At 45.0% G+C, this 135,796-nt stretch overlaps 1 protein-coding gene and 1 long non-coding RNA gene across 4 annotated transcripts; one reads left to right on the top strand and one right to left on the bottom strand.

The window, feature by feature from the left end:
* Positions 1-21,373: 21,373 nt before the first annotated feature.
* Positions 21,374-23,311, top strand: LOC117072633. Its single transcript, XR_004432888.1, has 2 exons — positions 21,374-21,989; positions 22,764-23,311. It is a non-coding gene; the product is annotated as an uncharacterized LOC117072633 (long non-coding RNA).
* Positions 23,312-39,898: 16,587 nt separating this feature from the next.
* NCAPG2 (non-SMC condensin II complex subunit G2) lies at positions 39,899-124,446 on the bottom strand. 3 transcript variants are annotated; one of them, XM_033192921.1, is made up of 29 exons: positions 124,339-124,426; positions 121,648-121,747; positions 120,911-121,027; positions 112,063-112,251; positions 111,596-111,710; positions 109,294-109,448; positions 108,547-108,681; positions 105,737-105,831; positions 104,251-104,320; positions 101,360-101,446; positions 97,480-97,575; positions 96,732-96,857; positions 91,970-92,149; positions 88,110-88,262; positions 81,241-81,463; positions 80,904-81,016; positions 78,326-78,499; positions 74,768-74,838; positions 73,322-73,475; positions 73,030-73,203; positions 72,111-72,227; positions 71,890-72,030; positions 71,362-71,461; positions 69,067-69,254; positions 67,564-67,704; positions 62,343-62,446; positions 61,088-61,188; positions 59,860-59,959; positions 39,899-40,305 (listed from the first exon to the last, which is right to left on the bottom strand). In XM_033192921.1, exons 3-29 carry the CDS (start codon positions 120,986-120,988, stop codon positions 40,254-40,256), a joined length of 3,432 nt encoding a protein of 1,143 aa, XP_033048812.1. In that variant the 5' UTR covers positions 120,989-121,027; positions 121,648-121,747; positions 124,339-124,426; the 3' UTR covers positions 39,899-40,253. The 3 variants fall into 3 exon arrangements, with proteins under 3 accessions (XP_033048812.1, XP_033048811.1, XP_033048813.1); XM_033192920.1 differs by lacking the exon at positions 121,648-121,747 and having other exon boundaries at positions 39,900-40,305; positions 124,339-124,446; XM_033192922.1 differs by lacking the exons at positions 120,911-121,027; positions 121,648-121,747; positions 124,339-124,426 and adding an exon at positions 114,866-115,174 and having other exon boundaries at positions 39,902-40,305.
* Between the last annotated feature and the right edge of the window lie 11,350 nt (positions 124,447-135,796).

The raw sequence follows: 135,796 nt of genomic DNA, 5'->3' as shown, positions 1-135,796 counted from the left end.
GGGGGTGTTGGGAGGCTGGGAAGAGTGGTACCACCAGATGGCTCGGGGTCCGGTGCGTCCTGGGAGGTCCTGAGCCATCTATGGAGTCAGTGACGGAAGCCACGGGGGAAAGGAAAGGTCAGAGTGAGCCCGCAGAGGGAGAGCCTCTTCATGACGGGTCCATGAGGTGATTCGGACGCACAGGGGTGGGACATGGGATTCTCTTCAGTGAAAACTACTTTGTGAGGCCTTAACACCATTTCTCTGGTCCAGATGGGGGTCTGAGGAACCAAGTGCTCTGCCTAAACGAGGACGACCTGGAGAGGTCTGTCGCCTGAATGAGTCACTGAGTTTACACTGCAGGAGAGCTGCTCCCAAGACCAAGGCCCTGCGATTCCCAGAGGCTGTCGGACCGTGGCATCCCTTGGTGTGCACAGTGGGCGTGGAGAAGGACCCAGAGTCTACAGCCTACATCCTGGAGGACTGTGTATCTTGGGAGGGGCCAGGGCTTATCTGTACTTTCATTGTTTGACTTGCTGCTTGCTTAATGGTAGTTTCCCGAACAAGGTCCTGTTTCACCCCAAGGCCCCTGAACTTCAGGACGCTGACTGTGTCAAAGCAAGGGTAAACACAAACAAGCCGCAAGAAAAGGAAAATGAAAACCAGAGGCACTGGAGGGATCACAACAAAAAGCACCTTGAGAAGCACAGCGCCTACAAGACAGCAGCGCAGCGTGGCCGGCTAGTGGCCGGCTCCCCGCCTCAAGCACCAGACACCCCAACCCAGGTTCCGAGAGGGGGCAGGTCAACCTTGGATAAAATAAACTCCAGGAGGCCGGGCACAATGGCTCATGCCTGTAATCCCAGCACTTTGGGAGGCCGAGGCAGGCAGATCACTTGAGGTCAGGAGTTCAAGACCAGCCTGGCCAACACGGTGAAACCCCGTCTCTATTAAAATATGAAAATTAACCAGGTGTGGTGGCAGCACCTGTAATCCCAGGTACTTGGGAGGCTACGGCAGGAGAATCGCTTGAACCCAGGAGGCAGAGGTTGCAGTGAGCTGAGATCGTGCCACTGCACTCCAGCCTAGGTGACAGAGCGAGACTCCATCTCAAAAAAAAAAAAGGAAACTCAAGGAAAGGAAATACAAAGGGTGGAGAGAGGAATAAAAATGTTGTTTAGCAAACCAAGGCTGGTTCCAGAACTCCATCTGATATGGCCCAGACTTCCAATCTAAAAGGAAGACCGTGCTGGCCAGACAGGTGGTCACCATTAGATTCTTAGTGCTTGACCCAACAGGTGCAGAGGCGTGTCTGTGTCTGTCTGTGTAAGAACACATTTGAATGCTGTACAAGGCACATACGTGAACCTTGTACCACATGCACAGCTTTCAAACATGCTCTTATATTCTCCGAGCCCTTTAGTGGGAATGTCTCCTACATACATTTATGCTTTGTACCTTCCTACTTATGAAATTAACCCCTCATTGTCACACTTGCTGATACGCATGCTGTATGCCCATAGCATGCCACGGTCTGTACACAGTGCAACCTTGTAGTTTCCATGCAGTAGTAACATATCCCTCACATTTGTAATCATAGGTCAAGGAATAACTCTTCCAAGATTTTCAAGGTCGAAAGGCCTGTCTCAAACAGTTCCTGACTCACACATATTCCTTCAAGGGCATCCCATCTGCCGGAGGAGTCCAGTTGAGTGGGACAACAGTGGTGTGTACCAGGGGAGTACACAGAAGGTCAGGGCTCAAATTCCAGTCCTGCGGCGCACCAGCTCCATGATCGTGAACGCGGCACCAGCTCCGTGATCCTGAACCCCGCACCAGCTCCGTGATCATGAAGGAGACACCAGCTCCGTGATTGTGCTAAATGGCATAGCAATTCTGGCCAACCATGATGAAATTTGAATGATTTATTAGATTAGTCAAAACTGCCAGATTGGCCACTTTTAATTGGCCATTTTTCACCATTTAAACACACCCAGGTCTAGTTGAATGGCAAATGTGGTGAGTCACCTAAACCCAGTCTGTGTGATGGAAAGTGGATGTCAGCCCGTGGAGACAGTAGCTCAGTTTTCTGCTTATGATGTTAACTGTGCCCAGTCTACAGGGGAAGAGCAAGTCACGCCCACCCCTGCCGCTTCTGAGAAGAGGGCCCCACAAGCTTCCCTCTGCTGAGGGAGGGGAGTCAGGAAATGGCCCATCACTCTTCGGTGGCTTGTCCTGTTGTGGACACCTCCTCCCTGCAGGAAACGTCCTGCCCCAAAAGGGTGACACTTCTGTTCAGTACCAAGTGCCACTGACTCCAGCGTGCAGTTGCAGGGTGGGAAACAGGAAGCTGCACCCCCCAAAACAGAACAGCCCAACGGGTTCACCTTGCCCACTGCCAAATTATCAAGACAGGGTAATTGCAGTAGAGAAAGAGTAATTTATGCAGAGCTGGCTGTGCGAAGACTGGAGTTTTATTACTCAAATCAGTCTCCCTGAAAACTCGAGGATCAGAGATTGTAAGGATAATTTGGTGAGTAGGGGCTCGGGAAGTGGGGAGTGTTGATTGGTCGGGTTGGAGATGGAATCAGAGGGGGTCGAAGTGGGTTTTTCTTGCTGTCTTCTGTTCCTGGTGGGGATCACAGAACTGGCTGAGCCAAATACCAGTCTGGGTGGTGTCAGCTGGTACATCAGAATGCAGGGTCTGCAATATCTCAAGCACTGATCCTAGGTTTTACAGCAGTGATGTTATTCCCAGGAGCAATGTGGGGAGGTGTAGAATCTTGCAGCCTCCAGCTGCATGATTCCTAAATCATAATTCTAATCTTGTGGCTAATGTGTTAGTCCCCAGGCAGGAAGGGGGTTTGTTTTGGGAAAGGACTGTTATCATCTCTGTTTCAAAGCTAAACCATAAACTAAGTTCCTCCCAGAGTTAATCTGGCCTACGGCCAGGAATGAACAAGGACAGCTTGGAGGTTAGAAGCAAGATGCAGTCAGTTAGGTCAAATCTCTTTCACTGTAATAATTGTCTGTTACAATCTTTGCAAAGGTGGTTTTAAAAATATTGCTCCTGGACCCCAAATGTCTGAAGAATTGGCCTTAGCACGTTACTGTATTATCAATATTTTGCCAGTCAGCAGACAACAAAAAGGGGAGAGGAAGTCTGGATTGTCCATCTTGGGTGGTGTTAGTGTTGGTGTTGGTAGTGATGGTGGTGGAAGTGGAGGTGATGGTAGGAGTGATTGTTACAGTGGTGTTGATGTTGAGGGTGTCAGTGTTGGTGGTGGGATGGTGGTGATCATGGTGGCAGTGATGGGGGTGGCAATAGTGGTGGTTAGGGGTGATGGTGGTAATCATGGTGACTATATATGGCCTTGGTGGTGGTAGAAAAGGTGATGCTGGAGGTCGTGGTGGTGGTATTGAAATTGGCAGTGTTAGTTGTGGTTATTGTGGTGCTGCTGAAGGTGGTCAGAGATGGTGACAGTGATAGTGGCGATGGTGATTGTGATGGTGGTGGTATTGACATTGGCAGTATTGCTGATGGTGATGCTGGTGGTGACGATGGTAGAGACGATGGTGATTTCGATGGTGGATGTGTTGATGAAGGTGGTGATTGTTGTGGTGGTACTGATATTGATATTGACAGTAATCCTGATGGTGGTACTGATGGTGATGGGAAAAGTGGTGGTGATTTTGACAGTGGATGTGTTGTTGAGGAACGTGGTGATTGATATGGTGACGGTAGTGGTTATTGTGGTGGTGCTGGAGGGCAATGGTAGACATGATGTTAAAGGTGGTGATGGTAATGGTGGTGAAGCTGGTGGTGACAGAGATGGTCATGGTGGCAGTGGTGGAGCTGATGGTGATGGAAGGGGTCGTGGTGGTTGATATGGTTTGGATGTGTGTCCCCACCCAAATCTCATGTGGAATTGAAATCCCGTGTTGGAGGTGGGGCCTGGTGGGAGGTAATTGAATCATGGGGGTAGATTTCCCCCTTTGGTGCTGTTCTCATGGTAGAATTCTCACGAGATCTGGTTAAAAGTGTGTAGCACCTCCTGCTTCTCTCTCTCTGCCTCCTGCTCTGGCCATGCGAGATGTGCCTGCTTTCCCTTCACCTTCCACCACAATTGTAAATTTCCTGAGGCCTCTCCAGCCATATTTCCTGTACAGCCTACAGAACCATCAGCCAATTAAACCTCTTTATAAATTACTCAGTCTCCGGGAAGTGGGGAGTATTGTTATGGTGGTGGTGGTGGGGTTATTAGTGGTGATGAAGCTGGTGGAGGTGGAGCTGTTAGTGATGGTAAAGCTGGTGGTGGTAGAGGTGGCTGTGGTGGTGGTGGTGGAGGTGGTGATGGTGGAGGTGGAGCTGTTAGTGATGGCAAAGCTGGTGGTGGTAGAGGTGGCTGTGGTGGTGGTGGAGGTGGCTATGGTGGTGGTAGAGGTGGTGATGGTGGTGGTGGAGGTGGAGCTGGTGATGATGGAGGTGGTGATGGTGGTGGTGGTGCTAAAGCTGGTGGTGGTGGAGGTGGCTATGGTGGTGGTGGTGGAGGTGGTGATGGTGGTGGTGGAGGTGTTAGTGGTGATGAAGCTGGTGGTGGTGGTGGAGATAGAGCTGTTAGTGATGGTAAAGCTGGTGGTGGTAGAGGTGGCTGTGGTGGTGGTGGTGGAGGTGGTGATGGTGGAGGTGGAGCTGTTAGTGATGGCAAAGCTGGTGGTGGTGGTTTATGGCAGTGCAAGAATGGACTAATACAGTGGTGGGGGTGGAGGTGGAGGTGTTAATGGTGGTGAAGCTAGTGGTGGTAGAGATGGTGACAGTGGTGGTCATGGTGGTGGAGGTGGAGCTGGTGATGATGGAGGTGGAGCTGTTAGTGATGGTAAAGCTGGTGGTGGTAGAGGTGGCTGTGGTGGTTGTGGTGGAGGTGGTTATGGTGGTGGTGGAGGTGGTGATGGTGGTGGTGGAGGTGTTAGTGGTGATGAAGCTGGTGGTGGTGGAGGTGGTGATGGTGGTGGTGGAGGTGGAGCTGTTAGTGTGAAAGAAACCAAATGAAATCTACAGGCAGGCAGCCCGGGCGGCGCCTTGAGCCTAGTTAGAAGTTGACCCTACAGGCAGACAGCCCGGGTGGCGCCTTGAGCCTAGTTAAAAGTTGACGCCGGACCTAACCGATAATGTTATCTATAGATTTCAGATGTTGTATAGACAAGCAATGTGAAAGTCCCTGTCTTGTTCTTTTTCTGTTCTAATTACTAGTGCTTGCCATATATCTCTCAACTTCCTGAGCCCAGTATAAACATATCCCACCATATGTCTCCCCTCCATATATCCCTCAACTTCCTGGGCTCATCCCACCATATGTCTCCCTACCATATATCTTTCAATTCAAAGACTACCATATATCTCAACTTTAGAAGGACACCACCTGGAAAATCCCCGATAAGAACACAGCCGTTTGTGAGAGCGCGGGAACCAATAAAAAACTGCTAAATGTATAAACTTAAAATGTTAACCAATTGTAATGCTGTAACCTAGAGAATTCCCTCGTTCCTCTGCAACTTTACAAGTCCTGTTTACATTAGGCTATAAAAGGCAAGCGCACGCATTGTTCAGGGCCCTCCTGTATGTTGTGGAACGGAGGGACCAAGTTCGAACTTGCATTAAAGATCCTTGCCGCTTGGCTTTGACTCTGGACTCTGGTGGTCTTTTTCGGGGAACAAACGGTCTGGGCATAACAAGTGATGGTAAAGCTGGTGGTGGTAGAGGTGGCTGTGGTGGTGGTGGAGGTGGTAGTAGAGGTGGTGATGGTGGTTATGGTGATAGTGGTGAAGTTGTGGTAACAGAGGTAGAGCTGGTGGTGATGGAAGTGTCAGTGGTGGTGATGCCTCTGTCTGCACACCCCCTTTCCCACTGAGGGCAAACAGCACTTCCATTTTTATCTGTGGGACTTCTGCCCTTGAACCCTTGTCCCTCAGGACAGGCCACCTGGTAAAGGCTCATGGCATCCACAGGCCAGCAGGTGCTCTCTCCCTAGGATGTGAGTCATGCGTGGAGTGACACAGGAGGAGATGACCAGAGCTGCCTCAGGCCTGCAGCAGCACCCAAGCCTGCCTGTATTAGTTCATTCTCACACTACTATAAAGAAATACCTGAGACTGGGTAATTTACAAAGAAAAGAGGTTTAATTGACCAACAGTTCCCTCAGGCTATACAGGAAGCAAAGTGGCCTCTGCTTCTGGGGAGGCCTCGGGAAACTTATAATCATGGCGGGAGATGAAGGGGGAGCAGGCATGTCTTACGTGGCTGGAGCAGGAGGAAAAGAGAGACGGGGGAGGTGCCACACACTTTAAAACAACCAGATCTCACAAGAACTCACTGCCACCACGCCCACACCAAGGGGATGGTGTTAAACCATCAGAAACCACCCCCGTGATCCAGTCCCTTCCCACCAGGCCCCACCCCCAACAGTGAGGATTGTTAATTCAACATGATTTGGGTGGGGACACAGATCCAAACCGCGTCACTGCCAATGAGTGCCGAGGCCTGGGTCCCATGCTCAGGTCTGTATCTGCATCTTTTCCTGACTCTGGGGGCTCCCTACCTTCCAGTAAAGTCTTTTGTGGGCCCAGTTGCCAGCCCCTTTCAGTCACCTGCATTGACAGACTTGGTGACCTGTGTAAGTCGGCAGGTCTCAGTCTTACTGTTATTAATAAACAGTTCAGCCATTGATCATAACAAAAATATCTAACTCCATAAAGCACTGATTAGGTGCCAGTGATTACGACAATAGTTAGGTGCCATTCTCATTCGCATTCCACACATGAGGAGACCAAGGCTGAGACGGTCTAAATCATCTTCCCAAGACCCCCACAGCCAGCTAAGTGGTGGGTTCAGGGTTCAAATCCACTCAGTCTCACTCCAGAGTTCAGGGTCCCATTCTTGCCATCCCAATTCACCGAATTCTCCATTTGTGGATTCTATTGCCTGAAGCCAGCACGTCTGAGGCCTCCTAACCCTGGCTGGGAGGGCAGCCAGCCCACTCACCAGGGAGGTGACTGGCTATTATTCACAGTGTGGGCGCAGAGGTGTCTGGCATCCGAGGCATTTTGTTGCTTCTTTTACTGAGGCAGAGGGACGGAGAAGCAACATGTGATCATCTCACCTCACCAGCACTGCAACTCAGCAAAAGTCAAACTCTCCCGACAAACTGGTTAATGAATCTGCTGGAAGACATTCTTATTCTATGGGACTTTCTCTGAATGTTCGAGATGGTACTTACAGGTCTCCCGGCAAAGCAACAGAAAAACCAAGCCAGAGTCTTGGGAGCTGACCCCACTCCTGGCTATTCACGCCAACATCTGTGCTTCCCCAGGGGGCCAGCCACTGCCCAGTTCACTCCATGCCTCCTATACCCACAAGCCACTAAGCCTGAGGAGGCGAACGTCCAGCCTGCCTGGAAGCAGGCTCTTCCCTAGACCAGGGGCAAACACCATGGAGCTTCCCGTCAGCTCTCCAGACAGCTCTGCTCTCAGTGGGTTGGAGGCAACAACCTGTGGCTGGAACATGGCCTGATGGGAGAGCCTCCCGAGTAGCTGGGACTACAGGCATGTGCTACCACATCCAGCTAATTTTTGTATTTTTTTGTAGAGATGGGGTTTCCCCATGTTGCCCAGGCTGGTAACTCCCGAGCTCTAGCAATCTGCCCATCCTGGCCTCCCACAGTGCTGGGATTACAGGCAAGCACCACTGCACCAGCCTATTATTTATATTTGATATAGCATTTTTTTTTTTTTTTTTTTTTTTTTTTTTTTTTTTTTTTTTTTTTTTTTTTTTTTTTTTGAGACGGAGTCTTGCTCTGCCGCCCAGGCTGGAGTGCAGTGGCCGGGTCTCAGCTCACTGCAAGCTCCGCCTCCTGGGTTTACGCCATTCTCCTGCCTCAGCCTCCCAAGCAGCTGGGGACTACAGGCGCCCGCCATGTCGCCCGGCTAGTTTTTTTTTGTATTTTTAGTAGAGACGGGGTTCCACCGTGTTAGCCAGGATGGTCTCGATCTCCTGACCTCGTGATCCGCCCGTCTCGGCCTCCCAAGTGCTGGGATTACAGGCTTGAGCCACCGCGCCCGGCCTTGATATAGCATTTAACAGAAATTTGTTGTGATAATTTTTCACCTTTTGCTAAGTTGAAATGTTTTATTTTATTTTATTTTATTTTACTTTTTCAAGATGGAGTCCCACTCTGTCGCCCAGGCTGGAGTGCAGTCGCGCGATCTTGGCTCACTGCAAGCTCTGCCTCCCGGGTTCACGCCATTCTCCTGCCTCAGCCTCCCGAGTAGCTGGGACTACAGGCGCCTGCAACCTCACCCACCTAATTTTTTGTATTTTTAGTAGAGACGGGGTTCCACCGTGTTAGCCAGGATGGTCTCTATCTCCTGACCTCGTGATCTACCCGCCTCGGCCTCCCAAAGTGCTGGGATTACAGGTGTGAGCCACCGCGCCCGGCCAAAGCACATCTTTTTAAAAAAACTAATTAAAGAGATGCCATGCTTATGGCTGGGAAGTTAATGTAAAAACCATCCTCTTCTCCCTCATTAGTTATAAATTTAATATAATCTCAATCAAAATTGCATGGGATTTCTAGAACTTGGTAAACTAAAATTCATATGGGGGAGAAGCCAATCATCCTAAAAGTTTTAAAAGCTTACAAGATACTTAAAGATCACTCTAAGACTCAGGAGAAGATGAAATATCCAGGGAGGGAAGTCGATGTTGGGGCCACTTTTGTTCAAGGTGGTATTTCCTGGCCTTGACGGTGACCCTGAGAGGCTGCATGTGGGGAACGAAGGAGTTGGAGTCTGGAGCTCTCAAGGGCAGGGGTGGAACAGTCCCTGCAAAGCTGCCCCATGTGAACTTCAGCCTGGCTTCAAGCCATCCCAATGCTCCCAGAACCCCAAACCCTGAAATTACACTCAGGTGATCGCAACATTAAAACATGTTTATCTTCTTTAGACAAAATACTCTAAACTGAGATTCTTCAATTAATAGGAATGAACATTTTTATGACAACGGATATGTATCAATACGTATTTCAGTGTCATGATGTACTAATGTAAACCAGTTTGCTGCCCCAAAACAATGTATACCAATTACACCATCATTTTCCAGAAGTGGGGATTATACTTTTAAAACACTGCTTTAGTAATTGAAAATAGTAACTGCAGCCTCAGACTCCTGGGCTCAAGAGATCCTTCTGCCCTTGCCTCCCAAGCAGCTGGGGACTACAGGTGCACACCATGCCTGGCTTCTCATTTCTGTGCTAATTACATGTCAGTTGGCCTGTGAGTGTCCTGACAGTACTGGCTCCAGCAGCAGCTTCTGGTCCTGGCTTCTCAAGTAAGTTCTGATTCTGTGCATTCACCTGTCTCTCCAGTTTTCAGGGTAGCAGTTTGCCCCATGGCCTCATTTCTCTGATGGATCTGAGAAGAGCTGCTGATTTTCCATTTGCTCAGTTTTTTTCTTGTTGTGGGGACAGCAGTTATAACTTCCAAGCTCTTTACTTCTCAAATCATTATCTTTTGATATTAAAATGGTTTTAGTTTTACATGTAGATTTGTATTCCATCTGGAATATTTCTTTTATGCATTACATAAGGTAGAGAACTAACTTTTCTTAGTGAAAATCTGTCATTCCCCATTTATTTGGGATGGCTCTTCATTATACAAAATGTCCCACTAAGTGTGTGTACTCTGTGCTTCTCGTTCTCTTCCGTCGGCCTATTTGCCTATTCCTAACCACTTCCATACTGTAGCTTTTTAATACACTCTTCAACACTGGCTAGCGCAAACTCCCTCTGATTCTTCCTGGCGATTCTCTCGTGTTGCCTCTCCTCTGTATTGGAGCACATTCCCTCCCTCCTGTCAGATGTTAATTACCTGTGTTATTTTTCTTTTCTCTGCCAGACTTTCTAGAAGTTTTCTAGTTGTTTTATTCATTTATTTTATCATATCTTTGGGAGTTTTTTTTAAATTCATAAATGTATCCTCACATATTTACTCATTTGTTCCCTTTTTAGTTTTCTATTTTTTGCTTCTTGAATTAAATGCTCAATTCTTCTTTATTATACAAATACTACTACTGCATTCCCATTTGGAAAATATTCAGTCTGTACAGAAATACACAGAGGAAAATGTAAGAGTTCCTTTACTTGCATCCCCACTTCCCAGTCTTCTCCCAGAAGTAAGAACCATCAGCAGTTGTACCCAAACACATATGTTACTTATGCTCAAATGTCATTTTTTAAATAAGTGACATCATACTCTTTGTACTGTTTTGACTTGCTTTTTCAAAAATTTTACTTTGCATATGACTTAGAGATAGGTATGCTTGCCTCATTTCAGGTAAAGGCTACATAATATTCCCTAGTTCAGACATGCTGTGTTTAAATTCTGTACTCCATTATTGAAGAATATTTAGCTAGCTTTCCAACAGAAACTCTTCAGATACCTGCAAAACAGTATCTACAAGAAACAACCTCAGCCAGCATGCGGACACTTGGACACTTCAGTTGCTAACACAACGAAATGCTTCCCAATCCATCGGTAGGTAGCAGGGTCCCCAGTGTTCATACTGGATGACAATATGGTTCTCAGCTTGGTACACACATCCCGTAAAGGTTCAATTACAAAACACGCATGCAAAAAGTGGTGGCTTTCGTGCACCCCAGGAATTACTAATGAAAATGCAGTACGAACAACCACAAAGTGAGAATCGGAGCTGGTATCTCTACCCCACCCCTCTGTGCAGACACTGTTCTGAAAGGTTTACTCAGGCATTAATTCACTTACTATTTGCAGCAATCCAAGGAGGATGTGCCATTATCTCCACTTCACAAACCTGCCCATAGTCACATCACTACTGAGTGGGAGAGCCAACACAGGGGCCCAGACAGCCTGGGTCCTGCAGACCCGTTCTTCACTGAAAACGTCATATTGACAGCAGCTACCATATTCCAAGGCATGTTCCTAATGCCAAATGTGTAAGATGGAGGAAATCACATTCACTTAAGGGCATTATTTACTGGTGTTCAACTAACCTCTCCCAAATCCACCCTTGGATAACACCCACAAAGTCCTAGGCCAGGAGTCTGCCGGGACTTAGGCAGCAGGTCTCTCTTAGCCCACAAGGTCTGGGCCTCGCTGGGATGGCAGTGGGAAAGCGGGCATTCGGGGTGATGTGTCATGGGTGCCCAGAAGATGCTCCCGCTGTCTAAAACTTGGGGAAATAAAGCAGTGAGGAGATAGCCATCCCAGCAGGTGCCCCAGTGCTCACTCCCCATGGGCAGCAGGTGCCCCAGTGCTCACTCCCCATGGGCAGCAGGTGCCCCAGTGCTCACTCCCCATGGGCAGCAGGTGCCCCAGTGCTCACTCCCCATGGGCAGCAGGTGCCCCAGTGCTCACTCCCCATGGGCAGCAGGTGCTGCCAACACTGAAGAAACAGTACCTGCTTCAACAAGGGCAGAAAGACCCCGGAGCGCAGGGATCAGGCATCACCAGTAACCACTGACACAACGAGAGCACTGCCAGCTGACAACCAAGAGGACCCACAGGAGCCTCCACTGGTGACTCACCAGCCCCAGGGCCGAGGACCTAAAGAGCCAGGCAGTCTACACATTCTTACCTGGTCAGTATAACCAGAACAACGCCAGCCCAGCACGTGAGGTCTCACTTAGGCCTAACAATGAAGTTACAGCTTCTTACCCGTTTCCTTTTTTTTTTTTTTTTTTTTTTGAGACGGAGTCTTGCTCTGTCGCCCAGGCTGGAGTGCAGTGGCCGGATCTCAGCTCACTGCAAGCTCCGCGTCCCGGGTTTACGCCATTCTCCTGCCTCAGCCTCCCGAGTAGCTGGGACTACAGGCGCCCGCCACCTCGCCTGGCTAGTTTTTTGTATTTTTTAGTAGAGACGGGGTTTCACCGTGTTAGCCAGGATGGTCTCGATCTCCTGACCTCGTGATCCGCCCGTCTCGGCCTCCCAAAGTGCTGGGATTACAGGCTTGAGCCACCGCGCCTGGCCTTCTTACCCGTTTCCTAAGGAATCACCCAACACACAGAGCCTGGGGCTTCAGGAAGGATACAGATCATTTCAGCAGCACATGCTCTTTTAACTCCCTTCCCATTCCCAAAGGGTCTGTGGCCATTTGCCAGACAGCCTGGGCCTGGGAAGGCTGAAGTGAAGGGTGTCAGGGAATCCGGGACAATGACCACAGACTAATTCTAGCCCCTGCGAGCCAGCACACCGTGATGTCCTCCAGTCACAGTGGGCCTCCAAGACTACGCCCCATTATTTCTCCGGCACCCAGGTGTGTTGTTGGAATATTAACCCTCAGTACTGTGCAGAACTACCTCTCAGTTCCCCAGGAGGAAGACACCTATTCAGGCATGAAGAGCAAAGTGAAGTCTTAGAGCTCTCCCTTGCTTAAATATTAAATCAAAAGCAAGACCAGGGATAAGCCATCTGTGGTGTATGAAAAAAACGGAATATTGCTCTATAATGAAAAGAAACGAATTACTAATGCGTGCAACAAATGGGTGAATCTTAACAGCAGTGTGCTGGGTGAGGGAAGCAGACACCAGAGCGCCTACTGTGGGCTTCCCTCACGAAGCCCGAGGACAGACAGAGCCACCTCATGGCGACAGAAACCTGAATACTGTGCTTCGCGTGGGAAGGGCAGGCAGGTGCTTCCTGGCGTGGCAGAAATTTCCCTAGCTCGACTGGAGCACAGGTCATGTGGTTGAATACGTTGTTCAAACTCATCAAACTGCACTTAATATCAGTGTGTTTTGTAGTGTAAATTTCTATTCAAGTGATGTCAATTTTTCTGGTATTTCAGAAATTTGCACACCCCAGGGACTGAACGCTGCCAGTGGGGATTCCTGTCACTGGCCTGGCCCCAGTGTATCTTCAAGAATGACTCGTCTGGCACAGTGGGAGCAGGTGGTGGATACGGGGGCCACCGTTCCTCCAGTCTGGGATTCTTACCAGACAAATTAACACAGTACAGTCCTTGGTATGAGGCTTGTACCTAAGAATCTAACTAGTTATTTTTTCTATCCCAATTAAGAGAAAGCACCAGAAACTACTCACTTTCTCAGCAGAGTCGTGGTGCAGACTGCAGCTCTGTCTCGGGCTATGACGCTCTGGCTTACTGTCAGGACTCAAACCAAACAGGATGCCTGGGCAGGCTGCCCTCTCCTCATCTTCTTCTCTCAGCATCGAAATCGCAGCACGTCTCTCCCACCCTCAGGGGCCCGCTGCCCAATGACACCCGCCCAGCCTCCTCCTGGTGGCTGAGGGGCCCCGCCTTAGCACCCCAGGCCTGCCCCTTTGGGCAGGTCTCTGCCTCCTCCTCTGCCCCACACCCACCTGCTCCGTCCCCGCCCCACCCCAGTTCCCGCGTGACGGATGCTGTCCTGCAGCTCAGAGCCCAGCTCACCCTGAAAATCTCCAAGGCCCAGCCGGGGGTCTGGCCCAAGCTTGCAGCCCACCCAGAGGAGCCCAGGGGACCTCTCGCCTCTGCCTGAGCCATGCAGGCTTCACTGTCCGTGGATGAAGAGCTCAGCCTGACCAGAGCCTCCCCATGCTCCCCACTAGAATGGGCTTCTGAGACACCATCCGGCAGGACAGGCTTTCCGCTGCCAAGGGCCCCACAGGCTGCCCCTGCTTCTGGAACTCTCTTCCCCTGGCTGGCCCCTCGTCCTTCAGCAGGAGGAAAACAATTTTTCACACGAGCCCTCCTTATCCCCCAGCCTGGGCTGCACCTGCGAAGGTTCCGTGTTCTAGCGTGTGGCGGCGTGTGTGGTGGCATGTGGCGGCGTGTGGTGGCGTGTGACGGTGTGTGGCGGCATGTCATAGTGCTACAAGCTGTGAGTCAGGCGCCTTTCCTGGTGCTGCTTTCTCAGAAAGAACCTCCTGCATTTCCTGCAGTCCAGGAAGTTCTTATCGGGGCTGGCAGGGAGTTTGGAATTTAAGAATCAGTTACCAATATATAAAATTCAGAGGATTTCAAACAAAACTTAAGGCTTCTGTCTTCTCTTGGAACATAAGCCCATCATCTGGAGCCCACACTGTCTGCCCCTCAGAGGGTAGGGGACTCCTACTCACCCTACTTGGCTGGTTGTACCCCAAGTGCCAGCTGGGACCCAGGCTCCTCCGAGTGCAGAAGTAATGGGGAGCTGATTAAACTGTTCAGCAGAAGCTGCAGCCACTGTGTTTTCTCAGAATCACTGCACGGGTAAAAGGAGACCTAGGAGAGACAGCCATGCTGAGATTGGAGCAATACGTTGCTAACAAAGAATTTCAGGCATTGGCAAGGGAGCAATTGGGGGACAGGGAGTCTTTCTGAGTTTTTAAAAATGCTGTCGCCTCCTCCTTTAAGGCCAGAATGTGCTGTAAACCCAGACAATTAGTGAGGCAACATTGCATAGCGCTCTGTCCAGCCTGAAGCCTCCTAGCACTCTGAGCCTTTTCCTGGCTGGAGTTTCCACAGACACAGAATAAAGGCCATCACTGTGTTGCCATCCTTCACCCATGACGTTTGTGTGGACATCTTGATGATCCCAGGAGGTGTCTCTTAATGGCCTCTGCAGCCTGAAAACACAAGGCTTCCTCTAGGCTTTCCTGCAGAAAATATCACATTTAATTTTAAAATCATGATTTTCAAAACAATGACCTTCCTCCAAAGACAGGACCCACACACCTGGCTGGTTTGGGTCAGGTGGTGGCTCTGAGCTCAGCCAGGTGGCCAGTGGGCCGGCACTGATTCTGTGGGCTGTTGGGGGTCCCCCTGGTGGGAAAGGTGCTGGGCACATAAGTGAGGGCCACGGAAGGGCCTCTCATTAGTCCTGAGCAGCGAATGCAAGCCAACCCCAGGCAGTGAGACCAAAGGCTCTGTCTCTGCTGCAGAACATCCCTTTTGTGAGGCAGGGCTGGCCTCAGAGGCCGCATCACGTAGTCAGAGGCTCCTTCTCTCCTATGAACCCCCCCTGAAGATCCCCCTTGGGCTCCCAGGCCCCAGGTGGGTTGGCATCCATGAAGTTCTGAGAGTCAGCAATCAAGGTTCTGGTCTACAGAGCAGGTCAGGAATGTAAGGCAATGGAGACTGCAGCAGGAAAGGGGAGAGGCAGCAGGGACGTAGAATGAGACTGAGTGAGGACACATGGGCCCAAGACACCCAGTGCTGGCTTCCCACTCAGAAGCCAGGTGGGAGGAAAGTGGACCAGGCCAGCCTGCTAGCACCAGTGGCCTCCAGCTCCACCCGGAGATAAATGCCAAGCGGAAGTACTGCTGATCAGCCCAGGCCGGTGGGAGGAAAGTATCAGTGGCTTCATCCCTCTGGACGGTGCAGCAGGCATGAGATGCACAGCCTTGATACGCCTGCCCCAGACACTCAAAACTTTCGGCAAACCTCCCACTGCTCATGGGGAAAGTGCTGACTTGCAGAGTTGTAGGATCTTCCAGATGCCGACCCTCACACTCCATCCTTCCACCCTCAGATGAGTTCCTGGGATAGGAAGAATCACCCATGGTCTTCCAAAAGTGGCTCACAGACCCCTGGGGGTCTCCACAACAGCTTCAGGGGTTCCCAAAGTCAAAACTGCCTTCACAATTATTGTAATGCATTGTCTGCTCTTTACTGGGTTGCATTTGTGCCAATGGAGGGAGCCAGCAGGAGCCCGAGTGGGAGCTGGGAGCAGCAGCAACTGCACCTACAGGCATCCTGCTCCCCATGGCCCTTGCCACAGAAAACACAAGTCAGTTTGGCTTAAGTCAGTTTGGCTTAAGCATATCTTTGATGAAGAAATAAAATTATCACTTTATTAAAGCTTGACCCTGAGTGCATGTCTTTTTGGTTATCAAGGAAGGATGTACGAAATTCCTCTGCTGTAATTGAAAGAAGAAATTTGTCCCACGGAGAAGATTCCTACCATAATCTGGATGATCTGCGTTGTGGCTGAACCTGCCACTTGTCATGGGCTGCCATGTTCCCTGCAAGGGTGGCTGGAAGGTGATCTGCAGCTATTCATAGGGGGCATTTGGCGCTTAAAAAAAATCAGGTCTGGGCACAGTGGCTCACACCTGTAATCCCACTACTTTGGGAACCCAAGGTCGGCAGATCACTTGAGCCCAGGAGTTCAAGACCAGCCTGGGCAACATGGCAAAAACCCATGTCTACAAAAAATACAAACTTTAGCCAGGTGTTGCGGCATGTACCTGTAGTCCCAGCTACTCTGGAGGCTGAGGCGGGAGGATCGCTTGAGCCCAGGAGGTCCAGGCCGCAGTAAGCAACCTTGATCGCACCACTGCACTCCAGCCTGTGCAACAGAGCGAGACTCTGTCTCAAAACACACACACACAAAACAAGTCCTTCAGTTCAAGAACAAGTGACAGTATCTGTTGCTAATGATAACACTGAGCTTTCCAGCAAACATTGGAATTTTGGAAAACATGTATTGATGATGTGAGCTTGATAGATTTCCAAAACTTAAAGACTTTTCTGAGATCAGTGGTGATATTAACAAATGTAATTTTAAAATATTTTATAACAAAATGTGTCAACATTTGGAAGAGAAGCATAACTCAGGCAACCAATACTTTCCCAATGAACAGTTACAGAACCACGAACAGTAAAATGTCTATTCGAAGCGCAGGTCCCCTGACAGATCTCAGGGGCACAGACAGTGACAACTTTATTGATGGGTTCGCATTCCACACTGAAGTAACTTCGAGGAATCCCCAATGCCAACACATAATGTAGCATCAAAGAAGAATATCTGGCCAGGCACAGTGGCTCAAGCCTGTAATCCCAGCACTTTGGGAGGCCGAGATGGGCGGATCACGAGGTCAGGAGATCGAGACCATCCTGGCTAATACAATGAAACCCCGTCTCTACTACAAAATACAAAAAACTAGCCGGGCGACGAGGCGGGCGCCTGTAGTCCCAGCTACTCGGGAGGCTGAGACAGGAGAATGGCGTGAACCCAGGAGGTGGAGCTTGCAGTGAGCTGAGAGCCGGCCACTGCACTCCAGCCCGGGCGGCAGAGCGAGACTCCGTCTCAAAAAAAAAAAAAAAAGAAGAATATCCACAATTATCTAAAAGGCTAATAAATACTTCTGCATTCTCCAAATATCCATCTGTCTGAGGCGGGATTTTCTTCATAAACTTCAACCAAAACAATTAAATCACAGTAGAGTGAATATAGAAATAGATGTGAGAATTAAGCTGAAATTTGAAAATATGTAAGACAATACCAGCCTGCTCACTAACCACTTTTGTTGGGGAAGTACAATTTTGAAGAATAACATATATTCATAAAGAATGTTAGCAAGGGCTGGGCGCGGTGGCTCACATCTATAGTTCCGGATACTTAGGAGGGTGAGGCACCAGGCACTCCACACTGAGCCACACAACAAGACCCTGTCCATAAACAAAAAAGATATTAGCAAGTAACAGATGTATTGTTTTTTAATAAATATGTTTTTAATTTCTCAGCTTTAATTTCTAATAAATTAAATATTGATTGATGCAAACCACAGAAACAGACTTTCTTTGGGGTTTTCAATGCTTCTAGACTACAAAGGGGTGTGCAATGGTTACTTTTTTGTGAACATGACTGGTCCACAGGGTACTCAGATCAAACATGATTCTGGGAGTCTTTGTGACACGCATGTGTCTGAGCGTTGGGGAAATGTCCCTGTGAGAGGCATGTGTCTGTGAGTGGGAAGTGCGTGTGTGAGAGGGGGGAGTGTCCGTGAGTGGGGAGTGCATGTGGGGAGTGTCTGTGAGGAGGGAGTGTGTGTGAGGGGGAGTGTGAGGCGGGAGTGTGAGGATGTGTTGAGGCGGAAGTGTGTGTGAGTAGTGTGTGTGAGGGGGAGTGGATGAGGGGGAGCGTGTGTGAGGTAGAGTGTGGGGGGGAGCGTGTGTGAGGTAGAGTGTGAGGAGGGAGTGTGGGTGTGAAGAGGGAGTGTGTGTGAAGGAGTGTTTGTGAAAGGGAGTGTGTGTGAGGGAATGTTTGAGGAGGGAGTTTGTGTGAGGGGAAGTGTGTGTGAGGGGGAGGGTGTGTGAGGGGAGTGTGTGTGAGGAGGGGGAGTGTGTGTGAGGAGGGAGTATGTGAGGAGGGGGGTGTGTGTGAGGGGGAGTGTGTGTGAGGGGGAGTGTGTGTGAGGGGAGTGTGTGAGGGGGAGTGTGTGAGGGGGAGTATGTGTGAGGAGGGGAGTGTGTGTGAGGGGGAGGGTGTGTGAGGGGGAGTGTGTGTGAGGGGGAGGTGTGTGGAGGGGGAGTGTGTGTGAGGAGGGGGAGTGTGTGTGAGGGGGGTGTGTGTGAGGGGAGTGTGTGTGAGGGGGAGTGTGTGTGAGGAGGGGGAGTGTGTGTGAGGGGGAGTGTGTGTGAGGGGAGTGTGTGTGAAGGGGAGTGTGGGGGGAGGGTGTGTGAGGGGGAGGGTGTGTGAGGGGGATGTGTGTGAGGGGGAGTGTGTGTGAGGGGGAGGGTGTGTGAGGGGAGTGTGTGTGAGGGGGAGTGTGAGGGGAGTGTGTGTGAGGGGGAGTGTGTGGGAGGGGAGTGTGTGTGAGGGGGAGTGTGTGTGAGGGGGAGTGGTGTGAGGGGGAGTGTGTGAGGGGAGTGTGTGGAGGGGGAGGTGTGTGAGGGGAGTGTGTGGAGGGGGAGTGTGTGTGAGGGGAGTGTGTGAGGGGGAGTATGTGTGAGGAGGGGAGTGTGTGTGAGGGGGAGTGTGTGTGAGGGGGAGGGTGTGTGAGGGGGAGTGTGTGTGAGGGGGAGTGTGTGTGAGGGGAGTGTGTGTGGGGGAGGGTGTGTGAGGGGGAGTGTGTGTGAGGGGGAGGGTGTGTGAGGGGGAGTGTGTGAGGGGGAGGGTGTGAGGGGGAGGTGGGTGAGGGGGAGGGTGTGGGGGAGGTGTGAGGAGGGGGAGTGGGGGGAGTGGTGTGAGGGGGAGGTGTGAGGAGGGGGAGTGGGTGAGGGGAGGGGGGTGAGGGGGAGTGTGTGTGAGGGGGAGTGTGTGTGAGGGGGAGGGTGTGTGGAGGGGGAGTGTGTGGGGGGAGGGTGTGAGGGGAGTGTGAGGGGGAGGGTGTGAGGAGGGGTGTGAGGGGAGTGTGTGTGAGGGGGAGGGTGTGAGGAGGGGGAGGTGTGTGAGGGGGAGTGTGTGTGGGGGAGTGTGTGAGGGGGAGTGTGTGTGAGGGGGAGTGTGTGTGAGGGGAGTGTGGGAGGAGGGGGAGTGGGGGGAGGGGAGTGTGTGAGGAGGGGGAGTGGTGTGAGGGGGAGTGTGTGAGGAGGGGTGTGTGTGAGGGGGGGGTGTGTGAGGGGGAGGGTGTGAGGAGGGGGAGGGTGTGTGAGGGGGAGTGTGTGTGAGGGGGAGGGTGTGTGAGGGGGAGTGTGTGAGGGGGAGTGTGTGTGAGGGGGAGTGTGTGTGAGGGGGAGGTGTGTGAGGGGAGTGTGTGAGAGGGGAGGGTGTGAGGAGGGAGTGTGTGAGGAGGGAGTGTGTGTGAGGGGGAGGGTGTGTGAGGGGGAGGGTGTGTGAGGGGGAGTGTGTGAGGAGGGGGAGTGGTGTGAGGGGGAGGGTGTTGAGGGGGAGGTGTGTGTGTGAGGGGAGTGTGTGTGAGGGGGAGGGTGTGTGAGGGGGAGGGTGGTGAGGGGGAGTGTGTGTGAGGGGGAGTGTGTGTGAGGAGGAGTGTGTGTGAGGGGGAGTGTGTGTGAGGGGGAGGGTGTGTGAGGGGGAGTGTGTGGAGGGGGAGGTGTGTGTGAGGGGGAGGGTGTGTGAGGGGGAGGGTGTGTGAGGGGGAGTGTGTGGAGGGGGAGTGTGTGTGAGGGGGAGTGTGTGTGAGGGGGAGGTGTGTGGAGGGGGAGTGTGTGTGAGGGGGAGTGTGTGGAGGGGGAGTGTGTGTGAGGGGGAGGGTGTGTGAGGGGGAGTGTGTGTGAGGGGGAGGGTGTGTGAGGGGGAGTGTGTGTGAGGGGGAGTGTGTGTGAGGAGGGGGAGTGTGTGTGAGGGGGAGTGTGTGTGAGGGGAGGGTGTGTGAGGGGAGTGTGTGTGAGGGGGAGTGTGTGAGGAGGGAGTGTGTTGGGGAGTGTGTGTAAGGAAGGAGTGTTTGTGGGGAATGTGTGAGGGGTGCTGTCGGTGAGTGGCGGGGTGTGAGAGGGCAATGTGTGATGGGAGAGTGTCTGCGAGGGGACAGTGCATGTGAAGGGGGAGTGTTTTTAGTGGGGAGTGTGTCTTAGGGGCAAGTATCAGGGAATGGTTTGTCTTTGAGGTAATTTCCATAAGGGATCAGCATTTGAACTGGGAGACTCAGAAAAGCAGATGCCTTGCCCAATATTCGTGCCTCTCATCCAATACTTGAAGGCCCGAATCAAAACATGGCAGCAGAAGGTTCAGTTCTACCTCTGCCTAACTGCTGACCTGGGACATCTGCTGTCTTCTGCTATTGGTTTCATCTGGATTCAAGCCTTCAGGCTCAGAGTGAAATCTACACCAGCAACTTTCCCTGGGTCTGTAATTTGTAGAAAGAAGACCATGCAATTCAGCCTCCATAACTGCAGGGACCAATTCTTCTTTTTGTTTTGTTTTGTTTGAGACAGATTTTCGCTCTTGTTGCCCAAGCTGGAGTGCAGTGGTGCGACTCCGCTCACTGCAACCTCCGCCTCTCGAATTCAAGCAGTTCTCCTGCCTCAGTCTCCAGAGTAGCTGGGATTCAGGTGCGCACCACCATGCCTGGCTAATTTTTTGTATTTTTAGTAGAGACGGGGTTTCACTATGTTGGCCAGGCTGGTTTCGAACTCTTGACCTCAGGTGATTCATCTGCCTCGGCCTCCCAAAGTGCTGGGATTACAGGCGTGAGCCACCACACCCAGCCCAGTTCATTTTACACACAGATACACACACACATACTCACACGTACAACCTTTCCTTCTGGTTTCTCTGCAGAACCCTAATACAGGTATCCCTCTCTTTCTCTCTCTCTCTCTCTCTCACACACACACACACACACACACCACACACACACACACTTCCTTCTGGTTTCTCTGCAGAACCCTAATACAGGGTATGAGACCAAAACTTTTGGGAATCACTGCTTCATGAATACTGAATTCTGATTTTTCTTAGATTCATACCTTTTCAATCTATTCCCTTTACAGAGTAAGAAACTCACCCACAGAGCAGTTAGGAAGCATGCCCAGCATTAGCCTGACATCTGTAACAGAAACAGCAAGTGTACCCCCTTTGCTGAGACCCACAGATGAGCACATGTCCCCCGTTTGCACAGATACTTCCAACGGCTGGTTTTCAAAAAGATGGGGACGGGGTGGAAAAAGTAATCTTATTCCAGGGCCTGGAAGGCAGGAGTAAAAGCTGAGTTGCTGTTTTCCCTCCCATGCACCAACGGTAAATGTGTTACCACTGTAGCTCAATCGGATGTCAGTGTTCTTCAGTCTCAAGCTGAGGAAACAGGAAGGCTGGGGTTATGGCCTTAGGGAGCTACACTGAGATTTTCCACTTTCCTGATTCAATAGGAAGCAACCCTCTGCACCAACGCGGACATCCTTGCTGACTGCATCACATGGAAACACAGCGCTGCATCAGCAGTCACTTAAAGCAGACCCACGGAGGCTTTTAATAAGTTAAAGGGCTCCTGACATGCAAGAAGCCGTTAAATGGAAGTCAGAGGTACCTCTTTTCTCTTTCTCTGTCTATAAAAAATATGTACTAAAAAATGTGTATAAAAAATATTTCCAGGGAAAACCAATTCCAATTCTATCCAAAAAGGTTATTTCACTCACAGCTTCTTTGTATGGCCCTGGTAAGGGACCTGGTTGGTCTCTTACCAGCATTGCTGCCAAGACTCAGCCCCTTCCCAGGATGCACCTGCTGACGCTCACCACAGACACTGTTTCCTCCCAAACGTGGTGACAGTGCTACCACCTAAGCATCTGCATCGCTGTCTTCAAGACTCTGGAGTTCTCAAAGGTACTTGTGGGAGGAGGGGTATACCAGCCACTTCCATGTTCAACTTCCGAAAGCTAGAGAAGTCAGTTAAATAGGAACCCCACCCGTGTTGACAAGGTTCTGTCCAGGACTCCAGGCTTTCTGTCATAGTAGGCCAATCTCATGTCCAAAGCGGCAGCAAAACCACACCTCCTCCTAACAACAGCGGAGCACAAAACCGAATTAGGATGCTGATTGTCAGCTAAAAGGTTCCAAGAGAACGACTGAACCTGGGGCTTTCCTGACAACCCGCTCATTTACTAAGCATCTCCTACAGCATACACGGACATAGCCCCTTAAAATGAGAGTACATGAGAATACTTTTCGTTAGAAAATAAATCCCATGATGCACCAGTATAGAGTACATCGACTATACTTAAACACTTTAAGCTTCATCCTCATGTGGGACACTATGGAATTAGCTAAATCCATTCTTGAAGGTTAGTTTCCCTATGGAAAAATGGTCTCTTCAGGGAAAAAAACTTGGGCGGAATACATTACTGAGATGTTACTGATTCAAAAAAAGTGAAGGGTACATGTGACAATATCAGATAAGGTAGCATAAAAATATCACTATGCCATGTTACATAATCTCAAAAGGATATACACACATAAGATCAATGAGGCTAAGTTAAAATATTGCCATTATGATTAAGGTAACTTATCTCTACAAAACACACATCTCAAGTAGGAAAATAAAGAAAAATGGATATGGTGAGATTTTAAAACTTCTTCATGTTACTTTTCTGACTCAAGGAAAGGACAACGCTGCAGTGATTCCCAAAGGATGAGGCTCACCTGGGACGTGACAGCACACTAGGCTATGGGGGCCCGCATGGGAGGCTGCTGCCTGGGAACGTCCAGAGCAACACGAAGTTGATGTCTCCCAGCACAAAAAACACCCTGAAGCACCCCCAAAATGTACTCATCCCAGTCCCAAGTGGAAGAATCCACACAAACCAGGAACTTTGCTCATGCTGAAGCCATGTGCTCTGGAATGGATTTGTGTTGACTGCCACAATTGATTCAAGTAAAACTGATTCACAAGTTGAAGCAGAGGAAAAAAATAAAAGCAGTGCCCCTTTCAAACAGCAGTGCCCACCACAAATGTTATTCCAAGTTCTAAAGTGTGCTGTGGAGGACTTGGAAGTGGGTTTTTTCCCCTGAATCATGAAAATAGATGACATTTGTGGTGGCTTTCAGCACAGAAGTTCCTTTTGGATTCTTATTAAAGATGGGTAGATTGAACATAAGCATTTACCTCTGCTACCTGCAAAACCCAGTAAGACATGAAATGCTTTCTTTTTTTTTTTTTTTTGAGACGGAGTCTCGCTCTGTCGCCCAGGCTGGAGTGCAGTGGCCGGATCTCAGCTCACTGCAAGCTCCGCCTCCCGGGTTTACGCCATTCTCCTGCCTCAGCCTCCAAGTAGCTGGGACTACAGGCGCCGCCACCTCGCCCGGCTAGTTTTTTGTATTTTTTAGTAGAGACGGGGTTTCGCCGTGTTAGCCAGGATGGTCTCGCTCTCCTGACCTCACGATCCACCCGTCTCGGCCTCCCAAAGTGCTGGGATTACAGGCTTGAGCCACCGCGCCCGGCCACGAAATGCTTTCTTAAAAAGGCATAGACCCACAAGAACAAAGTGGGAGAAAAGATACCAGTACCCATATTATAAAAGGGGAAATCAGAAAGAGCAGCCTCTGTCTCTGCATACTCAAGGAAAGCCAGACCCTGAGGAGGGGAGCAATCCCACAGGAAAACACATCCAACTGTCCCCAGGCCCCGGGGACAGAAGTGAGCAGCACCAGCTATGCTGAGAACGGTGGTAAATAAGGGACAATCACTGAGAGTCTGTTGAAGAAGCAGTTTGACTCACTCATAATGAAATGCAAATTAAAACTACACTGAGATACCATTTCTCACCTATCAGATTGGCAAAAATCCAAAATCTCAATGACATACTCTGTTGGCCAAGCTGAGGGAAACAGGCTTCTCATGCATGGCTGATGAGAGGCAAAATGGTGCAACCTCTAGAGACAGGAACTAGGCAATTAGGCAAAAAAATCACAAATCCACTCCCTTTCCTCTAACAATCTCTTTCATGGCTCTATCCCAACTACATACCAGTGAAGGCCTGAGAAGAAACACGCACAAGGCTGTTCACTGTGGTACGAGGCTGTTCATCATGGTGCTCTGGCAAAAGCAAAGGCAAAAACACCCAAAGTCTCTGCAAGACACTGGTTACATAAACTGCTTCATGCACCAAAGGGAGCACCAGGCTGCTGTGAAGAAATGAGAGCTCCATGTTATATTACAGGTTGAAGAGGTTTCCAGAATATATTAAGCTAAAAACTAAAAAGGTAAAATAAAATGTATCTGTTATGTTTCCATTTGTCTAAGAAAGGATGTTAGTATAATACGCCTCACTCTGTCGCCCAGGCTGGAGTACAGTGGTACCATCATGGCTCGTTGTAGCCTCGACCTCCCGGGATCAACTGATCCTCCCACCTCAGCCTCCGAAGTAGCTGCGATTATAGGTGCCTACCACCACACCTGGCTAATTTTTGCATTTTTGTATTTTTTTGTAGAGATGGGTTTTGCCACGCTGCCCAGGCTGGTCTTGAATTCCTGGCTTAAGTGAACCACTCGCCTCGTCCTCCCAAAGTGCAGGATTATAGCTGTGAGCCACTGTGCCTGGCTGGAGTACAGTGGCGCAATCTCAGCTCACTGCAACCTCTGCCTCCCAGGTTCTAAGTGATTCTCCTGCCTCAGCCTCCAGAGTAGCTGGGATTACAGGCATATACCACCACGCCTGGCTAATTTTGTATTTTTAGTAGAGATGGGTTTTCACCATGTTGGCCAGGTTGGTCTTGAACTCTGACCTCAGGTGATCCGCCCGCCTTGGCCTCCCATAGTGCTGGGATTACAGGCATGAGCCATTGCACCTGGCCAGCCTGCTTATTTTTTAATAGAAGAATAGACCATACATTTTTTAAAAAAAATTACCTATTTTGGAAATTCAGAAATATGTATTATTTGAATATACCTCTATTAAAACTTGATGTTTGGTACTATGTAAATATAAAAATATAGCCATTTTTAAAACAATGCCTACAAATTGGTGGTAAAACTAAACAAATATATCTGATTATGTATCCAGCTGGGGGCAGAACAGCCATACAGAAGAGCTGTGTTTGAGCTCCCTAAGGGGATACACCCCTAAGGCCAAAAGAACCGCAACAAAATCTTGAACTGTTTCAAGAATCACACTGATGGTGGCAGTGTCTGCAGTGTCACTCTTAGACTACAGTGAGTGTAGTGCGGAACCGAATGAGTAACCACTCTGGTGTCTGCAGTGTCACTCTTAGACTACAGTGAGTGTAGTGCGGAACCGAATGAGTAACCACTCTGGTGTCTGCAGTGTCACTCTTAGACTACAGTGAGTGTAGTGCGGAACCGATGAGTAACCACTCTGGTGTCTGCAGTGTCACTCTTAGACTACAGTGAGTGTAGTGCGGAACCGAATGAGTAACCACTCTGGTGTCTGCAGTGTCACTCTTAGACTACAGTGAGTGTAGTGCGGAACAGAATGAGTAACCACTCTGGTGTCTGCAGTGTCACTCTTAGACTACAGTGAGTGTAGTGCGGAACCGAATGAGTAATCACTCTGGTGTCCCTGAGAACTCAGACTTTTGGCTCAGTTAAAAGGATATAAACAGCTAAGACCAATGAAGTTAAGTTAAAATTCTCAAGTCCTAAATTTGAACTGGAATGATCAGTATGAACTCACATGTTTATCCTAAAAAATTTTCATATAACTATAATTATCATAAAATAATTCTATACATACAATTATATGTATAATTGTATATATGTATACTTTTTAAAAGTACACTTATATAATCTTCTAGCTCTGATTACTGAAAAGGCCTAGAAACAATGGTCAACAACCAACCCATTAGCAATAACACTCCTAGAGGTCAGATCATGGTCTCCAACTGCCATTTTCCACTCAAACAAACCGTAAGTCCTCGGAGAAACAGTTGATTCCAGGCCTAGTGCACGAAATGTACAAGAGGAGCCTGGGGCTACTCAATACACCAGGAAGCAGGGAGGCTCCCAAAAACTGCTTGGGTCGTATTATCAGGCCTACAGCCCAAACTGAATGAGCTCTCACTGGCCAGAAAATATGGGCTCCAATAAGGACAATAACTACGATGGACTGAAACTCATCAAATGACACTAATTTTAACAATTCTCATTCGTAGCTTTTTGAAGATGCTCACTATTTTTGAATACTGGTAAATAATTCCCCTTGTTTCCTATACAATATATACAAAGGAGCAATCAAACCAAATATTCCAGCTGATAACAGAGAGATATAATACTCAGAGTATGACTTTTTGCAAACCTTTATGAATTAATAGATCTAGGTAATTATCATCGATAGCTAATAACATCACAAAAAGAGAGGCTATTGGATGGTAGGCACATCCTAAGGGAGGAGCCAATATTCCTGATGAGAAACCCTGTCAAACAAAACCAACCTGAATTTAATCAAATTGAGAACTACAAACTACGATAAAGATTTAACAACAACCCTCAGGAAAAACAGAGACAGAGTAACGTGTTAAATGATGCTGCAAGGATGCCACCAGCATCGCTGCAAGCCCACAGGACAAACACAAAAGTGTACAAAACAAGTACCAGCAATGTTTCAGAACGACAGAGTGGAATCCACAAGAAACATAAGACGGTATATAAGCCTTATTTGGATCTCATTCAAGCTAGCAAACTGTAAGAACAGATATCTATCGACGAATTTGAGATGTGGGATGATAATACACAATTATTATCATAATTACTTATTAACACAGTTAACCTCTTATTTACATAACTGTTTTTAGATGTAATAACAGTACTGTGGCTGTGTTTTTATTTGATATCTGAGACTTGCTTCAAAATCGGCCAGGGATTGGACAGTGGATGAGGGTAAAAATAAATCTGTCATGCAGCTGATAAATGTTCCACCATAATAAAATTAAGAGAAAGTCAAGATTAAACAGAGCCACAGATCCCCATGCCCTCTCTGGTAGGCAACTAGAGATTTATTTTCCAGGGCATATGAGATAGAGGCTCTCTGAACTGAGGGTGCAGCACCATACTGAAAACAGGGGGTTAGTAAACATTGACAATGTTGAATAAGAACAGCCCGTACCTCTTTCCCCTCACTCTGGCACCCAGAATACCGGCTGCTAGGCTGACACTTCACCAGGGAGGAGATTGGAACAAAAACAATCTGGCTAGCCCAAGAGAAAAGACCTAAAACTACCAACATGAAGCATTTTCTGATTAAAAGATCTAACCAGGCTACCCTATTATGACCATATAGTTGACATGGTCAAGAGTTTCATTCTGCTTTTTAGTGCCCTGATCTAAAAAATGAGCAAAGATGACCAGATATTCAAGGAACGCCTCTAATATGAAACAGAGAGATCAGATAATACAGGCTGGGAAAAGAACACGGAAGCAACAAGACTACAACAGAAGTTCCAGATGGAGAGAAAAAACGGAGAGCAAGACAGTGGTAAGGAAATCAGAGAAGGAATTTTTTAAAATTTCCTAGAATGCAAAGATGTGACAAAGGGCAATGAGTAACACAAAGTGCACAATGTTGAAAAACAGAATCACCTCAGGGCACATCCCAGGGAAATCCACATCAGTGGGTACAAGAAAAAGATTCTGAAAGTTCCAGATAAAGAGGTGGGGAAAAGATTAAGGATCAAAATGGCATTAAACTTCTCAGCTGTTGAAAGATAAAAGATAATAAAACAATGTCATCATAAGTAAGAGGAAAAATAATTTCCAACCTAGAATTCTATACCCAGATAAACTAGCAAGCAAGTATAATAATAGCATTTTTTCATATTAAAGATTTCCCAAAATTAACTTTCCATACAACCCATTTCTCAGGAAGCAACTGGACCATGTGCACCACCAAAACAAAGGAGTAAATCAAGAAGGAAAAAGAGATGCATCCAAGAAAGATAAACTAAGAGAAAAGCAACTTCCACTTCTGTTCAAGATGGAGTAACAAGGATTGCATTTAACTTCCCACTGTAACCAATTAGAAAAATGGACAAAACAGGGCCCGGCGCAGTGGCTCATGCCTGTAATCCCAGCACTCTGGGAGGCCGAGGTGGGCGGATCACGAGATCAGGAGTTTGAGACCAGCCTGGCCAAGAGACCAGCCTGGCCAATATGGTGAAACCCCGTCTCTATTAAAAATACAAAAATTAGACAGGCGTGGTGGCGGGCGCCTATAATCCCAGCTGCTCACGAGGCTAGAGCAGGAGAATTGCTTGAACCCAGGAGGTGGAGGTGGCAGTGAGATGAGATCATGCCACTGCCCTCCAGCCTGGGCGACAGAGCAAGACTCCAACTCAAAAAAGAAAGAAAAAAGAAAAATGCACAAAACAATTAAATAGCTGCTTTCAGACACTGGGTGCAAGCATGCAGGACTGTGAGCCCTGTGGTCACCCTGGCTTTCAATCAGAGGCATTTGTGGGCCATGAACACAGCGAGAGGGACCACAAACAAAGCCTAGAGGTCTCATTAACTTGAGGAGATGGCGACCTAAGTTTGTGGGATGCTGAGGTGGCTGGAGCTACAGGGCAGAGTCCCAGAAAGGAGAAAGCTGGGGAGAAAAAGGGCAAAAGAATCTTAAAAGGGGTAAGAGGCCATTATTGTGTAAAAGCTAGATTTTAGAAAAACTATCAGGAAGTTGTGAGACAAACAGTTCTGAGAACTCACAGAAATATGCAGTGGCTCACAGCTGTAATCCCAGCACTTTGGGAGGCCAAGGCAGGTGGATCATCTGAGGTCAGGAGTTCAAGACCAGCCTGGCCAACATGGTGAAACCCTGTCTCTACCAAAAACACAAAAAATTAGCAGGGTGTAGTGGCACACGCCTGTAATCCCAGCTACTCGGGAGGCTGAGGCAGGAAAATTGCTTGAATTCAGTGAGTGGGGGTGTGGTGAGCCGACATCGCATCACTGCACTCCAGCCTGGGTGACAGAGCGAGAGTCCATCTCAAAAAATAAAAATAAAGAATTCATAGAAATGTGAGAGACTCTAATCAGCCAGAGTAATGTCCTTAGTCATTCCGCAGGTCATTCAGCCAGGATCACAGAGGGGTCTCACCTCAGTAGTAGAGCTGAACTTCTGGTGGAATAACAGCTGCTCTAGACCTGACAATTATGTTTAAAAACAGGCCTCAATACCACTTCACAAACATTGGGATAACTGTTATCAAAAACATAAAACAAAATTCCCAAAATAACAAGTGTTAGCAAGAATATGGAGAAATTTAAACCCTTGTGCACTGCTAGTGGGAATGTAAAATGGTACAGCCACTGTGGAAGAGTATGGCAGATCCTCGAAAAATTAAAAATAGAAATACCATGTGATCCAGTAATTCCACCTCTGGATACATGCCCCCCCAAATTTAAAGCACACCTCAGAGACATCTGTCCATGAACAGACAATCTGGCATGTTCACTGCCACATTATTCACAATAGCCAGGGGGTGGAAACAAATCAAGTGTCCATGGATGGATGACTGGATTAACAAAATGTGGATTAGCCACACAACGAAATACTATTCAGCCCTAGAAAGGAAATGCTGACACATGCTACAGTAGATGAACCTTGAGGATGTTACACTGAGAGAAATAAGCCAGCCACAAAAGAACTGATATTTTATGATTCCCCTTATACAAGGTGCCTGGGGTAGTCAAATTCATGAAGACAGAAAGTAGAATGGTGGCTGCCAGGGGCTGGGGGAGGGAGGATGGGAGCTAGTGCTTAGGGCGACAGTTTCCGTTTCAGAAGACGAAAAAGTTCTGGAGATGGATGGTGGTGATGGTGGTACAATAATGTGAATGTACTTAATGCCACTGAGCTGCAAGTGTAAAAGAGTAAATTGTTATATATATTCTACCACATTTTAAAAACAAATACTTTTTATTAATATGAAAAAGGGGCCTCAAATGAACCAAATTGATTCATATGTAACTACCTGCCAAAACAAAGCCCAGAGCTGTTCAACAATGTAACATTCATAATGTGCTAATAAAAATTACTAGAATTATCTACTTTCAAGATTTTCCTTCTTCACATCATGGTGAAGTAGTAAGGGACCGAACTGACCCCCCAGCTTTACCAAACAATAAACCACACAAATGAGTTTTCTGACACTGGATAACAGGCAGCAGGACTCAGGTTCCTGAGGGGACGAAACGAATGAGGTGGATCCTACAGTCGCATCAGGCACTCCCTGGAAGCAGTTTCTAGGCAGGGAGGAGAAACGCAGGGTCCGGTGGCCTCATTATGTTAAGAGAGAGACAGAATGGAGTTTGGGAAGGTCAAGAAAGCTAAAATCTACAGGGTAGGATACCCAAGAAAGGGAGCTAAGAAGAGAACCATGTAAAGATCTGCAGAGGGTTCACTCGAGTCTTCGCTGAGTTATGAACTATGCAAACAGGAGGGAAAGAACTCAAGACCAGGGAAAGAATCGCCAGGCTGCTGTAGACAGAACAGTTCCTGGAGACCATACAGGGCTAAGAACAGTTTACATACTCACTAGCAAGACTAGAAGGACCTTGCAATGTATGGGAGAGTTGGCCAGTCTTTAGTACCAAGAAGGGTACTTCTTTAGTACCCAGAGGGTATTGCTTTAGTAGTAGGAATAAGCTAGTCTTAGAGTAAAGGTTGCTCTACACCGACACTAACAAAGCTTAAAAGTAATCCTCAGAAGGATCCAACTGATTCCAGGTAACTTAACCATATGCCAGAACAAATTCTAACACTGTTTAAAGGTATACAACAAAAGCCAGCAAACGATATAAAATGTATGCCGTCCATCAACTATTCAAAAATCTATTCAAAAATGTCTACTAATTCAAAAATTACTAGAAACACACACACACACACACACACACACACACACACACACACACACACACAGAGTAACCAACAGCTAGGAGAAACCAGAAAAGATACAGACCAGAAATGACTGAATGAATAGACAAGGACATTAAAACAGCTATTATAAATATGTAATATATGGTTTTAAAAGGTAGAGGAAAAAAATGAACTTAATGAGGTGCTATTAAAATGACTCAAAAGTAGCTCCTGGGAATGAAAAATACACAAAGAGGAAAAAAACTGGAAAGAAAAAAAAGAGCACGAAGAAGCCACAGCAAATACCAAGCAGGATAACACACGTGTAATTGGAGCTAGGAAAGGGGGAAGGTAAGGGAAAGGTTGTTGAAGAAAGAATGGTTGAAGATTTTTCAAATGTAAAACCCAACACATTCAAGAATTCCAATGAAACCTAAGCAGAAGAAACATGAGGAGAACCACACCCAAATACATCATAATCAAATTGCTAAAAACCAGTGATAGGCCGGGAGCGTTAGCTCACACCTATAATGTCAACACTTTGGGAGACCGAGGCAGGTGGATCACTTGAGGTCAGGAGTTCAAGACCAGCCTGGACACCAGATGGAGATGGTGAAACTCCGTCTCTACTAAAAATACAAAAATTAGCTGGACTTGGTGGTACACGCCTGTAATCCCAACTACTCAGGAGGCTGAGGCAGAAGAATCGCTTGAACCTGGAAGGCAGAGGTTGCAGTGAGCCAAGATCACACCACTGCACTCCAGCCTGCGATGACAGAGCAAAACTCCATCTCAAAACAAAACAAAACGAAACGAACAAACAAAAAGTGATAAAGAGATCATGAAGGCAGCCAGAGACACGAAGGTGGGACTGGCAGTAGGATGCTCATCAGTAACCAAACAAGCCACAGTAAAACATGCTTAAACTCCTGGGAGACAAATATCAACCCAGGATTCTCTTTCTAGCAAAAATACCTCAGACACCAACCTAGGCAAGATGGCAAACCCGTCTTTTTTTTTGAGACAAAGTTTCGCTCTTGTTACTCAGGCTGGAGCGCAATAGGGCAATCTCGGCTCACTGCAACCTCCGCCTCCTGGGTTCAAGTGATTCTCCTGCCTCAGCCTCCTGAGTAGCTGGGATTACAGGTGCCCGCCACCACGCCCAGCTAATTTTTGTATTTTAGCAGAGACGGGGTTTCACCATGTTGACCAGGCTGGTCTTGAACTCCTGACCTCAGGTAATCCACCTGCCTCGGCCTCCTGAAGTGCTGAGATTACAGGCATGAGCCACCATGCCCGGCCCAAATGCCTGGCTTTACAAAAAAAAAAAAGGAAAAAAAAGCCAGATGTGGTGGTACATGCCAGTAGTTCCAGCTGCTTGGGAGGCTGAGGCAGGAGGACTACTTGAGCCCAGGAGGTCAAGGCTGCAGTGAGTCATGATTGCACCCGGTGACAGAGCAAGACACTGTCTCTAAAAAAATTTTTTAAACCTTCAAAAATGAAGGCAAAATACTCTTCCAGATAAAAGCTGAGAAAACTCATAACTAGCAGATATATGCGACAAGAGATTATTAAAGAAAGCTCTTTAGAAGAAAGGAAATGATACCATATGGAAATCTGAAACTGCACAAAGGAAAGAACATTGCCAGAAGTAGTGAATATGTGGACAAACTTAAAAGACAATTTTCTCTTATGTTTAAATCTTTAAAAAAGTTAAATAACAGTTTAAAACAAAAATAGTGACAATGAATTTTGGGAATAACATATGTAGATGTAAAATTTATGACAATGATAGCACAGTGAACAGAAGGAGAAATAGAGGTAAGCTGCTAAGTTTGTGTGCAACTTATAAAGGGATACAATATATTTTGAAGGTAGATGAATTAATTAATAGATGCAGGCCAGGCATGGTGGCTCATTCCTATAATCCCAGCACCTTGGGAGGCCGAGGTGGGCGAATCGTGAGGTCAGGAGTTCGAGACCAGCCTGGCCAAAATAGTGAACCCCCATCTCTACTAAAAATACAAAAAAATTAGCCGGGCCTGGTGGCGGGTACCTATAATCCCAGCTACTCAGAAGGCTGAGGCAGGAGAATTGCTTGAACCCAGGAAGTGGAGGTTGCAGTGAGCCGAGATCACACCATTGTACTCCAGCCCGGGCAACAGTGCGGGACTCCATCTCAAAAAAAAAAAAAACAAAAGAAAAAACCATAAAAACAATTTGACAAAATTTTTTTTTTTTTTTTTTTTTTTGAGACGGAGTCTTGCTCTGCCACCCAGGCTGGAGTGCAGTGGCCGGCTCTCAGCTCACTGCAAGCTCCGCCTCCCGGGTTCACACCATTCTCCTGTCTCAGCCTCCCGAGTAGCTGGGACTACAGGCGCCCGCCTCGTCGCCCGGCTAGTTTTTTGTATTTTTTAGTAGAGACGGGGTTTCACCGTATTAGCCAGGATGGTCTCGATCTCCTGACCTCGTGATCCGCCCGTCTCGGCCTCCCAAAGTGCTGGGATTACAGGCTTGAGCCACCGCGCCCGGCCTTGACAAAATTTTAACACCAACTCACGGAAAATAAAATTCTCAGAAAACTAGGAATGGAAAGGCACTTCGTCATCCTGATAAAATGTATCTATAAACAACCTACAGCTCATTGAGTTGTGGAAGACTGAATGCTTTGCTATGGAGACCAGAACAAGGCAAGAGTGCCTGCTCACACCACTTTCAGTCTACGTTTTACTGGAGGTTCTCGCCGGCACAAAAAAGAAAAGCAATAAACGCATCCAGACTGGAAAGGAAGATGTAAATGGCATTTATTTTTAGATAACCTGATCATCTGAGTAGAAATATGACAGAGTCTATAAATAAACTACCACAAGTCACAAATGAGCTTAGAAAAGCAGAATACAAAGTCAACATACAAAAAGAAACTGCCTTCTATTCTAGTATCAACAATTAGAAGTTGAAAATTTTAAAATACTACCATTTACAACAGCTCCATAAAACACAAAATACGTAGGGATAAATTTAATAAAACATATGGAAGACCTATATCATGAGAATGACAAAATATTGGGAGAAATTAAACGTCTGAAAAACTAGACCATGGTCATGGATCAGACCACTCAACGCTGTTGAATGTCAATTCTCCCTCTGTCCGAGCAGCTTAGCAGCCTAGCCTCAAACTGTTTTAAACTTCTTTTTCGTTTCCCTTTTCTCTCCCCCTTCCCAGTCTCAAGATATAACTGAGACAAACTGCATATGTGTTACCTTTCATCTTGAAATACAGTCTTGGAATGTGCTGTGAACCTGCACTCCCTTTCATTTTTATTTTTTGAAACAGTCTCGCTCTGTCGCCCAGGCTGGAGTACATACAGTGGTGCGATCTCCGCTCACTGCAACCCCCATCCCCTGGGTTCCAGTGATTCTCCTGCCTCAGACTCCCAAGCAGCTAGGATTATGGCGTGAGCCACCGAACCTGGGCCCTCCACTCTTTCTTTTCTCATTCTATGCTCCCATGCTGTATGCACATTTATTTACCCAGATACTAGTTAAGCACACACCATGCTCTCTTAGGCCATTTATTTGCTTAGAAGCTTCAGAGGTCGGGTCCTACCAGGGACTAGGCACCTCCAACAAAAGATTACTTCAAGGCCGGAACCCTCTCCTGGCTGAAGAGTGACTACAAGATTGACTGTGATTAATTTATAACCTAGTAGGATCCACAACGGCGCCAGCCCCTTCACCAAATGGGACAATAATTCAAGAAGGTCCACTGAAGCAAGCCACGCCACCGGGCACCTCTCAGTCCCCCCGCCTCTTCTGCATTCCAAACCCTTTCTGTAAAAACCCCTGCGTTCCCTCCACAAACTGAAGAGTGGAACTGCTCTTCCCCTTGCCTGCACAAATAATAAAAGAATATCACTGTCATCATAACTTATTATTTTGCCTTCTTTCCATAAGTGGCCGGACTCTTTTTGCGAGTTAATCCCCAACTTGATCTGTAAATTTAGTGTAATCACAATCAAAATTGTACTGCACGTCTTCTTCTGTAGAAATTGACAAATTGATTCTACAATGCATACGAAAAGGCAAAGAAGCTAGAAAAGCCAAAACCACACCAAAAAACAGCCAGCCAATTGGGGACTTGCAACTCACAATTTTAAGACACACGTACAGCTCAAATAAAAAGGACCCTGGGAATTGGCGTAAGGATGGCCATAGCTCAGTGCACAGAACAGACTCCAGAAAGAGCCCACACATGCACAGCCAACTGCATCTTGATGAAGATGCAAGGTGATTTCATGGAGAAAGAAAGGGCACAGGAACAACTGCATAATCATGTGGGGAAAAAACAAAAACGACAAACTGAGCTTGGACTCCACATCCAAGATTCACTGAAAATGGATTACAGATCTAATCATGACAGCTAAAACATAAACTTACACAGCAGAGCTTCTCAACATCACACCACTGACCACTGGGCTAGAATGACTCTTTGTTGCAAGGGCTGTCCTGTGCCTCCTACCTGAGGCATTTTGTGGAAACCCAGCCCACCAAGACACCTGTGCCACTGACAGAAAGGGGGGCAAATTCATGCCCAGCTGAGCCCTGCTGGTCTAGATGAAGGGCAGGTCCAGAGATGTGTTATGGAGTTCCTTGATAAAAATATTACTCTCTAATGGTGCAGGGACTACTAGTAAAGAAATAAATATTTACCTCATACCATACATAAACATTAATTCAAAATGGATCACAGACCTAAACATAAGAGCAGAGCCTTTAGGTTTCAATAAGGAGATAATAAAAGCAGTGACAGACACCAAGGTAGAAACAACAGTAAGATTCTCATCAGTTAACTATGCAAGCCAAAATAAAACATGTTATTTCACACAGGACAACAAATAAACATGGTTTTTTACATGTCTTTCTATATAGAACACAAAAAGCACAAACTACAAGAGTATAATTGATCAACAGGACTTCTTCAAAATTAAAATTTCCTATTTGAAAGACACCATTTATTTATTTATTTATTTTATTTATTTTTTTTTTTTTGAGACGGAGTCTCGCAGTCGCCCAGGCTGGAGTGCAGTGGCCGGATCTCAGCTCACTGCAAGTTCCGCCTCCCGGGTTTACGCCATTCTCCTGCCTCAGCCTCCCGAGTAGCTGGGACTACAGGCGCCCGCCAACTCGCCCGGCTAGTTTTTTCTATTTTTTAGTAGAGACGGGGTTTCGCCGTGTTAGCCAGGATGGTCTCGATCTCCTGACCTCGCGATCCACCCGTCTCGGCCTCCCGAAAGACACCATTTAAAAAAATCAAAATAGGGCTGGGTGCGATGGCTCACACCTGTAATCCCAGCACTGAGGTCAGCAGTTTGAGACCAGCCTGCTCAACGTGGTGAAACCCCATCTCTACTAAAAACACACAAACAAAAAATTAGCCAGGCGTCGTAACATGCACCTGTAATCCCAGCGACTCAGGAGGCGGAGGCAGGAGAACTGAATGAAATTAGCCAGGCATGGTGACACGCACCTGTAATCCCAGTGACTCGGGAGGCTGAGGCAGGAGAACTGAATGAACTCAGGAGGCAGAAGTTGCACTGAGCTAAGATCGCACCATTGCACTCCAGCCTGGGTGACAGAGCGAGATGCAGTCTCAAAAATAAAATATAAAATAAAATAAAATAAAAATAGGAACCACATATTATAATACCTAACCCTAATAAAAGACTTGTATCCAGAACATCTAAAGAAGGCTTAAAACGCAACAAGACAAACAATGCAATAATACAACAAAAACAGATGAGAGACTTGAGTTGGTATTTTGCCAACACAGATACGTAAGTCAAGTGTGCAGCATCAGTCCTCAGGCAACGCGAAGTAAAGACACCATGAGTTACCACTACACACCCAACAGAATGAAGATAGAAACACTGAAATAACCATTGTAATGGAGGATGTGGAGGAACTGATGGGAATATAAAATGTTACAACTATGGAAAATAGTTTGTGACATTTGTTAAAAAGTTAAATGTAGATTTAACATATTAACCAGAACTTCCACTCCAAGAAACTGACCCACTGAAACAAGCCCACACAGACTTGTATACACAAAGGTTCCCAGAAACTTCATCTGCAATAGCCAAACGACCATCAATAGGGATAAACAGCCAAAGGGGAATCAATAGGTGAATATGGGTAAACAGCCAAACAACCATCAACAGGGGAATATGGGTAAACAGCCAAACAACCATCAACAGGGGAATATGGGTAAACAGCCAAATGACCATCAACAGGGGAATATGGGTAAACAGCCAAATGACCATCAACAGGGGAATGGGTAAATAGCCAAACAACCATCAACAGGGGAATATGGGTAAACAGCCAAACAACCATCAACAGGGGAATATGGGTAAACAGCCAAATGACCATCAACAGGGGAATATGGGTAAACAGCCAAATGACCATCAACAGGGGAATATGGGTAAACAGCCAAATGACCATCAACAGGGGAATATGGGTAAACAGCCAAATGACCATCAACAGGGGAATGGGTAAACAGCCAAACGACCATCAACAGGGGAATATGGGTAAACAGCCAAACGACCATCAACAGGGGAATATGGGTAAACAGCCAAACGACCATCAACAGGGGAATATGGGTAAACAGCCAAACAACCATCAACAGGGGAATATGGGTAAACAGCCAAACAACCATCAACAGGGGATATGGGTAAACAGCCAAACGACCATCAACAGGGGAATATGGGTAAACAGCCAAACAACCATCAACAGGGGAATATGGGTAAACAGCCAAACGACCATCAACAGGGGAATATGGGTAAACAGCCAAACAACCATCAACAGGGGAATATGGGTAAACAGCCAAACAACCATCAACAGGGGAATATGGGTAAACAGCCAAACAACCATCAACAGGGGAATGGATAAACAGCCAAATGACCCTCAGTAGGTAAATGGCTAAGTCACCACAGTGCGGATGAATCTCAAGACTGTGACAGTGCGGGGCCAGGTCCCAGCAGCGGTAACAAACTTCAGAAGTTTGTGATGCATATTAAAGCTGAAAACCACTGATCTAGACAATCAGAATAATTTAAATGACAATTATTGCTGTCTTTGGACACCCAACATCTACTTATTTTTTTGTTCTGGGATCTCTCCCCTGGAGTCTTGGTGAGTGGTGAAGAATGTCTCCTGATGCAGGGAATATTTAAATGTTTAGTGGTATTTGCCTTCCCGGCCATGCGGCCAGGATTCTGCCAGTCTTTGGCTGAGGAGTGAGTGCCACAGCAGGGGTGGGGCCACCCGGCCCTATTTTAATTTTTTAAAATGGTGTCTCCCTACCTCTCTAGCTGGGTGCAGAAGTGACATTGGTGTTGGAACACTGCAGGCGAATTCTGAGCAGAAGTGCTAATTAAAATGTCAAGCGCCTGGCGGCAATCACAGGGATTCATCCTCAAGACTAGCTGAGAGTTATGGCTTTCAACTGTCAAGACTGGCTCTCTAGTTCTCCCAAATACACTGGGGGCTTAAACAATGTAGGCTCAGGAATGTAGCTCAAAACCCTAGATCCTCACAGTCCAACAAGGCAGTGAGAGCTCCACCCATCACAACCCATTCCAGGCAGAACGTAGGAAAGGTAAAGATACACAGGTAACTTTTATGGTGCCCATGACAACTTCAGTATTTATTGGAAGCACCTGGACTCATGCCCACATGTAGGTGCAAGCAATGCTGGTGAACGCGGTCTTTATTCTGGAGAGGCATGTACCCAGTGACAAAATCAGAGTAGGATTTCTGTGGAAAAAGAGGAGAATGAATAACAAGGGAGAGACCAGCAATCTCTCCCTCACATACTCAATCGCCCGTCTTAAATTTGCACAAATTCTTCCAAATAAACGACTTTATCAACACTGATAGAACTGTATTTCCGTTATCAATGTCATTCACTAATTCAGAATATGGTTTAGTCAGCCAAGATGTCTAGAAAGTCATTTTCAAAATTATCCGAATTAAGCTGTAGTATTATTCCACTCCCCACCTTCCATTTCTCAGATCCCTTGGCAAAACCTTACCCTGAATGCTCATAACTACAGTAAGTCATCCACTTCTTGTACCGTCTTAGAGAAATACAGGCACAGAAACACTGGCATTTCTTTACTTTTTTGCTCAGGGGCTGAGGACAGAACAAGCATGAAATTTAAGCTGCACTAATTTCCAACCAACTATGAGGTGGTCCACGAGGGCCCACAGGATCAACCGTGACACAGAATCTTTGACTGAGAGGGCCACGAGCATGGGGCCATGAAACAATTGGCATCCACAAGGTGGGCGAGAGGTCAGGGCAGCATAGGAGGCTGTCAGCACCACTGCTACCAGAACAGCTCTCAGAAAGAAAAGACCCGAGTAACCGTGGTTTGCCTTTAGGCGAAGCTACTTGGTGTCTGTGCTACTCACGTTCACAGCCACAGGACCCATCTCAATACCCCACACAGGCAACATGAAGGTTGGACACAGAGACTGCTGTGGGCCCTGCCCCGTGCTCTCCACTCAGGGAGCATGTTGGGAGTCCCTCCCTGGGACACCGCACCTCACTCCTGGCCATAAAGGTGGGCTTTAATATTTTTTCTTTTTTTTTTTGAGACAGAGTCTTGCTTTGTCGCCCAGGCTGGAGTGCAGTGACGCGATGTCAGCTCACTGCAACCTCTGCTTCCTGAGTAGCTGGGATTACAGGCATTCACCACCACATCTAGCTAATTTTGTATTTTTAGTAGAGACGGCGTTTCACCGTGTTGTCTAGGCTGGTCTTGAACTCCTGACCTCAAGTGATCAGCCTGCCTCAGCCTCCCAAAGTGCTGGGATTAGAGGTGTGTGCCACCGCGCCCAGCCCCTAATACTTTCAAATAAACAAATGGATGTTGTCATTGCTTTATTACTCATAGTTTCCAAGCAATATTACATATATAAAAGTCATTTTAAAAACAACCAGGTTTGCTAGAAAAGTGTTTTTTCTTCGAATCATGGATTTCCACACTATTCATACCTGGAGTCCTTTATATTAAATATATTATTTACGCAGGCACTAGCAAAAATTGAAGAAGTTTTGAGTTCTCTACTCCATAACCTCCACCTTCCCACACTCCCACAAAAAAATCCCACCCTTTTGCTATTATATGGGTTATTAACATTAAAAACAATAGGAAAATACACAGGAATTTCATTTGGAATCCCTTTTCCCTATTTTACATGTCTGGAGATGTTGGCTTGGTTATGAATTCAAAAGTTCTCCCAGAGTTCTTGATGATGATTCATAGAGAAATCTGAAACACAAATAAAGAAATATTAAGCTACAGAAAAAGTGATTAAATTATCCAAATGTACATTTTCAAAACTATAATCTAAATATGGTTTGCAGCCAGATGCATTTAAAAACAAAGTTGAAATAACCTATAAATGTTTCACTAATTGTTTCTCTGATGTCAAATGGAGTCAGAATCCCCACAGGAGTCAGGACACACAGCACTGGACCACAGGCTCGGGCTGACGGTGGACACCAAGCACTGCCAGGCAAGGAAACGTGCGCACTGGGCAGTGTGCCATGCTGGTGAGCAAAGAGGACATAGGCTCTTCCTTTCCAGCACCCACAGTTCTGAGCCTATTTCTCTATTACACAAGAAAACCAGATAAAAACTATGTGACCTACCAAGACACTCTACTACCATGACATGTACCTACTGCCTCTAATAACCTGAGGCCTTTAGAAAAACCTCACTTTCCCACTCCCCTGCATCCCTGTCCCTCAAGGCGAGACTCTTTCTCCTCATGTCCTCCCCAGCCCCACCTAGGCCGTGGCTTTGGCTGAGATCACTGAGTACTTTCCCTGCCAGACGTTGTCCTCACTTCCCTGGCAGTGTGCCTATTGTAAGAATCACTATTAGACGGGTAGCATATCACTGTTCCTTTAAATACACGTCTTTACAAAGTGTGTGGCTCACCATGACTTCCCTTTTTTATTGTCCCACAACTCCTGCTTGGTTCCAATGCATGCTTGTTTGATGACAGTGCACTCCAAAGTAGTCTCCTCAGAGAAGGAATACAGAAAAGCTCATCTCTGAATTCCTCCTAGACACGAATATATCTACCCTCCACTCCAAATGGTATCTCAGCGAGATTTAAAACTCTTACAATCCTATTGTCTTCCTGTGTCCAGCACTGCAAGTGAGACTCACGTCTACCTGGTCTTCCCCTTGGGAGACAGACTGCTGTCTACCACAGCGCCCTGTAATGTCAATGCGAGTCACATGCGTCATTTTACATTTTCCAGTAATCACATTGAAAGAGATCAAAGAGTACAATGGATCAAGACCTTGTTTTTACTTTTTTTTTAAAGCAAAATTCATCTTAATATATTTTATTTAACCCAATATATCCAAAATGCTTCAACTTGTAATCCATATAAAATTACTTGTGACATAGTTCATATTCTCTTTTCCATTCTGTCTTCAAAACCTGCATGCACTTTCTGTGAGGGCCACACTCAGCTTAGACTCACCAGGTTTCAGGTGTTCAGCAGCCACTGTATTGGTCTGCATGAATCTAGAAAAATTTTAAGATTTTCTCTTTATTCCTGGAATTTAGGAATTTTATCCATAATTATTTTTTTTTTTTTTTTTTTTTTTTTTGTTGTTGAGACGGAGTCTCGCTCTGTCGCCCAGGCTGGAGTGCAGTGGCCGGATCTCAGCTCACTGCAAGCTCCGCCTCCCGGGTTTACGCCATTCTCCTGCCTCAGCCTCCCGAGAAGCTGGGACTACAGGCGCCCGCCACCTCGCCCGGCTAGTTTTTTGTATTTTTAGTAGAGACAGGGTTTCACTGTGTTCGCCAGGATGGTCTCGATCTCCTGACCTCGTGATCCGCCCGTCTCGGCCTCCCAAAGTGCTGGGATTACAGGCTTGAGCCACCGCGCCCGGCCTTATCCATAATTATTTAACTGTGATTTTTTTCCATCAATCCAGAATTTAGTGAAAGAAAAAAGGGAATCTGTGTATCTTTCTTTAGCTCTGGGGAATTTTTTCCTATTACCGTTGAATCACTGTTTCTCCTTGATACTAGGTCTCTCAGGCCTTTTCCCCCTCTCATGAGGAGAGGTCACCATCCTCGTGACCTCTCCTCATGAGTGTACTTATGTTCTATGTTCTGAGACATCTCTCCAAATTGATCTTTCTGGAATTTGACTATCAACAGCCGTGTGTCTGTGACACATTAGCTCTAGACTGTCCTTTTGGGGTTACAGTCGACTCTTCTTCAAAGATTCTTATTACTGTCCCACCACTATCACTCTGGAAGTGCCTGGGTCACCCTCTGTGTGGTTATTTCTGCCTGTGTTGAACTAGGGGCGAAGGCACAGCTATGTGGAGGCCACCACACAGTGACACAGGAGACTCTGGGTGCCCCATAGCTCCTTCACTCTCCCAGCCTTGCTGGGCCTCTTCTAGACCTGCTGCCTCAGGGTCTCCTGCCCATCCCCTGAGTCCCCCAGGAGAAGAGAGTGCTCTCTGTCCACAGCCCAGGTTCTGCCCACCTGTCAGCTCAGCAACTGCTTGGCTCAGCAGCAGTGCAGCCCAGAGTCCAGACAGAGAGGAACAGGGCCCAGGAAGTCATGAACCCTCCAAAATCTAAAATTAATTTTTTTTTTTTTTTTGAGAGAGGGTCGTGCTCTGTCACCCAGGCTGAAGTGCAGCAGTGAGATCACGGCTCACTGCAGCCTTGACCTCTTGGGCTCAAGCAATCCTCCCAGCTCACCCTCCCAAGTAGCTGGGACTATGGTGCACACCACCACACCCAGCTGATTTTTTTGTAGAGATGGGGTTTCACCATGTTACCCAGTCTGGTCTTGAACTCAGCTCAAGCAATCTGCCTGCCTCAGCCTCCCAAAGTGTTGGGATTACAGACACCATACCTGGCCTAAAATTAATTTTTAATTACTCAAAAATAATATTGTCTCCTTAAGTGAGCATGAATTTAAAAATACTTTAGAGAAAAATGTTAAGTTAAAAGTACAGTTAACCCTCACTATCTGTGGGAGATGTGTTCCGGGACCCACCAGATACTAAAATCCACAGACGCTCAAGTCCCTGGTGTACTGTTTGCATATAGTCTACCCACATCCTCCTGTAAGCTTTAAATAATCTCTAGACTACTTACAATACCTAGTACAAGGTAAATGCTATGGTAATAATTGTTATACTATATTGTCTATATGCTATATTGTCTATATTGTTATACTATACTAATAGTTGTTATACTATATACTAGATTGTTTATACTATATTGTTATGCTATATTAGGGAATAATGACAAGGAAAAGTCTGTTCATATTCAGTACAGGCACAACCATCCATTTTTGTCCCAAATATTGTCAAACTATGGTTGGCTGAATTTCTGAACGTGGAACTCATGGATACGGAAGGCCAAGTGTTCTCATTTACCAGGTAGTAAATAGCTATTCACACTGACCTAAGTCTAGACTGGCAACAAGAATGACTCTTTATCATTCTCCTTTAATAGACAAGCTAACTGAGGCAGAAGTGGTAAAGCAAACTGCCCATGACTACTCAGCTGGGAAGGGCAGTTTGGGTTTAAACCCGGGTCATTTTTCTCCTGCTACTGGTACACTACTGCAACACTAAAAAGATATTCCACTATACTTCAAATGTTCTCATTCTTCTGTTACCTGAAGAACTGAACACACTATGTTGACCAGAGAAATAAGACCTACTAAAGAACAAAATGAAGGAATTTTAAAGTTGGAAGGGACAGTGACAAAAGCTTAGACAAAAAGCTCCCTGGGCCAGGTTTCTCCTGCTGTGTGTAACAAGACACGCAGACGATGTGCAAGTCCCCTCAGCACTAATGTCTGTCAAATGTGTCAAATACGAGGACTCAAAACTTTGCCACCTTTCCTTCCGTCTATGTCAGGTCAGGGTCACATGTTGGTGATCACAGCCACAAGAAACACAGGCAGAATCAATTTTCTGAGAAAAACAGTAAGATAAAAAGACAATGTATGTATTTATTAAAGGGTGGTTTTATATATAAATAGTTTTAACAGTAAGATAAAAAGACAATGTATGTATTTATTAAAGGGTGGTTTTATATATAAATAGTTTTAAATTACCCATACCAAGTTCACTGGGTATGGATGATAGAAGCATACCATTAAATAAGCTATAAAAAGCATCCAGCCCCAAATTCGTTTAAAAAAAGGACTGTTAAAATTAAAGCAGAATAAAATGAACTGGTATTCATTTATCAATACCTGATAACAAAAGTGAGGCCACTTTTTCAGGGAGTGCTCTTTTCCTTCAAGGTTTAATGTTGGCACTTACATTACTGTACTATTAAAGTTGCCTGCAAGTACAGGCACAATTAATATTGGCAAGTAATTTGCTTGTAATATGATTAGTGGGGAAAATCATGAGGTAACACAAACCTTAAGAAATATATTATTTATATTTGTAATTTATTTCAAATTACAAATTTATTACTATCTTGATACTATTTATGAAAGCAATAAACTTAACATACTTGACATTTAAATGCACCAGTGCACTGGCAAATGCACATTGTTTCTCCTCGGAAAATGTCCAGTTTACAGGATGCTATACAGGACGAGGCAATGAAAATGCAATGAAATGCCGATTTTTATTTAGCACCCAACAGACCAGTCAACAGAATACTAACCCTGAAAACTAGATTAGTTGTTAAGAAAATGTGCACTTTTAAATCAAGCTCCACTGCCTAAAATATTAATTGGAGCAAGGGGTTCCCAGACTCTTAAAGCTGTTTACTTGTTTTAATGTCTCTAGCGCAACATTAAATCAATAATATTTTAAAATACAGTCGTAAATCTTAATTGTTTATCTTCCATTAGATTGATTTTTCTTGTTTCATCAATTTGTCAGATTGATTTTTTTAGACACTGGTTTCTCTATAGTTTGCTTCTTGCATATTTAGGTAAGAGGCCAATATTTCACAGTCCCAACCTATTTACTTTCTAAGATGTTTCCTTCTTAAAGGGAGGAGCTCTTTTTTCCATCTGTGTATCAGCTTAGTAGAGAGGATGGCATGCAGGTGAAAAAATAACGGAGAAACAAAACACTCCATCCCCAGTGTTCTGTTCATGTCCTTTTCCACATTGTAAGTTCTGAATTTCTCAGGTCTTCTCTTCTCTCAATGTAACTAACACAATTCAAGTAGTTAGCCTGAAACTAAGTATAAGTGGAAATGGAAGGCATTTCTAATAAGAAACCAATGTTCCTCTTCCATCTTCAGAATAGTGTACACTATTCTATATCCAAATAAGCCTTGCTTGGCAACATCATTTCTTTTTTTTTTTTTTTTTTTTTGAGACGGAATTTCACTCTTATTGCCCAGGCTGGAGTGCAATTACTCTATCTCGGCTCACTGGCAACCTCTGCCTCCTGGGTTCAAGTGATTCTCCTGCCTCAGCCTCCCAAGTAGCTGAGATTACAGGCATGTGCTACCATACCCAGCTAATTTTTGTATTTTTAGTAGAGACGGGGTTTCTCCAGGTTGGTCAGGCTGGTCTTGAACTCCCGACCTCAGGTGATCCACCCACCTCAGCCTCCCAAAGTGCTGGGATTACAGGCATAAGCCACTGTGCCTGGCCAACATTATTTCTAATAAAGAAAAATGCTTGGACTTTTGAGGTTGTTACTACATCCTGTGAAAACAATTTAACATTCTTACAGTTGGTAATTCTGGTCATCTTGTTTAATCTTTGTGTCTAATGAACCATTTACATTGCCACTTATTTTCTGAAATGCACAAGTGCTCCTCTGTCATCCCCAAATCAGACCACTGCCCTAAAAACAAGCTCCTAAGACCAATAGTTTGTTGGGTTTCTCCTCTTTCTCCTCTTCTCCTCCCCCTCCTTTTTAGACAGCGTCTCATTCAAGATTGTAGTAGCACAATCTTGGCTCACTGCAAGCTGCACCTCCAGGGTTCACTCCAGGGTTCACGCCATTCTCCTGCCATTCTCCTGCCTCAGCCTCCCGAGTAGCTGGGACTACAGGCGCCCGCCACCACGCCCGGCTACTTTTTTGTATTTTTATTAGAGACGGGGTTTCACTGTGTTAGCCAGGATGGTCTCGATCTCCTGACCTCGTGATCCACCCGCCTCAGCCTCCCAAAGTGCTGGGAGGGTTTCTTCTTAAAATATATAGTTGCAAAGTCTAACCTGATTAAAACTAGCATAGTGGACACTCAATCATTTTTAGAATAAAGTACATAATTGAATGCATTTCATTCACTCAGTCACTAGAAGCCCAAACCTACCCACCTGTTTTAGTGCCCAGTTCAACATCCCATCACCATGGGGTACTGGAAAACCACTGGGGAAGGAGGGGACTTCCTCCAGGTTTCTGTAAGGCCCCCCTTTCTCCAGAGGACTCACAGCACAAGTAGCACGCCAGACAACTATGCCCACAAGCCCCCACCTGATCCAAGCCACACACAGGAGCCCGCAGTCCTCGAGAGTAGGCTTTCCAGCTCTGGCTCCAGTAGCTCCCCCAGCACCTCCCCTGGGACGGCTCCACACCCCCCAGCCCGCCATCCACCCACATGAGTGGATGTCCTCAGGTCCCACATAAGGCTGCTAGCCATTTCTTCCATGTAGGAAGCCAGGTCTCCCTCGGGGGGCGGGGGCTCCTTCCTTGAGGGCACTCACCTGGGGTTGGAGGTGTTCTCTTCATCTGCTACTCCAGTATTCTCTAGACTTCTCTTTAACTCTCACTAGCCAATAACCCATCGTGCCAACTCCCTATAAAAATCCCTGACACTCAGCCGGGCACGGTGGCTCACCCTATAATCCCAGCACTTTGGGAGGCCGAGGCGGGTGGATCACTTGAGGTCAGGAGTTCAAGACCAGCCTGGCCAACATGGTGAAACTCCGTCTCTACTAAAAATACAAAAATTAGCCGGGTATGGTGGCGCATGCCTATAATCCCAGCTACTCAGGAGGCTGACGCACAAGAATTACTTGAAGCTGGGAGGCAAAGGTTGCAGTGAGCCAAGATCGCTCCACTGCACTACAGCCTGGATAACGGAGGGAGACTCTGTCTCAAAAACAAACAACAAGATCCCTGCCACTGAGCTTTCCCTATCCGAATCACTGCATGGTTTTGGTCTCCTCCTGGAACCTGACAAACACACAGAAAAACATTGTTTTTTGTTTGTTTTTGAGACAAGTCTTGTTCTGTTGCCAAGACTGGAGTACAGTGGCACAATCTCAACTCACTGCAACCTCCGCCTCAAACGATCCTCCCACCTCAGCTGCCCATGTAGCTGGGACTATAGGCACATGCCACCACACCTGTCAAATATTTGTAATTTTTGTATAGATGAGGTCTTGCTGTGTTGCTCAAACTGGTCTTGAACCCCTGAGCTCAAGCCATCTGCCCACCTTAGCCTCCCAGTGTTGGGATTACAGACGCGAGCCACCATGCCCAGCCAACATTGTTATCTCAGTACCTGACAAAGTGGATTAAAGACAGACCCTTTATTAAAATAAAAAGGTCAATTAATCAAGAACATATAGCAGTTCTAAACTTATATGCACCTAATAACAGGACCATAAAATATATAATGCAAAAGCAGTCCTAAATAGGATACTTGGACAAATCCACAAGCATAATGAGAAATTTAACCCAAGTCTCTGTAGAATAAGTAACAAAAAATCAGTAAATAAAGAAATGGTGTTAAAAGCCACAGTAAACATAAACATCATATCAAGCATAAAACCACACACACTTTGGTCTTCATCTGGACAATACCCAAAATTAGACTGAGGTGTTGGGGTAGGTTGATACCTTCAAACAGGGAGAGAGGGGCCATGTTCAGGAGGTGTATTCTTTGATTTAGGTAGTGACTGAATTTTTTTTTTTTTTTAGGTTGATGACTTTTTTTATTTTTTATTTTTTATTTTTATTTTTTTAATTTTTTATTTATTTTTTTTATTTTTTATTTTTTTTATTATACTTTAAGTTCTAGGGTACATGTGCATAACGTTTATATCATGTATAACTCCCAATGCAATCCCTCCCTCTCCCCCCTCCCCATGATAGGCCCCAGTGTGTGATGTTCCCCTTCCGAGTCCAAGTGATCTCATTGTTCAGTTCCCACCTATGAGTGAGAACATGCGGTGTTTGGTTTTCTCTTCTTGTGATAGTTTGCTAAGAATGATGGTTTCCAGCTGCATCCATGTCCCTACAAAGGACGCAAACTCATCCTTTTTGATGGCTGCATAGTATTCCATGGTGTATATGTGCCACATTTTCTTAATCCAGTCTGTCACAGATGGACATTTGGGTTGATTCCAAGTCTTTGCTATTGTGAATAGTGCCGCAATAAACATACGTATGCATGTGTCTTTGTAGTAGAGTAATTTATAATCCTTTGGGTATATACCCAGTAGTGGGATGGCTGGGTCATATGGTACATCTAGTTCTAGATCCTTGAGGAATTGCCATACTGATTTCCATAATGGTTGAACTAGTTTACAATCCCACCAACAGTGTAAAAGTGTTCCTATTTCTCCACATCCTCTCCAACACCTGTTGTTTCCTGACTTCTTAATGATTGCCATTCTAACTGGTGTGAGATGGTATCTCATTGTGGTTTTGATTTGCATTTCTCTGATGGCGAGTGATGATGAGCATTTTTTCATGTGTCTGTTGGCTGTATGGATGTCTTCTTTTGAGAAATGTCTGTTCATATCCTTTCCCCACTTTTTGATGGGGTTGTTGTTTTTTCTTGTAAATTTGTTTGAGTTCTTTGTAGATTCTGGATATTAGCCCTTTGTCAGATGAGTAGGTTGCAAAAATTTTCTCCCATTCTGTAGGTTGCCTGTTCACCCTGATGGTAGTTTCTTTTGCTGTGCAAAAGCTCTTTAGTTTAATGACATCCCATTTGTCAATTTTGGCTTTTGCTGCCATTGCTTTTGGTGTTTTAGACATGAAGTCCTTGCCCATGCCTATGTCCTGAATGGTACTACCTAGATTTTCTTCTAGGGTTTTTATGGTATTAGGTCTAACATTTAAGTCTCTCCATCTTGGATTAATTTTCGTATAAGGGGTAAGGAAAGGATCCAGTTTCAGCTTTCTACTTATGGCTAGCCAATTTTCCCAGCACCATTTATAAATAGGGAATCCTTTCCCCATTTCTTGTTTCTCTCAGGTTTGTCAAAGATCAGATGGCTGTAGATGTGTGGTATTATTTCTGAGGACTCTGTTCTGTTCCATTGGTCTATATCTCTGTTTTGGTACCAGTACCATGCTGTTTTGGTTACTGTAGCCTTGTAGTATAGTTTGAAGTCAGGTAGCGTGACGCCTCCAGCTTTGTCCTTTTGACTTAGGATTGTCTTGGCAATGCGGGCTCTTTTTTGGTTCCATATGAACTTTAAAGCAGTTTTTTCCAATTCTGTGAAGAAAGTCATTGGTAGCTTGATGGGGATGGCATTGAATCTATAAATAACCTGGGCAGTATGGCCATTTTCACGATATTGATTCTTCCTATCCATGAGCATGGTATGTTCTTCCATTTGTTGTGTCCTCTTTGATTTCACTGAGCAGTGGTTTGTAGTTCTCCTTGAAGAGGTCCTTTACATCCCTTGTAAGTTGGATTCCTAGGTATTTTATTCTCTTTGAAGCAATTGTGAATGGAAGTTCATTCCTGATTTGGCTCTCTGCTTGTCTGTTACTGGTGTATAAGAATGCTTGTGATTTTTGCACATTAATTTTGTATCCTGAGACTTTGCTGAAGTTGCTTATCAGCTTAAGGAGATTTTGGGCTGAGACAATGGGGTTTCTAAATATACCATCATGTCATCTGCAAACAGGGACAATTTGACTTCTTCTTTTCCTAACTGGATACCCTTGATTTCTTTCTCTTGCCTGATTGCCCTAGCCAGAACTTCCAACACGATGTTGAATAGGAGTGGTGAGAGAGGGCATCCCTGTCTTGTGCCAGTTTTCAAAGGAATTTTCCAGTTTTTGCCCATTCAGTATGATATTAGCTGTGGGTTTGTCATAAATAGCTCTTATTATTTTGAGGTAGGTTCCATCAATACCGAATTTATTGAGAGTTTTTAGCATGAAGGGCTGTTGAATTTTGTCAAAAGCCTTTTCTGCATCTATTGAGATAATCATGTGGTTTTGTCTTTGGTTCTGTTTATATGCTGGATTACGTTTATTGATTTGCGAATGTTGAACCAGCCTTGCATCCCAGGGATGAAGCCCACTTGATCATGGTGGATAAGCTTTTTGATGTGCTGCTGAATCTGGTTTGCCAGTATTTTATTGAGAATTTTTGCATCGATGTTCATCAGGGATATTGGTCTAAAATTCTCTTTTTTGTTGTGTCTCTGCCAGGCTTTGGTATCAGGATGATGTTGGCCTCATAAAATGAGTTAGGGAGGATTCCCTCTTTTTCTATTGATTGGAATAGTTTCAGAAGGAATGGTACCAGCTCCTCCTTGTACCTCTGGTAGAATTCAGCTGTGAATCCATCTGGTCCTGGACTTTTTTGTGGGTAGGCTATTAATTGTTGCCTCAATTTCAGAGCCTGCTATTGGTCTATTCAGGGATTCAACTTCTTCCTGGTTTAGTCTTGGAAGAGTGTAAGTGTCCAGGAAATTATCCATTTCTCTAGATTTTCTAGTTGACTTGCGTAGAGGCATTTATAGTATTCTCTGATGGTTGTTTGTATTTCTGTGGGGTCGGTGGTGATATCCCCTTTATCATTTTTTATTGCGTCTATTTGACTCTCTCTCTTTTCTTCTTATTAGTCTAGCTAGCGGTCTGTCAATTTTGTTGATCTTTTCAAAAAAGCAACTCCTGGATTCATTGATTTTTTGGAGGGTTTTTTGTGTCTCTATCTCCTTCAGTTCTGCTCTGATCTTAGTTATTTCTTGCCTTCTGCTAGCTTTTGAATGTGTTTGCTCTTGCCTCTCTAGTTCTTTTAATTGTGATGTTAGAGTGTCAATTTAGATTTCCTGCTTTCTCTTGTGGGCATTTAGTGCTATAAATTTCCCTCTACACACTGCTTTAAATGTGTCCCAGAGATTCTGGTATGTTGTATCTTTGTTCTCATTGGTTTCAAAGAACATCTTTATTTCTGCTTTCATTTCATTATGTACCCAGTAGTCATTCAGGAGCAGGTTGTTCAGTTTCCATGTAGTTGAGCGGTTTTGATTGAGTTTCTTAGTCCTGAGTTCTAGTTTGATTGCACTGTGGTCTGAGAGACAGTTTGTTATAATTTCTGTTCTTTTACATTTGCTGAGGAGTGCTTTACCTCCAATTATGTGGTCAATTTTGGAATAAGTGCGATGTGGTGCTGAGAAGAATGTATATTCTGTTGATTTGGGGTGGAGAGTTCTATAGATGTCTATTAGGTCCACTTGGTGCAGAGCTGAGTTCAATTCCTGGATATCCTTGTTAACTTTCTGTCTCGTTGATCTGTCTAATGTTGACAGTGGAGTGTTGAAGTCTCCCATTATTATTGTATGGGAGTCTAAGTCTCTTTGTAGGTCTCTAAGGACTTGCTTTATGAATCTGGGTGCTCCTGCATTGGGTGCATATATATTTAGGATAGTCAGCTCTTCCTGTTGAATTGATCCCTTTACCATTATGTAATGGCCTTCTTTGTCTCTTTTGATCTTTGATGGTTTAAAGTCTGTTTTATCAGAGACTAGGATTGCAACCCCTGCTTTTTTTGTTCTCCATTTGCTTGGTAGATCTTCCTCCATCCCTTTATTTTGAGCCTATGTATGTCTCTGCATGTGAGATGGGTCTCCTGAATACAGCAGACTGATGGGTCTTGACTCTTTATCCAGTTTGCCAGTCTGTGTCTTTTATTGGAGCATTTAGTCCATTTACATTTAAGGTTAATATTGTTATGTGTGAACTTGATCCTGTCATTATGATATTAACTGGTTCTTTTGCTCGTTAGTTGATGCAGTTTCTTCCTAGCCTCGATGGTCTTTACATTTTGGCATGTTTTTGCAATGGCTGGTACCGGTTGTTCCTTTCCATTTTAGGGCTTCCTTCAGGGTCTCTTGTAAGGCAGGCCTGGTGGTGACAAAATCTCTAAGCATTTGCTTATCTGTAAAGGATTTTATTTCTCCTTCACTGATGAAACTTAGTTTGGCTGGATATGAAATTCTGGGTTGAAAATTCTTTTCTTTAAGAACGTTGAATATTGGCCCCCACTCTCTTCTGGCTTGTAGAGTTTCTGCCGAGAGATCTGCTGTTAGTCTGATGGGCTTCCCTTTGTGGGTAACCCGACCTTTCTCTCTGGCTGCCCTTAAGATTTTTCCTTCATTTCAACTTTGGTGAATCTGGCAATTATGTGTCTTGGAGTTGCTCTTCTGGAGGAGTATCTTTGTGGCGTTCTCTGTATTTCCTGAATTTGAATGTTGGCCTGCCCTACTAGGTTGGGGAAGTTCTCCTGGATGATATCCTGAAGAGTGTTTTCCAACTTGGTTCCATTTTCCCCCTCACTTTCAGGCACCCCAATCAGACGTAGATTGGTCTTTTTACATAATCCCATACTTCTTGCAGGCTTTGTTCATTTCTTTTTCTTCTTTTTTCTTTTGGTTTCTCTTCTCGCTTCATTTCATTCATTTGATCCTCAATCGCTGATACTCTTTCTTCCAGTTGATCGAGTCGGTTACTGAAGCTTGTGCATTTGTCACGTATTTCTCGTGTCATGGTTTTCATCTCTGTCATTTCGTTAATGATCTTCTCTGCATTAATTAGTCTAGCTGTCAATTCTTCCACTCTTTTTTCAAGATTTTTAGTTTCTTTGCGCTGGATACATAATTCCTCCTTTAGCTCTGAGAGGTTTGATGGACTGAAGCTTTCTTCTCTCATCTCGTCAAAGTCATTCTCTGACCAGCTTTGATCCGTTGCTGGCGATGGGCTGCGCTCCTTTGCAGGGGGAGATGTGCTCTTATTTTTTGAATTTCCAGCTTTTCTGCCCTGCTTCTTCCCCATCTTTGTGGTTTTATCTGTCTCTGGTCTTTGATGATGGTGACGTACTGATGGGGTTTTGGTATAGGTGTCCTTCCTGTTTGATAGTTTTCCGTCTGACAGTCAGAAGGACTGTCTGTTGGTCTGTTGGAGATTGCTTGAGGTCCACTCCAGACCCTGTTTGCCTGGGTATCAGCAGCAGAGGTTGCCGAAGATAGAATATTGCTGAACAGCGAGTGTACCTGTCTGATTCTTCCTTTGGAAGTTTCCTCTCAGGGGTGACTCCACCCTGTGAGGTGTGGGGTGTCAGACTGCCCCTAGTGGGGGATATCTCCCAGCTAGGCTACTCAGGGGTCAGGGACCCACCTGAGCAGGCAGTCTGTCCGTTCTCGGATCTCAACCTCCGCGTTAGGAGATCCACGGCTCTCCCCAAAGCTGTCAGACAGAGTCGTTCGCGTCTGCACCGGCCCCGCTGCTTCCCCTATTGGACTGCAGCTGTGCGCTGTCTGCAGAGGTAGAGTCTACAGAGACAGGCAGGCTTCCTTGAGCTGCTGTGAGCTCCACCCAGTTCCAGCTTCCCAGCGGCTTTGTTTACCTACTTAAGCCTCAGCAATGGCGGGCGCCCCTCCCCCAGCCTCGCTGCTGCCTTGCGGATCGATCGGGGCAGACTGCTGTGTTACCAGTGAGGGAGGCTCCGTGGGCGTGGGACCCTCGCGGCCAGGTGTGGGATATATTCTCCTGGTGTGCCTGTTTCCTTAAAGCGCAGTATTGGGGTGGGAGTTACCCGATTTTCCAGGTGGTGTGTGTCTCAGTTCCCCTGGCTAGGAAAACGGATTTCCTTCCCCCTTGCGCTTCCAGGTGAGGCGATGCCTCGCCCTGCTTCAGCTCACGCTGGTCAGGCTGCAGCAGCTGACCAGCACTGATTGTCCGGCACTCCCTAGAGAGAGTACCTCAGTTGAAAATGCAGAAATCACCGGTCTTCTGTGTCGCTCGCGCTGGGAGTTGGAGACTGGAGCTGTTCCTATTCGGCCATCTTGCTGCGCCCCTCAATTTTTTTTTTTTTTTTTTTTTTTTTTTTTTTGAGACGGAGTCTTGCTCTGTCACCCAGGCTGGAGTGCAGTGGCCGGATCTCAGCTCACTGCAAGCTCCGCCTCCCGGGTTCACGCCATTCTCCCGCCTCAGCCTCTGGAGTAGCTGGGACTACAGGCGCCCGCCACCTCGCCCGGCTAGTTTTTTGTATTTTTAGTAGAGACGGGGTTTCACCGTGTTAGCCAGGATGGTCTTGATCTCCTGACCTCGTGATCCACCCGTCTCGGCCTCCCAAAGTGCTGGGATTACAGGCTTGAGCCACCGCGCCCGGCCTTTTTTTTTTTTAAGACAGGATCTCACTCTGTCACCCAGGCTGGAATGCAGTGACGTAATCTCAGTTCACTGCAGCCTCAACCTCCTGGGCTCAAGTGATCCTCCCACCTCAGTCTCTTGAGTAGCTGGGACCACAAGCGCATGCCACCATGCCCAGCTAATTTCTGTATTTTTTGTAGAGACAAGGTTTCGCCACATTGCCCAGGCTGGTTGCGAACTCCTAGACTCAAGTAATTCACCCGCCTTGGCCTCTCAAAGTGCTGGGATTATAGACGTGAGCCACCGCACCTGGCCTGTGACTGCATTTTATGACAATTAATTCAGTGGTACATGTATTATTTACATTCTTTTCCATATGTATATCTCAATGAGTAAATTCTATTCCATTAAAATTAATAAACAATGAATGAAAAATCACAAACCATTTTGTTAATAAATTTAAAAATCTAGATCAATGCAAGAAATTGTAAATTACCAAAATTTATTCAGGCAATAATAGAAAATCAGGCCTGACTAATAACATAAAAGAAATAGGGAAAAGTCATCCCAGAATTCTGGGGACATGTTGTTCCACAGCATCGGATGTGATTTAAATTGCTCCACAACACTGAAAAGGGAAAAGTTACCTTCTAATGCTGAGAGCAACTAACACTGAAAGCGAAACTGGTAGAGGTCCTCCTAAAAACCAAAACCAAAACTACAGAACAACCAACACCCATAGAATCTTATCTGAAACCTAATGCAAATATTCTCAAATAAAACATTAGCAAACAAAATTCAAAAATGAGGCTGTTTTGATAGAACGAAATATCCAAGAACTGTGAGACAACTGTAGAAGGTGTTAACATGTATAATAAGAATTTCAGAAGGAAGAAAGGAAGAGAAGAAATATTTGAGACAATAATAACTGAGAATTTATCCAGGAAGCTCAGAGAATACTGAATAGAATAAATGCTAAAAAAAAAAAAAAAGAAAGAAAGAAAGAAAATCACCCCTAGGCAGATCATATTAAACCTACAGAAAATCAAAGAAAAAGTACTGAAAGAAACCAGACAGGGAAAAATACACCTTATCTACAGAGGAACAAAAAAGAATTATATCCTCTTTCTCAGATACCACACGAGCCAAGAAGAGAGTATAGTGAAATGTTTAAAGTACAGAGAGTGGCGGGGGGCGGGGCTCACCCCTGTAATCCCAGCAATTTGGGAGGCTGAGGCGAGTAGATCACTTGAGATCAAGAATTCGAGACCAGTCTGGGCAAACTGTCTCCACTAAAAAGTACAAAAATTAGCTGGGTGTGGTGGCGACATGCCTGTAATACCAGCTACTCGGCAGGCTGAGGCACAAGAATCGTTTGAACCTAGGAGGTGGAGGTTGCAGTGAGCTGGGATCACACCACTGCGTTCCACCCTAGGCAAGACTCTGTCTCAAAAAAAAATAATAATAAATTAAATAAAGTACAGAGAGAAAAAAATTCACCAACTAGAATTATAAACTACACAACATTATCCCTGCAAAGAAATAAAGAAGAAATAAAAGACTCCCTGACAAACCAAAATTAAGGGAATTCGTTGCCAGTAGACATGCCTTGAAAGAAGCATTAAAAGAAGTTCTTGGGCCGGGCGCGGTGGCTCAAGCCTGTAATCCCAGCACTTTGGGAGGCCGAGACGGGCGGATCACGAGGTCAGGAGATCGAGACCATCCTGGCTAACACGGTGAAACCCCATCTCTACTAAAAACACAAAAACTAGCCGGGCGAAGTGGCGGGCGCCTGTAGTCCCAGGTACTCGGGAGGCTGAGGCAGGAGAATGGCGTGAACCCGGGAGGCGGAGCTTGCAGTGAGCTGAGATCCGGCCACTGCACTCCAGTCCGGGCGACAGAGCGAGACTCCGCCTCAAAAAAAAAAAAAAAAAAAGAAGTTCTCTGGAGGGAAGGAAAAGAATATAGGTGTCAGGATATTTGGATCAACACAAAGAAAGGAAAAGCATCAAAGAAGGAGTAAGTGAAGGTAAATACTTTTATTTTTCTTATTCTTAAATGACCTAAGATGTAGTTAGTTCGAAATAATAATAGCAACAATATATTCAATTATATATGCTTGTCTGCTTATACCTAAGCAAAATGAATGACAGCAACAATACAAGGAACGAGAGGCAAGGATTAGGATTATTTTGTTATTATAGGGTACTCACCCTACCTGCAAAGTGGTATAGTGTCATCTGAAAGCAAACATGGATTAGTTATAAATGAAAACTCCAACTCTAAAGCAACCACTAAGAAAGATAAAAACAAGAATTCCAACTCTAAAGCAACCACTAAGAAAGGTTAAAAAAAAAAAAAGTATGCTAGTAAAGACAATGGTATCATAAAATGTTCAGTTAAAACCACAAAAGACAAAAAAGGAGTGGAAGACAGAAACAGGAACAAACAACAAGGGGAACAAATAGAAGACAATAACAAATCTAGTGGATATTAATCCAACTATATCATTAATCACTTTGAATATGGTACATATGCACCAATTTTAAGACAGATTGTCAGAGAAGATCAAAACACATGACCCATTTATATACTGTCTATTAAAAAAACACTTTAAAAATAAAGACACATATAGATTAAAATTAAATTAGCTGGGTCTGGTGGTGTGTGCCTGCAGTCCTAGCCTGTTGGGAGACTGAGGCAGAAGGACAGATTGAGCCCAGGAGTCCAGGAGTTAGAGCGCAGCCTGGGCAACATAGCGAGTCTTCATATCTTGAAAAAAAAGGAAATGAATGGAAAAAGATATGCCACGCTTACTCTAATGAAAACAAAGCAGGAGTAGTAGTATTAATTTCAGGCAAAGCAGAATTCACAGTAAGAAGAATTATCAGAGATAAAGAAAAGCATTACATAATGAAAAGATAGTAACAACCATCAATGTGTGGATCCAACAACAGAGCATCAAACTATGTGAGGCAAAAACTGACAGAACTGCAAAGAGCAACAGAGAAGTCAATTATAGCTGCAGACTATAACACCCTCTGTCAGATCCAACAGGTAGAAAATTAGGAAGGACACAGTTCAACCCAACAGCATTGTCAATTGGATATAATGGACATCTACAGACTACTTCATCCAACAACAGTAGAATACACATTCTCCTCATGCCCACATGGAACACTCACCAAGACAGAACACACTCTAAGCCGCAAGACACACCTCCACGCATTTAAAAGAATGGAAAGAATACAATGTCTGCTCTCAGGCTACAATGCAATTAAAACAGAAATCAGTAACAGAAAGCTGGAAAAATCCCCAAACACTTGGAGATTAAAACAACGCAACTAAATAGATCAAAAAGGAAATCACAAGAGAAATTTTAAAATATTTTGAACTAAATAAAAATGACAGCACAGTTTATCAAAAATTTGTGGGAGGAATAAAATGAAAGCAAGAATGATAGAAAGGCCAAACATGGTGGCTCACACTGGTAATCTCAGAACTTTAGGCCACAGGAGGATTGTTTGAGCCCAGGAGTTCAAGAACAGCTTGGGCAAACATAGTGAGACCCCACCTCTGCAAAAAATTTTTTTTCATTAGCCATGCATGGTGGCACGCTTCTGTAGTTCTAGCTACTTGGGAGGCTGAGATGGGAGGATCGCTTGAGTCTGGGAGGTTAAAGCTGTGATTGTGCCACTACACTCCAGCCTGGGTGACAGAGCAAGACTCCACCTCAAAACAAAAAAACAAAACAAAACAAAAACTGATGGAAGAAAAAGGACAAAAAGAGAAATAGAAAAAAAAATTTAAATGTGGGATGAAGCAGTGCTTAGAGGAAAATTTATAGCATTGAAAGTACATATTAGAAAAGAAGAAAAATCTAAAGTCAATCATCTAAACTTCCACCTTAGAAAAATAGAAAAAGAAGAACACATTAAATCCTAAGTAAGAAAAACAGAAACAGTAAAACCTACAGCACAAATCAATATACTTGAAAATAAGAAATCAACAGAAAAAAATAAACAAAACAAAAAGCTAGTTCTCTGAAAATATCAATAAAAATCGATAAACCTCTAGTCAGGCTAACTAAGCTCTTCAGCTTCCAGAGTAGCTGGCATTACAGAAGCGTGCCACCACATCCAGCTAATTATTTTATTTTTATTTTTTACTTTTATTTATTTATTTCAAGACGAACGCTTACTCTGTTGCCCAGGCTAGAGTGCAGTGGTGCAATCTCAGCTCACTGCAACCTCCACCTCCCAGGTTCAAGCAATTCTTCTGCTTCAGCTTCTGAAGTAGATGGAATTACAGGCACCTGCCACCACACCCAGCTAATTTTTGTATTTTTAGTAGAGACAGGTTTCACCATGTTGGCCAGGCTGGTCTTGAACTCCCGACCTCAGGTGATCCACCCACCTCGGCCTCCCAAAGTGCTGGGATTATAGGCCTAATGTTTTTGTTTTCAGTAGATGTTTTACCATGTTGACCAGGTTGGTCTCAAACTCCTAGCCTCGTGAGATCCACCCGCCTTGGCCTCCTAAAGTGCTGGGATTATAGGAATGAGTCCCTGTGTCCAGCCTAATTTTTGTATTTTCAGTAGAGATGGGGTTTTACCATGTTGGCCAGGCTGGTCTTGAACTCCTGGATTACAGGCGTGAGTTACCGCACCCAGCCTACAAACCAAATTTTCTAGTAAAGTGAGCATTCAGTGTATTGTGTCTACAGTACCAGCCGCCAGTCTATAAAAAGCCACACTTTGGAAGTTTATTCACAAATGAGCAGTTTCTGATGGGAAAACCTTTCTCCAGAGGAAGCAACTATGGAGAGTGGCTTGTTTCCCAGGCAAAGGTGAATTTCCTAGTGCAGAGCTTTACAACGCTCCACCCATTTAGCTCATAAAATAGCGAGAAAAAATTATTTGTGGTTGATCTAAAAGTCAAACACAATCCAAAACAGAGTCTACAGTAAAATGCAGAGCATACCAAACAGCACACAATAGCAGAAACACCCAGCTGGAAAGCAGCCCTAGGAATACACTGGTAGCCTGCAGGCTCTGCACAGCAATGGGCTGTCCAGCAAGGGGGAAATTACACACATTCAGAGGCTCTGGAGGGACCGCCCATCACCATGTAGGTATTTGTCCGCGAGGTATCTATCCTTGGGAAATGCCCATGGTTTCAATAATGCAGCAACCACCAAAAATAATGTCTGATTTTAAAACCATATAAAATACATTTGTATGCCCTCACTTTTCTACAGCAGAATTTTGCAAATGACAATTTCGTTTTGTTTTTGAAGACAGAATTAGCAAGTAAATTAAACATAAGCTAAAGGTCTTTGCCAACAGAAACGTTTTTCTCTTTACAGTCCCTAGTCTCCTAACCACCTGGTGTAAGCAGCAGAAATGAAAACACAACCTCATGCAGACCGAAAGAATAATGAGCAGTTTTAGATGATCACATCTGGTGAATATCTCTGCTTTACCTTTCAATGCTATCCTCTTCCAAAGTAATTTCCATGAATGTCTTTAGTTTTCTGTGAACAGTGGCTGCAACCTCCCTCACTTTTGAACTTTTATGTTTACCTGGGAAAATTATATTAAAAGACAGAAAAGATTTTAACATCACTACACAAAGACAAACATTCCGCTATACACGTGGTACAACTTCCCTAAGCTGGGCCTCCCTATCTTCCCTTTGAAGTAACCTACATACTGACCTGCGGAATAGTAATTCTCCCTTCTATATGGATGTTGTAAAGATCAAACAAACATTTACTGGGAAGAAGAGTTCAAATGGACCTCACCCCATGAAGCCATTAGAGGAAAGGTTATGTCCATGCCAGCAAACCAATCCTGTTTCAGAGCCCTTCCCATTTAACTATCGCAGGTAGTTAAGGATGTATTAAGGGCAAGGCACCTGGGAGCATCCAACATCAGTCCTCAATGTCCCCCTGGTGGTGATCTCAATGCAGGGGGAGTCCCTGAGGGAAGTCTTTTCTTATGCTCAACCTGGGTCAAACCAGCTAAGGAGTATTCCTATCAATCTGCAGATATCCTATCCATTTAGGCTTACAGGGGGGGTCTGTTTCAACAGGAGCACTCCCTATCTACAATGTATCATCTTTGAAAATGATTTCAACATTAGTAAAACTGAGCAAATAACACAGAAAGGTAAAGGCAGTCAGCCTGCAGGAATGTTACTACATTTTATACTGAGCTAAGCATCTTATACATATCTCCAATTATTTTTCCAGTACTCTTTGAACTGCTAGGGATATTCAGAATAGGCAAGACTAAGGCGAACGAGAAATAGTAGATAGATCAAATATTAACACCAAAATATCCATCATCAACCAAAATAAATTCAGATTTTAAGATACAGGTAACACATCAAATCAATAGAAATTCAATGCTGAGGCACAGAGAGGAATACTTAAATGGGTCCAGTGGCAAAAGGTGAAAACGAATAGGACCTCTACCACTGAAGAGTGAGCAAGCTGACACAAAAACAGATGCAGGGTGGGCTAAGGAGAGGAAGCCCAAATGGACAGCACTGTGTCCAGCACATGAGAAGGCAGGGAGTAGAAAGGCTGGGGGACACCTGAGCTGGCCAGGAGTAGCCGAGTGCAGGGGCTGATCCCCAGCATCCCATGACAGCACCTGTGAGGTACACCAGTCACCTTCCAGATGACGGGGGGGAAGGTAACCAACCTGCATTAATAACCAGGATAATATGCACAGCAGCCGTGAGGCACACAATGCCTTCAATATCGTCAGAAGCCACACACGCCTTTAATTCATCCAAAAATGACCTGCAAAACAATCAACAAACATCAAAATTACTGGATCGTATAGAACTTATTATAGCAAAATAAGTACCACCAAGGTTCAACCACAGCCACAAACCCCAGTTTGCAGGAGACATGGGAAGCTGACTGAACTTGCCCCATGCTTTTCATGGACAGCGTGCCAGATTGTACAGTGAGACATTAAAACTAGAAGATGCTGCTGGGCACAGGGATGCTGTGCTGAGTGAAAAAGGTTACTCTGTATACCCTCAATGCACACAGAAGATTTAGTATGTTGTTGAAAGATGACTCATAGCTGCTAAAGATGGTGCTTTTAAAAGTTTTCGGCCGGGCGCGGTGGCTCAAGCTTGTAATCCCAGCACTTTGGGAGGCCGAGACGGGCGGATCACCAGGTCAGGAGATCGAGACCATCCTGGCTAACACGGTGAAACCCCGTCTCTACTAAAAATACAAAAAACTAGCCGGGCGACGTGGCGGGCGCCTGTAGTCCCAGCTACTCGGGAGGCTGAGGCAGGAGAATGGCGTGAACCCGGGAGGCGGAGCTTGCAGTGAGCTGAGATCCGGCCACTGCACTCCAGCCCCGGCGGCAGAGCGAGACTCCGCCTCAAAAAATAAAAAAAATAAAAAAAAATAAAAGTTTTCACTGAATGTATCTGTTATTAAAATTCGACAGGTACCAGACATCTGTAAAGCAATTCCCTCTGTAACCTGTCAGCCCTGCATGCACCACAGCAAACTCTGCAATTCTGATCAAGTGACATATGGACTAGAAAATGAGTAGCAGCTGCATGTTCAACGAAAATGGCACCGGTATTTAACCTTGTCAAGTGTTTTGAAAGCACACTTGGTAAGAAGTATTTTACTAAACATTAACATTCTATGTTCTCCCTTAACTGAATTTCAGTTATGAGAAGCATAACTAACCAGAGACTATTTAGACGGATATTCTTTACAGAAAGTTAGAATTTTTCTCTGTGTAAGTTTAATGTAAATATTTCTAATTACTGATAAAATGGAGAGAAAATTATATGAAACATTTTTCTCATAGAAAAAGAGTGTAGCTTTGAAAAACTTGAGAGTAAAAGGAACAGAACAAAAGCTGCTGAGAGCTTACAGCCACGATGAGAGTTTCAGGACAGTAAAGAGAAAGTGATTACCTGACCACATTCGAAGACTTTATTATTATTCCTATTAAACACCTTGAAAATGGTGGAAGATCAGAAAGATGCTCTGGAGGGGTTAGCTCTTCTATGTCAGAAACCTAAAAAAGTTCCAGATCACAACAGAGTTGTCAAACAGAGACTAGGCTCCTCACTTGTAAATTACCCTGCTTTGGGTGTTCTTCAACACCTAAGAAAAACTTTCCAGAAATTCAAAAGAATTATTTTTATTAACTGTTGAAATGTCTACAATAATTATGAATAATCTATTATTATAAACATAAGTGTGCTGGGCGTAGTGGTTCACACCTGTAATCCCAGTGCTCTGGAAGGCTGAGGCAAGAGGATTGCTTGAGACCAGGAGTTCAAGATCAGGCTAGTCAACATGACAAGACCCTGCCTCTATAATAAAATTTTAACATTAGTCAGGCATGGTGGTGCATACCTGTAATCCCAGCTACTTGGGAGACTGAGGTGGGAGGATCACTTCAGCCCAGGAATTTGAGGCTGTAGTGAGCCATGTATCATGGCAGTCCAGCCTGTATGACAGAGATCCTGTCTCAATATGACAAAAAAAAGAAAAGATAAGCGAAGGTGCTTATTCAGTGAGACAAAAATAAAGAAAAACAGACAAGCTACTCAATGGGCCTTTTGTCAAAAAGTCTTTATCTCGTTATCGTCTACTGTAAATAATGTGCTTTTATGCTAAATAAATTTCACATTTTACTCCTGTCTAAACTGGTGTTTCTCAGTCTCAGCACTACCGACCTGACCAGCTCGTTCTTTGGGGGATCGGGGGGCTGTGCTAGGTGCTGTTGGAGGCTGAGCAGTATCCCTGGCCTCCACCCACTCAATGCCAGGGGCACGTTGCCCACCCCCTCACCCAGCTGTGCCAAACAAAAATGTTCCTATACATGGTAGTGTCCCCTGCAGGGGAGAACCCCACAGTGAAGTACTGTAAGTTTAGAGCCACAAGGCCACCTGCCTGGACCTGTGCTCTTAATTATCAGCCTTTTGAGCTTCGATGAGCCTTTCACCATGGAGGAATGAATTCCACAAGCTCCTCAGAAAGTCCAGAATTCCTGCTCCAGGTGGAAACTTAATGCCTTTGTTTTCCACCTGTAATAGCTGAGGCATGAATATGCCTATCCCACCCCTGTCTCTCTCCACCACTGTGTTTGGCTCAATTCTTGGCTATCTTAGGAGATTTCATTTAGGGATGACTAGACAACACTGCTTTTTTTTTTTAAGAGACATAGTCTCACTCTGTTGCCCAGGCTGCAGTGCAGTGGCGCAATCACGAATCATAGCTCGCTGCAGCCCTGAACTCCTGCTTCAGTCTCCTGAGCAGCTGAAACTACAGGCATGTACCACCATGCCCAGCTAATTTTTAAACATTTTTTAATAGAGGCAGGGTCTCACCATGTTGCCTAAGGTGGCCTCGAACTCCTGGCCTCAAGCGATCTTGCTGCCTAGGCCTCCCAAAGTGTTGGGATTATGGTGTGAGCTACCATGCCTGGCCTAGACAGTACTTCCAATAAGTCTTCCCACACTTCCTCTGCTAGTATTATAATACAAATTTGAAAATTTAAGTCAATCATCACTATATATCAAATAGCACTGTTTCTCATGAAAATATTTTACATCTTAAAGTGATTGCTGTAAATGCATTTCTTTTTTTTTTTTTTTTTTTTTTTTGAGACGGAGTCTCGCTCTGTCGCCGGGGCTGGAGTGCAGTGGCCGGATCTCAGCTCACTGCAAGCTCCGCCTCCCGGGTTCACGCCATTCTCCTGCCTCAGCCTCCTGAGTAGCTGGGACTACAGGCGCCCGCCACCTCGCCCGGCTAGTTTTTTGTATTTTTTAGTAGAGACGGGGTTTCACCGTGTTAGCCAGGATGGTCTTGATCTCCTGACCTCGTGATCCACCCGTCTCGGCCTCCCAAAGTGCTGGGATTACAGGCTTGAGCCACCACGCCCGCCCGTGTAAATGCATTTCTTAAACAGTGAGATAAAAGACTATTGACAGATTAAAATAAAAATAACAACAGCATAAGGGATGGGAGAACACAACTGGAGACTCCTACCATGCAATGGACAAGCATAATTTCTGAAGGTACTGAGACAAGTTAAACATGCATGCTGAGATCTCTAGAGAAACCACTAAAAAAAAAATTACACAAAAGATAATATAAAGTCAACAGAGATAAAATGGTGTAGTAAAAACACTTGATTCATCAAAAAAGTGATAGGAAAGAAAAAAAACCAGAAAGACTAATAGAAAAGACAGACTGATAGAAAAGAAACAATTAGGCCGGGCGCGGTGGCTCAAGCCTGTAATCCCAGCACTTTGGGAGGCCGAGACGGACAGATCACGAGGTCAGGAGATCGAGACCATCCTGGCTAACACGGTGAAACCCCGTCTCTATTAAAAAATACAAAAAACTAGCCGGGCGAGGTGGTGGGCGCCTGTAGTCCCAGCTACTCGGGAGGCTGAGGCAGGAGAATGGCGTGAACCCAGGAGGCAGAGCTTGCAGTGAGCTGAGATCTGGCCACTGCACTCCAGCCCGGGCGACAGAGCGAGACTCCGTGTCAAAAAAAAAAAAAGAAAAGAAAAGAAACAATTAACATTAAGTTAAACCCAAATCTATCAATAAATTCATTAAAGTCAAATGGACTTTAAAAAAAAAAAAAAAAAAAGAAGGGACTATAACCACACCAAATAGAAATCAGAGATTGTTGGACTAGATTTGCATAGATATGCTATGCAAACACAAAGCACAAGAAAGCTAGTTTGGCTATGAAAATATCAAAGTAGACTACATGAGGAGTCAGAGCCAGAGATATTTCACAATAATAGGAGTCAATTCATCAAAAAGAAAAAGCTCGGCAAATGGGCACAGCTATGTTCCAATAAGGCTTTCTTGATGCCGGGTGCGGTGGCTCAAGCCTGTAATCTCAGCACTTTGGGAGGCCGAGACGGGCGGATCACAAGGTCAGGAGATTGAGACCATCCTGGCTAACATGGTGAAACCCCGTCTCTACTAAAAAATACAAAAAACTAGCTGGGCAAGGTGGCAGGCGCCTGTAGTCCTAGCTACTTGGGAGGCTGAGGCAGGAGAATGGCGTAAACCCGGGAGGCGGAGCTTGCAGTGAGCTGAGATCCGGCCACTGCACTCCAGCCTGGGTGACACAGCAAGACTCTGTTTCCAAAAAAAAAAAAAAAAGACTTTATTGATAAAAAACAGATGGTGAGCCAGGTGTGACCCACACGCCAAACATTTTTTTTTTAATCATTTTTAGCTACACAGCTCACTGGAATAAACAAATCCTAGTTTTTATTCTATTGTGTAATCTAGTAATTGCTTTCCAAACCAAAATGATCTCCCTTCAAGCTTTAAGGAAGGCCTTAAATTCTATTTGATGTTTTAGAATTTAGTTAACATCTTTTTTTTTTTTTTTTTTTTTTTTTTTTTTGAGGCAGAGTCTCGCTCTGTCGCCCAGACTGGAGTGCAGTGGCCAGATCTCAGCTCACTGCAAGCTCCGCATCCCGGGTTTACGCCATTCTCCTGCCTCAGCCTCCCGAGTAGCTGGGACTACAGGCGCCCGCCACCTCGCCCGGCTAGTTTTTGTATTTTTAGTAGAGACGGGGTTTCACTGTGTTAGCCAGGATGGTCTCGATCTCCTGACCTCATGATCCACCCGTCTCAGCCTCCCAAAGTGCTGGGATTACAGGCTTGAGCCACCGCGCCCAGCCAGTTAACATATTTTTATTAGTCATGATTTTATATCACAAAATTTATGATGTAAATATTAAAAATGCATATAATTCAATGACCTTCCCTGTCAGATTTTATCTTTTCATACAGAGAAGGTCTTTTCTCTATACGAAAACGTGATTTTTTACTTTTCTTAAGAGGTGAAAAGAACACCCTGAATATTCCACATGGGAAAACACCACTTTCAAAATTTTGCCTTGAATTATCATCCTGATTATATCACTCTTTAACCAAATAGGCTAATAACTTCTGTATTAATAATGATCTTCAATTCATCTATAGCTACTGTAGGAAAATAAGTCAGTAATAATGAATAAATTGTCTGTTTAAACTGATATTAGCTACATTTTTTTTTTTTTTTGAGACGGAGTCCTGCCCTGTTGCCCAGGCTGGAGTCCAATGGCATGATCTCAGCTCACTGCAACCTCCGCCTCCCAGGTTCAAGCAATTCTCCCGCCTCAGCCTCCCGAGCAGCTGGGGTTACAGGTGCGTGCAACCATGCCCGGCTAATTTTAACTTTAGTAGAGACAGGGTTTCACCATGTTGGCCAGGCTGGTTTCAAACTCCTGACCTCATGATCCACCTGCCTCGGCCTCCCAAAGTGCTGGGATTACAGCCATGAGCCACTGCGCCCAGCCTAAACTGACATTAGAAGGTTGACTATCCTAGCTTAGAAATGAAAAACGTGGCCGGGCGCGGTGGCTCAAGCCTGTAATCCCAGCACTTTGGGAGGCCGAGACGGGTGGATCACGAGGTCAGGAGATCGAGACCATCCTGGCTAACACGGTGAAACCCCGTCTCTACTAAAAATACAAAAAAAACTAGCTGGGCGAGGTGGCGGGCGCCTGTAGTCCCAGCTACTCGGGAGGCTGAGGCAGGAGAATGGCGTAAACCCGGGAGGCGGAGCTTGCAGTGAGCTGAGATCCGGCCACTGCACTCCAGTCTGGGTGACAGAGCGAGACTCCGCCTCAAAAAAAAAAAAAAAAAAAAAAAAGAAAAACAGGTGGCGGAGGCTAATAATATAACATGCAAAGATATGCGAACTATTCCACAAAAGCAGTCCTCGAGTAGTCTTGTATTCTGCTCACCACTGATTACAACTACTTCTGTCCTTTTAGGAGGGAGAATAATCTTAAGAAACTTATCAACTCATTTAAATCTCCTGAATGTAGCATAAAAGCATGTTTAAATGTAAGGACTACATTTCTGCTTTAATCAAGAGTGATAACATCCTTGGTACATGTTTCACAATAGTCACATGAGTCTAAAATACTAACTAGCTATCAAACTCTGAGGTGTAGCTGCTAGGAAAGTACACCACTCACTCAAGTTTGAAAATTCTTAAAAAATACTTTGAGAAACGTAGAGAATGTGCTGCTAGTAGAAACACCATCTTGTGTCATCAATAAGAGGCACAGCAGTTTCAGGATTAAAGCACTTCACCTTCCGTAGCTGGTGACTTATCTCAACCACAGGTCCAGCGATCAGAGTAGAAAGTATACCCCGGTGCACAGGGGTGTCCGTGTGCCAAGACTGAACAGCAGTAATGAACTCATGAAGAGGCCTCTGAACAGAATAAAGCAGCTACAAGAAAACACATACATCACTTTTAATGACTAAAAACCATGGTTTTGAAAAAAACAAAACGACACTTTAAAATCAGTATTCTTACTATCCTCCCCCAAGACTCGAGGAGTCACTGATGTCGTTTGCCTGCTACCAATGCCCACGACATTCCATTCCCAGGCTGACTCAAACCTCCCACGCACCACGGCCAGAAGATGATAGACGGGACCAAAGCCCACTAGGAACTTTCCCTAAAGCCCAGAACAACCCTCAGGAATAAGGAGGGAGAGAGGCAAGACATCAATGACATTAAAATAAGGCATCAGCTATGAGGCAACATATGCTGACTAAAGCTACACAGGTTTGATGGGAAAACTAAAGGTTTTGGCACAAATTACATTATATAAAAGATCACAGACACTTGAAACGAATTCATCAAAAACAGGAACGTTTGAAATTAATTCAAATTGAACCAGACTAGAAAAAGTATGGCCAACAACCTTCAATGACCTCTATCAGCAAAGGACACTGAGTCTTCAATATTTCATAAATAGTCTCCCATTTAAGCATTTTTAAAAGTCTTCATTAAAAAATAATAGTTCATTGATATTTTTAAGCTGCTACTTAGAAAAAGTAATGGCTCTCCCTGATAACAACATCATGTGGTATGAGAACTGAAACTGACATGACACTATTTGTAGGATGAAGCAAATTTGGCATACAGGTTTTTTATATGAAGTGCTTATACAATAATCTCACTTCACATCAGCTTTCAACCAGCAAAGGGAAGCCACGGGCCCCTTTAAGGTCTGTGACTCTCGTTTCCAACCTGGAGAAGGTTAACATAGGACGGGGAGGTAACTCATGATAGAAATTAGCATTTCACCTGGCAAGATGTCTGTCACTCTACAAGTATCAAAATTAGCATCTTTCAAAAGAAAGGTATATTTTATTTGGAAAACTCTGTGATATAACAATTATGCACTCAGAACCTAGAGCAATCAGTCCTCTGCTTCCTGTCCTGCCGTCTGGTCAACCTGAACTCATGGGATCCTGTTCTAAGACCACTGAGTAGAATCTAACAGCTGGAGCTCCCGCCCTTCCTGCCTCCAGCCCATGCACAGGGGTCACCATCTCTGTCTCAGTGTATCCACCACGGGGGACTCCCACACCAGGCTCCAACTTTCTCAGTGCTCCTCCCCATGGGGGACTCCCACACCGACTCCATCTCTCTCAGCGCACCTCGCCACCAGGGACCTCCCACACACCACTGCACGTCACCCGAGCATGAACAGCACAGCCAGGGCTCATGCCTCTGTGTGGGTGTACCCAGCCCTGAAAAGTCCATCTAGCGAACCCGTCCTGGGGAGGCCTGAGTACCCGAAGGCCTTCTTCCGGTTGCTTCTTGAAGCTCCGTGCAATACATTCCAACATTTTCTGAAATACTTTCTGGACTGTGTCCAACAGCATTGCAACTTCTTCATCTGAATCTGTTTTCTGAATCAAGGAACTTCCAGTTATCTCTTTCAGAATGTCAAGAAGTAATGAAACATAAAAAAATCCCTTCACTAGAAAGAAAATTGGAATATATCAGTTTTCTAATCACACAAGTTTGTTGAAATCATGACACATTTCTCACTTAACACATGTATATGATGATAACAAAAAAGAGATTATTACACTTTGGTATTTGTTGAGCCAATACCAAAAGCTAGGTTGATCAGGTTAACCTGAATTCTAATCAAAATGAATAAGTAAGTATGACATTTGTCCAATTTATAAAACTGATACCTTCAATAACAGTAATAGTGTATTAGACTTAGTCACTAAACTAAAAATTGTGTTCATTGCACATGTGAACACACAGAAGTTCAGCAGTGTGGCTCCTTCAACACCGGAATTAGAGAACAGTTGTTGGTTCTGTTCTATTTTTAGAGAACAGATATACCTATACAATGAAACTGGCTACACTGGAGATCTAGAATTCTAGGTATAATTAGCTCCTCCACAAAGTAAATTTTATAAATAATAAAAGTAGATTTGGTCCTCATAGGAAAGTAATTCCCAAATGACAAGTGAAGTTTAAAAAATAAATAATTTTGACTGTTTCAATCACTAAGCTTAAGTATAAAAGGCTGTTTTCACAATAGAAGTGAATTATAAAGAATTAAACAGGCTGGGTATGGTGGCTCACGCCCATAATCTCAGCACTTTGAAAGGCCAAGGTGGGCGGATCACTTGAGGTCGGGAGTTTGAGACCAGCCTGGCCAAGATGGTGAAACCTCGCCTCTACTAAAAATACAAAAATTAGCCGGGCGTGGTGGTGGGCACCTACAATCCCAGCTACTCGGGAGGCTGAGGCATGAGAATTGCTTGAACCTAGAGGTGGAGGTTGCAGTGAGCCGAGGTCGCACCAGTGCACTCCACTCTAGCCTGGGCGACAGAGCAAGACTTGGTCTCAAAAAAAAAAAAAAAAATTAAACAAAACAGCTAAAGTAAATAATATTGGTCTATTTAATATTTACTCTTAAACTTTGGATCTGTTAAACAAATGATGGATGATTTTGCTAATAATTAGAGATTAACTAAGACACTGCCCAGTACCCTGGCTCCAGTGTTCTCCTAGCATCTACTTTCAGTTGCAATATCATAAAGAGAGATACACTGGGGGTGTCCACACACACACAGACCCCTCTGGAATCTGCCATGAAGATATTTAAGGCTATGGGAAAGAGACTCCAGATGGATCCACTAGAAATTGGACTACCAACTTAATCTAATTCTCAAAACTTAATGTTGAATTTACTAAATGTTATCATTTTCAATCTCTTCTAGCAAAATAACTAGGCTTAAAGAAATGTCAACATCAAATGTTGAGGCTTTTACAGATCTCAGTGAGAACCAAATGCAACACTGGGATATTGGGATACTCACTTAAAAACCATCCAGAAACAGGTTTACACAGCAGTCGGCTACACCACAGAAGCGGTGGGGTGGGAGGCTGGCCGTCAGGAGTTAAGGAGTAGGGGCTAAGAGCTAGGGGCTAGGAGTCAGGGGCCAGGGACCAGGGTCCCAGCTCAGCAGTATTCTTATTTACCAGACTGTGTGATCAGAAGGCCAAGGAGATATGGAATGGCCCCAGGTGCACTCCCCCTGGGTTCGCCCCACACCCTTTCCCATCATCATCTGATGTGACTCGAGGGCTGTCCTCTCACTCACTGTTGCCATGGGTTACCCTGTGCTAATCCTTTCCCTGGGGTAACAGCAACTTCCAGGGGTCCTGGTGGGGTACCACCCAACAATTCCTGACTCACGCCCCCACCCACAGGAGCACATGGCCAGAGCAGAGCCAAAAGGTGATGGTTTCCCACACAGATGCCAGGAAACAGCCACTAGCCCAATCCACAGAGAAAGTCAGCCTGGCAACGAAGCTGACCACAAGGAGAAGCAGAATCCCAAGGACCCTGTCACAAACTCTGGATGCAGTCATATCTGACCCAGAAACACCTTTGAATTTCCTGGCTGCATCACCCAAAAAATCCCTTTTTTGGTATACACTAGGTTGCATTATAATCAGTCACTTAAAAGTGAGAGTTCTGAGTTACACAGTAAAGGAGGGAGGGAGGGAAGGACTGGTTCTGAGTATTTATTGCTCTAAAACAGCCCTGACCGTACCTGTTTGCATGATTCCAAGACTCCGCTGTAAAAGTTGCATCTGAAACTGATGGTCACCAAGGCCTACCATAACAACATCTTTACACACAGTCAGGTAGGTCTGTAAGAGACAGACACAACTTAGCAACAAAAGCCATTTAAAAAAAGGGAGTAAATCCAGCCTCACAAAGCTTCTCCTATCCATGTGCTAGTTATCTTACAAAGCAGATTTTTACAAAGATGTTTTATAAAGAAATTTTCATAAAGATACATTAATTCTTGCTGTTTTCATAATAAATCTATAGACATATTTTATGTAATTCTACAAACATAATTGAACACCTGTTACATGTAATGTGTAAAATTACACTAAAAGTATGAAGTTTATGCTTTGCAAAAAGATAAACTCTAGAAAGTTAGATAAATGTTACTGTAAGTTTTTAAGAATAACACTCATGTCTAAAATTACCACTCTAAAGTAGAAAATGAAATCTTGAAACATAACAAATTTGGTAAAGAGAAAGGTTTCTGTGTCTTCAGACTTCTAACCTGGATAATTTGCTGATAAATGACCCTATGAAGCTTCAGATATTCTTCTTCTTGATCTTGAATAAATGATAAAATTTTGGTTTCTAACCAAAAGCCAGTGTCTTCCAAAATGGACAAATACACTTTTCCTTCTGAGCAGAACTGTCCAAAAACAAGAAGATAAATCAGTAACAAAAAGAGCACCGTGTATCATCCTAGCAGAGGGTCAGGAGCAGGCGCACCTTGTGCTGAAGATGGATGCTCAGCCGACAGTGGAGGCCAAAGGCTCGCAGGGCGGCCGCTTCACCGAAGCCACGAGGCTTCCCACCCGGTGTCTGCAGAAGTGACTCCAAATCTGCCTGGAACAGAAAAAACCCAAGGACCACATGCTGACTGACAAGGCATCACCACAGCCCAGACAGCAAGAACAATGGAAAGCATCTGATCTCAGGCGCGCTGGAAAGACCCCCGCTCTGGGGAAGCCCAGTCTCCGAGGACTCTGCGCCTGGACGTGAGGTGCTGGCTGGTGTGGGAAAACGTACAGCCAGGTGAGCGGGCTCAGCTCACCGTCCACAGCCCCTGCCCTGCACACAGCACCACCCATCCCCTCCCTGCCTCTTGACCAGGCCCGTCCTCCCCATCTCCCTGGCTCTGCTCTGCCGAAACTTTGCTTCTGGTACAGTCACACTTGAGGGCAATGTAACAGGGTGTTCAGAGGGCTGGCTTCTGGAGGAGAGGAAGAGATGACGGCCTCCGTGGGACAGCTGGGAACATGATGGGTTCCCAAGAAATGTTCTCCAAACATTCCCAGAAAAAACTGCCAAGGACTGCAGGGACTGAGTGTCCACATGAAAGGGTGTGTGACATATCTCCTGCAGAGGGTGTGTTCTGAGAAACTCGGGCCATCCTCCTGAGTCCTAGCGCCCTAGCAGGTGCAACAGAAATGCGAGATTTCTGAACACGTGTCAACTGGGACTTGACTCCCAACCTTGCCCCGGCCAGGCTCCATGCCTTGTACCAACTGAATGAGGTGACATGATCACTCTCAATTCTGTTGCAGCCAGAACACTTGTATAGCACTGGAAATATGAAACCTTCACATCTTGATTTGCCACCACCATTATCATAGAAGACCACTCAACTCTCAGGGCACAGAGTTACCTTTGACGTTTCAAGGGCTTTCAAAAGATGATTAAGTTTCTTCCGAGGAGCAGAGAGCAAGCACTCGCGATTCTTTGGATGAGTCAGCAGATACTCAATGTAGACCAAAGCCAATTCAGGTTTGACTGGGCGTGTGTCATGGATCTGCACCCTACGTTTAGAAGCTGTGTTGCTCTGAAAGAAGAGAGAGAGAGACTGATAATGAAAACACATGTCCCTAGAAAAGCATATCACTTCTAATACACAGTTATCCTCACTCACCTAATTTTAAAGAAGCATGATGTTAACCTACCTTGGCCTGGGCATGCTCTGTGGGCAGCCAGTTGTCCACAAGCTCCAGAATGTGCCCCACTTGCCCCCAGGAGCAGAGGCAATCCAACAAAGTGCAGTAGCTCTTGTCCACAGCGCCCTCCTCCTGGCTTCTCAGTGTGGAAATCACACCACAGCTGACAAGGTCAGATGGAAAATCAGGTCGAGTATTTCAACAGAAACTCCCCTACTTTGTCAAAAGGTGAGGAAAACCAAGAAGCTAAAATCTGACGGTGCATAAGCCCTTGTTATTATATTAGCATTTTCATGCTCTCCAAGGCGGGAATAAATACAGTTTCCCACAACTGCTGCACAGCTGCATCCCACCACAAGACCTGAGACCAGCTCTGGACGCAGAAGGAGCAGGGCACAGCAGCCACACAAAGCCCTCACCCTTCTGTTTCTGTGCCATCTGTCACATTCTAGAGCAAGAGTTTCTACTTTTGAAGAACAATTTTTGTTTAGCATCAAAATACTCCTTTTTCTTCCATAAATGTGAATAAAACATAATTTTTACTGAGATAATCACCAACATTGTAGAGCTCTAATAAAAAATATTATGTGAGACACAAAAGCCACAAATGTAATTAAAAATGTTCCAGTACCCACATTTTAAAACACAAAGAAAAACAGGTGAAACTGGCCGGGCGCGGTGGCTCAAGCCTGTAATCCCAGCACTTTGGGAGGCCGAGACGGGCAGATCACGAGGTCAGGAGATCGAGACCATCCTGGCTAACACGGTGAAACCCCGTCTCTACTAAAAATACAAAAAAAACTAGCTGGGCGAGGTGGCGGGCGCCTGTAGTCCCAGCTACTCGGGAGGCTGAGGCAGGAGAATGGCGTAAACCCGGGAGGCGGAGCTTGCAGTGAGCTGAGATCTGGCCACTGCACTCCAGTCCGGGCGACAGAGCGAGACTCCGCCTCAAAAAAAAAAAAAAAAAAGAAAAACAGGTGAAACTAATTTCAATAACATAATCTTATGTAATCCAATCTATCCAAAATCATTTTAACATGTAATCAATATTTCACACTCTTCTTTTTGCACCAAGGCTGACTCCATGTGTATTTTGTACTCACAGCATATCTCAGCTCAGATGGCCAAAGCCCAGGTGCTCAGGGTCACATGTGACCAACGGTGGCCTTGTGTTCCAGAACCTCCCACACCAGGTGCTAAGAAGAACCCCAGACTTAAAGTGGAGTAACAGTTTCAGTTCCATATATAGTCTCTTCTTTCATCAGTACCAACTTAGGGCCCACTGAAAATCACATCCTGGTATTTTCCCTACCACAGGGAGAGGGAAGGGCAGGAGGAAGAAGCCACAATGAGCTGAAAGCTGAATGGTCTGGTCTGCTGACATGAATTAATAACTCAGCACAGCCATGGACAGGATTGCTACTTCACTACCGCACCAAAGAACTGAGCAAATACCTGAATGGAGGGACAGCAGAGGCCGGCATAAAGGACATTAGCATGAATAAAGGGATCTTGCAGCGATCATCCTAAGAGCAAAAGGAGAAAAACAAACCAAAACACATGTGAACACTATAAATTCTGAAAGTGTCTCTATGTAAACTCCTAATAACTTACTATCAAAGCTGCTCAAGAAGAACCCTGGTAGTTCTTTCCATGTTCAAAGGGAAGACTTACACCAGCCTCACGTTTGAGGGGCAGAGAAAATTACTTGGTAAGTGTTACAAAAGTTTTATATAACATTTTACTACTTTGCAAATATTTATTAAGCACTTGCTATGTACCCAGTGCCAATCTAGACCCTGGGAATACGCCGGTAAGCAGGACAAAGAAAATCATATGCTGTCACGAATTGAATCTACTTTAAAAAACAACACTGATGAAACAACAACAACAAAAGTTAACTCCATGCACTTGGTATCCTGACAATAAATCTCCAGAGAAGGAAACTCTTCAGAGAAAATGTTATAAAACAAAATCAGAATATCTTGAGGAAGACAGTAAAGTTCAATGGAAAAATGCAGCGGGGCGTGGTTGCTCATGCCTGTAATCCCACCCCTTTGGGAGACTGAGGTGGGAGGACTGTGTGAGGCCTTTATAGGCTACAGCAAGCATTCACTCCAGCCTGGGCAACAGGGCAAGAGTATATCTATTAAAAAAAAAAAAAAAATGTCCAGACACAGTCGCTCACCCCTGTAATCCCAGCACTTTGGGAGGCTGAGGCGGCTGGATCACCTGAGGTTAGGAGTTCAAGACCAGCCTGGCTAACATGGTGAAACCCCGTCTCTACTGAAAATTCAAAATTAGCCAGGCATGGTGGCAGGCGCCTGTAATCCCAGCTACTCGGAAGGCTGGGGTAGGAGAATAGCCTGAACCCACGAGGCAGAGGTTGCAGTGAGCCAAGATTGCGCCACTGCACTCCAGCCTGGGCGACAAGAGTAAGACTCCATCTCAAAAAAAAAAAAAAAAAAAAGTAAGCTTTAAGGCTACTGAGCCAAATCCAGACCCAATCAGATTCTGTAGCCCAACAGCCGACACAGCACAGAGGAGAGGAGTTAAGCTCTCAGAGTCAGTTTCTTCCTCTGCAAAACGAACACAGAACTGTTGGAAGAACCGAAGTGAACTACACCACACAGAACCCCAGTACAGTACTTAGAGTGTCCTCAGTGCTCAGTAAACTGCAGCTATATTATTATTACTGAAACAATAAGTAAAAGGGGGGTCCATCTATCCTTCATCAAGAACACTCAGTAAGAGATACTCTTGGCTGGGAGAATGAGGACATGGTGAATCCTAAAAAATGATAGTAATTTTCCTGAAAATATATATGAAACAGAAACAGACCAAAATCAAAATTTGATTAGCAATTAATCTGCATTCACAGTGACCCCATCCTTACCCCCAACTAACAATAAGGGAAGAAAAGATCTCGTTAATGTTACAAGTATACTGATCATGATGGCCAAGTCCATCTGTGTGGCTCACCCATCATCTCTTTACTTAGAGAAGGAAACAATTTTCCCTAGTGGTGGAGAGACGTCCTATAGACATACTAAGAATTAACTGAATCCCAAGACCCTCTAAGGGTTTCCAATACCCCAAGGCCACAACTGCCCTGTCCGCCAACCCACCTAGTGTCCTATATGGGCCTCTGTTCATATTCTGAAATAATGCTGGCTTCTCAGCCCCAGGTCATTATTTCAGCTTAAAGTCTTTCTTTCTTTCTTTCTTTCTTTTTTTTTTAAGAGGCAGGGTCTCACTCTGTTGCCAGAGCTGGAGTGAGTGCAGTAGTATGATCATGGTTCACTGTAGTCTCAAACTCTGGGCTCAAGCAATCCTGCCTCAGCCTCCTGCATAGCTGGGACCAAAAGGCACAGGTCATCAGGCTCAGCTAATTTTTAAATTTTTGTAGAGATGAGGTTTCACTATGCTGCCCAGGCTAGTCTCCAACTCCCAGCCTAAAGCAATCCTACTGCTTTGGCCTCGCAAAGTGCTGGGATTAGACGCATGAGCCACCACGAACAGCTAATGAGCTTTACCATTTACTGGTAAATGATGGTTGGCTGTGTCCGCACCCAAATCTCCTCCTGAATTGCAGCTCCCATAATTCCCACGTGTTATGGGAGGGACCCGGTGGTAGATCACAGAATCACAGGGGTGGTTTCTCCCATACTGTTCTTATGGTAGTGAGTCTCAAAAGATCTGATGGTTCTGTAAGGGGTTTCCCTTTCTGCTTGGCTCTCATTTTCTCTACGCCGCCATGTAAGCCATGCCTTTTGCCTTCTGTCATGATTGTGAGGCCTCCCTAGCCATACGGAACTGTGAGTCCATTCAATCTCTTTTTCTTTATAAATTACCCAGTCTCAAGTATGTCTTTATCAGCAGCATGAAAACAGACTAATACAATTTGGCAAGGAATACAATTTGCTTTCATGGACAGGCCATGCTTTCACATCAGAGGCAGAATGAAGCTCAGAGCCTTGAAAGGGTTAGAAAAGCTATACGTGGTCCAAAGTTACATAAGTTGGTAGAAAAAGAGGCAAGAGTAACATTTAGGAAGAGAAATGTGGTTCATAAGGCCTATGATCTTTCTATATTTAAACCACACTTTCTTCAGAGTTAAGAATATATTTGCATTTTTACACGTTGTTAGTCTATTTTTAAATTTAGTTTTGAAATATAAACTTCCTTCAGAAATAAAAAGTCAAGGAATGAGACGGTCCTGCATGCAAATAGAAATCACACACAAAGAAGAGTGGTGGGGGTGGGAAGGGTTAGCTAAAGGATTCAAAATTGCAGTTAGATCAGAGGAATAAGTTCAAAAGATCTATCCTATAACATGGTGACTACAATTAATAACAATATAATATATTCTTGAAAATCACTGAGAGCAGATTTTAAGCGTTCTCCCCACAGAAATGGTAAGTACGCGAGGTGATACTGATTGGCTCGATTTGGCCAGTCCACAATGTGCACATATTTCAAAACATCATGCTGAACACAATAAAGTATATACAATTTTTGTCAATTCAAAATAAATTTTTTAAAAAAAGAAATCACACACACAACTGTTTGCCCCAACAACACACACAACTCAAATACTTCAGGGACATATTTGCTTACTGGGTGGCTTCAGGTACCCAAGTAAAACTACCCACAGAACTTGAGTACTACTGTACCTTCCATGTTCACAAAATTCTTTCTTAAACCCCTGCAAATCAAATTAGACTCTGAAATAATGTCACTGACAATCGGAGGGAGAAGAATCAAGTGCTTACCCAAGACATTTCTCTGGGTGCTGAGGATATGGAAGCAGACAGAGACACAAGGTCTCCACTCTCAAGAGGGGCGAGAGAAAGAGACTATACTGCAAGGTAAACACTAGTCCAACCCTCTCATTTTACAGGTAAGAAAACAGATTCAGGGAGGTAAACATGTTTGAGAACTTTTACTAAATTCTAAACAAACGTAACCTTAACATACCTTGCTTACAAGCATAGTTCAATCAAGACTTACCTTAAATACTTTCAGATACTCTGGAAGCACAGAGGCAAACTTGTTAATGGTGTAAAGTTTGGCCTCTTTATTATTTTCCATACTTCTATCAATACTTTTCCAGAGAATCACAACGATTTCTAGTAAACCTGCCATGCACGCGACATCGTTTACTGACAGTGTTTTGTCCAGAACCTGAGATAAAAATAATTGCATTGTGAGATCATCTAATCATAACAACTACTAAAAGATAACAGCATCTCAGAATTAGAGCTCTAAAGCAGAAATGTAAAGAATATCAGTCTTACTTTCATGTCTTTTACTCTCTACTTTAGAATCTCCTAGGGAGGTAAACTTATTTTTAAATGCCCACCCAGGATATAAATTCCAAACTAACCCTATATCCTTTAAAGAAACAGTTTAGGCCGGGCGCGGTGGCTCAAGCCTGTAATCCCAGCACTTTGGGAGGCCGAGACGGGCGGATCACGAGGTCAGGAGATCAAGACCATCCTGGCTAACACGGTGAAACCCCGTCTCTACTAAAAATACAAAAAAAAAAAACTAGCCGGGCGAGGTGGCGGGCGCCTGTAGTCCCAGCTAATCGGGAGGCTGAGGCCGGAGAATGGCGTAAACCTGGGAGGCGGAGCTTGCAGTGAGCTGCGATCCGGCCACTGCACTCCAGTCCGGGCGACAGAGCGAGACTCCGCCTCAAAAAAAAAAAAAAAAAAAAAAAAAAAAAAAAAAAAAAGAAACAGTTTATATGAAGAAAACTCCTCTAAAAATGACAATGTATGAACTATTGTCTCCATCTAGGAACATAACACCCCATTAAAAAACATGCCTTTTCTTTCACTGTATCTTCTGCTTTATTAAAAGACATCACTTTTAACCACAAATCTCGATGCAGGGGGAGGGGAATGGTAAAGCCTACTTTCCTCCAAGGTGACTGCTACTGAAACTCAGCCGCCAAAACCCAGCCTATCACGTCACAGAAAGGACGCAGTCTCTGGTTGGCCAACCCCACCCTACAGGCAGGCAAAACACAGCCTGAGAGGCTGGAATAATGACTGGCTATGATCGACTACCACTAGATCACGGGCTTCTTTAGTTCGTTTTAAAATAAATAGACCTACTTACATTTTCCTGAACATATGCTGGTAGTGTGCAGTAATCACCTGAATGTTCACTTTAAACCACAAACGCACTCTAACAAATTCCTCTTCTACCCAGAGCCAGCAGTCCCACGCTGTCAACACTGCAAGCCACACACAAGTGCATTGTGGCTGCATGCCAGTAAGCGGACATGCCCACTCACCAGCACAGACACACAGCCAGACCTGCCAACAATCCCTGCTGCGGAGGCCTGTCACGCAACTCTAACGTATACTGAGGGAAAAGCCCTGAGAGAAGAAACTCAAACCATCAAAACCAAGAGCAGAACCAGCTCTGAAGCTCTGAACACTGGCAGCGAGGGTGCAGTGAGCCCAGGGACGTGGCCTGCCCAATGGCTGTGAAGACGGAAGCGGCCCTCACTCTCGCTGAACTCTTCTCTCTATTCTACATCTATTTCCTGTATGTTTTTGGTAAGTTCCTTCTGAACAATTTCAACCCAGCATAACTGACTGAGGGGCTGGGCTGGTGGCCCATCAGGGTGTGGTGGGAGACGGAGGAGAAAGCACCGTGGGGCATGAGCAGAGCCTAGGTAAGCCATCTGCTGCCCCTGCTAGGAAGGACACAATGGGGTCAGACCCAGAAGCACTTGGCTCAGGACCAGCTGTTAGGGGAGCACACCAGTACTGTGCCTCAGCACAGGGCAAACTGTTTTGTGATTTTCTTTTAAAGTCCAGTTTCTTAATATAGTGGGCATTGCAAAATGACCCCAAAATTTTACTTTAGATGTCCACAAGTATAGGAGTTTAGAAGCTTAAGATAATGCTTACAAGTAACAAGTGTGTCTAAGTCTTAAACATTATTTTCTTCTAATATAATTGGTTACTCTGGATTCTGAAGAAACTGTCCCTTTAATAAATCATACTTTGAAAAATATGAGAGTACCCAGAATCCAATTTTTAAATGCCCACCCAGGATATAAATTCCAAACTAACCCTATATCCTTTAAAGAAACAGTTTATATGAAGAAAACTCCTCTAAAAATGACAATGTATGAACTATTGTCTCCATCTAGGAACATAACACCCCATTAAAAAACATGCCTTTTCTTTCACTGTATCTTCTGCTTTATTAAAAGACATCACTTTTCACCACAATGAAAATTTGGTGCTATTTTCATTGCACCAATGAAATGGTGCTACACCCAGAGTTGAATTAAAACACACAGAGACATTTAAGGTAAAGAAAATGTGGGACAAGATGTGACTGGTAAGAATTTTTCTTCTGTATTAAGTCCTACCTGAGCTCCAAAATAAACTACAAAGGATACAAAGCAGTTCTTTCAAAAACAATATGGCCTTCCAAAATAACTTGTTTAATTAACAATACTAAAGTAACAAAGAAAAAATAGGAATATTCCTAACAAAATGGCCTGTGGGAGTGATGCCATTGATGCACTATCTGCCCGGCCTGGTCCTGCTCTACTCACAGTCACGTTCTCCTTCTCCCTTCCGTCCTCTTCCTCCTCCTCCTCTGGAGGCTCTCTCACTGCCCTCTGGATACAGGCATTTAAGCAATGACGAATAACGTGAATCAGCTTTGCTGAAATGTTTAGGATAAACAAGAATTAATAGATGTGTTTCTTCTACAAAATGAACTATCTGATAGTGAAAGTATAATCCCAATTAGTTAAAAGTACTGTTTTAAGGGAAATTATTCAGAAATGCATTAAAGTATGAAGCTTATTAAATTGACAAATACTGAACTCTGTAATTTGTATTATGCTTTTGGGGGAAAACATAACAAGAAACAACAGCGCTCCCTACCTATGTTGGTGCAGGCGGTGTGTTCGTGGGCGTACTGATAGAACCTCCTGGCAGCAGCATGGTTCATCTGCACCAGGGTGACACAGCGCTCGCACCAGACCTCCTCCGGCTGATTCACAGGCAGGAAAGAGTTAAAGATGAGGCTCACCAGGCGCCGAGACACAGGTCGAGAATCAGTTTCCAGACGAACCAGAATGTGCTCCATGGGGCATATTTTCCAAAACTGTGCAAAAAGCACATAAGCAGAAGGAAATAATCAATTGTGCCTGTAACCCTGGAAACAGCTTTAAAAAATTTTCAAGCATAACCAAAAAAGGAAATATTGTTATATTCAAGAAAATTCACTTCAAATGACTATACCAGAATCTGTGACTTTCTGTAGAGAAATTAGAATAAATAAATCTGTATTTTAAAAGGTACTGTTATATAAGGCACCCAAGTATAAGGTTGCTGAGAGGCTTATTTAAATTACTTAACACCATGATTAACACACAGAAAACTCTCCAATGATAGCTATGATTGTCAACTAATTTTTTTTAATTTCTTAAAGTACCTTAACTTTTGGCCCATTAATGTGAAAAGTGAGTAAAAACATATATAACGTTTTTGACGTGGACACTCCATCTCCTATCTAAGAGGCAGAGGCATCACTCCTGAACTCCTGGGGCTGCCTGTCCCATCCAGTGACTCCTTCTCTGACATAAGCCTGCCCAGATCATCACGGACCCCCACAGCCTAGTCTCATCTCCCCCAACCCATCTCACACGCAGCATCCAGACAACCTGCAAAAATCAGAACTGATCATAGTGATAGCGTCCCTCTTCTCAAAAGCACCCGAAGCACCTACAGAAAGCAAGCACCAATCGTCTGCACAAGAAATTCATGACAAAGAAAAATGCAGACAAGACAAAGCAAAATGGAACGGCACCACATCAAGCCCTGCCTCGGGCTCCTCACCTGCGTGGTGGGCAAAACCCTTGACCTTGCATTTTTCTCAAGGACCTTGCTCCAAGGACCAATCCTTCTTTCCAGTATTTTCAATTGGATCTTTCTTCTTCACATCATCCCAACTCTTAGAACAAAAACCCACGCACAAAACTCAACCTGAGGTTCCCATCTCCTGGATGCCACTTTCCCTCTCCCTTGTCAGTCGACCTGCTCCTAAGCGTGCCTGCATCCCACCTCCAGCTCCAGACCTCCCAACTCCGTCGACACTGCAGTCCACCCTCACTGAAGTTGTTCTTGCCAAGGTCATGATCTCATACGGCAAATTCAAATAGACATATGTACGCCCTCAACTCAGACAAAATCTGCAGCATCCGACACTGTTATTACTACCTCCTGAAGCGCCCCGGGATACTTCCACTCAGGCACTTCTTGGTATTTCTGAAAAAGTTACTATAGTAAAGACAATAATCCCAAATCCCACCCTGGGCGGTTTACTCACATTCTAGCCGTTGGAAAGACAGAGCATTACCCCGCATAGGACAGCGGACAGGGCCAAGGTTCCCAGCTCTCACCTACAGCCACAGGGACAAGAATCTTCTGCCAAACCTGACTGAAGTCTTGGAAATTAAGGGACTGGAGACTTCTTACCTAAGGGTGAGAGGTTGTCCTGGCACGGTTTAAGAGAACAAGAAAGAGAAAAATACTAGGACTCCTATTCTGACCAGAGAACAACTCTGTCCACCTCCATCCTGAACCCCTTCTGCCCGTCCCAACACACGAAAGCCTCCTGGCCACAGGCTCCAGCCCCAACAGGTGGTTACTTCTAAGAGCGAGGCATCAAGCCCTGAACACTGCACCAGCAGGAAACACCAGCAGGCCTGCAGGTGACAGTGCTGTCAGCAACCAACCTTTCTGGAAATGCCTGAGGATGTCAAGCACGGAACCAAGTGCCTGAGCCACTATTTACTGTATTTTTGCAACCACCCCCAGCATAGATATTAGTATCCCCACTTAACAGGTAAGAAGCAGGCTTAGAGCAATTAAGCACAAGATCATAGCACTTTCATCTAGTCTGCCACGCTGCCTTTCAATATCACACAAAAACACAGATCAGAGCTGCACAGCCCACACACTGCTGTAGAAATAGAAGTAGACTCATTGGCTGGGCACAGTGGCTCCTGCCTGTAGTCCCAGCAACTCAGGAGACCAAGGCAGGAGGATCGTTCGAGGCCAGGAGTTTGAGGCCACCCTGGGCAACACAGTGAGAGACAGTGAGACCCTCTCAAAAAAAAAAAAAAAAATTAAAAAGAGGACAATGCATTGAAGGGAGAGTGTTGACACCTCCTGGCCCACTGGGCTCAGCCCAGCAGCCCAGGCCTACAACAGCTAACACAGGAAACAGAGAAGGTATAACTCTCATTCCTTCTAGAGCGGCATGTACAAGACCCTCACTGGGCCAGCGCACCCATTACTGAGGTGCGCACGCCAGGCCCGGCAGCCTGATGTCATGCTGCCAGGTCGTTCCTGCCCATAGACAATGCCCTCCAGTCAGCTCCAACAGCTGTCCTCTGGCCAGTCGGACTGCCTCTTGTGCGCATGTCATTCTGTAACCTTAACTTTCAAGGGAAATTAGCTTGCATGCCCGTCACAAACCTTTCTAGAGACCTCACAACCAAATGGCTCTCTGCCTTGCACTTGCAGAGATAAGGACTAAAATGCAAACATGATGCCTTCTTTCTCTGCTCGGACACCCAAACTCCCTGGTGGGCCAGAGACCCTGTGTCCCTCTGCCTTCCTTACCTACTACAGTTTTTGTTTTGTTTTACTGAAGAGTTATTCTTTTATTGTTTTTTTTTTTTTTTTTTTTTTGAGACGGAGTCTTGCTCTGCCACCCAGGCTGGAGTGCAGTGGCGCGATCTCAGCTCACTGCAAGCTCCGCCTCCCGGGTTTACACCATTCTCCTGCCTCAGCCTCCCGAGTAGCTGGGACTACAGGCGCCGCCACCTCGCCCGGCTAGTTTTTTGTATTTTTAGTAGAGACGGGGTTTCACCGTGTTAGCCAGGATGGTCTCGATCTCCTGACCTCGTGATCTGTCCGTCTCGGCCTCCCAAAGTGCTGGGATTACAGGCTTGAGCCACCGCGCCCGGCCCTTCTTTTATTGTTTATAAAATAATGGTACAGTGGTTTTTAAGTGCTTATCTTTTAGAGATACATTCTAAAACACAAAGAAAACAGTATGATGTCTGGAATTTAGTTCAACATAGTCTGGCAGTGTGCCTGGATACGGTTTAGATAAAGCAAGATTGGACGCAGCAATAATTATTAAAGCTGGGTGACGGGTATGTCTAATTCACTGTATTAGTCTCTCTGCTTTTAGATATGTTTGAAAATTCAAAATTAAAAATTAAAACAAAAAAATTAAAAATATTCACAAAAAGTTGTTTTCCTCCAATAATTGCCTTAAAGTCTACTTTGTTTTCTGGGTTTTTTGGTCCAACTTTTATTTTAAGTTCAGGGGTACACATGCAGGATGTGCAGGTTTGTTAAATTTGTAAACGTGTGCCATGGTAGTTTGTTGCACAGATCATCCCATTACCTACATATCAAGCCCAGCATCCATGAGTGATTATTCCTGATGCTCTCCCGCCTCCGACCCTCCACCCTCCGACAGGCCCCAGTGAGTGTTGTTCCCCACCATGTGTCCATGTGTTCTATCATTTAGCTCTCACTTATAAGTGAGAACATGTGGTATTTGGTTTTCTGTTGCTGCATTAGTTTGCTGAGGATAATAGCTTCCAGCTCCATCCATTCCCTGCAAAGAACATGATCTTGTTCCTTTTTATGGTGGTATAATATTCCATAGTATATATGTACATTTTCTTTATCCAGTCTATCATTGAAGGGCATTTAGATTGGTTCCATGTCTTTGCTATTGTGAATAGTGCTGCAATGAACATAGGCAAACATGTATCTTTATAATAAAATGATTTATATTCCTTTAGGTATATACCCAGTAATGGGATTGCTGGGTCAAATGGTATTTCTGTCTCTAGGTCTTTGAAGAATTGCCACACTGTCTTCCACAATGGTTGAACTAATTTACACTTCCACCAACAGTGTAAAAGCACAGAACTACAGTTTTAACAGGCTGTTTCAAAAAACACCATCAAAATTGCAGCCAGTATTTTTATTAAAATTGACATGCTTGGCCAGGTGCAGTGGCTCACGCCTATAATCCCAGCACTTTGGGAGGCCAAGGCAGATGGATCACCTGAGGTCAGGAGTTTGAGACCAGCCTGGCCAACATGGTGAAACCTCATCTCTACTAAAATTTAAAAAAAAATCGCCAGGCATGGTGGCACACACCTGTAGTCCCAGCTACTCAGGAGGCTGAGTCAGGAGAATCACTTGAACCTGGGAGGCAGAGGTTGCAGTAAGGCAAGATTGTGCCACTGCACCCCAGCCTGGGTGACAGAGCGAGACTCTGTCTCAAAAAAAAAAAAAAAAATTTGACATGCTTACTCTACATTTTTTTAAGAGATAAGGTCCCACGCTGGTCTCACACTTCTGAGCTTAAGTGATCCTCCTACCTCAGCCTCTCAAAGTGCTAGGATTACAGGCATGAGCCACCACACATGGCTATTACTCTAAAATTTATATGAAATGCAAAGGACCTAAAGTAGCCAAAGAATTTTGAAAGAACAACAACAAAGCTTGAGAATGTACACTGCAAGACTTACTGTAAGATCCACACAGAACAAATGGATCAACAGAACAGGACAGAGTCCAGAGAAGGACCACACATATGGTCAATGATTTTCAACAAAAGCATCAAAGTAACTCAACTGGATTATGACATTGAGTGTTAATACTACATTGGTCACTCAAAATATCCTTTGTTTTCTTCTAACATAAAAAATTCACAGATCGGCCGGGCGCGGTGGCTCAAGCCTGTAATCCCAGCACTTTGGGAGGCCGAGACGGGCGGATCACGAGGTCAGGAGATCGAGACCATCCTGGCTAACATGGTGAAACCCCGTCTCTACTAAAAATACAAAAAACTAGCCGGGTGACGTGGCGGGCGCCTGTAGTCCCAGCTACTCGGGAGGCTGAGGCAGGAGAATGGCCTGAACCCGGGAGGCGGAGCTTGCAGTGAGCCGAGATCCGGCCACTGCACTCCAGCCTGGGCGGCAGAGCGAGACTCTGTCTCAAAAAAAAAAAAAAAAAAAAAAAAAAAAATTCACAGATCAAAACTCACAACACACAAAGTAATAGGTACTAAATGCAGTAACAAGATCCCCATCATTGGCTGGGCACGGTGGCTCACACCTGTAATCCCAGCACTTTGGGAGGCCAAGGTGGGCAGATTGCTTGAGCCCAGGAGTTTGAGACCAGCCTGGGCAACATGGGGAAACACCATCTAGAAAAATCAGCCAGACACAGAGGCCACTCCTGCAGTCCCAGACACGGCGGCCACTCCTTCAGTCCCAGACACGGCGGCCACTCCTGCAGTCCCAGACACGGCGGCCACTCCTGCAGTCCCAGACACGGCGGCCACTCCTTCAGTCCCAGACACGGCGGCCACTCCTGCAATCCCAGACACGGCGGCCACTCCTGCAGTCCCAGTCACTTGGGAGGCTGAGGAGGGATGATGACTTGAGGTTGCAGTGAACCAAGATCACACCACTGCACTCTAGCCTGGGCATCAGAGTGGGACCCTGTCTGCCCCTCACCTCTTCACCCCAAGCAACTGGCACTAAATTCTTGTTCTCTTCAAACGATATTTTACCCATATCTGAGCAATATTTACATACACATTTGTCTCCATTTTATTCAGCTGGTAGCACACCAGAAACACATCTACACTATGCTTTTATACTTCTATATCTTAGAGGCCTTTCCAAGGAAGCCCCACAAAAAGTTTCTCCTTGTTCTTTTCATGGCCACATAGCACCACCTCTCTTAAGAATACACAAATCTGGGCCGGGCGCGGTGGCTCAAGCCTGTAATCCCAGCACTTTGGGAGGCTGAGACGGGCGAATCACAAGGTCAGGAGATCGAGACCATCCTGGCTAACACGGTGAAACCCCGTCTCTACTAAAGAATACAGAAAACTAGCCGGGCGAGGTGGCGGGCGCCTGTAGTCCCAGCTACTCGGGAGGCTGAGGCAGGAGAATGGTGTAAACCCGGGAGGCGGAGCTTGCAGTGAGCTGAGATCCGGCCATTGCACTCCAGCCCGGGCGACAGAGCGAGACTCCGTCTCAAAAAAAAAAAAAAAAAAAAAAAAAGAATACACAAATCTGTCTGGCTGACCCTGCACTCTGGCGTGTCAGGCTGTTTCTGGATCCTGTGCCATAACAGAATAGCACTCAGTAAATTTCTGAGTACTACTGTGGGGAGAAAGAAAGCTCACAATGGTACCATAATAATAATGAAGTCAAGAACATTATAAGCAACATTCTTAGCCAAAAGCCAAAAGCAGAATAGAACTAGAGCTGAAAGAGAATAATCACTTCAGTAGCTTATAAAACGTCAAAACGCACATCCCTCATAAAGTGGGTGTCTCCTTCCTTCATTCTGTGTGGGGGCGGGGGTGGCTCATACGCGACACTCTCCAGAAGTGCTCACCGGGTGCCAAGTACCCAAATATTACACCAAATATCCCAGTGAAAACCTTCACACATGATAAAAATATAATGGAAGGCAGGGGGTGCTTACATTCATGTCTTTCAAAAAGAAAACATTGATAATATTTCTAGAATCTTTGATGAAAAACACAAAACAACATTTGATGACAGAGATAACTGGTCAAATAATATCAGTTATCAGTTTAAAATGTGGAATTAAAACTACTTTCTTTCTGTTTGATGAATACAAGCCCCTATTTCATGTCTTAGGTAAAAAAGCCCTATTCATCGTACCTTAGCAGCCCTCACAGCTTTGATCTTCAACAGCATGTCCACAAAAGCCACCCTCACTTTCTCCGAATTGTCGTGGAGACTGTATCTGAGAGCTGGCAGGAGCTGCTCTAACAATGGGTGGCTCAGTTTGTTGTCCAAAATCATTGGCAGACACTGCAACACAGAGAAAGATAAATAGTTCAAAATCAGAACATGCCAATGAAAGGTTCAGGTAGGAAAACTTCATTGAAGAAAACATTCGGTTCCATCTTTACTAGAACTACCAGTGAAATAAATATACCTACAGAAAATAACACTTTCTCTACAACTATTTCATATAAAAGGCATACTTTTAATGAAGTAGTATAGGTCCAACCACTGCTATTTGGTGCATTCATTGTTTTGTTCAAATAAGATTAAAGCAATTATAAAAGAAATCTTTAATGCTCTCTCTTAGCTAAATTTTAGAGGATTTTTTAGTTGAAAGAAACACAGAATAACTACTGGTCATGTGGTCTCCAAAGGCACCAAGTCCAAGAACTCTGCATTTCCTGACTCGATACTGCATGAGGATTGGAGGGAACAGAGCCAGTGTGTGTGACTCAAACACACTCTCGGCTGACCACAGCGCCCATGTAGCAGGTGGTGCTCCTCCACAGGCCAAGGCTCAGCCTGGGCCCCCAAGCTCCAGCACTGCTTAACTCTACGGCCTTCTCCATCTAGTTTCAGGAGAAACTATATATATATATATATATATATATTTTTTTTTTTTTTTTTTTTTTTTTTTTGAGACAGAGTCTCACTCTGTTGCTCAGGCTGGAGTGCAGGGGCATGATCTCGGCTCACTGCAACCTCTGCCTCCCGGGTTCACGCCATTCTCCTGCCTCGGCCTCTGGAGTAGCTGGGACTACAGGCACCTGCCACCACGCCTGGCTAATTTTTGTATTTTTAGTAGAGACGGGGTTTCACCTTGTTAGCCAGGATGGTCTCGATTTCCTGACTTCGTGATCCACCCGCCTTGGCCTCCCAAAGAGCTGGGATTATAGGCATGAGCCACTGCACCTGGCCACATATATTTTAACGATGATAATTTTTTCAAAAAATTTCAAATATATACAGTTCTTCTTCCAGAGCACCAAAGGGCAGTCTGATTTGAATCATCTGCTCCACCTGTGTCCACAGCCGCCCCTTGATCCTGCCCTCCCACTGGACACCGGCCACCGGCCACCACCTACCTTGCCAGTTCCCCCCCATCCCACAGCCCCTGTAGCCCCGCCTACAACACTGTGTTCTCCTAATTCTCCTTCAGCTTTTCTGGTCTTTCTTCTGTAGATTCTCTGCTGACTCTTCCTCTACTCCAGAGCCCACCCATCCCTCCTCACAGATGACTCATCCATGCCTGGGAGGCATCTCAGAGTGGCCCTGCAAGGGTTTCCTCAGAAGCATGAAAGCACCAGACTGTGCTCAGAAGGTCAGGACCGAGAGAAGACTGGCCAGGGAGCCGTGGCCACTTTGGGTGACAGTAACAGGAAGGAGCAGGTGAACCTCAGAGAACTCCAGGAAGGGGAAGACAGGACTTGGGTGAAGGAGGAAGAAGCAAGAGCACGCAAGTGAGTGACTCAGCAGATGACATCACCACTTCAAGGAGAAAAAGAGGAGCAAAGGGGAGAGAGGAAAACAAAGAAAACTCTTGGATGGCAGCAGGTTTGGAAAAGATGGTAATGACTCAGCAGTGGAGACAGGGTGGTTGCTGTAACATGCTGCCAAGGCCCCGTCAGAAATGAGGCACTCACCCCAGCTGTCCCGGGGCCGCTGAGCTGCCCTCACCATCAGCATGCGTGGGGACGGCCTCCTGAAGAAAATGCCTTCCTCTTGGGCAGCCAGTGTGCAATGGTGGATCAGTATGGGCCCAGTCTGAAGGGCTCTGCTGGCTCCAGAGCTGCCTGTGGGTCTGCACAAGGCTTTCCCAGGCTGTGTCGTGGCTTAATGTCCCTTCCCCTCCAGAGGTGTGCACCCCAGGAGCACTTCCTAATCTGCAAGCTGTGGATAATCTTAATCGCAGAGCTACCTGTTGGGTCACCTGAGCAGAGCTCTCAAGAAGACACTTGTCTGCAAACTGGGACCAGCTGCGTGCAAACTGCAGTCAGAGCAAGGTTGGAAACCAGATCGCCAGGTGAGCCCATCACAGTGCAAGAAGCACATGGGTCCCTGACTCCTCAGCCAACACTTAAAGAATAAGAGCATCCAACCACAGACAAAGAGGAAGAAGAGGGACTGACGTTTCATAACAACTTCCAGAAGGACAAGCGGATGGTGTGGGGATGAATTCTGCTCAGAGATCAAAAAAGTCTAGTGAAGCGTCATGTGAAACTAACCTTGGCTAGAAATGCTTTACTGGAGTGGTGGACATAGAAGATGCTCTATAGTGGACTGGGGAATGGCAGGAAATGGAGATAGACTATTCAGGTGATCACTAAACTAAGACTCTTTTGAGAGTAAAAAGGTTGTTCCTAACAATTACTGCAGAGCAATAGGCATGAGCCCAAAAGTCTGATCACTCCACAAACACAGACGTGCTCCTCAGAATATCCTTCTGCAATGAGGAGAGATGGGGGAGCCTCTGCCTCAGATGGAGATGTGAACATGCTTACAAACCTATAGGAAGGATATATATAAGCCTATAGGCTGAGAGGGAGAGGTTGAACATGCAGACAAAAAAAAAAATTTTTTTTGAGACAAGGTCTGGCTCTATCACCCAACTGGAGTGCAGTAGCACAATCTTGCTCACTGCAACCTCTGCTTCCCAGGCTCAAGCCATCCTCCCACCTCAGCCTCTCAAGTAGCTGGGACTACAGGTGCACACCACCAGGCCCGGCTAATTTTTTTTGTACTTTTTGTAGAGACCAGGTTTCACCACTCTGCTCAGGCTGGTCTTGAGCTCATGAAACTCAAGCAATCCACCCGACTTGGCCTCCCAACGCGCTGGGATTATAGGTGTGAGCCACTGCACCTAGTCCAGAAAACTTTTCAAATAGAGCAAATAAGCAAGCAGGTTCCTGAGAAGTGGGGAGGAAGATCCACAGGACCCCCACAGGGGCATGGCCGGGAGGCCCAAGAGCTGCTCTGAAAATGTCTGTTTTGCACATGAGGGAAGAGGAAGTCACCTGCTGTGCTCAGGGGAGTCAGAGCTTCTAAATAGTTGATTCCAGTAGCGGGAAAGTGAGATCAGTTCTTCTCAGGCCATCTCACAGGCCCTGAAGAAAGTCTCTGAATTGGCCTCTCTGAGCGCTGTACAGATTTACAAGCCCTCTCTCGGAGAGCGCTTGTTATCGCAGCCCGGGCAGCTCCCTCCCTCTGGCTCATTTCACATGTTCCCACCAAAGCCAGGGGAGAAAAGACCAGTGGCCACCCCACTACCATCCAACATACACATTACCATTTCTGTAAACCTGAGACAGTTCAGGTTGCTTAGAAAATAAAACGTGAGTCTCTCTTGCAAGGTTTGAGCTACGATTGGTGTTGGTGATAGGTGGGAGATACTAAAACATTACTTCAGTGAATCCAAATATATTCTATGTACCAGATTCTACGCAAAATATATTTCTCCAAGACATCACATAAAGAGACAAAAGAGAATAAATTCAACAGTACTGGGACCCCTTCCCCCTTACACTAAAAACAACTATTAGTTCAAGTAGTCATTTTTTGTAGAAAACACTTTTAATTTGGTTTTTAAAAAGCTTACTCTGGATATATGACAAGTCAAAAATGTGATCTCTGTGGAGTAGGATTACAGGTATTATTTTAATCTTCTTCTTTTTCTGTTTTTCTAATTATTCCACAATAAATAAACATTACTTACATAATTTTAAAAATCTTACCTTAAAGACAGAACAACGAACATCAGCTGAGCTTGTGTCAAATGCCAGTTCCCCAGTCACCTTCTTCAGGAGGTCAATAAGGATGGTCGGGGGCATCATTTCCCAGTACTTAGAAGTTATTTTACAAACACCAAGGATCCCTGTGGAACGGACCATCGGATAAGGATCTTCTAAAAGGCTCTATAAGTAGGAGGGGAGAAAGGCTTAAAAACCTTGACTTAATTCCCGAAATCAACATCTGCTTCACACATGAGCACTTCAGGGATTCGTAACTTAGAGAAACTCTGAGCATAGAAACACTGGACACATATGGGTTCCTAGGCCTGAGATTACTTGCTATCACTTCTAAAGCAGAGTATTTAAGATCAAGCCAGAAACATGTGGTGCCTTATTTGCCACATCCCCTGACAGCAGTGCCTCAAAACCAGCTCTGTCATCCAGTGAGATCTGCACACTCAGCCGAGCATGGCAGGCGTTCAGATGAGGCATGGCCCGTGTACACCACACTTTTGAATTCTAAAATGCTGTAATGCATTTTAGAGCCAGGAATAAAATAATTCTACCTGAAATGAACTAATCCAGGCCATGATCGTCAGCGGTACTAAAAATTCAAAAGGAGACAATGAGGCAATAAGTACCCCGATGGGAGTACTCGACACCACCAGGGAAATAATCTCACGAAACAAAATCCCAAATACATGATTCGGATCAACTCTCTCATTTCACCACCAATTTATAGGAAACACAAAGCGCAGAGGGACACACTACTGACATCACAGGAATGGGTTCTATAAAATCCAGACTGCTGGGAACGTCATAGAATAATTTGGTTTCTTCAATGACAACAAAACTAGCAAGTTTTAAGAAACAAAACACAGAAAGATTATAGCAAGAGAGCTCGTGGTCCAGGAGACTTAAGCAACATGTCAGTAAGTCATAGCACATGGGCCTTAGTTAGAGAAACATTCAAACAAAATGAGAAAATGGGAGCAACGAATGGGTACCCAAAGACACTAAGGAATTATCGTTAATTTAGCTGTGATCATGGCATGATTTAAAAAAAAAAAAAAAAGATTATCTTTTACCAATACCTTCTGACCCATTTAGAGCTGAAATGACATGACGTCCCAAATATGTTTCAAGACAGGGGAAGAAGAATTCGGATTGGGATTAGTCAGCAATGAGTAAAACTGTGTTGTGGGCACACAGGGGTTATTACTCCAGTCTCTTTTTTATTATGCATGACATTTTCTATTAGGAACGTTGAAAAACACAACAGAATTCTTACTACTTTAATTAGAAAAAAAGACTTCAAGTTAATATTAAGCATTTACCCCATCTCCTCCCCCAAATTTGACCAAAATGATCAATTTCTATTAGCAATAACAGAAACAAAAAGACTGAGGAATTTCTGTAAGAAACGGAATAAGGAACAGATTCATGGAGAAAAGAGCAGGTAAGGGTGCTCTAAAGACAGGAGGCTGTGACCTCAGAGAGCTCACATCAGCCCCGAACCCAGAGCCCAGGTTACAGAAAAGAGAATTCGTGACAAGGGCGGCAAATAACCCCTGGTGAGGCACACAGGCCAGCAGGAGTTCAGGAGCCAGGATGTGCCCCCAGGATAAAGTCTTAAAAATGGTTTCTAAACCAAGTGTGTCATCTGCCAGGAAGAGTTCCTGAAAGAGATACTGGGCAACAGACAAAGAAGAACAAAAAAAAAGAACCATCAATAACTCTAAGCCTCCAGAAAGGCAAAAGAAGGAAAAGCAAAGCCACCCAGAAGGAAAGGGCCCTTTGTACTTGGGTACCGAGGGGTCACCTGCCTGCCTGCTCTTCCTCCACAGAAACTAAGGGAAGCCCACCTGCTGTTGCACTCAGCCCATTTAGCAAACCTGAGACACAACCCTACACAACTGGAGAAGAACCCTTGCTAACTACCTTACCAACCCAATCCTTTATCCAAACTTAAGAATGGAAAAGATGACCAGTCTTTTAAGTCTTTAAGAAAAGATGACCAGTCTTTTAAGAAAAAGCAAACAGGAAGAAAAAAAGATGATAAAAAAAAAAAATAGAAAAGAACATTAGGAATCTGAGGGCCTGTTCTTGGGATTCAGAAGTTTTTATACATTGTGTTGTCTATGAATTACTTTCAATAATAATCTTTAAAAACAATAAAAATATATTCTGGACAATCACCTTACAACCACATCCTCTCCGGGCTCAGTGTCCAGACCTGTTTGCAATTACACCATCACCAGATAAGCACTCAAAATGATAGCACATGACTCACAATGCTGTTTCTGTCGCATCTCTTCATTTAAAAACATTCAAAGAGTCTTTTTCTTTTTTGAAACAGGGTCTTGCTCTGTCACCTAGGCTGGAGTATAGCGGTGCAATCTCAGCTCACTGCAGCCTTGACCTTCCAGCCTCAAGCGATCCTCCCATCTCAGCCTCCCGAGTAGCTGAGACTATAGGCACGCACCACAGTGCCCAGCTGATTTTTTTTTTAATTGGTAGAGATGGGGTTTCACCATGTTGCCCAGGATTGCTCAAGCAATCCTTCCTCAGCCTCTCAAAGTGTTGGGATTACAGGCATGAGCCACTGCACCTAGGCCCTTTTTTATTTAAAAAAAAAAAAGGTTCGCCACATTACTCAGGTTTAAGAAATACCAATAGAGCAAAAAGCATGAGAGAACAGTTAAGGTACACAGAGGATACACGAAATAACCACTGCTCTTACTTATTTATCCGATCACCTCCTTTGTCCCCTCATGAAAGAGCCTAATTTCCATCTAAAGGCTGAGTTAAAGCCTCAAGAGGTGCAGCACCAGGGACAGGAGCTCTCAGCCAGCTTTGGGGAACAATGCCGCAGGCCAGACCCAGCTGGTACCTGCTCCTACACAGCCCACAGTGCTAAGAATGGTTCATATTTCTTAATGGTCGGAAAAAATGAACAAATTATCATTTTATGGCATGTGAAAATTACATGAGATTAAAATTTTGTTTTCCACAAAGTTTTTTTCTTTTGTTTTTTTTTTTTTTTTTGAGACGGAGTCTCGCTCTGTCGCCCAGGCTGGAGTGTAGTGGCCGGATCTCGGCTCACTGCAAGCTCCGCCTCCCGGGTTCCTGCCATTCTCCTGCCTCAGCCTCCGGAGTAGCTGAGACTACAGACGCCCATCACCTTGCCCGGCTAGTTTTTTGTATTTTTAGTAGAGACGGGGTTTCACCGTGTTAGCCAGGATGGTCTCGATCTCCTGACCTCGTGATCCACCCGTCTCGGCCTCCCAAAGTGCTGGGATTACAGGCTTGAGCCACTGCGCCCAGCCGTTTTTTTCTTTTTTTAAAATAAGAGTCAGGGTCTGGCTCTATCGCCCAGGCTGGAATGCGGTAGTATAATCATGGTTCACTGTAGCCTTGACCTCCTGGGTTCAAGTGATCTTCCCGTTTGAGGCGGCAGTGAGTGACGATCACACCACTGGACTCCAGCCTGGGAGAGAGAGCACAACTCTGTCTCTAAAAATAAAATAAAACTGGAAAATAAGGAATCTTAAAAAAAAAAAAATTGTAAATATACATAATGTACACAGCAAAATACTAATGACTTCATTTAGGGATATGTGTGTGTGCATGAAGAAGTATAGATATTTATTACACTTTTTTTTCTTTTTTTTTGAGACAGGGTCTCACTCTGTTGCCCAGGCTGGGGTGTAGCTGTGTGATCATGGCTCCCTGTAGACTTGACTTCCTGGGCTGAAGCCTCCCAAATAGCTGGGACCACAGGTGTGTGCCACCACACTGGGCTGTTTTTTTGTTGTTGTTGCTGTTGTTTGTAACTTTTTGTAGAGAAGAGGTCTCACTCTGTTGCCCAGGCTGGTCTCAAATTCCTGGCCTCAAATAGTCCTCCCACCTCACCCTCCCACAGTGTTGGGATTACAGGTGTAAGCCACTGTGCAGGCCTATTATACTATTACTTCAACTTTCTGCATGTCAGGTTTTCCATAAGTTAGAAAACAAAAAGAAAAACAAAAGGGAGCATTTCAGAAGCACCACAGGCCACAGCATTACAATAGCACTTTGCTGTCATTGTTTCCTAAAACTTTACTACTTAGGACAGTAGATAATATGCACTGCTTAAGTAAGCTCTGTTAGGAAATACAGACCAAGTAGATGAAAAGAATCCACAATGCTCCTCGGAAATAAATGCCGCATCTTAACATCCTAACACCTCATCTGAAAAGTCAACTGCCACAGGCATTATTTGTAGGCTTGCCCTGAAATATAACCAGTGTTTGCTCATCATGCTACCCAACACCTTTATGAGAGGCAGTGTCACAACCGCACTTACAGAGAAAGACACAGAGAAGTTGAGTGGACCAAAGCCACATTCCTATTAAGGGAGAGTGGTGGAATCTGACCCCAGAGAGCAGGGGGCTGACGCCAGAGCATGTGCTTTACCCACTGTATGACGCCACCTCTCCACTGGGGAGACAACAGACGCATGCACAAAATGGTTACAACCACACGTAGTAATAAATAATTAAACGTCCCCAAAGTAGAAAAAGACACCACGGGTCCACGCTGTTGCAGAAGGCCCCAGGGAGAAGCGGCATCTCTCTGAAGAATAGTCCAGGTTTAGAAACCATGTCACGTGGGAGCAGAGCTCTGGCTGTTACAGGGGAGGTGGGGACACACACAAGCAGTACATGCCACAGCCTAGACAAAGCTGGTATCTGTAAGAAGCTTGACCACCGGAAGTACGTACATAGAGCTCTTCAAACTGCTTCTGAATCTCACTATCCATTTCAATAGCGTGAAGGTTTGGATCCCTAATAGGAAATGCTTCAACAAACAACAATGCAGCATTTGATCGAACTTCAGAGTTTCTGGCCTATAATAATAAAAGAAGAGTATCTCAGAATCCCAAAGAGTTAACACGCGAAGGCTTAAGTACCGTGTTCCCAAAGTAACAATTTAATTATCTTGATACAGATTTATTTTCAAATTACAGACAATCATAACATTTAAATTGACCAAACATTACTCAGTTCAACGTCAACAGATACTATGAAAAGATCAAGCTTCTTCACTTCAGAGCCCACTTCATGTCACTAAGTGGTCACCCCACATCCTCACTAAAGACACAAGGTTGTCTGCACTAAGAGTCATTGTGTGTTTGTTAGATCTCAAGGACTTGGACAGCCCAGGACAGCACGGCAGACCACCCACAGCCTAAGCTGGTTTGCTTTACGGCATGTCTCTAATCTCCTTCCCTACACATGGTTACTTAAAAATAACTGTGTAGTTAGCACTAAACCAATCCAGGTTTCCAGTTAAACGAAATCAAGAAATGCTTTTAATAAAAGAAAAAAACATTTGTTCAAAAATTTCATAAAGCATTCAGTCTCCAGCTTTATCTTTACTATTTTATTGTAATTTTGAATTAGAGTTTGCTAAATTCAAAAGCACAAGTAATACATTCTAAACATGGATAAACTATTTAAAATGTATACCTTTAATCCTCTCCAAAGGATGGGTTTATATAATCTATAAAGCATCTCCTCTACTCCCTGCCGAACTTTCTTTTGATGGTGAAAGTAACTCAGAACCTAAGGACCAAAAAAAAGGAAAAAGAAAGCATTAACAAAAAAAAATTAATTAAATTAAATTAAATTAAATGGCATTTGGAAAGAGCAACAGGGAGAATTGTTCTCTCCACCACAAGTAGGCTCTGGCTGGCACCCACATGTCATGACAAGTCTTCAGCAGGAGTAACTTCGATAGATGTAGGAGAGCAGTAAATGCAGTCAATCACAAGAAAGAAATCTACGGCTGAAATAAAAAGATTAATGGCCTTGGGCGATAAAATGGTTTGGGTTCTAGTTTCTGCTATTCTGCCAACAGCCACATAACCTCAAAAAAAGACTCGTTTAAACCTCTGACCTTCAGGATAAAATGGAAAAGGGGAGCACGTAAAGGAGATTCCTGAGTGGTTCTAAGAACTCATGCTTGCTCCAAAACACTAACTAAACCTCTTTATTATCAACACCTGGTAACTGTTTCATAACTTTAACAAGGAGGTGTCACACTTAGTGACCTCTCACTGTACAAGATTAACTTAGGTGTCAAGTTCCTCCCAAAACTTATGAAAAAATCAGAAAATGATCATTCTTGTAGCTTTCATTCTTCTTTTCATTCTTCTTTTCCTACCCACTTCTTTTCCAGTCAGAATCTTCCCAAAATTCTTTGTAGACTCATGTCCCTAACAACAATCAATTTTGCCTTACTTCTCTATTCACACCTTTTGGGGCTAAACTTTATTAGTGAAACAAGAAAATTTTGAAAGATTTAACAGGCTATAAAAGAATAGACTACACTTTAAGTGAGCTTGTATCAACTTTACCCTAGAAGAGCTACAGTATGGGGATTTTTTTTTTCTGATTATTATTTTGGATTTTTTTTTTTTTTTTTTTTTTGAGACGGAGTCTCGCTGTGTCGCCCAGGCTGGAGTGCAGTGGCGCGATCTCGGCTCACTGCAAGCTCCGCCTCCCGGGTTCACACCATTCTCCCGCCTCAGCCTCCGAGTAGCTGGGACTACAGGCGCCCGCCACCGCGCCCGGCTAGTTTTTTGTATTTTTAGTAGAGACGAAGTTTCACCGTGTTAGCCAGGAGGGTCTCGATCTCCTGACCTCGTGATCCACCCGCCTCGGCCTCCCAAAGTGCTGGGATTACAGGCTTGAGCCACCGCACCCGGCCTTATTTTGGAGTTTTTATTGATGGTGATAAGTGACAGTCTATAGTTTGCTTTTTGTGTATAATACTATCAAATTTTGATATCAACAGTATACTTGCTTCATAGAAAAATTTTCTAAACAGCTTAAGAATTAATTCACATGCCACAAAATCCACTCTTTTAAAAAATACAATTCGGGCCGGGCGCGGTGGCTCAAGCCTGTAATCCCAGCACTTTGGGAGGCCGAGACGGGCGGATCACGAGGTCAGGAGATCGAGACCATCCTGGCTACACGGTGAAACCCCGTCTCTGCTAAAAATACAAAAAACTAGCCGGGCGAGGTGGTGGCGCCTGTAGTCCCAGCTACTCGGGAGGCTGAGGCCGGAGAATGGCGTAAACCCGGGAGACGGAGCTTGCAGTGAGCTGAGATCCGGCCACTGCACTCCAGCCTGGGCGACAGAGCAAGACTCCGTCTCAAAAAAAAATAAATAAAATAAAAAAAAATAAAAATAAAAAATACAATTCAGTGGCTTTCAGTATATTTAGAGCTATGCTACCATTGTTACTATCTAATTCTAGAACATTTTCATCAACAATATTGAGATTTTTAACTTCAAATGACGTCTGAAGCACTGCCTGAAGCCTCTTTCAATATCACTAAAATGACTTACATAAATTTAATAGTTATCAAAAAAACAATTTGAGGAAAAAACTATAATGTGTTATAAGTTGTGACAAAAACAATTACTTGGAGTTGAGTAATACATTTCACTTGAGTGAAATCGAATATTCTCCCTTTAAATTATTTTTGTGCATTTTTCCATAAATGTATCAAATAGTGATATCTATACTTAACAATATCTTAATTACTCAGACTACCACAGCAGAAAGTAACATATGAAAACATACATGGTTTACATATAAACTACACACAGTTTACATAAACATGAATAGAGTTTGCATAAATACATGTAGTTTATTATGATGCAATTCTACTAAATAAAGTTTGAAACAGCAAATCATTTATGTGAAATAAACAACCCAAACTGACCACAACTAAATAAAGCCACACTGGGATGGGGGTGGCACGTGGGTAGGACAGGGAGGTCACTGCATGTATTTATCCTAAATATATGCAATCACGATTTTTAAATCCTCTGGAAAACTCAGTAGTCTGGATAAATCTCTGGGTTCTTTATCCTTGTGTAACCTAAATTAAATCACCAATAATGCAAAGAAACGTTTTCTTATCCACTCAAAATTAATATAATTAGTATATTTACGTTCTATAAATAGAAGCAGTTTCACTATACAACAAAACAAAGAAATGGGTAGTCTTTTTTTTTTTTTTTTTTTTTGAGACGGAGTCTCGCTCTGTCGCCCGGGCTGGAGTGCAGTGGCCAGATCTCAGCTCACTGCAAGCTCCGCCTCCCGGGTTTATGCCATTCTCCTGCCTCAGCCTCTTGAGTAGCTGGGACTACAGGCGCCCGCCACCTCGCCCGGCTAGTTTTTTGTATTTTTTAGTAGAGACGGGGTTTCACCATGTTAGCCAGGAGGGTCTCGATCTCCTGACCTCGTGATCCGCCCATCTCGGCCTCCCAAAGTGCTGGGATTACAGGCTTGAGCCACCGCACCCGGCCGAAATGGGTAGTCTTTATTCACTTGTTTTCTTGACATATGGTTGCCAAAACTAACAGCAAGCAAAAAGGCATCCCATGGGTTAGAACACTGATCAACAGTAGCTGCTTAACTTAACCAAACAGAGCAGACCAGATTTTCCCATTCCTCCTGCCAGGATCCTTATGATCCATCAAACACCTATCAGTGTAGTAATGACACTGATGATAGAACCTTACCTAGTCAGTCCATTTACAATTATTAATATAAAGGTAAAGTTAACATCTGAATTCTGAGATTACCTTTACAGAACAAAGTATCAAATAAACAATCAAAACATTTATTCATTTGGTTTGCAGAATAGCAAAATGGGATTTTATAAGTAAAATAATAAAAATAATTTCAAATACCCTCTAAGATCTTTGAAAAAAATGATAGTGGCCATTAGAAACTAATAATTCTGGAAAATTTCAAGACAGAGAATTGAATTTAAAGTCATTCAAATACAATACTGACCATCTCAACAATACACCTTTGCTTTCCTCATTAAAACTTTGGTGGCATGCCGGGTGCGGTGGCTCAAGCCTGTAATCCCAGCACTTTGGGAGGCCGAGACGGGCGGATCACGAGGTCAGGAGATCGAGACCATCCTGGCTAACACGGTGAAACCCCGTCTCTACTAAAAAATATAAAAAAATTAGCCAGGGGAGGTGGCGGGCGCCTGTAGTCCCAGCTACTCGGGAGGCTGAGGCAGGAGAATGGCGTAAACCCGGGAGGCGGAGCTTGCAGTGAGCTGAGATCCGGCCACAGCACTCCAGCCTGGGCGACAGAGCGAGACTCCGTCTCAAAAAAAAAAAAAAAAAAAAAAAAAAAAAAAACTTTGGTGGCAAGAATAAAACTGCCAGACATCAAATATCAAGGTTCTGAGAAATCCCCCTAATTGATGTCTGCGAAAGCTTAACTTAATTTTAAAATGTAACCAAAACAATTATCTGAAAACAAAACAGAGGAAACATTATTTCAAAAACTGTTCACAATCTTACCTCCCGCACTTTGGAATGCACTGGAGACCTCCTCGCAAGGTGTATCCCATGGAACATGAAGTCCTGGATGCAATCATTTTCAATCGTCTGAAATAACAAACGCAATGCAAAGCAACTGGTGTGTGTGTGTGTCCTACTGACCACCTGACAGGCAGTGCAGCATTCGAGTACAAAAAAAGTCTCATCTGTCCATCTTACTTTCATGAGAAAAAAACCTGGATCATTTTGTCCAAGCTTTCTTATTTTAAGTCCGTGCTTCTTAGAATTCCTTGGGTTTTCCTATATGAAGGAGAACGCTTCACTTCTCTTTTATTTGATGAAATGTCAAATCTGTGCCAAATGGCAAGGTAAGCTTCCACCTACCACTCCAGGGTGGTTCAAATCAGACCAATTTCAGAGGCCGAGTGCACGGTGAGTGTGGAGTCCCCTCTTCTGACTCATCACTGACCTGGACAACCTTCAGAAGACTGGATTTGTTCCAACAGCCTCCACAGAACAAAAACAGAACTACCTCTACGGTGGAAACTGTAAATAAGATTATTTCAGGGCCACTACTGAGAAGGGCTGAGCAAGGAAGGTGTGGGAAGCCCTTCATCAGCCCCACGCACTCATGGTACTCAGAGTGCAGCAACTGGGGGAAAGCCTAGCCTCTCACAGTAGCAAAAAGTCCCAGTGGACCCTATGGTCTGTACCTGTACTCTGTGCCCGCCCTCACACATGAGGCTTTGAGGAAGGACCCAAGGAAACGCTCCTAGGGTTAATATACAAACCAGGGTTTGTATTAGTATACAATACTTGAGCATCTGCAGACGCTCAAGTTCCTCTTCTCCATTATATTTGAAAATATTTCCTTCACCTGAAGTCACTTAGCATCACTTAATGTGGGACAACCACACATTGTCTGACTTGCAATGAAAGATGAGATACACAGCACTACCTGGGAAGTTATCTGTGCCATAAAAGTTGAATCCAAATCTTTAGCGCTAACTACCAGAATGCTGAGATTCTACAGGACAACTCGTTCAGTTTCCTCACATGCCAATGGCATAGATTTAAAAAAAAAGAAACGAGGGAGAAAGGCTCTAGAACAAGCGATTTTAATGGTATAACAAGCAAATGCCATGTGGGCAACTTCTTGAGTCCTAATTCCAAAAAACTCTAAGGAGACATTTTGAGATCACTGGAAAAATTTCAACGTGGCTTGATTATTTTTAAAAATACCAAGGATTTACTGTCACATTTTTAGGTCTTACAATGGCATTCCATAAGCACATTTTTGAGAGATGAATAAAGTAGTATGTAGAAATGAAATCTCATGTCTGGAATTTGCCTGAGAAACTTAAAGAGAGGGAGGGCAGAGAGGAAAGGAGTGAGACTGAGAAATACACATTGTTGGTACCAATATTGTATACATCTAGTCAAATAGTTTTTATTTTGTTTACTTTTTGTAGAGACAGTGTCTCGCCATGTTGGCCAGGCTGGTCTCAAACTCCTGACCTCAGGTGATCCACCCACCTCAGCCTCCCAAAGTACTGGGATCACAGGCGTGAGCTACCGCGCCCAGCCTACTTTTGGTTTTCTAGAAGTCAGTAATAAACCTTGGCAATACAAATCAAGTGTAAGTTGTGCAGAGGAGCAGAGAGGATGGAAGTAAACTCCAGACGTGGGGCAGCCTCTGTGCACCCTGCAGGTTTCTCCCTCTGCCCCTCAGTGCAGGGCCTGCTCTCCAAAGAGGAATGAAAAGTCAGGATAGAACACAGGGTTGTGAGAGGCTCCTTTCTGACCTGGAGTAAAAATTTTATTCTCAGAGAAAAATAAAATGATGGAGAACCTAGTATAAGAAAAATATAAGTGAAAACAAAGACACTTTTTTTGTCCAAAAGGGTGTCTGGATGTTGAGTTGGGATTGTGGATTACATAGCCCTATCTTCATAACATAAATACTATGTATTCACCAGAGTTACCCATAATCAAAGAAAGTATCTTCAAATTCTCAAAAATAATGTAACTAAAAGAGGTGACTTGAAGTTCCTGAATGGCACTATCCAACAGAAATTGAATGCAAGCCACGGATGCAATTTTAAATTTTCTAGTGGCTGCATTAAAAACAGACAAAAGAAACAGGTAAAATTACTTTAATATTACACAGTCATCCCTTGGTATCCATGGGGGATTGGTTCTAGGACCTCCCTCAGATACCAGAGTCTGTGGATGCTCAAACTCCTCATATAAAGTGGAGCAGTATCTGCATATAACCTACACACCCTGCACCCTTTAAATCATCTCCAGATTACTTACAATACTTAGTACAATGTCAATGTCATATAAGTAGTTGTGACACTGTATGTTTAGGGACTGATGACAAGAAAGAAAAAGTCTGCACATGTTAAGTACACATGCATTTTTTTCCCAAAGATTTTTGATCCTTGGTTGACTGAATCCATGGATGTGAAACTCACGAAGAGCCAACTACCACATTTAGCCTAATACATCCAAACCACTCTCATTTCAACATTCACTCAACATTTTTCAAAAGTACTGAGATATTTTATATTCTCCTTTTTCCATATGAAGTCTTTGAAATCTGGTATGTTTCTTACACTTACAACACATCTCGATTCAGACTGGCCACATTCCAAATGCCCAGTGAGCACATGTGGCTGGAAAGATCAGGGTCAGAGCTCCCTCCCAGCTGGAAGAGCACAGTCCTACCTCCCACAAACCACACATCTTAGCAAGTGACTGGATTGCCCATCAAACAGATTTTCAGTATTTGGCTTTATTTTGACAGAGTGCATAAACATGGATCTTAAATAACCCTTCTTTGACTACTTATTTAGTAACTAAAATATAATAAAAATAAGTGTTAACATTTAAAAAAATGAAAATACCTCCAGTATTTTCCCTGAAGCCTTTTTCCAAGCTCTGAAGTAAATTTCCGCAATGTGTGCCATCAAAGGCCTATATAAAAAGATCAGAACAGTTTTAATGCAAACTTAAAGAATTATACTTTCAACAAGTATCATTTCAGTTACTCTCCAACCATAGTGAAGAAGAAACTCAGTTTAAACGAGTGCTTTGCAAATTATCTATAGAAATAGGTTATCTACCTGTACCAAAAAGTAGAAAATGGAGAAGGTTTTGGGAAAGGAAACTGAAATGACAAACTATTTCCTCCTCCTCAGACAAGGCTTACCCAAAACTTTACTATTTTCTGTGAAACTATGAGTGCATAAGCCCAGAACAAAATTCTAAAGTCAAAAATATTTAAATATAAATAAATTGTCGACTTGGAGTCATGTTGGACTTTCCATGCTACCAATTCCTCAGGTACACGAAGCCCTAAAATACCAGTATCAACTTAAGAATCATAAGCTTAGAAATCTATTAGTTCACCAGACGCAGTGGCTCATGCCTGTAATCCCAGCACTTTGGGAGGCTGAGGTGGGTGGATCATGAGGTCAGGAGATCAAGACCATCCTGGCTAACACGGTGAAACCCCGTCTCTACTAAAAATACAAAAAATTAGCCAGGTGCAGTGGCAGGCACCTGTAATCCCAGCTACTCAAGAGGCTGAGGCAGCAGAATGGCGTGAACTCGGGAGGTGGAGCTTGCAGTGAGCCGAGATCGGGCCACTGCACTTCAGCCGGGATGACAGAGCAAGACTCCGCCTCAAAAAAAAAAAAAAAAAAAAACTATTAGTTCAACTCAGATATTCTGAAGATGAGGAAATATGAAAAAGCAATCTAGTATACAATAGGAGCTTTGCAATCAGAGATCCAGAATCAGATCCCAACTTGGTACTTACACAGTTGCCTGACACTGGGAAATTTAGAAACCAAAGCCTACCTCAAAAAAGAGTTGTGAGGATTAAATTTTAAAATGCAGACTAAGTACTCAGCACTGGAGCAAATGAAGTACTCTGCCTTGTGCCTGGCAAACAACAAGCATACACTTGACATCTCCATCATGTAGGGAGTGGCAGAGCATGACTGCAACATTCCCTGCTGCTCCTGCAGATTCCACAGGCTCTTCCGAGAAGCCACACCGGCCAGGCCACATTCAACCAAAAAGCACGCACTGTATTCGAAGTACCATGGACATGGCTTTATTATGAGCAAGACTAAGGTTCAACTGGAAACTATTTTAACTATTTAAAGAACGACCACAAATTAAAACCTCAATGTCAGTGGTTAATACTGGAAAAGAATGATTTCCTATAAAAGGAAAAAGCTACCCAGTGATACAATGGTACATAACAAATAACATATTTCTAAAGCTTCTAATCCATTACTATAATTTTAAGAAGTCAGACCAAATGGAATCTTTCAAAGCCAGATTAAGCAGCATGAAATCTTAAGTACTTTTAACACTTACTTTTGTAATCCCTGTAATTGGTTTTTAATGGTCCCATGGATCATTCTGATAAAGTTTATATTCCAGTTGAAGAGAGAACTAAGAAATCTTCTTCCCTATAAATAAAAAAAAAAGGATATAATGTTTAAATTGCAACCAAATAAAAAGTTCCAAATAACAAACAATTCTTTGAACGTCTAGTAAGCTAAACACTGCTATTGCTAAAAAGGAGGCACGTGTAATTATAACTAAGAGCACACGCAGGAGTTGAGCTGTCTGCAGGGCCTGCACAGCCAGGAGCCACACAAGCCTCCTTCCCCAGGGGCGAGCAGCCACTACACTGAGCGCCTCTGTCCTCAAGGACCACAGGTGCAGAGATGGAGACCACAGACAGTAACCATGGGTGCATAAACATCTCATTCTGGCTCTGTCATGGATGGCTACATAGTCTCAAATGAAAGAAAGCTTTAAGTCTAGCATAGGTGGGTGGGAATGGAATGGAATAACCCAGTTCATTTCACCTTCTCATTTGTAAATGAGAAAACTGAGGACTCATATAGTTAAAAGGTTGAGTGTCTGTCAAGTTAGAATTTCCAAATACACAGTTTTCAAGTCATAAATACATCATGTGATGATAATTTATATGTATGCTACTAGATTATATACCCAAACCTAAAATGAATACAATATGTACACTCTATTATAGAGTGCACAAAATACGTCTATCAAGAATTCTCTCAGTGAATACCACCTTTATCTCTTATCAGCACACCACTGCACAGAACTGGAATCCTACAGAAATGCAATACATTTTGATTCAAAGGCAGGGTAACTATGCTTACAACAGGTAAGTTAAAAAAAAAAAAAAAGAAAAAACAGCAATATTCACTAGAAGTAATCTGCCAGTACAGTACAAGGTGTTTATGGTTTACCCAGAATGACTGGAAACTGATCTGACCAAATTAATGATTGATTAGGAAACTACGTGTACATATCTTAAATTCAAAGGAGACATCAATTTTTTTTTTTTTTTTTTTTTTGAGGCGGAGTCTCGCTCTGTCGCCCGGACTGGAGTGCAGTGGCCGGATCTCAGCTCACTGCAAGCTCTGCCTCCCAGGTTTACACCATTCTCCTGCCTCAGCCTCTGGAGTAGCTGGGACTACAGGCGCCCGCCACCTCGCCCGGCTAGTTTTTGTATTTTTAGTAGAGACGGGGTTTCACTGTGTTAGCCAGGATGGTCTCGATCTCCTGACCTCGTGATCCGCCCGTCTCGGCCTCCCAAAGTGCTGGGATTACAGGCTTGAGCCACCGCGCCCGGCCGAGACATCAATTTTTTAAAAAGGGTAGGGGTTGTAACACATAGATACATTTATGCCTGTTACATATTTGCACACAAATATAAGTTAACAAGTACGATTCATCAACTCCTTATGTATAAGTCAACATAAAAGTTTATTGTTTGAATCCATCATTCATTTCTTCACTCTCCCCACATTTCGGGACAATCCTGGAGACGGGTATGGGGCACAGGCTGTGTCCAACATCTCTGTGATAATGACGGTGCTGACACAGCAAGGACGGCACAGGGCAGCCCTCCCCAGGGGTTCCTACCCTCCCCAAGGGTTCTTACCCACCGGAGTCTGGGCTGCGGTTTGATACATATCACCTATCTGTTCCTCACAACAATCCTGTGAAAGAGTAACTGTTGCTCCTATTTTACATAAGACAACACTGAGGCTGAAAGGCCTGACCAAGGTCACCACCTATACGGTAAACAAGGACCCTGGGAGCTGAAGGTCTCAGTCCTAATCACATGGCCCTTTGTCTAGCAGACCACAGATGGCTCACCAGGGTCCAGTTCTGTCTCTTCTGCTAAGCAGCTGTGAGACCTGGAGGAAACTTATTCTGTACCTCAGAGCTGGTCCTCCTCCTCCTCTGAAGCCCTTCTCCATCATCTTCAGGGAGAAGGAATGACTTCCTCCTTCCGCCTCAGAGATGTGCCTGCTGTGCCATGAGCATCCAAAAGCAAAGGCTTGTTCTAGTCTCCACTGACCCCGCCTGAGCATGTAGTTGATGCTCAGTAAACAAATGCAGAAGACCCCTAACACAGAAGAACTATGCGAGCCTCTCTGTAATTCTTAATTCTCCAGTAGCCATATTAACAAAAGAAGATTAATTTTAATAATATATTTTATGTAAAGCAATATATCTAAACTATTATCTATTATATTAAGTATATAACAAAAATTATTAATGAGCTATTTTATATTCATTTCTTTCACACTAAATCTTCAAATCCATGTGTATTTTATACTTATGGCCAATCTCAGTTCAGATGGGTCCCGTTTTAGGTGCTCAGTAGCCTCGTTTGGGAGTTGACCCCAGGACGGGCAGTGCAGCAACAGGCCAGAAGCCTCTCTGGATTTACAGGATGGGTAGAAAAAAGAAATGGAGGATATTATGGGATGATAGTTTTGAGTACATGGCAATGAACATGGAATTAGGGCAGAAGGCCAGATCTCAATCATAGAGAAGTGCTTTCTCAACCTTATTTTTAATCATTCTTAATTTAAAATACAAGTATGGCTCCCCTAGGATTCACACAGCAACCTGTTACCATCCAATTTAATGATGAAATAAGCAAGGACTTGTAAAATGTTTTCTCTAGTACTGCCATGCAGTAAAAATGATGTGCAGTAAAAAGCTCCTGGTAGCTAAGCTGACCTTCATGGCAACACCGCGCATGGTGCAGACAGGAACCACGTCAACACAGGAGAAACATCTATTAAGAAGCAGCTCACAAACAGATCAAAAAACAAACGCCTATTTACCTCTTCTTTCTTGATATAATTAATATTTATGAAGCACTCAAGTAACATATCTTTAATTTCTCCACTTTCCTCCAAATCATAATCAAAGCAATATAAAGCTTGATGGATACGCCAGAGCCGACATATGTCTGCACCCTGGGAATGACATAAAAAAGTTATACTTTTTTTAATGAACAGTAAAGTCATATTTCAAATCAAGTATATTTTATATCAGAAATAATGGTAATTCTAGATGATTTACCAAAGATTAAAAAATAATGACAAATAAAAACAGATTTTAAAATTTGCAAATGCCACCTAAATTTGCATAGCTCTACAGAACATGTTTTTAAACACAGGGAAAATAATAAAAAATCTAGCAAGTTCAAGAACTTCCTCAATGATGAAGATTAAACTGTCCAGTGCAGGAGACATTAGCCACATTTCACTGCAGAGCTACTAAAATGTGACTAATGTAACTGAGGAACTGAATTTTTCATTATTTTTAACTTTAAATTTAAATAGCTTTCTGTGGCAAGTGGCTACTACATTGACTAGCACAGGTTTAGAATGTTAGGAAGACATTTAAAAATAAAGTCTTAGCTAGGTGGTGCACTCCTGCAGTCCCAGCTACTCGAGAAGCTGAGGCAGGAGGACTGCTCTAGCCCAGGAGTTTGAGGCTGCAGTGAGCTATGATCATGCCACTGCACTCCAGCCTGGGCAACAGAGAGAGAGACCCAGTCTTTAAAAAATAAAAAGCGAACACACTGTCTTAGTCTCCAGACTCCTCCTAAGCAACATGACAAAGGCTGTCTTTCCTGTGTCTTCCTTGGCAGGCAGGCCTTTCTCCCACCAGGTAACACACAAATCCTGAATAGAACTCTGTAGTTTTCGTTCAGACTCAGGTAATGCATATAAAATACCTAAAATACAGCACAGAAATTTTCCAATTAGTAAGGCAAATTCTTATTACTTCAGATTCAACAGTTTAGAGTATTATGACTTTATATATCATTTAAAGCTTTGCTAAGCAAATAATATTAGTTTATGTTTAAAACTTGTCAAAGATTTATATACATTAATTATAAAATGCAAATAATGTCAATTAAAAAACTGTTTGATAACTGTTATAAAAAGACCCTCAACAGACATAATAGAAAAGAGATTTTTGGAACTGGAAGTCTCAGAGAAATCTTATCACCAATTTTAGAAACGCAGGTGCTGAGGCTAACCAAACCTCAGTGTAACAAGAACAATGGTATCTCTGTTAACACCAGAGCCAAGACAGGTCTACTGACCAATCAATAATCCACTACTATCCCTCAATGTGCCAGCCTCAAATTTTGGCTCAGAGGTGAAAAACAGTCAAAGCAATTACCATAATGAATACAAAACCTGCAGTGCTTTTATTAACAGAAAAGCTCAATAATTAAATTAATAATACTAATGCTCATAATTATAATCTGTAGGTATCTGAATGTCATTACACTAATATAACATTCCTGAATTAACTGGGAAGTTGATAGCAACGACAGTGTTAGCACTAATCATTTTACTAGTTATTTGCAGACCATACAAATAAACTGATAGTAAAATTCACAAAGCATTTGGGAGCTATTTTCATTATGATTAGGGGTGACTTTTTAATAAGACACTGTATTTCAACTCAAGAATTCAGAATAAAACAATGTACTATAAAACAGATACATAAATCCAAGTGATGCTAAGAACAAGAAGCTTGATGAGACACTTTGTCACATGAAACTGCACTTGCACAGTGAGGGATGAGGGTATGTGAAAAGTTTCCTTAAATATCATTCAGATATTTTTACATCTTTTGTAACTAGAATTTTATATATTTCATAATCAAATATTTTCATTAACTTAGACTACTATACCTCCTAAATTAATAACCAGTTTTACAGTTTTGTTAAAACTTGAAAAGTACCATCATTCACATTTCAATACAGTAAAACTCCCCTAGGAGTCAACAATGACTCCTCAGCTCATGTTCACAACATACTTAAAGAAAAAATTCAATGTCACGAATTCTTAGTTAAGTTGACACTATCTAGCAGTGGTAATCACATAATCAGGTATTTTCCTAGAAAGAAGTTCTTGATCACTGGTCCAGTAAGTCAGACTTCCCTGAAAAACCTGTAAACAATAGCAGTTAGTTGCTGAGTACTGCCCATCTTACCACCTATAACATCTGAATGCAGCTTAAATTAAACTTATTAGGCCAGATGCAATGGCTAATGCCTGTAATCTCAGCACTTTGCCAGGGCAAGGTGGGAGGATCACTTGAGCCCAGGAGTTTGAGACCAGCCTGGGCAATACAGTTAGATCTTGTCTCTACCAAAAAACAAAACAAAACAAAAAGCACGGGCTTGTGGTGCCACCTACTAAAGAGGCTGAGGTGAGAGGATAGCTACAGCCCAGGAGATCAAGGCTACAGTGAGCTGGAATCATGTCACTGCACTCCAGCATAGGCAACAGAGACAGATTCTGTCTCTAAAAAAAAAATGATAAATATAAAATAAATAAACTAAGTATTCAAGACAGCCCTTAGGTAAGTATGCTGCTATTCTAACTGAAGAAAAAGAACTGGACTGCAAAGCTATACCTTTATACCACTTCTGCTACTGAATTCAACAATGCTCATGAAAACAACTAGCTTCCTTTTACAAAGTATCATTTCAGGCCAGTTGCAGTGGCTCATGCCTGTAATCCCAGCACTTTGGGAGGCCCAGGCGGGCAGATCACCTGAGGTCGGGAGTTCGAGACTAGCCTGACCAACATGGAGAAATCCGGTCTCTACTAAAAATACAAAATTAGTCAGGCGTGGTGGCGAATGCCTGTAATCCCAGCTACTAGGGAGGCTGAGGCAGAAGAATCGCTTGAACCCGGGGGGCGGAGGTTGTGGTGAGCTGAGATCACGCCATTGCACTCCTGCCTAGAGAACAAGAGTGAAACTCCATCTCAAAAAAAATAAAAATAAAAACAGAAACAAAAACAAGTATTTCAATGTCCACTTCTAAATATGCCATTTATAACAAAATCAACTCACCATTTAATATAATAACACATTCCAGTAGGGCTTCGTAGTTCTCCCTTTCATTTATTACAGATACAGAAGCAAGAATCACAGATGTAATTGCATAAATTATTTCTATGCTTTTTCTCTATAAATGAAAAATCAAAGCATGAGTGAATTAAAATCATCAACTTAAAATCAGTTTTTCGCAGAAATTTCAGTTACAAATATTCTAAAAATCAAGCCACAATTTTAGCTTACTCTAAAAAGAATTAAAGTTGAATAAAAGTTAATCATCCTAAAAGGACAGCAATATCTAGTATTAGATTAATAACAGTAGGGTTGAGAAGTGAATAAAACTACAACAGACTAAACTTCTAAAATTCTTGACTTCTAACTTCAAAATTTGTCTTAAAGTAAAATTTAATGATACACAATGAACAGTTATTTTTTAACAAAAAAAGAGAAAAATGTTTCTTTTTTTGAAAAACAAATACTACCATTTTTGAGCCATGTTCTGTTTCCATATTATCTTCACCCTGGGCTTCCACTACCTGCCACCCATCCACCGGGCTTTCTAACAACACATCTGTCAATAAATTCTTCAGCCTTTGCCATAATTCTTCTTTCTGTTTCCTTGATAATTCATCTAGTAATTCATTTAGGCTGAAAGGATCAGAGGCCTCTTTCTGTAACATAAATAGCAAGTGTCACATTTCAAATACAAAAAATTAACCATATCCTTTTCATAATGTCATCAGAAGAAAAGTTTAAATGTTAACTTCATTACAAGTTCAAGAATTTGGTTGCAGTATTCAAAGTCCATTCCTAAAAGGGAAGAAGCAGGGGGATTCTCCACCTATTCTTTCCTAGTATCCTAATCTTCAGAGTTTTAAAAATTTCACCCACTTAGCAAAACCCTCCCTAAAAGGCACCCAAATGTCCACCATCTCCATACCTGAATTAGGTTACAAAAGTAGGCTAAAGTTCAACAACAATGGTGATAATAATACTGTGGCCACAGACTCCAGCCCCCCATGGGCCCTCAACACCACCTTCTACTCATCCCTCAATATCATTCTCTCCCACCAGCCAACGAGATGATTTCAGATCTCCCCCAACAACCCTCTAAACCCATTTCCTCTTATCTGAGATGACCTCACCTACTCTTTGATGGGGCAAATAGAGGCCCTCATCAAAAGGGCATAGAATCCAGTTAAAGGGACTCCCTCTAGCCAAATTTGGGACAAGGTGAGCACCAAAACAGTGACAGTGATTAATTATAACCAATTGAATAAAATAAACATCAGCGAGGCCAAGCCAGCCACTCTGAGAGAGCGGGCTGCAGTGAGCTGTGATTGTACCATTTCACTACAGCCTGGGCAACATAGCAAGAGCCTACCTCTAAAAAGAAAAAATCAATGACAGCATACTGATAATAAATATCAAATCATTAATTAATAGCACCTGCATGCTCTAGAATGTCAGTGAGTAAATACAGATGCAATACAGGGTTAGAAAATCACTATTTTATAGCCGTCACAGTAATTACGCACTCTGGCAGGAATTATCAGAAGATGCTAAACAAGTGGGTGGAAGCCTGGTGAGTAGCAGGACATTACAGTGTCACCACTTTTCCACAGAGGCAGGCTCCCGGAAGAGACCTGGAGGACATCCACCCACACAGGGATGGAAAGACCATGACATGCACTTCCTGTCTTGACAGCACCGAGGACCTAACACTGCTAAGCACTTCCTGCCAAAGCGCACACTAAAATTGAATCAGATCCTCAACAGATGCGAATTGAAGGCTATACCACAAAAAAGCCACTTGCACTCTTCGAAACTGTCAGGGTCATAAAACACAGTAAGATGGAGAGTAAAGATACCTCATAAGCCCTCCATCCCTCCCTCTCCTCTCTTCCTGCTCTCCTAACTCCTCTCCTGCCCTGGCGTTTGGTTTCTCCTCTTCTTAGCGCTCCTCCATTTTCCATCGAGCTTTTTCCACCTCTGCTTGTTCACTTTTATCTCTTCTCTTTCCTCGTTTCCTTGACCCTCCTCCCCTTCATTTCTGCTCTCCATTTTCCTTAGGCCTTTGCCTGTCAATCACGTACACAGACCAGCTCTCCAATTTCTGACCTCAGACAGCATCATGATCTGCCTATAGACAAGACATTCAATCGTGAACAGCTGAGTAATTCTTTATACCTCAATTATGCAGAAAAAATAAGTTAATGGCCCGTTTAAGTCCATTAATGGTAATTTTCCAGTACATTAACGGACAGTTTTGGTGCTGGGGTCCCTAGTCTGGGAAATGGACCACAGCTACTGTGTTCAAAGATTAAGATGTTCTATTCAGGGCAAACTCTGGTGACTGAAGGTGACAAGAGAAATGACTGGGCTGATTCATGATGCTTACATCAGGAAATATTAGTTGACTGATGGTTAGGGCACAGAGATGAATCAGGTCCCATCGTGTCCTGAGTTAAGTTCACAGTCTAGGGGCAAGAATAACACCCTACAGATCATTAAAATCTATTAGAGGTGTATGCTGAAGGATATAGCCTGAAGGAAAAGAAACAGCTGCCCATCCACCTATGTGACAAACTAGGATGGGCTGTTAACTCCTTCCTGAAAAATTAACCCTGAAGAAATGAGTGAGACAGGTTCCAGTAATAAACTACAGCAACAAAATGAGACACACACCCAGCTTCACTGAGGGCTGTTTGGAGCTGGGGATGTGAGAAATGAGTGCCTGTTGCCTAGGGCAGAGGAGAGCTGACTGGAAGGGCAAGGAAAGGATGAGGGACAAAAACTGTTCAAATATCAAAATGTTCTGCCTCTCCCCAGCATAGCCTTGGGGCGGTCATTGCCTGGCATTGCCACAACATTAGCAGTGACAGCCCAGGCCTCTAGGGCCATAAGACACTGGGCAAAGGCAGGGCAACACAAAAGCCCAGCAGTTAGGAAGAACATGTGCAGACTGGCGAGCTGCCTGTGGGCATCCCTCCACAACCTCCTCCAGCCCCAGGATACAGAAGCTGTGCAGCCCTGTGCTGTACAGAGTGTAACAGGCTGAGGGGCCCGCGGGGTGGACATCCTGCAGGGCCTCTCCTCCCTGTGTGAGTGCCCTGGCCACCTGTGCTCCAGCAAGAGTGCCTTTTTGTAGTCTATATGCCCAGCGGGAGGTATTCTCTTGTGACTGGCACCATGTGTATGAAGCAGGGGAAGTCTTGTTGCGTAACAAAAAACTTGGTAGCATAAAGCAACAATTTTACTGTATCTCATGAATCAGATGCTCACTCTTGGGGTCGCATGCCTGTGCTTAAGGTGGCGGCTGGGGGTTGGATGTCTGGCACTTTGGTGCCCACTAATGAGGTCTCCCTCTGCAGTCTCATCCTCCAGCCTTTGTGTGTGGTCTCTCTCTCCAGCAGAGGGTGATCCTGCACTTCTTACATGACAGCCAGGGGCTCCGAGAGGAAGTAGAAGCTGCCAAACTTTCTGAAGGCCACTTCCTCAATATTCCATCCATCAAAGCAGGCACAAGTCCAATCCAGATTCAAGAGGAGAGGACATAGGCTGCAGAGGGTTATTTAACAGGATTATCCACAATGTTAAATTTTCTGATTTTGAGAATTTTAATGTGGTTATATAACAGAATATCTTTATTTTAGAAAAATACGAACTGAAATGTTTAGAGATAAAGAGGCACAATGCCTACAACTGACTCAAATGATTCAGAAAAAATGTAAATACAAAGAATGATAAAGAAAATGTGGCAAGTGGTAACAACTAGTAAATCTGCATGTAGGGTATTCAGGATTCCTTTGAATTCCTCTTGCAACTTTCCTTTTAACTTAGCAATTATTTCAACAGGAAAGAAATTACTTCTCCACCCTAACCCTGCCACCCTCCTCCTCCTCAGTAAGTCCACACCCTTACCTTCCCAAATGTGCCCTGCCTCAGGGTCTCGGGCTTTTCCATTCCTTTTGTCTAGAATCTTCTTTTCCCAAATCTCTACATGGCCCATTTGGATCTCTGACCAAATACAGTCATGCAATGCATAGTAATAGTTCAGTCAATGACAAACCACTTATATGAGAGTGGTCCCATAAGATTATAACGGAGCTGAAAAATTCCTATCACCTAGTGATGTCATGGCTGTCAAAACATCACAGCATAACAGATTAATCACATTTGTGGTAATGTTGGTGTAAACAAACTTACTTTTTATCATTGTTTTAGAGTATATTCCTTCTACACTTTTTTAAAGTTAATTGTAAACTAGCCTTAGGCAGGTGCATCAAGAGAAATTCCAGGAGAAGGCAATGTTATCATAGGAGATGAGATGACAGCTGCATGTCTGTTATTGCCCCCGAAGACCTTCCACTGGGACAAGATGTTAAGGTAGAAGACAGTGATACTGATGATCCTGACTTGGTATAGGCCCAGGCTAACATGTGTATTTGTGTCTTAGTTTTTAACAAAAAAGTTTAAAAAGTAAAAATAGATGGCTGGGCGCAGTGGCTCACACCTTAATCCCAGCTCTTTCGGAGGCCAAGGCCAGTGGATCCCCTGAGGCCAGGAGTTCAAGACCAGCCTGACCAACATGGAGAAACCCTGTCTCTACTCAAAATACAAAAATTAGCTGGTGTGGTGGCGTGTGCCTGTAATTCCAGCTACTCAGGAGACTGAGGTAGGAGAATCGCTTGAACCCACGAGGCAGAGGTTGCAGTGAGCCGAGATGGCCCCACTGCACTCCAGCCTGGGCAACAGAGCAAGACTCCCAACTCAAAAAAAAAAAAAAAAGAAAGTAAAAATAGAGAAAAGCTTATCAAATAGGGGTATAAAGAAAGTATTTTTAGCAAAGACATAGAATAAATTTAAATGCCCATCAATGATAGACTGGATAAAGAAAATGTGGTACATATACACCATGGAATACTATGCAGTCATAAAAAAGAATGAGATCAAGTCCTTTGCAGGGACATGGATGGAGTCAGAGGCCATTATCCAGAGCAAACTAACACAGGAACAGAAAACCAAATATAGCATGTTCTCACTTGTAAGTAGGAGCTAAATGATGAGAACACACAGACACAGGGGGAACAACACACACTCACCTATTGGAGGGTAGAGGGTGGGAGGAGGGAGAGGACCAGGAAAAATAACTAATATAACTAAATAACTAAAAATAACTAATAACTAGGCTTAATACCTCGGTGATAAAATAATCTGTACAATAAACCCCGTGACACAAGTTGACCTATGTAACAAACCTGCACATGTATCCCTGAATATAAAAGTTAAAATAAAATAAAATGAAGAGAGTTTTTTTTTTTGTTTTTTGAGATAGAGTCTCGCTCTGTCACCCAGGCTGGAGTGCAGTGGCGTGATCTCAGCTCACTGCAAGCTCCGCCTCCCGGGTTTACGCCATTCTCCTGCCTCAGCCTCCCAAGTAGCTGGGACTACAGGTGCCCGCCACCACGCCCGGCTAGTTTTTTGTATTTTTTAGTAGAGACGGGGTTTCACCATGTTAGCCAGGATGGTCTCGATCTCCTGACCTCGTGATCCGCCCATCTTGGCCTCCCAAAGTGCTGGGATTACAGGCTTAAGCCACCGCGCCCGGCCTGAAGAAAGATTTTTTGTAAAGTAAAATGAGTTTGTGTTTTAAGCTAAGTGTTATTATAAAAGATTTTAAAGGTTTAAAATTTTTTTAAAGTTTATCAAGTAAAACAGTTACAGTACGCTAAGGTTTATTATTGAAGAAAAATGTTTTTATAAATTTACTGTAGCCCAAGTGTGATGCATTTATAGTTTATGGTAGTGTACAATGACATATTAGACCTTCACATTTACTCACCACTCAGTTATTCACCCAGAACAACTTCCAGTTGTGCAAGCTCCAGCTATACTAAGTGCCCTATTTAGGTGTACCATTTTTTATGTTTTATACTGTATTTTTACTGTACCTTTTCAATGTTGAGATACACACTTACCATTGTGTTACAACACTGTACCTACAGTATTCAGTACAGTAACGTGCCATACAGGTTTGTAGCCTAGGACAGTAGACTGTACCATCTAGCCCAGGTGTGTACTGCGCTGCTCCATTTGGGTGTATGTAAGCACACTTTAGGATGTTCACACAATAATGAAATTACCTAATGATGCATTTCTCAGAACCTATCCTCATCAAGAGTCATGTGACTGTACCAACTCTGTTAAAATATCATCTCCTCTGAGGGTTTCTTTAGTCACTCCATCATTCCCAACTTCCACTTCCACCTGCTTTATCAGTAGTAGTCGTTTTTTCGTTTTTTTGTTTGTTTGTTTGTTTGTGACAGGGTCTCACTTTGTCACCCAGGCTGGACTGCAGTTGCACAATCATAGCTCACTGTAGCCTCAAACTCTTGGGCTCAAGTAATTCTACTGCCTCAGCCTCCTGAGTAGTTGGGACCACATGCACAAGCCACTACACTTGGCCAATTTTTTAACATTACTGTAGAGATGGGGTCTCACTATGTTACATCCCAGGCTGGTGTTATCCTGGCCTCAAATGATCCTCCTGCCTCAGCCTCCCAAAGCTCTGGAATTACAGAGGTGAGTCACTGTGTTCAGCCTCCACCTGCTTTACTATTTACATATGTGTCTTGTTTTTCTTCCTCTACCACTAGGACATAAACCCCCATTTGTGCAGAAACTTTGCTTTATGCGTATTATAACCCTAACTCTCAGTGCAGTGTCTGGCGTACAGAAGGCACTTAGGACACGTTTGTTAAATGATGGAATTCTCCTCAGTGCTGTGTCCTCCTCCCCATCACTGATTCTGCAAGAAGGACAAGGGCATGCGGTGTCATCAGCTCTGCTCTAGAACATTTGTTTGAAAATAAAAATTTGCTCCAACATTGTCAATACATCAAGGAACAATTTGACCAAAGGCAAATTTCTCATTTTCTTATGTGGGATTTCATAGGCAAGAAATACCAGGTGAACGCAGAAAACTGCACCCACTGACTGGAGCCACCAGGATCCCATGAAACACATCTCAGACACCTAGCAGCTCAGTCCATCCACACCTGGGCCACACATTGTGCCCTCACCTGCCATGACCCAAGGTCCCAACCCCACTTCACTGTGCCTTCCCCAGGCCCACTGTGCTCTCTATTGCTCCCTATTCCCCTCTGCCTAGCTTGCCTTTTTCTCCTCTGTTCTACCTCATTTTCTTCCTGTTACACACAGAGCAGCAGGTGTACCCTGTGAGCACAGGCACCCACTTCCAACTATAGTATTTAAATATTTTTCAAGGTAAAATGCCATGCTTACTATAGTATTTATGCATCTCTTAGTGATTTAACATATAAAATTATGCTAGTGTTTTATTAGGTTCCTGTTTTGAACATGTCACCGGCAAAATTTTTTAGTGTTGTCCCCCTAACTCCATTCTCCCCATAATCTCTCTGGGTTTTTTATTTTACTTCATTTTTAAACCAATTCTGCAGAGTGCAGTGACTGTTGGCAATGCACGTATGGGATTATAGCAGAACTAACTGTGCTTGGAAAGATCTACCTGATAGGCCTCAAACTGATTTAAGTTCTTATCAAATTGAACTATGGGAAACCATCATGATTATATAAAATGGCATTTATGTCATTCAACTTGATGAAACCACGTGATGCACAATCCTACAAATTTTCATTTTTACATTTAAGAGCTACATGGTGACTAGGTACTAAACTGAATTGTTAAGTGTTAATAAAGCTTATTATTGATAAACTAGAGTTAATGCCTCCTTAGTATAAGGACTAATTCGGTACTCTCCTGAGATGTCTGCTGGCTGCCCAGCAACACTGCAAAGGCTGGTTGGCACACAACGGGTGGCTGGAAACAATGCACCCCAGAAGGGTACCTGTCATTGTGGCCACCAGTGTGATTTTTAGTTGCTATTTTTACCTTTGATTTTCAATTTAGTTTGCTGTGATTTTGTTAACATTATGGTATGCACTTTGCAACAACAATCTTCCAGACTTTAAAATATGTAGGTATTGCATTTCCAATACAACCCATATACACTGCTACTGCTAAAGCAGACACTGACATATTATCTAATTTGCTCTTATAAACAATTCTATGGTGATGAGATGCCTGTTTGTGATTATTTTTAAGTTTACAGGATATCATTTTATAATACAAAAACATGTTTTAAGCTCATTTCTCTTATAAAGAAAACTGATCTCTTAAATGTTGCTAGTAACAAATTCATTATTAGATTCCTAATTCTTTGTTGTCACTAATTTGATTTTCACCACATAATAAGAACAAGTGAGACAAGTGTGCTAAGGGTCTCCTGCCCCAAAGATACTTTCATATTTCAGAGTCAGTGCCTCCAATGCTGGCTTCCTCAGAGATGTGTCCTAGGCCCTTTTCTCTGAAACACTACAGAGATAACTGCAGGCATTCCCACGACTTAGGCTTCCATGCCCAACTTGTCGCTAGCCCAGCCCTTTCCCCTGGTATCCAGATGTGCATGTCTGACTACTGGCCGTCTGCTGGTGCACATCCCACCAGCAGTCATCTGGCACCTCCAAAATGGAACCACCTTCTCCTTTGAATCTGCCCTCTTCCCACGTTCATGAGCTTGCTGAATGGTACTACACAGTCAGACGTCTGGGCCCTTCCCCGCCATACCCATATCCAATCAGTCCAATAGTGCCATCACTCCACTACCAAGCAGCTTCCCATTTCCAGCTCCTAATTCAACCATCATTACAAAGGGCACTACCTAAGAGGTTAGCCTTAAATATGTCCCTTTGACATATTTCTCACTTGTAGCCAGAGGAATATTTCCAAAATGCAAACCATATTTTTATCCTTACCTCTATTTTGTCCACCAGTTCTCTCTCCTTCTCTTTTGTTCTCTTCCTCCCTTGCCTACAGCTCACTCCCTGCTTCAAGCACCTACCATTCTCAAGATAAAGTCTGAATTCCTTAAAATAGTAAAGACCCACTTAGCCTAGCCCCCAGTCTCATCTTCTGCCTTCCTGCTGAACTTCAAGTTCAAACACAACAAACCTTCTCTAGTCTTCAGAGTGACCTTCTTGGTTAGATGGGTCCTTTCCCCCAACATCCCTCTTTGATTGGTTAACTTCTGTTTATCTTTTACACCTTAGCTTAGCCCACCAGCAGGTAGATTGGTGTATAAAGGGTTTTGTTTTCTTCTTTCAAATAAACATTGGTCACTAAGGATTCACTGAGATAACTATGTTTCGTTTGGGGACATAATGATTTTAGAACATATTTCATATTCACAGTCAAACATCATAACAAAACTAAAACATGAAACTTACATCAAGTTGAACAAATTGCAAAAACTCTCCAACCAGCTCCTTAGACACGGCTTGTACAAATGTCTGACGTTTTTCCATGACAGACGGAACTGTTCAAATGGCATTTATTTTGTAACCCTAGTGGAAAACACAATCATACTGAAACACTCGCAAATATATATTTTCCTATAAGATTTAATTTGATATTAACATCCAAGAACTGCAAGAAAATTCCTGAACCACGTATGGCAGATAGTTTATAAAAATATTCTTTTTTTTTTTTTTTTTTTTTGAGACGGAGTCTCGCTCTGTTGCCCAAGCTGGAGTGCAGTGGCCGGATCTCAGCTCACTGCAAGCTCCGCCTCCCGGGTTCACGCCATTCTCCTGCCTCAGCCTCCCGAGTAGCTGGGACTATAGGCGCCCACTACCTTGCCCGGCTAGTTTTTTGTACTTTTTAGTAGAGACGGGGTTTCACTGTGTTAGCCAGGATGGTCTCGATCTCCTGACCTTGTGATCCGCCCGCCTCGGCCTCCCAAAGTGCTGGGATTACAGGCTTGAGCCACCGCGCCCGGCCTATAAAAATATTCTAACATAAAACAAGTTATAATATCTGAAAAACAATTTACCTATTTACTGGGGATGTTAATAACATGATATTAATGATATTTTATCAACAACTGTTAATAAAATTACCAACTAAGGAGGGAGAAATCCAAATAGCCTTAGGAAGCTTACCACCATCTCTCCCTTTTTAGTACCTTAGCAAGATGCTGGCTTGGCAGATCGAGTTGGTTCAACAAAAGAACAATCTGATCCCAGCTGCAGATTCTGAAGACGCTCCCTTTCTAAAGGCCATTCCTCCATCAGAAAAAAAAAAATCCCACTGTTAGTGTCATCTTGTTATTCAAAGTGAGATGGAGAACAGTGGCCCCGGGAGGTCACCTGGGATCTTGTTAGACTGTCCTTTAGAAATGCGTAACCACAGCACTCTCCTCCCACCCCTTCGGGATAATGAGAGCTCAGGGGACTTTGTATACCTTCCATCCTGTCTGTGTTTTTCCAGGAAATTCTATTTCACATTCACAACACCTGGTGCTATTGGTGCCCTACTAAAAAGACATCAACCTAAAGATGAGGTAATAGCAAATGATGGAACATATTTGCAGTAGGAGCCCCCTGACTTTAAAAATAAATGAAAACCACCTGCACCATTATAAATAGAGCAATATGGAAAATTACTGCCAATAATTATGGGGATAGAGAGTCATCTTAAACATACAATACTAGATTTTAATGTCTAAATTGAACAAAGCAGAAAATAACCTCAGTTTAATGACTCCCCAAATAAGTTAACAGTGAAGTCTGGTCATCTCATTCCTCAACTCAAATGGCTGAACTATGAACCACAGTCATGGACCACATAACATTTCAGCCAACAACAGACCACATATATGACCGTGGTCCCATAAGATTATAATGCCATATTTTTACTGTGCCTTTTCTATACTTAGATATGTTTAGTGATGCAAATACTTACCATTGTGTTACAGTTGCCTACAGTATAGTAACATTCTAGGAGCGGTAGGCTACACCCTCTAGGTGATGTTCATGCAATGATGAACTTGCCTAACGACAACGTTTCTCCCTCTTTAAACGAAGCATGACTGGCACACTTTTTACTGACAAAGAAAATGGGGAGGGAAGGGAGAGTGGCCAGCAACAAGCATAACGAATAGTGGCTAGGACAAATTCATGATTTTAGAAAAATCATCCAATAAGGTGCAGCAAACACATGGAATCATACATCTTCACCTGGCAAGTCTGTGAACACTCTCCACTTTTTCATAGTTCTGGTCACTTTTCTTGTTTGCTCTATTTCCAAGGGTACCTCTTTGGCATTTTAGTCCAACCTACAGTAATATACTTCCTCCAGACTACCAAACTTATTCCTATATTTCCCATTTTCCCTCTTATATTAGTGACGGTAATTTTTTAATGGTTAATTTTTCAGTCTATCTCCCAAAGTGGCAATATTCCAGGTTTCTTGTAGCATATGTGCATAAGATCTCAGCCCTGCAGCCAGAATGCTACTTTCAAGGTAAGGAGTCATCCCACCACCCAGTTATCAGTCCAAAGAGCAGGCTACTCTTCGCACAGGAGGTCTGGTACTGAATCAAGATGAGCATTAAAAAGAAGAAATCCCTGTAACCTTGTCACCACCCGTGACTCTCCACTCCGTCCTCAAACTCCTTCCTCAAGGACACAACAAGAGTCATCAAACCAGCAAAAAGAGTTCAGGAGACTGATGTCTCTGAGGACAATGCCCATGTCCACGGCTGGGGAGATACTCTCTGAGGGAACTGCCTACATCCAGGGCTCAGGGGGACTCTCCCTAAGGGGACACTCTCTGAGGGCAGTGCCCATGCCCAGGACTGAGGGGGTCGCTGAGGGCACTGCCCATGCCCAGGACTAAGGGGGTGGCTCTCTGAGGGCAGTGCCCGCGCCCGGGGCTGAGGGGACTCTCTCTGAGGGCAGTGCCCATGCCCAGGACTGAGGGGGTCGCTGAGGGCACTGCCCATGCCCAGGACTGAGGGGGTGGCTCTCTGAGGGCAGTGCCCGCGCCCGGGGCTGAGGGGACTCTGAGGGCAGTGCCCATGCCCAGGACTGAGGGGGTCGCTGAGGGCACTGCCCATGCCCAGGACTGAGGGGGTGGCTCTCTGAGGGCAGTGCCCAGGCCCAGGGCTGAGGGGACACTCTGAGAGCAGTGCCCATGCCAAGGACTGAGGGGGTCGCTCTCTGAGGGCAGTGCCCATGCCCAGGGCTGAGGGGACACTGAGGGCAGTGTCCATGCCCAGGACTGAGGGGGTCGCTCTCTGAGGGCAGTGTCCATGCCCAGGACTGAGGGGACACTGAGGGCAGTGTCCATGCCCAGGACTGAGGGGGTCGCTCTCTGAGGGCAGTGTCCATGCCCAGGACTGAGGGGGTCGCTCTCTGAGGGCAGTGTCCATGCCCAGGACTGAGGGGACACTCTGAGGGCAGTGCCCGCGCCCGGGGCTGAGGGGACTCTCTCTGAGGACAGTGCCCATGCCCAGGACGGAGGGGACACTCTCTGAGGGCAGTACCGACACCCAGGACTGAGGGGTCGCTGTGGGCAGTGCCCCGGGGCTGAGGGGTCGCTCTCTGAGGGCAGTGCCCACGCCCGGGGCTGGGATTTTCCTCCGACACGGACAGGAAGGACGGGCGTCGCTGAGCTGGGTAGGGGGATGGCCCGGGGTCGCCTGTTCCGTCCGGTCCCGTCAGACGCAGCACTGCCCGCGCGCTGGTCGGCAGCCTACTTAGGGGAGTGGAGGCCGGGACCCCGACCAGCCGAGGAGGGGCTTCCGCCCGATCCCTGCTACCTCCCAGCCCCTGCTCCGAACCCAATCCCGGCTCCGCACCGCAGCTCTCACCTGGGCTCGGGGACCCGCCGTTTCCCGCGCTCGGACCAGATTCAAACGCACCCGCCGGCGCCCCAGACGGGCCCCGCCCTCCCGGTCGTCACCGAGCGCCGCTCTCGCGAGAGCTGGGGCCCCGCGATCCTCGGGCCCCACCCACACGCCCGCTCCGCCCCGCCTCCAGGTCATGCCCCGCCCACATGCCCGCCGGTCTTCCTCCTCTCTATGCCCCGCCTCTTGGGCGCTTAGCCCAGTGCCTACCGGGCACCACAGAACGCGCACGCGTGGCGCCACAGCTGGGGAACCCATGCGCTGTGCGCGCGCCGACGTCCACTGCGAGCCCGTGCGCGTCCTGGGGCCTCCGCGGAGGGAGTGCGCGGTCCAGGAGAGGGCGGGGCGCTGGGAGCCGGCGGTGTTGGGGGAAGGAGGAAGGAGAGGAAGGGAGAGACGGGGAGAGGAAGGGAGAGACGGGGAGAGGAAGGAAAGGTTTGGGGCGGGGAGAGGCCGCAGGGCCGTGTCTGGATCCCCGGGAGGACCCCACCCCGGCCTGGCCGGCTTCCGCGACCGCCCTCCCTGCCAAGGGGGCACCTGTCCGGGTGGTTCGCAGCCTGCACCCAGTAGGTGCGCCCTGGGCAGGTGCTTCCCCCGCAGAACTCCCACCCCCCCCCCCCCCAGCAGGTAGGCTGCCCATAGGGTGGAGAGGGAGAGGCCTTAGCAGGGACACTCGAAGGCACCCGTGTGAAGGAGGAGTAGCAATGTCATTCAGTTCTTTGGACCTAAATGCCAAAGGCACATACTGATCTATCAATCTCTTTTAATTTGTGTCAGCGAATAACTTCATTGGGCGTTCCCAATTTTTGTTGAAAGCAAATTCTTAGAAAACGGTGCTCTTTACCACTGAGCTCTGCATCCCTTCGTGAGGATTTGGCCTTCCCTGGTGCTATGTTCTTTCATGCTTGAGATGTCTAGAGTGGTATCTGTTTTCCTGGCTGAACTCAAACCAGAGGTCTCGGCGAGATTGAAGTCGTTGCACTGTGAGAGCACAGCACCACCCAATAGGAACATCATGGGAGCCACAGTGCAATTGTAAATTTCTAGTGACCACATTAGAAAAATAAAAATAAATAGGTGACATTAATTTTTAAATGTTTTATTTAGCCTAGTGTATCAAAAATATTTATATTACTTGTTGGAATATCGTTTCAACAAGCAATATAAAATTATAGCAGGGAGAAGAGTGGTTTACTAGGAAGCTTGCAACAGTGAAGCAAGGCAGGCTGCAGAGGGGAGGGAGAAGACCCACTCAGAGCATGCTGAGTCTCAGACCCTTGTCACCAGGTGGCCGATATCTAACATCGCCTATTTCATCCTGGAGCTCCAGCCACCTCTGACTTCCTCTTCCCTCCATACACAGACATCTCCCCCGCCGTTTCTTGAATTTTGGTGCCCCCACCTTCTTCTCACTGCTTTCTTCTTAGCAATTTCCTTCATATCCAAGGTGCAAACTGCCACCTTTGAGCGGTGACCTCTGCATCTGGATTTGCAAGACACGGTTATTTCTGAACTCCAGAATTTTCAATAGCTCACTGCCTATTCCCATGCGGGTGCTAACATGCATCCAAAACGGAAATCAATTTCCCCTCCCAACCCTGAATCCTGCCCCTTTCCTTATGCTGGTCCCTCCTCCAATCAGCCATCTGTTCCTGGTGGTTCTGCTTCCTGAATAGGAATAACGTAACAAGTTACACATGTGAGCTCTGAAGCTGTACCACTTGGGCTAACCTGGTTCTGTGCTCACTAGCTGGTGACCTTCGACAGGCCATGGACGACTGAGCCTCAGTTTCCTCATCTATCAGACGGGACCTACTTAAGTACTGAGCCTCCTCTAGGCGGTTGTTATGAGGCCTAAATGTCTGTATAGTGCAGAGCTAAGCCTCCTCTAGGGAGTTATTATGAGGCCTAAATGTCTGTGTAGTGCAGTGCTCAGAGGCACGTGGGAGCAGGGCAGCAGGAGCGCGGACTGTGCCCCCAACGCACATGCCCATGCAGCAGCTAATGTCATAGGATTCTTTCGGTATCGCTTCACCAGCTAGAAACCTCCATGGCCAGCGGCGCCTCTAATAGAGTTTTGCTCGGGCCCACTCGGCCCAGCAGGTTTCACTCGGCTTGCACTACCAACCCAGATCCCACGCCTGCCAAGGGTGAGCCAGGTGCAGAGCAGCAAGGGGTATGTGAGCAAGCGAGCATGAGGTCCAACCACTGCGCACACCCAGCTATGCTGCTGCGGTGGTGGGGTAGGCAGCTCCAGGTGCCTGCACAGCTGCCGGCTCCATGTGAGGCTGGTGCCACAAATGGCTTCCACTGTGGGCACCAGCATCTGGACAAGGAGAACGTGGTGGCACCCGAAAGCTCAGAGAACCACAGAGACCCAAAGGGGGTTACAGTGTGTCACAGCCCTGGCTCAGGGAGCCCCAAGGTCTGGGCTCCCAGAAGAGCCACAGCTCTTCTGTCCTTCTCATCACCCCCAGCGTGGCGAGTGGGGGGTCGTGTTTCTCGGGCGGTGTGTTTCAGCTCATTTGTGTTACAGCTCTTTTGGTCCTGCCGCCCCACACTGGTCCACGACTCCTCGGCTGACCCGGCCCCACCGCTGCTTCCCATGGCATGGGGTAGCCATTGGGTGCCAGCAGAGGGTGGGAGGGCTATAGCATTATAGCTCTGGCTTGGGGAAACCCAAGGCCTGGGCCTCTAGAAGGGTCACTACTCTTCCCTCCCTCAGTCCGGGAGCATGTCACCACCCGCAGATCAGCGAGCTAGCCAGGAACCTGTTACAGCCACTTTGGCTCCCACCTGCCACTTGGCAAGCTGGCCAGGAAAGTATGACAGCTCCTTTTGCTCTCACCATTCAGCAGGTTCCAAGTTCTTGTCCCATGTCCAGGAAGAATGAGGTTAGGCAGACAACTGGAGGGTGAGCAAGGCAGAGAACAGCTGACCAAACAGCTCTCCGTAGGGTGGAGACTCCAAGTGGGTAGCTGCTATCCACAGGCAGGTATAGGCTCAGAATGGAGAAAGTACATGTTGATTGGTCCATAGACAGGAGGAAGTGTGTGCTGACTGGCCCATGGGCAGGCCTGGAAAAAGCACCACTTGATTGGCTGAAAGGCATCAAGTAGGTTCTCTCTGGATCTCTGACTTCACCCAGAACCGGCGTCCTGGCCCGGGAGCTTCAGGCTGTCTCCGGCTTGAAAGTGGAGTTTCACCAGGGACCTGCCCTTCCCACCTAGGAACTTGTCTGTCTCCCGCTGCCATCACCACTCACGGGGAATGTGCGCTTCCCCAGCAAATAAACCACTCTCCTCCAGAACTCAGTTCAAGCTTTGCCTTGTAGGAGTTTATTTCCTGAACCCCATAACCCTCATTGTAATGCAATCTCTTAGCCCCTACCACAGGCCTCATTAGCTCCTCCATGTCACGCACTGCGTCATCCTTAGTCCTATATCCGTGGCGTAAGGCCTGGCACATTTTAGATGCTTGAAGAAAATATTTTCTGAATAAATGAAGGAATGAGGCATGAGATCGTCTGTGTTCTTAAAACCTTACAATGTGGTTAATGAGAAAAGGTTTGTAGAATTAAAGTTGGACCACATGGCAAGGCAATATCAAACTAAGTTTCAAAGTATATAAAACTTGGCTAAAATATTTTTGATAAAAATATAATATCTTTCTTTTTTTTTTTTTTTTTTTGAGACGGAGTCTCACTCTGTGGCCCAGGCTGGAGTGCAGTGGTGCGATCTCGGCTCACTGCAAGCTCTGCCTCCTGGGTTTACGCCATTCTCCTGCCTCAGCCTCCCGAGTAGCTGGGACTACAGGCGCCCGCCACTGCACCCGGCTAATTTTTTTGTATTTTTAGTACAGACAGGGTTTCACCGTGTTAGCCAGGATGGTCTCGATCTCCTGAACTTGTGATTCGTCTGCCTCGGCCTCACCAAGTGCTGGGATTACAGGCGTAAGCCACCGCGCCCAGCTAATTTTTGTATTTTAAGTAGAGATGGGGTTTCACTCTGTTGGCCAGCTGGTCTCAAACTCCTGGCCTCATGATCTGCCTGCCTCGGCCTCCCAAAATGCTGAGATTATAGACACCCACCACCACGCCTGGATAATTTTATTTTGTTTAGTAGAGATGGGGTTTCACCGTGTTAGCCAGGATGGTCTCAATCTCCTGACCTCGTGATCCGCCCACCTCAGCCTCCCAGAGTGCTGGGATTACGGTCGTGAGCCACTGCACCCAGCCAAAAATATAATATCTTTCATAGTGAGCCAAGCATAGGGTTTACAGGGTTTTTAAAGTTTAGTTTATTTTGAATTGCACAAGTAACACAATCACATGGTTCAAACTCACATGGCAAGAAGAGGTATACAGAAGAGTCTTCTGCCACCCCCTGGACACACAGCCCACTGCTCCAAAGGAAACCATTGTTATCAGCTTCTCAGAAACCCCTCCCCTGCCTATATAAGAAAATACAAGATTTATAATTTAATTATAATAATTGCAACATGGAAAATCAGCTAAACCAACAAGAAGTCATTAACTAGGAACTTCATGGAGTCCTAGTTAAAATAACCATTTAAAAGCCAATCTGGGCAAAACCCCACAGTGCAGGGCAGCTATGAGGGCTCTGTCACACCAGCCGGGGACCCAGAGGAGGGGTCTCCAGGGCCACACCGGGCCTGACCCAGCAGAGTGAGCCACTGGCTCCAAGAAGGAGAGGAGTCTCTTGGGCACATAGGAAGCTATATTAGTCTGTTCTCACACTGCTATAAAGGAATACCTGGGGCCAGGCACAGTGGCTTCCACCTGTAATCCCAACACGTTGGGAGGCTGAGGTGGGCGGATCACCTGAGGTCTGGAATTCGAGACCATCCTGACCAACATGGTGAAACCCTGTCTCTACTAAAAATACAAAAATTACCCAGGCACGGTGGTGCTCGCCTGTAATCCCAGGTACTCGGGAGGCTGAGACAGGAGCATCGCTTGAATCCGGGAGACAGAGGTTGCAGTGAGCCGAGATCATGCCACTGCACTCCAGCCTGGGCAACAAGAGCAAAACTCCATCTCAGAAAAAAAAAAAGAAAGAAAGAAAGAAAAAAAGAAAAAAGAAATACCTGAGGCTGGGTAATTTATAAAGGAAAGAAGTTTAATTGACTCACAGTTCTGCATGGCTGGGGAGGCCTCGGGAAACTTACAATCACGGCAGAAGTGGAAGCAAACACACCCTTCTTCACAAGGTGGCAGGAGACAGAAGTGCAGGGAGCAAAGGGGAAAGAGCACCTCATAAAACCATCAGATCTCGTGAGAATCACTCACTATCACGAGAACAGCATGGAAGAAACCACTCCCATGATTCATTTACCTCCACCTGGTCTCTCCCTTGACACATGTGGATAGTGGGAATTATGGGGATGACAATTCAAGATGAGACGGTGGGTGTGGACACAGCCAACCACATCAGAAGCTGGTGCAGAAAATTTTTTTTCCTTTTTGCGGTTTTTGTATTGTATTGTCTCTAAACGTTTGAACCTGGGAAATGTGGATGTGGATGTTTGATCCCACAAGTACAGTAACTACAGAAGACTTGAAAGTGCTCGGCAGCTGGGAACCCACATTGCCCCTGCCTGGGTGCTGGGCCAGCAGCCCCGCAGCACCTCCTGCTAACCCAGGAGGCACAGCCACACTTAGGGAGAGCTTGGGAAGGGGTGGAGGGTGACAGCTGGGGGTCCTGAGACAGATACCACCCCACCTGGTGTCCCCAACAGTGACGGGAGGGGAGTGGGAGGGCGAGCCGGGCTCTGTGGTGGCCTGTGTGGCCCGACGGCGAGGGGAGGGCAGTGGTGGGGCCAGCCGGGCTCTGCGGTGGCCTGTGTGGACCAGGGCCCTCCGGACTGTGTGGGAGCTCCTGTTCAGAGAAAGTGGTTTTCTTCCCCCTCTTAGGTTGTAATTCCTCTTTGACATGATCCTCGGTGTTTCGATAAAGGAATCTTCATACACAACCTGCAGTTGCAGCCGAGGGAAGACTGCAGGGGCAAAGGTGAAGAGGAAGGTGAGCAGCCCGCCCCCATCCCCCTGGGGTGCTCGGGGAAGACGCAGCATGGGTCCAGGATGCGGAGCTCTGGCATGGGGCGTGAGCCCAGGGGTATCTCCTTAGTGGTTACTCAAAGGAGAACCAGATAAACCGTCAAGGGCAAACGTTTTCCACCATGGCTGCCCATGAAAACTACTTGAGCTGCTTTAAAAATACTCAAGGCTAGGCTTCCTCCAGGCCAACTCAATCCAATCAATCCATTCAACCGGGGGATACCCTGGGCATTCGTATTTTTTAATCTTCCCAAGTGATCGTAATGCACAGGTTAGAAGAAACTGATCTCAGAAAACATGTAAAAAGAGGAAACGTGAATGACTCAAGTATAAAACCAATAAAGCTGAGGTTCCTGCCCCAGGCAGAACCTGAAACAGAATCAGACTGCGGGATGAGGAGCTCCTCAGCACCTGCCCAAGCCAGGAGTCAACGCAGGACAATCACCGTCCTCTTAAAGCTCACAGCATGACTGAGAAAGTGGACACAACCCAAGTGTCCATCAACAGACAAATGGACGAACGCAGTGCGGTCTAGCCCCACAATAGAACGTGACTCAGCTGCAGAAGGAATGAAGTGCTGACAGCCCGCAGAGCAGACAGCCCTTCGAACATCATGCTCGGGGAGAGAAGCCAGACACAGAGGTCACGGATTGTACGACTCCGTGTCTATGGAGTGTCCAGATGACTCTAAAATCCACAGAGGCAGGAAGCAGCAGAGACTGAGGAGAGCAGATGGGGAGTGACTACTAATGGCTGTGGTTTTGGGGTGACAAAAATTATCTAAAATTAGATAGTGGTGATGGCTGCACAACCTTGTCGGTATACTAAGACCACACAATTGTATGTTTAAAAGGGTAAATGTTATGGTATAAAACTGTATCTCGGCCGGGCGCGGTGGCTCAAGCCTGTAATCCCAGCACTTTGGGAGGCCGAGACGGGCGGATCACGAGGTCAGGAGATCGAGACCATCCTGGCTAATATGGTGAAACCCCGTCTCTACTAAAATACAAAAAAAAACTAGCCGGGCGAGGTGGCGGGCGCCTGTAGTCCCAGCTACTTGGAGGCTGAGGCAGGAGAATGGCGGAAACCCAGGAGGCGGAGCTTGCAGTGAGCTGAGATCTGGCCACTGCACTCCAGTCCGGGCGACAGAGCGAGACTCCGCCTCAAAAAAAAAAAAAAAAAAAAAAAAAAAAAATAAAACTGTATCTCAATAAAGCTGTTATTAAAAATCCACGCCGGGCGCGGTGGCTCACACCTGTAATCCCAGAACTTTGTGAGGCTGAGGTGGGCGGATCATGAGGTCAGGAGATCGAGACTATCCCAGCTAACATGGTGAAACCCCGTCTTTACCAAAAATACAAAAAAATTAGCCAGCCATGGTGGCGGGCGCCTGTAGTCCCAGCTACTCGGGAGGCTGAGCAGGAGAATGGCATGAACCTGGGAAGCAGAACTTGCAGTGAGCCAAGATCGTGCCAGTGCACCCCAGCCTGGGCGACAAAGCGAGACTCTGTCTCAAAAAAAAAAAAAAAAAATTCATGACCAGGAATGGTAGCTCAGGCCTGTGGGTGGATCACCTGAGGTCAGGAGTTCGAGACCAGCCTTGCCAACATGGCAAAACCCCGTCTCTACTAAAATACAAAAATTAGCCGGGTGTGGTGGTGGGCACCTGTAATCCCAGCTACTTGGGAGGCTGAGGCGGGAGAATCACTTGAACCTGGGAGGCGGAGGTGGCAGTGAGCCGAGATCATGCCATCACACTCCAGCCTGGGTGACAGAGAGAGACTCCATCTCAAAAAAATAAATTACTTTATTAAAAATAAATAAATAAAAATTCACCAGCATGAGTATGAATAGAGAGGAGCCAAGGTGGGGATTGGGACCTGGTGAACTGAGAGGGAGGGGGTGCAGTGCTGGTGGCACCGGACACAGTCACGCCCGTATCCATGGGTCTGGCCTCGGGGACAGAGCCAGAGTCCTGGGTGGTGCCACAGGGCGGAAAGATGTCATAAAGCCTTCCTAAGGGTCGTGGTATCTAAACAGACTCGAGAACAGTCACTGTCAACCCTGAACAGAACTTAAACTCACCGAGTTCTTTTTTTTTTTTTTTTTTTGAGGCGGAGTCTCGCTCTGTCGCCCGGACTGGAGTGCGGTGGCCAGATCTCAGCTCACTGCAAGCTCCGCCTCCTGGGTTTCCACCATTCTCCTGCCTCAGCCTCCCAAGCAGCTGGGACTACAGGCGCCCGCCACCTCGCCCGGCTAGTTTTTGTATTTTTAGTAGAGACGGGGTTTCACCGTATTAGCCAGGATGGTCTCGATCTCCTGACCTCGTGATCCGCCCGTCTCGGCCTCCCAAAGTGCTGGGATTACAGGCTTGAGCCACCGCGCCCGGCCTCACCGAGTTCTTAAAACCAAACGCCTAGCCCTCCCCAGACCAGTTAAGTCAGAATCTCTGGCTGGACAGAGTGATTCCATCGTGTAGCCAGAGTGTACGTTTCAATCTGCCAGGGGCTTGAAGCTGGAAGGGAGAGGGGCCCGCCAGGCAGAGGGCGGCATGTGAGTGCCAGGCAAATGCGGGCATCGCCAGCATAGATCGCCAGCATAGACTGGCAAGGGGTGAAACAAGCTGGAAACAGAAACTGTCACTGGGGTTCACACCAGTAAGTTGGGGTTTATTCAATGGGTGGTGGAATCTCTCTGAAGTATTTTAAGAACAAGTGTGACGTGACTCTGAGAAATTCCTGGGGGCAATGGAAAGACACAGGTAGGTGCTGGTGGGAGGGACCCAGCCAGGCGGCCATGGGTGACAGGCATGACTCCCAGCCAGGAAAGTCCTTCCTTGGATGCTGCACTGAGGAGTGAGCTCTGGCTGCTGCCTCCACCTCACAGCAGGCAGGGGTCTTCACAGCCACTGCACACCCAAGACTGTCCAGGCCAACGAACTAAAATGTCAATCTTTAAAATGCCTGAAGGGGGCCAGGCTTGGTGGCTCACGCCTGTAATCCCAGCACTTTGGAAGGCCAAGGCGAGTGGATCACTTGAGGCCAGGAGGTCAAGACTAGCCTGGCCAACATGGTGAAACCCTGTCTCTACTAAAAATACAAAAAATGAGCCGAGTGTGGTGGCATGTGTCTGTAATCCCAGCTACTTGGGAGACTGAGGGAGGAGAATCGCTTGAACCCAGGAGGCAGGGATTGCAGTGAGCTGAGATTGACCATTGCACTCCAGCCTGGACAACAAGAGCGAAACTGTCTCAATTAAAAAAAAAAAAAAAAAAAAAAAACACTGGGTGCGGTGGCTCATACCTGTAATCCCAGCACTTTGGGAGGCCAAGGTGGGCGGATCACAAGGTCAGGAGATGGAGACCATCCTGGCCAACATGGTGAAACCCCGTCTCTACTAAAATACAAAAAAAGGTTAGTCAGGTGTGGTGGCACACGCCTGTAGTCCTAGTTACTTGGGAGGCTAAGGCAGGGGAATTGCTTGAACCCAGGAGACAGGTTGCAGTGAGATCATGCCACTGAACTCCAGCCTGGTGACAGAGTGAGATTCCATCTCAAAAAAAAAAAAGAAAAAAAAAAGATTCATAGTATACACTAAGCAATGATAAGAATTTATTAAGATAAATCCATACCTATGTAAGTTACAATGGAATTGTAGAACATTAAGCTATTTTTTTTTTTTTTTTTTGAGACAGAGTCTCGCTCTGTCACCCGGCCTGGAGTGCAGTGGCCGGATCTCAGCTCACTGCAAGCTCCACCTCCCGGGTTTACGCCATTCTCCTGCCTTAGCCTCTGGAGTAGCTGGGACTACAGGCGCCCACCACCTCGCCCGGCTAGTTTTTTGTATTTTTAGTAGAGACGGGGTTTCACCGTGTTAGCCAGGATGGTCTCGATCTCCTGACCTCGTGATCCGCCCGTCTCGGCCTCCCAAAGTGCTGGGATTACAGGCTTGAGCCACCGCGCCCGGCCCATTAAGCTATTTTTAAAAGCCTAAAACCTTTCAGACAGAAAAGACAGATTGCTTAAAGAGGTGTGAATGATTTAATAATTATTGGGTGTGAAGATTATTACAAACAACAATCATCAACAGTAAATACCAGAAGGCAAGTGCTGGAGAAAAGTAACTGCCAACTCAGAATTTTATAACCAGCCAACTAGTTATTCAAGGAAAAGGGCAAATAAAGATATTTTCAGTCCTTAAAAGACCAAGGGAATCAGTACCCAGAGACTCTCTGTAAAGAATTATTAAAGAAGAAAAGTCAACTCAAGGAGAGGTATGGGATCCAGGAAATAAAAACAAGCACAGAAATTGCCGATTTGCACCCTGAGATATTATTAACAATAACTATAAAGTGCGATCCTATGCACTTCTCTCCATTAGACTGAGTTAGCCCGAGGCAGCGCCGTCATCCAGAACCCAGGCCATCGGCCTGTGCTCCCCACTCCGGTGAGGTTTAGATTCCAGGAGGCTGTGAGCACGTGCTGTGTGCATGTGTGTGGACTGTGTTGTGTGTTATACTGTTGTGTGTCCTGTCCTCATTGTATGTATATTGTGTTGTCTGTGTCGTGTCTTGTGTGTTGTGTGTATATGGTATGATGTTGTATTGTTTTGTATTTGTGTGGCAGTGTGCTGTGTTATATGCTGTTTTTTGAATGTGTGGTATGTGAATTGTGTATTGTGTGTTTGTTGTGTGTATATTGTCTGTTGTGCACCTGTGTGGTGTGCTCTGTGTTGCGTGTGAATGTGTGTGGTATTTTGTTGTGTGTATTGTGTGTTATGCATGCATGGTGTGTATATATCGTTTGTGTTGTGTGTCATGTCTGTAAGAATACATGTGTTGTGTGTTGTGTGCATATTGTGTTGTCCATGCATGTGATGTGTGTGTGATGGTTCTCATGAGAGACTGGGAACTGAGACCAGCCTCTGCTGTGTCTGATCCAAGTGAGGTTCAGACGCCGGTCCCTGTCCCTGTTGTGGGAAAGCCTGTGGACACTGGCATGGGGCTGCGGCGTCGCCCGGCCTGGTCTGTGGACACTGGCATGGGGCTGCGGCGTCGCCCGGCCTGGTCTGTGGACACTGGCATGGGGCTGCGGCGTCGCCCGGCCTGGTCTGTGGACACTGGCATGGGGCTGCGGCGTCACCCGGCCTGGTCTGTGGTGCCCTCGTGGTTATGGAAATGGAAGGAGCCAGGCCTGGACGGGGGTGCCGTCCACTGCATGCTCTGTGAACTGCAGAGCCCAGGTGTGCATGCTGGGTGCAGATGAGGCCTCCACTGTGGGCCTACAAGTCCTTCCTGCCCACAGGCCTGGGCTCACAGGTAGAAGACATGGATGCAGCTGTGGT

Source organism: Trachypithecus francoisi, unplaced genomic scaffold, assembly GCF_009764315.1.
Source record: "Trachypithecus francoisi isolate TF-2019V2 unplaced genomic scaffold, Tfra_2.0 Lachesis_group4, whole genome shotgun sequence".
Lineage (NCBI taxonomy): Eukaryota > Metazoa > Chordata > Mammalia > Primates > Cercopithecidae > Trachypithecus > Trachypithecus francoisi.
This window is presented reverse-complemented; position numbering and strand designations above follow the sequence as displayed.

Excerpts from the sequence above, each read along its gene's own strand:
- NCAPG2 (XM_033192920.1), bottom strand. The coding sequence starts at position 120,988 with ATGGAAAAACGTCAGACATTTGTACAAGCCGTGTCTAAGGAGCTGGTT. Across the intron at positions 105,832-108,546 it reads ATTATATCAAGAAAGAAGAG|GGAAGAAGATTTCTTAGTTC; the intron begins GTAAATAGGCGT and ends TTTTATTTATAG. Across the intron at positions 81,017-81,240 it reads CACCGCCTGCACCAACATAG|CAAAGCTGATTCACGTTATT; the intron begins GTAGGGAGCGCT and ends TAAACATTTCAG.